This window comes from Grampus griseus (assembly GCF_964374135.1).
Source record: "Grampus griseus genome assembly, chromosome: 2".
Lineage (NCBI taxonomy): Eukaryota > Metazoa > Chordata > Mammalia > Artiodactyla > Delphinidae > Grampus > Grampus griseus.
In genome coordinates, this window is record NC_139018.1 from 48,266,879 (window position 1) to 48,388,774 (window position 121,896).

The following is a 121,896-nucleotide window of genomic DNA, read 5'->3' on the forward strand; positions in this document are numbered from 1 at the left end:
CTTCCCTCTTAGAACTGCTTTTGCTGCATCCCATAGATTTTGAATCATCGTGTTTCCATTGTCATTTGTTTCTAGGTATTTTTTGATTTCCTCTTTGATTTCTTCAGTGATCACTTCGTTATTAAGTAGTGTATTGTTTAGCCTCCATGTGTTTGTATTTTTTACAGATCTTTTCCTGTAATTGATATCTAGCCTCATAGCATTGTGGTCGGAAAAGATACTTGATACAATTTCAATTTTCTTAAATTTACCAAGGCTTGATTTGTGACCCAAGATATGATCTATCCTGGAGAATGTCCCATGAGCACTTGAGAAAAATGTGTATTCTGTTGTTTTTGGATGGAATGTCCTATAAATATCAATTAACTCCATCTCATTTAATGTATCATTTAAAGCTTGTGTTTCCTTATTTATTTTCATTTTGGATGATCTGTCCATTGGTGAAAGTGGGGTGTTAAAGTCCCCTACTATGAATGTGTTACTGTCGATTTCCCCTTTTATGGCTGTCAGTATTTGCCTTATGTATTGAGGTGCTCCTATGTTGGGTGAATAAATATTTACAATTGTTATATCTTCTTCTTGGATCGATCCCTTGATCATTATGTAGTGTCCTTCTTTGTCTCTTCTAATAGTCTTTATTTTAAAGTCTATTTTGTCTGATATGAGAACTGCTACTCCAGCTTTCTTTTGGTTTCCATTTGCATGAAATATCTTTTTCCCTCCCCTTACTTTCAGTCTGTATGTGTCTCTAGGTCTGAAGTGGGTCTCTTGTAGACAGCAAATATATGCGTCTTGTTTTTGTATCCATTCAGCCAATCTGTGTCTTTTGGTGGGAGCATTTAGTCCATTTACAGTTAAGGTAATTATCAATATGTGTGTTCCCATTTTCTTAATTGTTTTGGGTTCGTTATTGTAGGTATTTTCCTTCTCTTGTGTTTCTTGCCTAGAGAAGTTCCTTTAGCAGTTGTTGTAGAGCTGGTTTGGTGGTGCTGAACTCTCTCAGCTTTTGCTTGTCTGTAAAGGTTTTAATTTCTCCATCAAATCTGAATGAGATCCTTGCTGGGTAGAGTAATCTTGGTTGCAACATTTTCCCCTTCAACACTTTCAATATGTCCTGCCACTCCCTTCTGGCTTGCAGAGTTTCTGCTGAGAGATCAGCTGTTAACCTTATGGGGATTCCCTTGTGTGTTATTTGTTGTTTTTCCCTTGCTGCTTTTAATATGCTTTCTTTGTATTTAATTTTTGACAGTTTGATTCATATGTGTCTTGGCGTATTTCTCCTTGGATTTATCCTGTATGGGACTCTCTGTGCTTCCTGGACTTGATTAACTATTTCCTTTCCCATGTTAGGGAAGTTTTCAACTATAATCTCTTCAAATATTTTCTCAGTCCCTTTCTTTTTCTCTTCTTCTTTTGAAACCCCTATAATTCGAATGTTGGTGCGTTTAATGTTGTCCCAGAGGTCGCTGAGACTGTCCTCAGTTCTTTTCATTCTTTTTTCTTTATTCTGCTCTGCATTAGTTATTTCCACTATTTTATCTTCCAGGTCACTTATCCGTTCTTCTGCCTCAGTTATTCTGCAATTGATCCCATCTAGAGTATTTTTCATTTCATTTATTGTGTTGTTCATCATTGTTTGTTTCATCTTTAGTTCTTCTAGGTCCTTGTTAACTGATTCTTGCATTTTGTCCATTCTATTTCCAAGATTTTGGATCATCTTTATTATCATTATTCTGAATTCTTTTTCAGGTTGACTGCCTGTTTCCTCTTCATTTGTTAGGTTTGGTGGGTTTTTATCTTGCTCCTGCATCTGCTGTGTGTTTTTCTGTCTTCTCATTTTGCTTATCTTACTGTGTTTGGGGTCTCTTTTCTGCAGGCTGAAGGTTCGTAGTTCCCGTTGTTTTTTGTGTCTGTCCCCAGTGGCTAAGGTTGGTTCAGTGGGTTGTGTAGGCTTCCTGGTGGAGGGGACTAGTGCCAGTGTTGTGGTGGATGAGGCTGGATCTTGTCTCTCTAGTGGGCAGGTCCACGTCTGGTGGTGTGTTTTGCGGTGTCTGTAGACTTATTATGATTTGGGGCAGCCTCTCTGCTAATGGGAGGGGTTGTGTTCCTGTCTTGCTCGTTGTTTGACATAGGATGTCCAGCACTGTAGCTTGCTGGTCGTTGAGTGAAGCTGGGTGCTGGTGTTGAGATGGAGATCTCTGGGAGATTTTCGCCGTTTGATATTATGTGCAGCTGGGAGGCCTCTTGTGGATCAGTGTCCTGAAGTTGGCTCTCCCACCTCAGAGGCACAGCACTAACTCCTGGCTGCAGCACCAAGAGCCTTTCATCCACACCGCTCCTTAATTTGGGATGATTCGTTGTCTATTCATGTATTCCACAGATGCAGGGTACATCAAGTTGATTGTGGAGCTTTAATCCACTGCTTCTGAGGCTGCTGGGAGAGATTTCCCTTTCTCTTCTTTGTTCTCACAGCTCCCAGGGGCTCAGCTTTGGATTTGGCCCCGCCTGTGCGTGTAGGTCACCTGAGGGCGTCTGTTCTTTGCTTAGACAGGACGGGGTTAAAGGAGCCGCTGATTCGGAGGCTCTGGCTCACTCAGGCTGGGGGTAGGGAGGGTCACAGAGTGTGGGGCGGGGCTGCGGCGGCAGAGGCCGCCGTGCGTTCTCCCGGGGGAGTTGTCCCTGGATCCCGGGAACTTGGCAGTGGCGGGCTGCACAGGCTCCCCGGAAGGGGGTGTGGACAGTGACCTGTGTTCGCACACAGGCTTCTTGGTGGCGGCAGCAGCGGCCTTAGCGTCTCATGTCTGTCTCTGAGGTCCGCACTTTTAGCCGCGGCTCACGCCCTGGAGCTCCTTTAAGCAGCGCTCTTAATCCCCTCTCCTCGCGCACCAGGAAACAAAGAGGGAAGAAAAAGTCTCTTGCCTCTTCAGCAGGTCCAGACTTTTCCCCAGACTCCCTCCCGGCTAGCCGTGGTGCACTAACGCCCTGCAGGCTGTGTTCACACCGCCAACCTCAGTCCTCTCCCGGCGCTCTGACAGAAGCCGGAGCCTCAGCTCCCAGCCCCGCCCGCCCCGGCGGGCGAGCAGACAAGCCTCTCGGCTGGTGAGTGCCGGTCGGCCCCGATCCTCTGTGCTGGAATCTCTCCGCTTTGCCCTCCGCACCCCTGTTGCTGTGCTCTCCCCCGCGGCTCTGAAGCTCCCCCACTCCGCCACCCGCAGTCTCCGCCTGCGAAGGGGCTTCCTAGTGTGTGGACACTTTTGCTCCTTCACAGCTCCCTCCCGCTGGTGCAGGACCCGTCCCTATCCTTTTGTCTCTGTTTATTTTTTTCTTTTGCCCTAACCAGGTACATGGGGGGTTCCTTGCCTTTTGGGAGGTCTGAGGTCTTCTGCCAGTGTTCAGTAGGTGCTCCGTAGGAGTTGTTCCACACGTAGATGTATTTCTGGTGTATCTGTGGGGAGGAAGGTGATCTCTGCGTCTTACTCTTCCGCCATCTTCCCGGAAGTCCCACATGACTCTTTTTGAATTTTGGTTTTCTCAGGGTATATGCCCAGTAGTGGGATTGCTGGGTCATATGGTAGTTCTATTTGTAGTTTTTTAAGGAACCTCCATACTGTTCTCCATAGTGGCTGAACCAATTCACATTCCCACCAGCAGTGCAAGAGGGTTCCCTTTTCTCCACACCCTCTCCAGCATTTATTGTTTCTAGATTTTTTGATGATGGCCATTCTGACTGGTGTGAGGTGATACCTCATTGCAGTTTCGATTTGCATTTCTCTAATGATTAATGATGTTGAGCATTCTTTCATGTGTTTGTTGGCAGTCTGTATATCTTCTTTGGAGAAATGTCTATTTAGGTCTTCTGCCCATTTTTGGATTGGGTTGTTTGCTTTTTTGTTATTGAGCTGCATGAGCTGCTTGTAAATTTTGGAAATTAATCCTTTGTCAGTTGCTTCATTTGCAAATATTTTCTCCCATTCTGAGGGTTGTCTTTTGGTCTTGTTTATGGTTTCCTTTGCTGTGCAAAAGCTTTGAAGTTTCATTAGGTCCCATTTGTTTATTTTTGTTTTTATTTCCATTTCTCTAGGAGGTGGGTCAAAAAGGATCTTGCTGTGATTTATATCATAGAGTGTTCTGCCTATGTTTTCCTCTAAGAGTTTGATAGTGTCTGGCCTTACATTTAAGTCTTTAATCCATTTTGAGTTTATTTTTGTGTATGGTGTTAGGGAGTGATCTAATCTCATACTTTTACATGTACCTGTCCAGTTTTGCCAGCACCACTTATTGAAGTGGCTGTCCTTTCTCCACTGTACATTCCTGCCTCCCTTATCAAAGATAAGATGTCCATATGTGTGTGGGTTTATCTGTGGGCTTTCTATCCTGTTCCATTGATCTATCTTTCTGTTTTTGTGCCAGTAACATACTGTCTTGATTACTATAGCTTTGTAGTATAGTCTGAAGTCGGGGTGCCTGATTCCTCCAGCTCCGTTTTTTGTTCTCAAGATTGCTTTGGCTATTCGGAGTCTTTTGTGTTTCCATACAAATTGTGAAATTTTTTGTCCTAGTTCTGTGAAAAATGCCAGTGGTAGTTTGATAGGGATTGCATTCAGTCTGTAGATTGCTTTGGGTAGTAGAGTCATTTTCACAATGTTGATTCTTCCAATCCAAGAGCATGGTATATCTCTCCATCTATTTGTATCATCTTTAATTTCTTTCATCAGTGTCATAATTTTCAGCATACAGGTCTTTTGTCTCCTTAGGTAGGTTTATTCCTAGATATTTTATTCTTTTTGTTGCAGTAGTAAATGGGAGTGTTTTCTTGATTTCACTTTCAGATTTTTCATCATTAGTATATAGGAATGCCAGAGATTTCTGTGCATTAATTTTGTATCCTGCTACTGTACCAAATTCATTGATTAGCTCTAGTAGTTTTCTGGTAGCATCTTTAGGATTCTCTATGGTATCATGTCATCTGCAAAGAGTGACAGCTTTACTTCTTCTTTTCCTGTTTGGATTCCTTTTATTTCCTTTTCTTCTTTGATTGCTGTGGCTAAAACTATGTTGAATAAGAGTGGTGAGAGTGAGCAACCTTGTCTTGTTCTTGATCTTAGTGGAAATGCTTTCAGTTTTTCACCATTGAGGATGATGTTGGCTGTGGGCTTGTCATATATGGCCTTTATTATGTTGAGGAAAGTTGCCTACTTTCTGCAGGGTTTTTATCATAAATGGGTGTTGAAGTTTGTCAAAAGCATCCTCTGCCTCTATTGAGATGATCATATGGTTTTTCTCCTTCAATTTGTTAATATGGTTTATCACATTGATAGATTTGCATATATTGAAGAATCCTTGCATTCCTGGAATAAACCCCACTTGATCATGGTGTATGATCCTTTTAATGTGCTGTTGGATTCTGTTTGCTAGTATTTTGTTGAGGATTTTTGCATCTATGTTCATCAGTGATATTGGCCTGTAGTTTTCTTTCTTTGTGACATCCTTGTCTGGTTTTGGTATCAGGGTGATGGTGGCCTCGTAGAAGGAATTTGGGAGTGTTCCTCCCTCTGCTATATTTTGCAAAAGTTTGAGAAAGATAGGTGATAGCTCTTCTCTAAATGTTTGATAGAATTCGCCTGTGAAGCCATCTGGTCCTGGGCTTTTGTTTGTTGGAAGATTTTTAATCACAGTTTCAATTTCAGTGCTTCTGATTGGTCTGTTCATATTTTGTATTTCTTCTGGATTCAGTCTTGGCACGTTGTGCATTTCTAAGAATTTGTCCATTTCTTCCAGATTGTCCATTTTATTGGCATAGAGTTGCTTGTAGTAATCTCTCATGATCTTTTGTATCATGAGAGCTGGGAGGTCCCTTGTTGACCAGTGTCCTGAGGTTGGCTCTCCCACCTCAGAGGCTGAGCCCTGACTCCTGGCTGGAGCACCAAGCGCCTTTCATCCACACGGCTCAGAATAAAAGGGAGAAAAAGTAGAGGGAATTAGTAGAAGTAGGAAGGAAGAAAGAAAGAAAGAAAGAAAGAAAGAAAGAAAGAAAGAAAGAAAGGAGGGAAGGAAGGAAGGAAGGAAGGAAGAAAGAAAGAAAGATAGAAGAAAAGAAGGCAAGAAGGAAAGAAAGGAGGGAGGGAGGGAGGAAGGAAGGAAGGAAGGAGGGAAGGAAGGAAAAAAGACAGAAAGAAAGAAGATACAGTAAAATAAAATAAAGTATAATAAAGTTATCGAATTAAAAAATAATTATTTAGAAAAAAAAAGGGACGGATAGAACCTTAAGACAAATGGTGGAAGCAAAGCTATACAGACAAAATCTTACACAGAAGCATACACATACACCCTCACAAAAAGAGGCAAAGGGGAAAAAATCATAAATCTTGCTCTCAAAGTCCACCTCCTCAATTTGGGATGATTTGTTATCTAAAAGAGAGAAGGAAGGAAGGAAGGAAGGAAGGAAAGAAAGATAGAAAGAAAGAAAGAAGGTAAAGTGTAATAAAGTTATTAAAATTAATTATTAAGAAAAAAAATTTAAAAAAAATCAATGGACGGATAGAACCCTAGGACAAATGGTGGAAGCAAAGCTATATAGATAAGCTCTCACACAGAAGCATACACATACACATTGACAAAAAGAGGAAAAGGGGAAAAAATCATAGATCTTGCTCTCAAAGCCCAGCTCCTCAATTTGGGGTGATTCGTTGTCTATTCATGTATTCCACAGATGCAGGGTACATCAAGTTGATTGTGGAGCTTTAATCCGCTGCTTCTGAGGCTGCTGGGAGAGATTTCCCTTTCTCTTCTTTGTTCTCACAGCTCCCAGGGGCTCAGCTTTGGATTTGGCCCCGCCTCTGCGTGTAGGTCGCTGGCGGGCGTCTGTTTTTTGCTCAGACAGGATGGGGTTAAAGGAGCCACTGATTCGGGGCTCTGGCTCACTCAGGCCAGGGGGAGGGAGGGGCTTGGAGTGCGGGGCGGGCCTGCGGCGGCAGAGGCCGGCGTGACGTTACACCAGCCCGAGGCGCGCCGTGCGTTCTCCCGGGGAAGTTGTCCCTGGGTCCCGGGACCCTGGCAGTGGCGGACCCCGGAAGCGGGGTGTGGATAGTGACCTGTGCTCGCACACAGGCCCCTTGGTGGCGGCAGCAGCAGCCTTAGCGTCTCCCGCCCGTCTCTGGGGTCCGTGCTTTTAGCCGCGGCTCGCGCCCGTCCCTGGCGTCCGCGCTTTTAGCCGCGGCTCGCGCCCATCTCTGGAGTTCCTTTAAGCAGCGCTCTTAAACCCCTCTCCTCGCGCACCAGGAAACAAAGAGGGAAGAAAAAGTCTCTTGCCTCTTCGGCAGCTCCAGACTTATCCCCGGACTCCCTCCTGGCTGGCCGTGGCGCACTAACCCCCTGCAGGCTGTGTTCACGCCGCCAACCTCAGTCCTCTCCCTAGGATCCGACCGAAGCCCGAGCCTCAACTTCCAGCCCCGCCCGCCCCGGCAGGTGAGCAGACAAGCCTCTCGGGCTGGTGAGTGCTGGTCGGCACCGATCCTCTGTGCGGGAATCTCTCCCCGCTTTGTCCTCAGCACCCCTGTTGCTGCGCTCTCCTCCGTGGCTCCGAAGCTCCCCACTCCGCCACCCGCAGTCTCCACCCGCGAAGGGGCTTCCTAGTGTGTGGAAACGTTTCCTCCTTCACAGCTCCCTCGCAGTGGTGCTGGTCCCGTCTCTATCCTTTTGTCTCTGTTTATTCTTTTTTCTTTTGCCCTACCCAGGTACGTGGGGGAGTTTCTTGCCTTTTGGGAGGTCTGAGGTCTTCTGCCAGCACTCAGTAGGTGTTCTGTAGGAGTTGTTCCACGTGTAGATGTATTTCTGGTGTATCTGTGGGGAGGAAGGTGATCTCCGCGTCTTACTCTTCCGCCATCTTCCCAGCACCCCCCTGCTGCTCTACTTTAAATTTTATATTGGATATTAAGTTTGGCTATAAAAATATAAAAGGTCAAACTGTTTTACTTGCTTTTTAAGCTTATACAGATGTATCTTAAATTGCCTGGCTTGTCTTCCATTTTAAATATTTTTACACTATTTAATTTTTAAAAGTGTTAAATTGGTGGGTTGAAGATATTACCTTATAGATGTATATAGTATTTGCTGCTCATTGCAAATATATGTAGCTCTAAAAACATAAGAAAGTGAGATTTTAATAAATAATAAATGGGAAAATAAAGATGAATCAATAATAAAATAGAAGACATGGGGGAAAGGCAGAAAAGCTTAAAAATGAACTAATATTTAGTGAGCAATAAACTGAGCAAAGCATATAGAATGAGAAGGTTTAAATGGTAAAAAAAAAGGTTTAAACTAATAAGATAAAAATCTTAAAAAAGTGAGGGTTGTCTCAGGTATGATATTCATTTTTTCAGTTTGGGTGTGCAAAAAAAATGAAGTGGGGGGAGCTTTCCTTATATCTCCATAAGTAGGCTCAATTCAGTTTTTGCTAATGGTAGAAAACTTAAACTTGCCAATTCAATTTAATTCAGTCCTTCCAGTTTAAAACAATCAGTTTTGTCTAATTGCTCTGTTCTTTTAACATTCTCCATCTTCCTTCTTCCTGGGGGTAGCCTGAGGCTCTAGGGGCTGCACAGTGTCCTGACTGTGAGGGAGGGATGCCTGTGAGCGGGCCAGCCTCTGCCCTCACTGGTGTCCTCTCTCTGGGCTTGACCTCGTCCTGTGTCCACCCGGCTCCCTTGCTGATGTCTGCAACTCCATCTTGGCTTGTAGTCAGCAAGTTCCACGCACATTGCTTCCTCTTTGTCGCAGTCATGAGCCCTCCTCCTTCTCAGCTCTCTGTTCTTCAGGGCAAGTGCCAATTCCAGAGGCTCTTCTGTGCCACCCAGATGTGCAGGGGCCTCTTTGGGGCTGCTGTCAGGGCTACTTACATGGACACCACACTCAGCATTGCTAATTCATTGCCTTGAGTCAGGCTGGACTTGGGGCTCCTCTAGGGCCCTTCTCTCAGTTTACCCAGGGAAGGGAAGTACAAAACTCTGTTTTTGAGGCCCCCCCAAACTCATCAGAAAGTCCTAATCAACCCTACAACATTGGGACTTAGCCTGCAGGAGAAGCAGCCTGGGTCCAGGCTCTTCTCAGAAGCTGTGCATCTCAGGTTTTACATCTCCCTTTGTAGCCACTGGTTGAATTCTCATTTCCTTTTAGGATGGGAAACATCTTTGATAACATCATGTACCTCTCCCCACAGAGGGACATAAATAACTTCCTCTGAGGCCTCCAGGCCCCCCAAATTAGAACACAAACAAGGCACTTCTGGTTTTTGACAAGTAGGAGACTAGCTCAGGCTGCTGGCCTCCTCCTCCAAACCTATCCCTGGAGGGGCCTCAGAGAGAGAGGGAGGTGTACGGAGCTGAAAAAAGTAAAAAAAAGTAAAGGGAAAATTTGAGTGAAACCCTCATGGGAAACCATATATAGCCTGGTGGGAATATAGCCTGGTAAGTGGGAGGTAAGGACGGAATGCTGGTCATATGCAGGCAGACATCCAACTCCCTGAATGTCCCTCCTCAGAGGCCTCTCCCCAGAGGCCTCTCCCCAGAGGCCAAGGAGAGTATAAAAAGGGGGAACTTTTAAATAGAACAGCCTCTGGGTAGAAGAGATAAGTAGGGATTCCTGAGGGGCCCAGTTACCTGATGAAGAGAAAAAGCAGGAGTGGTAATTTCAATCCGGGCACCACAGGCACTGAGGTCTGCCCTCATTCTTGCCCCTTAGACCTGCTGGGAAAGCACAAGCTAAGGCCCTGGCAGCAGCCAGGAGCATGTTGCTAATCAAGGCAGCTGCGGAAATGACTGCAAATTGTCTACTAATATTTGTTTTTTCATAAGATGAAAAAAGAATGCCCATGTTTTAGCTGGACACATGATTACCCAGAATAAAAACTGAATTTCCCGGCCTCCTTTGTAGCATTCATATGACAAAGAATATTTTTTAACAACTATATGCTAATAAATCTGAAATTTATAAAAGTGAATTTCTGAGAAAAATAGAAAGCTAATATTGTCACAAAAAATAACTTGAACAGGCCAATAATCATTAAAGTAACTACAATTATAGTCATCAGAGATCTCCCCCAGTCACCCTAAAAGCTCCAGGCTTAAACAGTTGCATAGGTATAGATATAGACAGAGGTTTAGATAAACAGCAAGATAATGCTGTTTAGTGCAAGTAGTTTCAAAAAACATGCCCCCAGCTCTTTTCATGAGGCTGGTTTACACTTGTTTTCAAAATTGCATAAGGAAACGAAAAGCAAAGAAAGTTACAGGCCCATTTTCACTTATTAACATCGAAATCATAAGTAAACTATTAGTTAATCAAACCCAACCATATATTGAAATATATTAGGTTAAAGTAGTTTCTCCCAAGAATGCAGGAATGGTCTAACATCTGAGAAATCTATTAATGTAATTCATTACTTCAATGCAGTAAAAGAGAAAAAATCACATGTTTATTTCAATAGTTATAGAAAAAACACTTGGTAAAATTCAACACCTAAAATAAATAAGAAAATAAATAAACTCTAAGGAAAGAAGGAATAAATGAGAGCTTCCCTAATTTCATGAAGTCTATATACCATAAACTAATGGTAATCTTCTTTCTAAATGGAGAAAAGTTAGACACATTTTTTTTTAGCTCAATAAACAAAAAAACAGGGATTATCACATTACCACTATTTTGTTGTCATAGTAGCAGATATCCTGGCCACTGCAATAAGTCAATCAATCAATCAATTGATGAAATAAAACATATAAGAAATAAAAAGATAGGAAAAAAGCTGTCATTAATGGCAGATTAAACAATTCTGTACAAAGAGAATCCAGGAGAATTGAGAGACACATTATTGGAATTCATCAAGATTACTTGATAACTGATCCTTATACAAAAGTTAGTTACAGGGATTTCCCTAGTGGTGCAGTGGTTAAGAATCTGCCTGCCAATGCAGGGTACATGTGTTCGAGCCCTGGTCCAGGAAGATCTCGCATGCCACCGAGCAACTAAGCCCGTGTGCCACAACTACAGAGCCTGCACTCTAGAACCCTCGAGCCACAACTACTGAGCCTGCATGCTACAACTACTGAAGCCCACGCACCTAGAGCCCATGCTCCACAACAAGAGAAGCCACTGCAATGAGAAGCCTGCACACGGCAACGAAGAGTAGCCCCCACTCGCCGCAACTAGAGAAAGCCCGTGCACAGTAATGAAGACACAACGACCCAACACGGCCAAAAATAAATAAATAAATGAATAAATTTATTTAAAAAATATCAGTTACATTACTTTACACCAATAAGTTAGGTCAATGTAATTTTTTAAAATAAAAATATCATTTTTAAGAAACAGAAAGCACTGAGAAGCAAATATCACAAAATATGTACCAGATCTTTGAGGTCAAGATGTTAAAGAAGACCTAAATAAATGGAAAGGTTTATTATTATTTTGTAAATAGGTAGATTAAATAGAAAAAGTTTATTTTTACCAAGTTAATGATGTTAATACAACAAATCTTGAATTAATAAATGTTAATACAATAAAAATTCCATTTTTGTGGAATTTAATAAGCTGACTCTAAGTTTTGTACAAAAGAACAAACGGCCAAGAAAAATTAAGACAAATAAGCAGGGAGACATGCCTTATCAGATATCAAAATTGTAATGACGTTAAGTAATTAAAACAGTGTGATGTAAGTACAGAGATAGACAAATGGAATATGGAACAGATTAGAGAGTCCAGGAACAGACCCATGCAAGTAAGAAAACTTGCTAAATAAATAAAAGAGATGTCCATACAGATCAGCAGGAGAAAGATGGACTATGTGAGAAATGGTTCTGGGGAAAATAGTTAAGCACAGGAGGAAAAATAGAACTAGAGCTCCACATCTCACCACATACAAGAGGTGACCCAAGCTGAATTAGACCTTGACGTCCAAGGCAAAAATTTAACTCTTTTGGAGGAAAATTGAAGAAAATTTCTATATGTTAGGGCGTGAAAATATTTTTTTAAAAAGACAAAATAAGTTCAAACCATAAATGAAAGATTGGAATATTTGACTAGATTTTTTTCAAAATTCCGTATTACAGAAGATAGCATGGAGGAAATGTTAAACTACAGCCTGGGATAAGGTATTTACAGTGCAGGCAATGGACACAGAATTGGTACTTAATATGTAAATGATTCCTAAAAAGAAAAAAAAGTTAACACAATATAGAAATGGCAAAGAATATAGATAGGCAATTCATGGAGGAACGGGGGTTTAACCTTAAGAGTAATCAAGGAAATGCAAATGAAAACCACAGTGAGGTAACGTTTCACACTTGTCATATTGGTAAAAATTAAAAAGTCTGACCATCCCAGTGGGTGGAGACAATATGGATCAACATTGCTGGGGTGGGAGAGGAGAGAGTAAGTTAGAATTATCACTAGAGCAATTTGGCAAAATTTAGTAAAGTTGAGAATGCGTATTTGCTATAATGCTGCAATTTCACTTCAAGGTGTCTACCCTAGAAACTCTTGAACAGGTGCACAAGGAGACACATAGAGGATGCTCACTGCAGCATTATTTGTAATGGCAAATAGGTGAAAATCACATTGCTGTCCATCAGCAGGAGAATGAATAAATAAATGATGATGTCTTCATACTAATTTATTGGCCATGTGATCTAGAAGTAAAATCTATTAATAGCAACAACAGCAATAGAAGTAGTACTAGTAGTAATAGTAGGAATGTATAGCAGTACAATAAATGCCTCAATGGCTTAATTGCACAAATAAGGGAATGGGAAAAAGAAAGTCGCAGAGGACTGTATATGGTATAACACCATTTGTATCAAATTTAAAACCGTTAAAGCCATACCATATAATGTCTATGGATACACACATATGTTACGGGATTGTAGAAACATGCATGGGAATGATGAACACCACATTCTGGATGGTGATTACTTTTGAAGGTGGAGAGAGGGAAACGGGATCAAAGAGCTGCAGTAGTATCTATTTTATTTTTGTATGCCTGAAAACAACAACTTTTTAAAAGGTTTACTTGGGCTGAGATCATACTTAACATTTCTCAGCTACCCGGTGTTCATGCCCCTGTTCATACACACTGGCTGCTTAGAAACATGATTAATTTAAATCCAGGAAGACTTCATTTCAAACGCCCGAGGCAAGCAAGCAACCTCATTTCAAAAACACTTTAAAAAAATTCTATTTTGTCCATTTTTGACACAGAAATAAGTTTCCTGAGAATTGGGGCTGTGCTGTATGTTTTCCTGGTCATCTGGCATAAGATAAAAGTAAAAAGTACATTATACAAATTAGTTGGTGATTCACTTCTCTGGAATTTGAAAATAAATTTTCCATGGAATATTTTAAACAGAGTGATTAACTCCCCACCCTAACCCACGAAATCCTATTTAATCCATGTTGTTGCTTAAATTGAAGACAATTATGACAAACATAAGAAATCATATGTATTTTTTTTCTCAGTACTACAAAATAACGTCAGCCTCAGTAGAGGTCTACTTTCATTGAAACAGGAAAATACTAAATTCACTGGTGTTCTAAATTTCCCTTTCTCTCAGAGTATTTAATAACCTCATCTCTTTGCAAATATACAGCTCAATCCAATTCCAAATATGCCATAATTATGTTCTTCTGAAATGGATTTTCCTCAATGATGAAAATTCTTAATTCAAAGCCAGCACCTCCCAACTGATTTGCGGTGACTTCAAAGGGGAGTGTTGGGAAAACCCTGCCCCAAGTCAGTACCTCTTCCTGGGTGACTGCCTGGATCTCACTCCCTCTCAGAGCCAAAACAAACCTGGTGGGAGAAGAGTGGATGCCCCACCTGGGTAGACAGAAGCTGCGGAAGGGAGACTGGGCAGAAATAGCAGAGACAGCACTGCTGGGGAGGAGAACAGGGCATCATCAGGAAGATCCAGGTTGAAACCAGGAAGATGACAAGCTCGAAGGGCAAAGCATCACGGAACAAGAATGAACAGGGTTGAAAAGCAGAGAGAAATTAAGTTGTTCAAAACCAAGTCTGCTGACCATGAGTTTGGGCTGGAGTTCCCGTAAGGTGGGAACTGAGCTGGGTGCAAGGGCTTGATGGAGTTTATAGACAGGACATCTGGGAGGAATTTCTTCTTGTCTTCTATCTGGAAATTGAGATCCATCTTTTCTCCCCCTTTTCATCCTTCTCCTTTTTCTCCTCTCTTCTTTCTTTCCTCCATCTTCTTTTCTTTGGAAAAAAAAAACTTTATATACATTTCACAACTCCAAATGGATAACTTAATATTTTATCATATTTGCTTCAAATATTTTTAATCAAAATATAAAGTGTTACAAATAAAATTGTCCCTCTCTTCAGTCCTATTCATCTCTGCCCAAGAAGACAGTCCTAGATAAGATCGCTTACTTGACAGAATTCTCTAGTATGCAAGAATACAGGCTTGAGAACCAAATTGCCTGGGTTCAAATCTTGTCTCTGTCTCCAATTAACTGAGGCTCTAGCGTCAGCTGTGGAGTTGACTCGTGTCAGTCTTTGTTGGCGCTCAGTATCTTTGAATATTCCTCCAATGTTTGGGCGACGGACACCTGCCAGCACCTGGTCAGATGGCACCACAGAGAGGAATAGCACAGATGTGCTTGCCCCAGCGTGGAGCTGGCAGAGGCCACAGCAGCTGTATAGAAGAGTGGGGCAGGGGGAGATAAGTAGATTTCCTACCGTGTGGGAACAGACCCTGGCATAGGACTCCAGCCAAGAAGAGAAAGGAGTTGAAAGAGAGGCATAATCTTATGGCTTTTAAACCCTGTGAATATACCCATTAGAAAACTTAGTCAAAACAGTGCCCTGACAACCGACCAAACCAGATCCACATTCATTCTCCCTGGGGTGCAAGAAAAAAGGGAGAGGAACTAGGAGAAGAGAGGAGCTTTGTGAGCTTCCCCCCGCCCAGGCCAGGTACACAGAGAGGTGTTCCCAATCCCTGGGTCCTGGGAGTCTGGGTCCCAGCTTCTCGTCAAGCTAAGACACCTATTACAATGGTAGAGTTAAATCTTTCGCCCAGAAATCTGCCCAGAAAAACTAGCTCAGAAATCTGCAGATAGAGAACATAGAATATGCTTATAGGGACATCAAGAGAAGAGGTAAAGAATGACAGGAGTTTGGGTGTTAGTTAAAGTCTATTTATTTAAGAGGTGTGGGAAGTTGTTGAACAATTCTTCTATTCTCTTATCCAAATGTTAGTGAAATGAATTTGCTGTAACATGTTAAACATGCTTACATGTATAAAATGCTCATCATAAAATCACATCAAGATAGCTAAAATCGGTCTTAAAATATTAAATAATTCCCCCTTCATGTCATCCCAGGATCATATTTTAAAGACTTGGAATAGTTCTGCTAGCTAATCTCTCAAGTCACCCAGGATTTAGACCACAAGATTCAAAATTCTAACTGATGACCTGGTATTAACTTATAATCCTGTCACTAGGATAATTAAGTTGTCATGAGGTAGATAAATGATATAAAATAGTATAAGTGGTATAAACGAAATGATATAAATTCTTGGTTATTATAGAAATCTTAAAATGATTTAAAAGTAATCCATAAAGAAAAACTTCTGTTTATCTGACATTTACTAGCACCAGCGGTCCTTTTTCACAATGTCAGAATGCTCCTTATGGTTGTTTTTATGTTTTTTCAGTTTTTTTTTTAAATAGACTTTATTTTTAGAGCAATTTTAGGTTCACAGTAAAATTGAGTGGAAGGCATGGATTTCCCATGTACCCTTTTACCTCCACTTATGCAGAGCCTCATTAGCAACATCCGTCACAAGAATGGTACATTTATCCTTGTGTTTTTCTACTGCCAAGACTATGAATCAACAAGGTTTGATCTTTTAAAGCCTTTGCCATTTAGATGAACCTTCTTCATCCCAGCCTTGTTAATGATCATTGACAGGACTTCTTGTACTAAATGAACATCTTTTTAACTCAGCCAATTATGGCCCAGTTGACAATTGCAAGAGGGCAGTTGGAGAGAGAAACTCCAGACTAGGATTTCCCAAAAAGTAGGGAGTGAGTCAAAAAAAGGATGTGGTAACCGTTAAGAGAGTTTGAGCCATTGTCTCCCACTGCCAAAAAATATTTTGGGGGTAATGCTAGCATCATATGATTCTTCAAGATAAAGAGTCATAACGTCAATTAAGTGTGTGAAAAACCACAGGCACTCTCTTGGAGACTTATGATGAGTATATTAAAGACTGAGAAATTCTTTACTAAAAGAACCTTGATAATTTTTTTCTAACCTAGTATTACCTAGATTTATTTGACCACAGGGAAGTAATCCTATTCTATTAACATTTATGGAATTTGGGCTCCATGAAAATCATTTGGGAAAGTGCTGATCAGCATGAGAAATCTGGGGACTGACCTCTCCTCCAAAATCTCATTCTGTTCAAAGCAACATGTTTTAGTATGGTTACAATTGTCAATAGTGAGCAAATCCACAAACAACCTTGATCCATTACTACCAGACATTAGGTTCATGCCCTCTCTTTGCTTTCTTCACCTGTACTACTTTCTCTTCCACCAGACTCCTGTTTATTTATTTTTCCCTATTTATGTGTTGAGTTTTTAAAAATCTTTTAAAATATTTGAAAAAATTTAAAAATAAATTTGTACAGTATACTGTGAAATAATAGAAAATATATATATTGGTCTCTGCTCCTGGTTCCTGGACCAGGGCTTCTAAAACGCTTGTAAGTTCCTAAGTGTTAAGACTGCTAGGAGCATCTTTCGTTCTAATGATGTGACTCTGAGTGGGCTCCTAAATGGCTCCTGGATGAGGGCTTGCCATCAGAAAGACCAAGCCATAATTAGAAGCCTGGAATTTTCAGCCCCACCCTCCAATATCTTGAGAAGAAAGAAGGGCTGAAGATAGAGTTAATGATCTATCATGCCTAAGTAATACAGCCTCCATACAATCCCCAAAGTATGGGGTGTGGAGAGCTTCCAGGTTGGTGAACACATCTATAAGGGAGGCTGATGCACCCCAACTCCATGGGGACAGAAACTCCTTTGCTTGGGACCCTCCCAGACCTCGCCTTATGTATCTCTTCCTCTGGCTGTTCATCTGTCCTTTATTATATCCTTTAAGAAATTGGTGAATGTCAGTAAGTGTTTCCCTGAGTTCTGGGAGCTCTAGTAAATTAATCAGACCTGAGGAGGGGGTCACTGGAACCTCTGATTTGTAGGCAAACTCAGACAGAAGTTGTGGGTAACCTGGGGACCTACTAGTGATTGGCATCTGAAGTGTGGTAGGAGGGGCAGTCTTGTGGGACTGAGCCCTTAACCTGAGGGATCTGATGCTAAGTCCAGATAGGCAGTGTCAGAACTGAGTTAGATTGTAGAACACCCAGCTGGTATCGTGGAGAATTCCTTGATGTGGGGAAAAACCTCCACACGGTTGGTGACCAGAGTGAAGTGTTCTGTGGGACCTAATAAGGGAGACACATAGGAAAGAAACACACAGTAGGAAGAACTGGGTTATTCCCTACATAGGCAGATGGAAGACTAAGGTTTTTTCATTATATATACCATAAGAGAATTAAGGGGTAAACTTAAAGATTTCCATTCCTCTTTGTTAGCACCAGTTTATATATTGTCATTATATTCCCATATTCATAAACAAGCATGAGAGTGCAGTTAGTGGGATGTCTAGTTAGCAGAGTGGTCTTAAGTAAAGAATAGCATCTTTTATATACTAATAAGATTCTGATTCATATTAACTCATAAGACCGGAAAAATAAAAGAATAATTTGATTTTCTGGTTAGAGTCCAAAACAGAAATATCTTTCTGATGGGTGTATGCTTAGATGAAACAAAGCACAATCACTAAACACCAACCAGAGATTTGCAGCTCAAGTGCTTTGCCAGCTCTACGGGAGAAGATTACACCACGTTTCCCTTTGCAAAATGTATGATCTGGTTGGGGAGACAGAACCAGCACACAAGGAATATGAGGGAATCATGCAAAGGAGTATGTAATTCAGTGTTAACTCTGTGGAATATACAGAACTGTCCTGACACGACATTTTGACATTTGCTTTTGACATCTTCCAATTCCTCATTTCTGTGCTCCTCTCCTTTTCCCTGGGTCTTCCTCTCTAACCTCCCAGGTAGCCAGAATATATACTCTCCTTGCCACCATGTCTGACCTCAAGTGTGTATTTATTGAATTCAAGATGCTATAGATTACAAAATATACGATTATTTTTGTACCACTATGAAAAAATCATGTCAATTAAATTATATTACACTGCTTTCATTTAATTTAAAATTTTAAATCATTTAGAATTGGGCTTAGATAGATTTTTTTACATATAATACTCTTTTGCATACACAAGAAGGAAAATAAAGTTAATGGCTAAATTATTACAGTTTTCTCAAACCTTCACAACTTCCAATAAAATAATGTCATTAAAGTGATTTTTATTGAGTTATAAATGACTAGTCCCAGATTCAATTTCATTTTAAGTCAACACGTATTTATTGACTATCACTATATATCCTGCACTACAGAGTATCCAAGAAGAAGTTCAGATAAAGTTCAGTGAAGAGGTTAAGATCTGAACTGGACCCTGTGGGATGGATGAGATTATACTTTTGGGGGATGAGATGCAAGAAAAGGGAGAAAGTTTTTTTTTTTTTTTTCATTTTAACATCTTTATTGGGGTATAATTGCTTTACAATGGTATGTCAGTTTCAGCTTCACAACAAAATGAATCAGTTATATATATACATATGTTCCCATATCTCTTCCCGCTTGCGTCTCCCTCCCTCCCACCCTCCCTATCCCACCCCTCCAGGCGGTCACAAAGCACCGAGCTGACCTCCCTGTGCTATGCGGCTGCTTCCCACTAGCTATCTACCTTACGTTTGGTAGTGTATATATGTCCATGCCTCTCTTTCTCTTTGTCACCGTTTACCCTTCCCCCTCCCCATAGCCTCAAGTCCATTCTCTAGTAAGTCTGTGTCTTTATTCCTGTTTCACCCCTAGGTTTTTCATGACATTTTTTTTCTTAAATTCCATATATATGTGCTAGCATACGGTATTTGTCTCTCTCTTTCTGACTTACTTCACTCTGTATGACAGACTCTAGGTCTATCCACCTCATTACAAATAGCTCAGTTTCGTTTCTTTTTATGGCTGAGTAATATTCCATTGTATATATGTGCCACATTTTCTTTATCCATTCATCCGATGATGGACACTTAGGTTGTTTCCATCTCTGGGCTATTGTAAATAGAGCTGCAATGAACATTTTGGTACATGACTCTTTTTGAATTATGGTTTTCTCAGGGTATATGCCCAGTAGTGGGATTGCTGGGTCATATGGTAGTTCTATTTGTAGTTTTTTAAGGAACCTCCATACTGTTCTCCACAGTGGCTGTATCAATTTACATTCCCACCAACAGTGTAAGAGGGTTCCCTTTTCTCCACACCCTCTCCAGCATTTATTGTTTCTAGATTTTTTGATGATGGCCATTCTGACTGGTGTGAGATGATATCTCATTGTAGTTTTGATTTGCATTTCTCTAATGATTAGTGATGTTGAGCATTCTTTCATGTGTTTGTTGGCACTCTGTATATCTTCTTTGGAGAAATGTCTATTTAGGTCTTCTGCCCATTTTTGGATTGGGTTGTTTGCTTTTTTGTTATTGAGCTGCATGAGCTGCTTATAAATTTTGGAGATTAATCCTTTGTCAGTTGCTTCATTTGCAACTATTTTCTCCCATTCTGAGGGTTGTCTTTTGGTCTTCTTTATGGTTTCCTTTGCTGTGCAAAAGCTTTGAAGTTTCATTAGGTCCCATTTGCTTACTTTTGTTTTTATTTCCATTGCTCTAGGAGGTGGGTCAAAAAGGACCTTGCTGTGATTTATGTCATAGAGTGTCCTGCCTATGTTTTCCTCTAAGAGTTTGATAGTTTCTGGCCTTACATTTAGGTCTTTAATCCATTTTGAGCTTATTTTTGTGTATGGTGTTAGGGAGTGATCTAATCTCATACTTTTCCATGTAGCTGTCCAGTTTTCCCAGCACCACTTATTGAATAGGCTGTCCTTTCTCCACTGTACATTCCTGCCTCCTTTGTCAAAGATAAGGTGACCATATGTGCGTGGGTTTATCTCTGGGAAAAGGGAGAAAGTGGAAAAAAAAATAAACCTCTATGATGTGAATCATTGTTCAGTTGCAAAGAGATATTGCAAGTACCAGTCTGATATCAGAAACAGACAATTCACACAAAAATAAATAAAACCAAAAACATATGAACACAGAGATATCCATTAACAGTATTCACTCTTCAACCAAAATGTCCAAACTGAAATAAAGTACTTAAAAAAATGAATAAAAGAATAAAAGCTGAAACATGGAATATTACACAGGTATATAAAAAAATGGAAACTATTTATAGTATAGTATCAAGTAAAAAAGTGGGATACAAAGTTATAGCATAATTACATCAATTTAAAAAATATATGCCTGTAACCCAAATTGCAGAAAGAACTTAGGTAGAAATACATATGATTCTTCCTTCTAGATTTTTTTCTTTGATGTACTATCTTGTATTAGTTTCTTTCTTAGAGGGTGTATTAGTTTCTTTCTTAGAGGATGTATTAGTTTCCTAGGGCTGCCATGACAAATACACAAACTGGATGGCTTAACAGAAATTTGTTTTCTCACAATCCTGGAGACTACAAGTCCAAGATCAAGGTGTCAGCAGGGCTGATTTCTTCTGAGGCCCCTCTCCTTGGCTTGTAGATAGCACTCTTCTCCCAGTGTCTCACATGATTGTTTTCTCTGTGTGTCTCTATGTCCTAATTTTTTCTTTCAAGGACACGAGTCTTATTGAATTAGACCTATCTATATGATCTTATTTTACCTTAATTACCTTTTAAAAATTTTTTTATTGGAGTATAATTGATTTACAATGTTGTGTTAGTTTCAGGTATACAGCAAAGTGAATCAGCTATACATATACATATAACCACTCTTTTTTTTTCTTACATTCTTTTCCCATATGGGCCATCACACAGTATTGAGTAGAGTTCCCTTTGCTATACAGCAGGTTCTTATTAGTTATCTATTTTATATACCGTAGTGTGTATATCAGTCCCAGTCTCCCAATTTATCCCTCCCCCATCCATCTCCTGGTAACCATAATTTGTTTTCTACATCTGTGACTCTACTTCTGTTTTGTAAATAAGTTCAATTGTACCTTTTTTGAGATTTCACATATAAGCAATATCACATGATATTTGTCTTTCTGTGTCTGACTTACTTCACTCAGTATGACAACTCTAGTTCCATCCATGTTGCTGCAACTGACATTACTTTGTTCTTTTTTATGGCTGAGTAATATTCCATTGTATATATGTACCATATCTTCTTTACCCATTCCTCTGTGATAGACATTTAGGTTGCTTCCATATCCTGGCCATTGTAAATAGTGCTGCACTGAACATTGGGGTGCACGTATCTTTTTGAATTATGGTTTTCTCTGGGTATATGCCCAGTAGTGGGATTGCTGGGTCATATGGTAGTTCTATTTTTAGTTTTTTAAGGCACCTCCATACTGTTCTCCATAGTGGCTGTATCAATTTACATTCCCACCAACATTCCCAGCAAGAGGGTTCCCTTTTCTCCACACCCTCTCCAGCATATATTGTTTGTAGATTTTTTGATGATGACCATTCTGACTGGTGTGAGGTGATACCTCATTGTAGTTTTGATTTGCATTTCTCTAATAATTAGTGATGTTGAGCATCTTTTCATGTGCTTTTTGGCCATCTGTATGTCTTCTTTGAAAAATATGGAATGCTTCACGAATTTTCATGTCATCCTTGGGCAGGGGCCATGCTAATCTTCTCTGTATCATTCCAGTTTTAGTATATGTGCTGCCGAAGTGAGCACTTTCTAGATTTTTTTTTGATGCTATTTTTATACCCTCTTTTTAATTATCAGTTTGAAAGTACATATGAGGAAAAGTGAACTCAGCAGGTTGGCTAGGGGTGGGAGTGGGGAAGAATGATATAGAAGATAAATCAATAGGAGATTATAAAAAGAGAAGAAATTATTATCAAAATATTATTTAAATGCTAACATAAACCTATTATACTTCTGCTTCATTTTAATATAATATTCTAATAAGTTATCCAAAGGAATCAGAAAAAGAGAAGCATTGTATAACAGAGATCGCACTAGTTAACTGCCATGTATTAATATTTCATGACCAGTTTTTTTCATACACAATCTAATGAAGGCTGTAAATTTTTTTTTTGATTATAAACAACAGAAATTTATTTCTTACAGTTCTGCAGGCTGGACTTGCAAGATCAAAGTGATGGTCAATTCAGTGTCTAGTGAGAACCTGCTTCCTCATAGACCACAATCTTCTCACTGTAATCTCACTTGGCAGAAGGACAATGCTGTAATTTTTTTAAAGCACAAAATTGGAAAGCCACGGTGGCCATTGACATACTGACAACCTAAAATATCTACTTTTGGATTTTTCAGATATGTATTCTGTTTTCAGACTCAAAAATAGATTTTTCTATTTTATATATTACCATTTCACGTACTCTTTATTCCTTTGTATAAATCCAAGTTTTCTTCCTGATGCCATTTTCCTTCATCCTAAACTTCCTTCAACACTTCTTGCAGTGCAGGTTTCCTGGTAAGAAAATGTGTTTATTTCACCTTCATTTTTTAAAGGATCTATTTGCTGGATATGCAATTACAGGTTAATAAATGTTGATGGGTCCCCTTTTCCTCCCCCTCTAGTAATTTTTAAAAATGTCATTCCATTGTCTCCTGATTTGCATTGGTTTTGATGACAAGTCAGTAATAATTCTTATCACAGATCCCTGTATGTAATGCGTCTTGGGCTGTTTTAAATATTTTCTCTTATCATTAGTTTTCAACAATGTAATTACAATGAGTCTTGGTGTTATTTTCTTTGTGATTATCTTTCTTGTTGTTTGTTGTATTTCTTAGAGCTGTGTGCTGATATTTTCCATCAAATTTGAAGAAAAAAATTGGGCATTATTCCTCCAAATAATAGAGCTATTAGGATAGAGTTGATAGTTAATAGGAGAGAGTTCTTTCTCACTCTATCCTATAAACCCAATTACACATATGCTATATCACTTGATATTGGTGATGTCCCGATATCAAGTGTTTTTTTAGAACAGCTTACAGAAAAATTGAATGAAAAGTACAGAGAGATCTTTTTCTACCTGATAATTTTATGCTGGATTATGTATAGTATATTGTTAAGTGCCTAGATTTTATTGTCTTCTTTTAGATGGGGTTGAATTTTGTTCTGATGCCGGTTAATTTACTTGTGAATTGACATAGTGCTTTTGAATCTTGTTTTTAACTTGGTTAGGGCAGATCTAGTCTTTATTTTAGAGCTAGCATATCCATTGTACTAAGGTGTGGCCTTTCTTGGCTATCAGCTGAGTACCAGGGGTCTCTTCTCTCGACTGGTTAGCACTCCATGTATCTCAGCCCTGTGTAAGCTGCAGGACCCCTGTGATGGTTTCCTGCTTGGCCTTCAGGAGTCTTGGACTGTGCGAGATCAGCTAAGAACTCAGTAGAAGTTACAAGGGGAACTTCATGCAGATTTCTAGAGTATCTTTCTGAAGCTCCCTCCTTTCTGAGAAAATTCCATTCATCTCAACACCTTTGAACTTTAAACTATGTTTCCTCAGCTCAGTGAGACTACCAGCTCTGTTTGGGTTCCCCATCCTTGCATCATGGTAAGGAAAATTATCGCTGGTCAGAAAACAAGTGTGATGTGCGACTTACATCATTTGTTTCCCTTCCATCAGGATCATAATATTGCACTGCCTCTTGTCCAACATTTGAAATGATTGTTTCATATATTTTTCTAGTTTTATGCTTGTTTACCACAGGTACCATTTAGTCTATCATAGTCAAAAACAAAATCCACGATAGAGTTTTTTATTTAAAAAATTGTTTAATTATTGAAAATTTCAAACACATATAAAAGAAGATGGAGGAGTAAGATGAAATCCTAGATCACTCAACTTCAATAATTAGCAACTCATGGTCAATCTTGTTTCATCTATACCTATTCATTCATTCACCTCACTTCTATCTTATTTTGAAGCATATATTAGCCATCATATTATTTCATCCACAAATATTTCAGTACTTATCTCCAATAAATAAGATTTTTTACTAGAGCCACAATACCATTTTCATACTTTAATGAGTTAATAATTCCTTAATATAATCACATAAAGAGGAAGTGTTCATAAAAGGTAAGAGGTGAATACTATTTATATGTTCTTGGGTAATTCAGTTAACTTCTTGGTGCCTCCATTTCCTAATCTATAAAATGGGTCTGATGGAAGGAAGTTGGGCTAGGTGTTGTCTCAGCCCCCTTATCCCCATCTTTGTTCTATAACTAAAAATCTTGTACTCTCATCTTAAAAGTCATTATCTTGGGTTTGAGCAGCTTGCATTATTTAAAAAAAAAGTAGATCATGGAGACCTGGAACACCCCTCCCCAAGAATATGAAAGAGATGATGACTCTTACGAAGTGTTGGATTTAACTGAGTATGCAAGAAGACAGACACCACTGGTGGAATCGAGTGTTTGGCCGCAGTTCCGGACCTATGGTAGAAAAATACTCAGTAGCCACCCAGATTGTGATGGGTGGAGTGAGTGGCTGGTGTGCAGGATTTTTGTTCCAGAAAGTTAGAAAACTTGCAGCAACTACAGTAGGTGGTGGCTTTCTTCTCCTTCAGATTGCCAGTCACAGTGGCTATGTGCTGATCGGCTGGAAGAGAGTTGAAAAAGATGTAAACAAAGCAAAAAGACAGATTAAGAAACGAGCAAATAAGGCAGCACCTGAAATCAACAATGTAATAGAAGAAGCAACAGAATTTGTTAAACAGAACATTGTGATGTCCAGTGGATTTGTGGGAGGCTTTTTCTAGGCCTTGCATTTTAAGGATATGAATGTTCTATCACAGTGGAGTCACCTCTGAGAAGAGAAATGGTGGTGACAAGATGGTCTCAACATTACCCATTGACAGATTCTCCAGGATGACAAGAAACAACTAGCTGGACAGTACCAAACTCACTGCTTAGCATTTTGCCGTCTGAAATTTGGCAGACAAGTATCTGCTATAAAACAATCTGTATGATCTGTGTATAATAGTATTCCTGAGCAAAACATGGCTTTCATTATTTTTTAAAAACTTGCATTTGCTTAAAATTTGCCTATAAAACACCACCATTGGATGTAGATATGCAGAGAGAAAAAAATCTCTTGGCTATATTCCCCAGTGAAGTATCATCCTCATTTTATTTCAATAAGATGTTCTCCATTGTGCTTTTTAGTATAGTGCCAATAATTTAAAAATTAGTATTATAGCTTCAACAGTAGGGCTGACTTGTTTTTTAAAGATATGTTTGCAGTAAACTGAAGAACTGTAATGCCCTTTTATGGAAGAATTTACAAATAATAGAATTATTAAAGATATTAAACAAATTTAATACCAATTTTTAGGTTGTTTTTTCCTGCAGTTCTTACTTTGCTTACTGTGTAATAACTGTAGCAAATGCTCTTCTAGGGAAATGTTCTTCTAGGGAAATACTACATGTCTAAAGCTCTTTTTCTTTTTTTTTTTTGATGTCTATAGTTGTAAAAATATCTTCTTGTATATAAGCTTCTAATTGTTTTTATTCATTTGTTTATCTTGGCAGCCTGGGTAGAATTAATTATTTTGAGGGTACATATAGTTGGGTCACTGATTCATTTTATTAACTTTGAGTGAACCTTGTTTTTCATTAAAAAAAATCCTAATTATTATTTTGACCCCTTCTATACAAAGAGGTAAAAATCACCTTAAAATACTTAGTAGTATAGTATGAATTTATTGTCTGAAGAACAGTGATTTTCTATATAATCATGAAATTGTAGTTTAAAGAGAATCATCTCTTTGATCTAGTCTGAGATGTAAATGCTGAGGCTTTCAGCTTTTTAGGTAGCATTTTATGTTGGTCCCAACACTAGGCCAGTTGACTTGTTTCTCAGGGCCAATATCACACTCCCTTAGAGGGGTCCTTGGCCTAGAAAAGCTTTTTGTATTGTTTGTTTTGTCCAGAGTTCTACGTTGGAATTGCGAAAAACAGCAGAACAACGTGTGTTGGAATCTTCAGATTGGAAAGACTTTGCAGATACTCAGACTATCTCCTTTTTTTTTTTTTTTTTTTTTTTTTTTTTTTTGCGGCATGCGGGCCTCTCACTGTTGTGGCCTCTCCCATTGCAGAGCACAGGCCCTGGACGCGCAGGTTCTGGACGCGCAGGCTCAGCGGCCATGGCTCACGGGCCCAGCCGCTCCGCGGCATGTGGGATCTTCCTGGACCGGGGCACGAACCCGTGTCCCCTGCATCGGACTCTCAACCACTGCGCCACCAGGGAAGCCCCACTGCGCCACCAGGGAAGCCCCAGACTATCTCCTTTGATAGGAAGTCCCTATAGTATTTTTTGTGTATTGTAAACATAAGGCATTTCATGCTTTCAAGATTGTTACAGTTTGTGTGCTTTCATTTTTGCAAGACTCCTTAAAATTGAATGTGGGATTGATCTTCATTTTCTTCCTTTACTCCCAGCGCCTCAGATAAAATGCTAAATAAAACTCGACTTTCTTAATATGAAGTGATTTTGCTTATAAATACTTCATTTTTCTTCTTTGAGCTTTTCTCTGTTTCTGCCTTGCCTAGCTTTTCATGACTGTGCACTTAAAAGGGAAAAATATTCTACGTTAGGCAGAACCTGGGCCGCGCTTCTGTGTGCCATATCTGCGTGATACATTTCATCCGATACGGTGTGGTAGGCTACTGCGAGGGGCTCTAGGAGCCGGCTCAGTTTGTTCACTTTGGAAATATTTATAGTGCCTGTTCTGTGTCTGATACGTTGGGAAAGTGAGGGGCACAAGAATATCTGCCCCCAAATAAAGACTAAATATTCCTATATGAAAAGTTACATACTAATATAGGAGAACCTGGCGTACGATTTAGTGGCAAATGAGTTGTAGAGATAACTACTTTCAGAGTCCAAACGTGAATGAAAAGTGAAAAAGAGCACTTCATTTTTTACCTATACATTTCCAAGTATTTGTTTGAAAATATTTGTATACCAGTATAAAATATGATCAGTTCTCTCCATACGCCCTCCTCTCTGTTAGTGCCCCTTGTTCTGCCTCATGTCCGTGCCGTTTCCCCACAAGGTTGTACACTACTTGAGGCAGTCTTGTGTGGTGTTAATTAATCTATAACTTGTGACACACCCTGTGTAATGCTTTGCTCACCATAGGTATTCAGCTGATGTTGTGAATGAGTATGTGAAAAGCATATGACTGTGCTAGAGTTGGTGTCAAACTGTAGGAAATCTTCTCCGAATGGCAGCCCCGTGAATCAGAAGCTCCATCAGAAATGACTTGGTGGGGCTTGGCCTGAATGAAAAGCGTATAGCTTGCCTTTGTCTAAAATGGGGACTTCTATGTTTAAGGGCATAAAGTTTGTTTGCAAAATTTGTTAAAACTTGAGTATGTGGAGTATAGATATGTTGTGGCTTAGGCTTTGGAAGATTTGTAAGGACGTTTTGACTGATTTTTATTTTTTATTCTTAGAGCCCTCCCCAATCTCCCTCACAAAAAAAGATGATTTTTAACATTTTCTTATTTCAAATGCAATATGAACGAAATACGTTTATTATAGAAAATACATCAGCATAAAGAATGTCGATAATATGATGTACCTAGAGATAATCATTGTCCATATTTTGATACATAGCCTTTGGAATTTTTTCTACATATATATGAATACATAGTATGTGTATTTTGTATAAAAAAAAAAGTAGTGTTCAGATTTTCAGTTGTCTCATGAATGTTGTAAATTTTTTCACAGTTGCTTTGAATCAGGACCCATGTATTTAATAAGCACAATAAGGATAGGAAAGAAATCAGGAGGAAGTCGAATCATGCAAGGCCCTGGAGGATGGAGTTTCAAAAAGGAGGTATTATTTAACAATGACCAGTGCTGCAGGGAAGTCAAATAAGAAAAGGGCTACAAACAGCAAGACTATTGGATTCAACAAGAAGAGTCTCAGTAAACTGCTTTGCTAGAGCAGCTTTGGTGGTAGTGGCTGGGGGCAGGAGGGAATGACTGGGTCCACATCACAGGAGATTGAAGAGTAAATGAGACTTGAGGAAGTTAAAACAGGCATAAATAAAGCTTTCAGGAGGCTTGTTATGAAGGGAAAGAGATGATGCTAAGTAGAGTGGAATGTAGGTCAAATTTGTTTTTTAAATATGAGAAGGTCAAAGCACATATTTAATGCTGACGGAAACACTAGCAGAAAAGACACGTTAAAGACACAAAAGCAAGGTGCTGATGTCTAAAGGAAGACTCCTGAGGAGACGGGAGGGAATGGAAATCAGAGCAGAGGTGAAAAAGCCAGGCTTGTAAAGGCAAATGCTTCCTCCATGCCGATGGGGTGGTGAAACCAGATACAATTGTGTAAACTTGATTGCTGGGGTTCAGGAATCTGGGATACACCCCATTGGATGGTATACAGTGGAAGCCGAGTTCATCTGCTGCGAGTAACGTGAGGGTGTTAGAAGAGCAATGAGGTTGAAGAAAGGTTTCAAGGAGAGTAGCAGAGAGAGAGGGAAGAGGCTATAAGAAGGCTGATCGTGTAGCATTGAGGGCCCAGCAAGGGTTAGAGACAGATGTTTTGATGGGGCACCAATCTGTGCAGTGTGGTGATTTTCTTCAGCCACACTCAGGATACTGGATGTTTGTTACTGATGTATCTACAAGATAATTTTTTTAGAAAGCTCAAGGGACATGGGGAGAATTTGTTGCTTATTCCTTGTGCTTTATTGGTTTTGTGGTCTTCAGATTAGATAGCCACCTGTGGGGAATCTGGGACAGGAGCCTCCTGATTCAATGAGAGGTCTAATTAGGGAACTCTCCACTGTCTTCTGATTCAAAGATGCTCTATGTTTTAGCCTTGATTAATACCAAATGCCTTACTTAATCGTATTTTCCCCATCCTTCTCCACAACATCTTAATCTATAATTACTGGTCTTGTACACTAATACTCTCAGCACTGCCAGGTTGGCTTTCAGCCAGATCTGATGGCTTGGTCTTCCTTGCACCAACCCTGCCTAGGTCGTGATACCAAGTAGCCTTCTTGGGACACTCTGGTCTCCCCTCCCAGTGTGATCAACTTCAGAGCAACCTCAGTAAGGCATGCGTTCTCAGTAACTCAAGATTGATTAGTCTGTAACTTGGTCTGTTATGCTTTTCTCTGGGTGATGATGATTAGGATTTTAGCCTTGGCTAAATAAAGATTTTTAAATGTAATTATATATACTGATGTCAATGATGAGTTGGCAATCTCTATATCTTCTTTGGAGAAATTCACTAACAAGTTCCCAAAGTAGCAAAGTGAATGATTAAAATCCGCCCTGATCTCAAATCTCAGAAACCTCTCAGTACCTTCTCAGTTGGTGGTCCTTTGCGGATATAGCCAGTGTTGTTTCTCACTGAAAAAAGCCCATTATTCCCAGGAGAGAGACTCACCATATCTAAATTAATTATGGAAGTAATGGAAAATATTTTTCTCCTAGAAAAAATATCTATGACATTTGCAAGATAAAAATGTCAGTAAATAAATAAAATAAAATTCAAAGAAAATTGTCAGTAAAGATAGCAATCTAGGTATAAAGTGGTTATATCTTTTTCTGCTTAATATTGGAAAAAATACCTTTTAAATTCTGTGCACATTTATTTTGGGAGACCCTTGCCTAAATATCTCTTTATAGATTGGAAGCTTCCTTAATATTCACAGTGAAAAGAATTATTTTCTCCTTTCTTTTTTTATTTATTTATTTATTAAAAAAATTTTTTTAACATCTTTATTGGCGTATAATTGCTTTACAATGTTAGGGAGTATTCTAATGTTGCTTTACAACTGTTATACAGTTTCTGCTATATAACAAAGTGAATCAGCTATATGTATACATATATCCCCATATCCCCTCCCTCCCACCCTCCCTATCCCACCCCTCTACGTGGTCACAAAGTACAGAGCTGATTTCCCTGTGTTATGCAGCTGCTTCCCTCTAGCTATCTATTTCACATTTGGTAGTGTATATATGTCAATGCTACTTTCTCACTTTGTCCCAGCTTACCCTTCCCCCCCCCGTGTCCTCAAGTCCATTCTCTACATCTGTATCTTTATTCTTGTCTTGCCCCTACTTTCATCAGAACCACTTTTTTTAGATTCCATATATATGTGTTAGCATACAGTATTTGTTTTTCTCTTCTTGACTTACTTCACTCTGTATGACAGATTAGGTCCATCTACCTCATTACAAATAACTCAATTTCGTTTCTTTTTATGGCTGAGTAATATTCCATTCTATATATATGCCAATCTTCTGTATCCATTCATCTGTCGATGGACATTTAGGTTGCTTCCATGTCCAGGTTGCTGTAAATAGTGCTGCAATGAACATTGTGGTACATGTCTCTTTTTGAATTATGGCTTTATCAGGGTATATGATGCCCAGTAGTGGGATTGCTGGGTCATATAGTAGTTCCCTTTTTAGTTTTTTAAGGCACCTCCATACTGTTCTCCATAGTGGCTGTATCAATTTACATTCCCACCAACAGTGCAAGAGGGTTCCCTTTTCTCCACACCCTCTCCAGCATTTACTGTTTGTAGATTTTTTGATGATGGCCATTCTGACTGGTGTGAGGTGATACCTCATTGCAGTTTCGATTTGCATTTCTCTAATGATTGGTGATGTTGAGCATCTTTTCATGTGTTGTTGGCAGTCTGTATATCTTCTTTGGAGAAATATCTATTTAGGTCTTCTGCCCATTTTTGGATTGGGTTGTTTGTTTTTTTGATATTGAGCTGCATGAGCTGCTTGTATATTTTGGAGATTAATCCTTTGTCAGTTTCTTCATTTGCAACTATTTTCTCTTTTCGTCTTGTTTATGGTTTCCTTTGCTGTGTAGAGCTTTTAAGTTTCATTAGGTCCCATTTGTTTATTTTTGTTTCTGTTTCCATTTCTCTAGGAGGTGGGTCAAAAAGGATCTTGCTGTGATTTATGTCATAGAGTGTTCTGCCTATGTTTTCCTTGAAGAGTTTTATGGTGTCTGGCCTTACATTTAGGTCTTTAATCCATTTTGAGTTTATTTTTGTGTGTGGTGTTAGGGAGTGTTCTAATTTCATTCCTTTACATGTAGCTGTCCAGTTTTCCCAGCACCACTTATTGAAGAGGCTGTCTTTTCTCCATTGTATATTCTTGCCTCCTTTATCAAAGATAAGGTGACCATATGTGCGTGGGTTTATCTCTGGGCTTTCTATCCTGTTCCATTGATCTATATTTCTGTTTTTGTGCCAGTACCATGCTGTCTTGATTACTGTAGCTGTAGTATAGTCTGAAGTCAGGGAGTCTGATTCCTCCAGCTCCATTTTCCTTTCTCAAGATTGCTTTGGCTTCTAGGGGTCTTTTGTGTTTCCACACAAATTGTGAAATTCTTTGTTTTAGTTCTGTGAAAAATGCCATTGGTAGTTTGATAGGGATTGCATTGAATCTGTAGATTGCTTTGTGTAGTATAGTCATTTTCACAATGTTGATTCTTCCAATCCAAGAACATGGTATATCTCTCCATCTGTTTGTATCACATTTAATTTCTTTCATCAGTGTCTTATACATTTCTGCATAGAAGTCTTTCATCACCATAGGTAGGTTTATTCCTAGGTGTTTTATTCTTTTTGTTGCAGTGGTAAATGGGAGTGTTTCTTTAATTTCTCTTTCACATTTTTCGTCATTAGTGTATAGGAATGAAAGAGATTTCTGTGCATTAACTTTGCATCCTGCTAGTTTATGAAATTCATTGATTAGCTCTAGTACTTTTCTGGTAGCATCTGGTAGCACAGGATTCTCTATGTGTAGTATCTTATTATCTGCAAACAATGACAGTTTTACTTCTTTTTTGATTTGGATTCATTTTATTTCCTTTTCTTCTCTGATTGCAGTGCTAAAACTTCCAGAACTATGTTGAATAATAGTGGTGAGAGTGGACAACCTTGTCTTGTTCCTGACCTTAGAGGAAATGGTTTCAGTTTTTCACCATTGAGAACGATGTTGGCTGTGGGTTTGTCATATATGGCCTTTATTACGTTGAGGTAACTTCCCTCTATGCCTTCTTTCTGGAGGGTTTTTTTTATCATAAATGGGTGTGGAATTTTGTCAAAAGCTTTTTCTGCATCTATTGCAGATGATCATATGATTTTTCTCCTTCTGTTTGTTAATACGGTGTATCACATTGATTGATTGATTTGCGTTTATTGAAGAATCCTTGCATTCCTGGGTTAATCTCCACTTGATCATGGTGTATGATCCTTTTAATGTGCTGTTGGATTCTGTTTGCTAGTATTTTGTTGAGGACTTTTGCATGTATGTTCATCAGAGATATTGGCCTGTTGTTTTCTTTCTTTGTGACATCTTTGTCTGGTTTTGGTATCAGGGTGATTTGTGGTCTTGTAGAATGAGTTTGGGAGTGTTCCTCCCTCTGCTATATTTTGGAAGAGTTTGAGAAGGATAGGTGTTAGATCTTCTCTAAATGTTTGATAGAATTTGCCTGTGAAGCCATCTGGTCCTGGGCTTTTGTTTGTTGGAAGATTTTTAATCACAGTCTCAATTTCAGTGCTTGTGATTGGTCTGTTTATATTTTCTATTTCTTCCTGGTTCAGTCTTGGAAGGTTGGCTTCCTAAGAATTTGTCCATTTCTTCCAGGTTGTCCATTTTATTGGCATATAGTTGCTTGTATGATTCTTTGTATTTCTGCAGTGTCAGTTGTTACTTCTCCTTTTTCATTTCTAATTGTATTGATTTGAGTCTTTCCCTCTTTTTCTTGATGAGTCTGGCTAATGGTTTATCTTCTCAAAGAACCAGCTTTTAGTTTCATTGATCTTTGCTGTTTTTTCCTTCATTTCTTTTTCATTTATTTCTGATCTGATCTTTATGATTTCTTTCCTTCAGTTAACTTTGGGGTTTTTTAGTTCTTCTTTCTCTAATTGCTTTAGGTGTAAGTTTAGGTTGTTTATTTGAGATATCTCTTGAGGTAGGATTGTATTGCTATAAACTTCCCTCTTAGAACTACTTTTGCTGCATCCCATAGGTTTTGGGTCATAGTGTTTTCATTGTCATTTGTCTCTAGGTATTTTTTGATTTCCTCTTTGATTTCTTCAGTGATCTCTCGGTTATTTAGTAGCATATTGTTTAGCCTCCATGTGTTTGTATTTTTTACAGTTTTTTTCCCTCTAATTGGTATCTAGTCTCACAGCGTTGTGGTCAGAAAAGATACTTGCTTTGATTTCAATTTTCTTAAATTTACCAAGGCTTGATTTGCGACTCAAGATATGATCTATCCTGGAGGATGTTCCATGAGCACTTCAGAAGAAAGTGTATTCTGTTGTTTTTGGATGGAATGTCTTATAAATATCAATTAAGCCCATCTTGTGTAATATGTCATTTAAAGCTTGTGTTCCTTATTAATTTTCATTTTGGATGATCTGTCCATTGGTGAAAGTGGGGTGTTAAAGTCCCCTCCTATGATTGTGTTACTGTCGATTTCCCCTTTTATGGCTGATAGCATTTGCCTTATGTATTGAGGTACTCCTATGTTGGGTGCATAAATATTTCCAATTGTTATATCTTCTTCTTGGATTGATCCCTCGATCATTATGTAGCGTCTTTCTTTGTCTCTTGTAACAGTCCTTTTTTTAAGGTCTATTTTATCTGATATGAGTATTGCTACTCCAGCTTTCTTTTGATTTCCATTTGCATAGAATATCTTTTTCCATCCCCTCACTTCCAGTCTGTATGTGTTCCTAGGTCTGAAGTAGGTCTCTTGTAGACAGCATATATATGGGTCTTGTTTTTGTATCCATTCAGCCAGTCTATGTGTTTTGGTTGGAGCATTTAATCCATTTACATTTAAGATAATTATCGATATATATGTTCCTATTGCCATTTTCTTAATTGTTTTGGGTTTGTTTTGTAGGTCTTTTCCTTCTCTTGTGTTTCCTCCCTAGAGAAGTTCCTTTAGCATTTGTTGTAAAGCTGGTTTGGTGGTGCTGTTAATTTCTCCATCGAATCTGAATGAGATCCTTGCTGGGTAGAGTAATCTTGGTTGTAGGTTTTTCCCTTTCATCATTTTAAATATGTCCTGCCACTCCCTTCTGACCTGCAGAGTTTCTACTGAAAGATCTGCTGTTAACCTTATGGGGATTCCCTTGTATGCTATTTGTTGCTTTTCCCTTGCTGCTTTTAATATTTTTTCTTTGTATTAATTTTTGATAGTTTGATAAATATGTATCTTGGTGTGTTTCTCCTTGGATTTACCCTGTATGGGACTCTCTGTGCTTCCTGGACTTGATTGACTATTTCCTTTCCCATATTAGGGGAGTTTTTAACTATAATCTCTTCAAATATTTTCTCAGTCCCTTTCTTTTGCTCTTCTTCTTCTGAGACCCCTTGGTGCATTTAATGTTGTCCCAGTGGTCTCTGAGACTGTCCTCAATTCTTTTTGTTCTTTTTCTTTATTCTGCTCTGCATTAGTTATTTCCACTATTTTATCTTCCAGGTCACTTATCCGTTCTTCTCCCTCAGTTATTCTGCTATTGATTCCTTCTAGAGAATTTTTAATTTCATTTAGTGTGTTGTTCGTTATTGTTTGTTTGCTCTTTAGTTCTTCTAGGTCCTTGTTTCTTGTATTTTCTCCATTCTTTTTCCAAGGTTTTGGATCATCTTAACTATCATTACTCTGAATTCTTTTTCAGGTAGACTGCCTATTTCCTCTTCATTTGTTTGGTCTGGTGGGTTTTTACCTTGCTCCTTCATCTGCAGCATATTTCTCTATCTTCTCATTTTGCTTAACTTCCTGTTTTTGGGGTCTCCATTTCACAGGCTGCAGGTTCGTAGTTCCCATTGATTTTGGTGTCTGCCCCCCAGTGGGTGAGGTTGGTTCAGTGGCTTGTGTAGGCTTCCTGGTGGAGGGGACTGGTGCCTGTGTTCTGTTGGGTAGGGATGGATCTTGTTTTTCTGGTGGGCAGGACCACTTCTGGTGATGTGTTTTGGAGTGCCTGTGAACTTAGTATGATTTTAGGCAGCCTCTCTGCTAATGGGTGGGGTTGTTTATTATATGGCATGCTAGTTTTTTGGCATGGGCCTTGCAGCACTTTGGCTTGCTGGCCGTTGGTTGGAGCTCGGTCTCAGTGTTGAGACAGAGATTTCTGGGAGAGCTCTCAGTGATTGATATTGCATGGGGCCGGGATGTCTCTGGTGGCCCAGTTTCCTGAACTTGGCTCTCCCACTCTGGAGGCTCAGGCCTGACAGCAGCCTGGAGCACCAAGACCCTGTCAGCCACACGGCTCAGAAGAAAAGGGAGAAAAAAGAAAGAAAAAAAGAAGTAAAAATTTTTTTAAAACTTTAAACAAAATTATTAAAGTAAACAAATCCACCAATGATAACAAGTGCTATAAACTAAACTAAGCTAAACTTAAAAATCAGAAACAACTCAGTCACAGTCCACAGACCCCAAGTCTACAGTTGCTCCCAAAGTATACGGCCTCAATTTTGGGACGATTCGTTGTCTATTCAGGTATTCCACAGATGCAGGCTACATGAAGCTGATTTAATCCACAGCTCCTGGGGCTGCATGGAGAAATTTCCCTTTCTCTTCCTTGTTCACACAGCTCCTGGAGTTCAGCTTTGGTTTTGGCCTTGCCTCTGTGTGTAGGTCACCCTCGAGTGTCTGTTCCCCGCCCAGACAGGATGGGGTTAAAGCAGCGGCTAATTAGGGCGCTCTGGCTCACTCAGGCCGTGGGGAGAGAGGGGTATGGTAGTCATAATTGAAATGTGGGGGGAGCCTGCGGCGGCAGAGGCCGACATGATGTTGCAACAGCCTGAGGACGCCGTGTTCTCCCAGAGAAGTTGTCCTGGATCCCGGGACCCTGGCGGTGGCGGGCTGCACAGGCTCCCAGGGGCGGGGGTGTGGGTAGTGACCTGTGCTCGCACACAGACTTCTTGGTGGCAGCGGCAGCAGCATTAGCCCATTCATGCCCGTCTCTGGGGTCGGAGCTGATAGCCGTGGCTCGCGCCCGTCTCTGGAGCTTGCTTAAGCTGGTGCTCTGCCTTCTGTGGGCACACGGGGAAGGAATCCCCTCTCCTCATGCACCCCAAAACAATGGTCTCTTACTTCTTCAGCTGGTCCAGGCTTTTTTCCAGACTCCGTCCCGGCACATTAGCCCCCTCAGGCTGTCTTCCTCCTTTCTTTTTTAAAACAAATGAGATGAACAAAATGTAACCATTGATTTCTCTTTTTTTTTTCTTTTAAAGTAAGTCACACACAGACCTGTGTGCATCTTTCCTGGAAGACAAATTACGCATATTGTAATGAGACGAGAAACCCAAATGCTCGGGAAATGCCCATGAGATGTGTTCATTTTTCCTGATTTAAGGTACTTTAGAGAGAAGCTGACCATTGAGCCAGCCTCAGATGAGTTGATGGAGTTATGATTGGATGCGGCCATGGAAGGAAACAGGTGTCAGAAGCCCTCCCCACTTGGTATCACTCTTGGAGTTTGTGTTGCAGCAGAGTCATCTGTGCCTAACCCTTCTTTCCAGACAGTCAAAATATTCTCACCTTGCTAACGGAGGGTTTAAGATAGCTTTCTCTTGGGTAGAGTTAAAAGGCATAGTAAGGAGACCCTTTGATTTCTCTCTTGGTGTCTTGAAACTCTTACCTCCTTACTTACTCTAAAGCAGCCTTTCCCTGAGTGTAGTCCCTGACCAGCAGCATCAACATCACCTGTCAACTTGTTAAAGCTGCATATTCTCAGCCCCACCCCAGACCTGGGTGGTGGGGCCCAGTCATGTTTCAACAAGTTCTCCAGATGATTCTGGTGTATGCAAAAGTCTGAGAATCACCGACACAAAGACCAAAACGGCCTAGCACAGAGGGAGTGGGCCATAGTAAAGAAGCCGGCAGAGAGCAGAGACACTGACAGAAAGAGAAAGAGAAGTTAATATTGAGATCCCTAGAGATGGAGCTGGGAAGGGCACAGGCCTTGGGAAGGAGAGATGCCACCCTCTCTGAAAAAGATTTGGGGACCAAAAAAATTGTTTTTAAAGTTTGGAAGTATGAGGGAGGAAACCTGTAGACTTCCTTCTACATAGAACCACCTGTTCTATGTTCTTGGAGAATTAGGTGACTAGATGGGGAATGGAGCAGAGTTGGAGGCTTGTGAAATAGCTAGTGTAGATTTTTGAAACTAGCAAGAGAAAAGTGATTATAGTAACAGTCTGCTTGGCGCAACAGCATTAATCCTTAGGGAAATGCAAATTAAAACCACGAAGAGATATCACTACCCACCTATCAGAATGGCAAAACCAAACAAAACTGTTATACCAAGAGCTGGCAAGGATGCAGAGCAACGCTCGTACGTAGATATTTAAGATGCACAGCCACTGTGGAAAACACTTTGGCAGTTCCTTTTAAAGTTAAACATGTACTTGCAATACAACCTAGCAATTTCACTTCTAGATATTTACCCAAGTAAAATGGAAAGCTATATTCAAATCAAAACCTGTAAATGAATGTTTACAGCACTTTATTCACAATGGCCCAAAACTGGAAACAACCCAAATGCCCATCAGTTGGAGAATGGACACACTGTAGCACATCCATATAATATAATATTAGTCAGCAATAAAAAGGAATGAAGCATGGATATTCTCAACAATATCTAATGAATCTCAGTGCTAAGTGAAAGCAGCCAGACCCAAAAGGCTACACACTGGATGATTCCATTTGTATGACAGTAAGAAAAAGACAAAACTATTGTGATATGAAGAGATCAGTGCTACTCAGTGATTAAATGTGGAGATGACTACAAAGGTGTAACGTGGAGGATGCTTTTTTTGAGGTGATAAAGCCATTCTGTATCTTGATTGTCATGGTGGTTGCATAATTTTATACATTTGTCAAATTCGTAGAACTGACAGTAAAAAATGAATTTTATTATATGTACTAAAAAAAAAGAAAGAGAAACTCCCTGGAATGTCCCCTCGACTGTCTCAAGACAGGATTTAACTTTTCAAGTACTACTGTTCTTTCATGGCCCAGTTCAAATGTTATCTCTCGTATGAAACTTTTTTGCACCCACATAAGCCATTACTCATCATAATACTACTTACTTGGTCTGTGTCCCTGTAGCACTTTATTTTTGTCTCTGTTTTTATCACCTTATTTAGTGATATTCTTCTCCCCCTACCAAAAATAAATGTGAGATACATAAGAGAAGGGAATATGCCCAGAGTCTTTATCTTGTTGGTATGCCCAGCACCAGCTTTAGAACCTTACACATGGGGCACGCTTAAGTATGTGTCAAAAGAAGAAGTGAATGGGATCAGTATTCTGTCTGTCTTTTTTTTGGGCCTCATCGCTTGCGGGATCTTAGTTCCCTGACCAGGGATTGAACCTGGGCACTCGGCTGTGGAAGCACCAAGTCCTAACCACTAGATCGCCAGGGAATTCTCTTGTCTGTCTTTAAAAGCTTTTATTATGGAAAATATCAAACATATTCAAAAAAGAGAGAAAGCAGTATAATAAACCCACATGTTATGCAAAAACTGCCTTCACATTCTCTATACCCCACTAGATTATTTTAAGCAAATCTCAGATATATCATTTCTTCTATTAATACATCAATGTGTATCTCTGTGAAGACAAGGGCTCCCTTTTGTTTAATATAAGCACAATGCTATTTTCCCTAAACATAAGCATATTAAACATATTCTTAACTTCCTTAATATCTATTATACTCCATATTGTCTAATATCCATTCACTGTTCAAATTTACCAACTGTCTCATGAGTGTCTTTTTATAGTTGGTTTGCTTGAATCAGGAGCCAAACAAGGTCCATACGTTGCACTTTGTTGATAAGTTTCTTAAAATTTCTTTTAATCTATACCAGTTCCCCCTGCAGGTCATTTGTCCTGTACAATTGCCCACATTCTGGATTTGTGGTTTAGGTTCATAGGCGGTGCTATATGTACTTCCTGTTGCATCACATCAGGAAGCAATTATGCCTGGTTGTCTTTCTCTTTGTGATGTTAAGATTGATCTGTGGGTTAGACTAATTCATCTATTATAATGTTGCTCATCGGCTTTCCACCTTATAACTTTAGCAGTGAGGATCCATTATTTCATTAGGGGTTATTAGTGAGCGACAATTTAATTATATCACTCCTTCTACCTGTATTAGCTGGAATTCCATTCATGTAGGAAAGGCAGAATAAACGCTTCTATCCTTTTATTTACCATTTTTTGTATTAATGAATTAGTGTTCTAATAATCTCCAAAGGTGACCATTGATTTTAAAAAATATGTATCATTATGGACGCGTGGGATCTAACATGATGTATTTCAAACCTTGCATTATTTTTGATGCTTTAGTTGGCCCATCTTCAACCAGTAGGAAACTTTTCAATTTGTCTCTAACATTCTTTGATTGTTTCCTTTCTTCTGAAGTGACAAGATGTTCCAGATTTATCTTGCGTATTTCCTGCTTCAGAACTGGAATCCACCATTTAAGAGTCCAGGTTCCTTTTAGTGAGAAATGATATTGATAGTTGTTCTCATTTCCATAGGTTGACCATTGCTTCTAGGCCTTTGCAGTGCACAGTGATGGGAAAAACATCATGACTTCATTTCCCATCTTTAAGTGAGGAAAAAAAAAAAAAAGCTTGATTCGGCCAGCTTATTGTTCTTAGATGCTGCTGGATGGAATCAATGGTTAAAATGAAGTGCTTTGTGACCACCTAGAGGGGTGGGGTAGGGAGGGTGGGAGGGAGACGCAAGAGGGAGGAGATATGGGGATATATGTATATGTATAGCTGATTCACTTTGTTATACAGCAGAAACTAACACACCATTGTAAAGCAATTATACTCCAATAAAGATGTTAAAAATAATAATAATAAATAAGTAAATAAATAAAATGAAGTGCTCACTAAAGTAAACATTTGGGACATTTGGAACAAAATCAGACATCAGCAAAAATCACAGAATAAGTGGAGTGAGAGCTCATAAAATAAAGTATAGAAAACTTATTAGTACTGAATAAACCATTGTTAAAACAAGAAGTAGAAAATTAGAAAAATTAAACAGACACTTAGCACAGGGCTCAGCCCATGATATTTGACCCCAGTAAAAGTTATCTTTGTGAGCTGTTGTGGATTCCTTCCCTGTTTTTCTTGTTAACAAGATCTGGGTTGGAACACTTTAACATCTTGATTCCCTATAGAGTTTTCAAGTGAAAAGTGAACCCTGCTTTCTACAGATGTTTGGTGTCTGAGCATGCATAGTGTGAGATGCAAAATCTTCTTAATACCCTAAGAAATTATAACTCTGGGTAGTTTCAACCAAAATATCATACACATTTAATGAACATATGCATGTATACAAATCTTATCTTTGATGATCAATATCATATTTCGTATTTTACATTAGACTTTTTCATTTAAAAATGCTATTTTTTTTCCTTCCAAATGAGTAAAAGCTATAGTATCAAAACTAAAGTTTACTGCTTAGTGGCTCAACATTCAATCTACTGTTTCATCAGTCTAGAGGTTACTCATGACATTAAAGGTTTGATCTGTTCTGACATTTGACACAAGAATTGAAACAGGATATTGAACCAATTTTAACAACTTTGAAACTATAATGTCTCTGCTAAAAAATTATTTTCCTCATACAGAGGTTGCCTGAAGAAAGATGAAACTCATGTTCAAGTTAGAAACTTTCCCCTTTTATGGCTGTTAGTATTTGCCTTATGTATTGAGGTGCTCCTATGTTGCATGCATAAATATTTACAATTGTTATATCTTCTTCTTGGATTGATCCCTTGATCATTATGTAGTGTCCTTCTTTGTCTCTTGTAATAGTCTTTATATGAAAGTCTATTTTGTCTGATATGAGAATTGCTACCACAGCTTTCTTTTGATTTCCATTTGCATGGAATATCTTTTTCCATCACCTCACTTTCAGCCTGTATGTGTCCCTAGGTCTGAAGGGGTCTCTTGTAGACAGCATATATATGGGTCTTGTTTTTGTATCCATTCAGCCAGTCTATGTCTTTTGGTTGGAGCATTTAATCCATTTACATTTAAGGTAATTATCGATATATATGTTCCTATTACCATTTTCTTAATTGTTTTGGGTTTGTTTTTCTAGATCTTTTCCTTCTCTTGTGTTTCCTGCCTAGAGAAGTTCCCGTAGCATTTATTGTAAAACTGGTTTGGTGGTGCTGAATCATCTTAGTTTTTGCTTGTCTGTAAAGGTTTTAATTTCTCCGTCGAATCTGAATGAGATCCTTGCTGGGTAGAGTAATCTTGGTTGTAGGTTTTTCCGTTTCATCACTTTAAATATGTCCTGCAACTCCCTTCTGGCTTGCAGAGTTTCTGCTGAAAGATCAACTGTTAACCTTATGGGGATTCCCTTGTGTGTTATTTGTTGTTTTGCCCTTGCTGCTTTTAATATGTTTTCTTTGTATTTAATTTTTGATAGTTTGATTAATATGTGTCTTGGCGTGTTTCTCCTTGGATTTATCCTGTATGGGACTCTCTGTGCTTCCTGGACTTGATTAACAATTTCCTTTCCCATATTAGGGAAGTTTTCAACTATAATCTCTTCAAATATTTTCTCAGTCCCTTTCTTTTTCTCTTTTTCTTCTGGGACCCGTATAATTCAAATGTTGGTGTGTTTAACATTGCCCCAGAGGTCTCTGAGACTGTCCTCAATGCTTTTCATTCTTTTTTCTTTATTCTGCTCTGTAGTAGTTAATTCCACTATTTTGTCTTCCAGGTCACTTATCCGTTCTTCTGCCTCAGTTATTCTGCTATTGATTCCTTCTAGAGAATTTTAAATTTCATTTATTGTGTTGTTCATAATTGTTTGGTTGCTCTTTAGTTCTTCTAGGTCCTTGTTAAACGTTTCTTGTATTTTCTCCATTCTATTTCCAAGATTTTGGATCATCTTTACTATTGTTACTCTGAATTCTTTTTCAGGTAGACTCTTCATTTGTTTGGTCTGGTGGGTTTTTACCTTGCTCCTTCATCTGCTGTGTGTTTCTCTGTCTTCTCATTTGCTTAACTTGCTGTGTTTGGGGTCTCCTTTTTGCAGGCTGCAGCTTCATAGATCCCGTTGTTTTTGATGTCTACCTCCAGTGCCTAAGTTTGGTTCAGTGGGTTGTGTAGGCTTCCTGGTGGAGGGGACTGGTGCTTGTGTTCTGGTGGATGAGGCTGGATCTTGTCTTTCTGGTGGGCAGGACCACATCCTGTGGTGTGTTTTGGGGTTTCTGTGACCCTATTATGATTTTAGGCAGCCTCTCTGCTAATGGGTGAGGTTGTGTTCCTGTCTTGCTAGTTGTTTGGCATAGGGTGTCCAGCACTGTAGCTTGCTGGTCATTGAGTGGAACTGGGTCTTAGCATTGAGATGGAGATCTCTGGGAGAGCTTTCACCATTTGATATTACGTGGAACCAGGAGGTCTCTGGTGGACCAATGTCCTGAACGTGGCTCTCCCTCCTCAGAGGCACTGGCCTGACACCTGGCTGGAGCACCAAGACACTGTCAGCCACACAGCTCAGAAGAACAGGGAGAAAGAAAGAAAGAAAAATAAATTTAAAAATAAAATAAAGTTATTAAAATACAAAGTAGTTATTAAAAATAAAAAAATTAAAAACAAATAAAAAAAGAAAAAAAAAGAAAGAAGACTGCAACCAAACCAAAAATCAAATCCACCAATGATAACAAGCACTAAAAACTATACTTAAAAAAAAAAAGACAGATAGAACCCTAGGACAAATGGTAAAAGCAAAGCTATACAGACAAAATCACACAAAGAAATAGACATATACCCACTCACAAAAAGAGAAATAGGAATATATATATATATATATATATATATATATAGTTGCTCCCCAAGTCCACCACCTCAATTTTGGGATGATTGGTTGTCTATTCAGGTATTCCACAGATGCAGGGTACATCAAGTTGATTGTGGAGCTTTAATCCGCTGCTTCTGAGGCTGCTGGGAGAGATTTCCCTTTCTCTTCTTTGTTCTCACAGCTCCCAGGGGCTCAGCTTTGGATTTGGCCCTGCCTCTGCATGTAGGTCGCCGGAGGGCATCTGGTCTTCGCTCAGACAGGATGCGGTTAAAGGAGCCGCTGATTCGGGGGCTCTGGCTCACTCAGGCTGGGGGGGGAGGGAGGGGCACGGAGTGCAGTGCAGGGCGAGCCTACGGCGGCAGAGGCCGGCGGGACGTTGCACCAGCCTGATGTGCGCCGTGTGTTCTCCCGGGTAAGTTGTCCCTGGATCACGGGACCCTGGCAGTGGCGGGCTGCACAGGCTCCCGGGAGGGGAGGTGTGGATAGTGACCTGTGCTTGCACACAGGCTTCTTGGTGGCTGCAGCAGCAGCCTTAGTGTCCCATGCCCGTCTCTGGGGTCCGTGCTGATAGCCGCGGGTCGCGCCCGTGTCTGGAGCTCCTTTAAGTGGCGCTTTTAATCCTCTCTCCTCGCGTACCAGGAAACAAAGAGGGAAGAAAAAGCCTCTTGCCTCTTAGGCAGCTCCAGACTTTTCCCTGGACTCCCTCCCGGCTAGCTGGGGTGCACTAACCCCCTTCAAGCTGTGTTCACACCGCCAACCCCAGTCCTCCCCCTGTGATCCGACTGAAGCCTGAGCCTCAGCTCCCAGCCCCCGCCCACCCCGGCTGGTGAGCAGACAAGCCTCTCGGGGTGGTGAGTGCTGGTCGGCACTGATCCTCTGTGCGGGAATCTCTCCCCGCTTTGTCCTCAGCACCCCTGTTGCTGTGCTCTCCTCCATGGCTCCGAACTCCCCACTCTGCCACCCGCAGTCTCTGACCACGAAGGGGCTTCCTAGTGTGTGGAAACCTTTCCTCCTTCACAGCTCCCTCCCAGAGGTGCAGGTCCTGTCCCTATTCTTTCGTCTCTGTTTTTTCTTTTGCCCTACCCAGGTACCTGGGGAGTTTCTTGCCTTTTGGGACGTCTGAGGTCTTCTGGCAGCATTCTGTAGGTGATCTGTAGGAGGTATTCCACATGTAGATGTAGTTTTGATGTATTTGTGGGGAGGAAGGTGATCTCCATGTCTTACTCTTCCACCATCTTGAAGATCTCCGCTATAATATTTGTCTTTCTCTGACTTCACTTAGTATGATAATCTCTAGGTCCATCCATGTTGCTGAAACTTGCATTATTTCATTGTTTTTATGGCTGAGTAATACTCCAGTGTGTATATATATATATATATATATATATATATATCTCACATCTTCTTATTTTTTCATCTGTTGATGGACATTTAGTTTGCTTCCATATCTTCGCTATTGTAAATAGTGCTGCTGTGAACATTGGGGTGCGTGAATCTTTTCGAATTAGAGTTTTCATCTTTTCCAGATGTATTCCCAGGAGTGGGATTACAGGATTATATGGTAGCTCTATTTTTAGTTTTTTAAGGAACCTCCCTCCTGTTTTCCTTAGTGGCTGCACCAAATTATATTCCCACCAACAGTTCAGGAGGGTTTCCTTTTCTGCACACCCTTCCAAAATTTATTATTTGTAGAATTTTTGGTGATAGCCATTCTGACAGGTGTGAGGTCATATCTCATTGTGGTTTTGATTTGCATTTCTCTAATAGTTAGTGTTGTTGAGCTTTTCATATGCTGGTTGGCTCTCTCTATGTCTTCTTTGGAGAAGTGTCTATTTAGGTCTTCTGCCCATTTAATGACTGGGTTGTTTGGTTTTTTGATATTGAGTTGTATGTGCTGTTTGTATATGTCAGAAATTAATCTCTTATCAGTCACATCATTTGCAAATATTTTCTTCCAATCTGTCAGTTGTCTTTTCATTTTATTGATGGTTTCCTTTGCTGTGCAAAAGCATTTAAGTTTGACTAGGTCCCATTTGTTTATTTTTGCTTTTATTTCTTTTGCTTTGGGAGACTGATCTAAAAAACTATTGGTATGATTTATGTCAGAGAATGTTTTGCCTATGTTCTCTTGTAGGAGTTTTATGGGGTCATGTCATATTTATATCTTTAGACCATTTTGAGTTTATTTTTATATATGATTTGAGGGAGTGTTCTAATTTCATTGATTCATATGAGGCTGTCCAGCTTTCCAACACTGCTTGCTGAAGAGACTATCTTTTCTCCATTGTATATTCTGCCTCCTTTTTTGAAGATTAATTGACTGTAGGTGTATGGGTTTATTTGTGTGCTCTCTATTCTGTTCCTTTGATCTATATGTCTGTTTTTGTGCCAATACCACGCTGCTTTGATTACTGGCATGCTTTATTTTTTAAAGAAACTGCCACACTGTTTTCCAGAGTAGTTGTACATTTTGCCTTCCTACCAGTAATGCAAAAATGATTTGGTTTCTCCACATTCTTTCCAGAATTTGGTGGTGTTACTATTTTTTATTTTAGCCATTTTGATAGGTGTTTAATGATAGCTCATTGTGGTTTTAATTTGCATTTTCCTCATGGCTAATGATGTTTAACATCTTTTCATGTACTTACTTTCCATCTGTATATCTTCTTTTGTGAAATGTCTTTTCATGTCTTTTGCCCGTAGATTGTTTGCTTTTTTCCTGTTGAGTTTTGAATTCTTTATATATTCTTTGTTTGTAAATATTTTTCCCACGATGTGGCTTGCCTTTTAATTCTCTTAACAGAGCTTTCTTAGAATAAAAGTTTTTAATTTTGATGAAGTTCAATTTATCATTTTATGGATCTTGCTTTTGGTGTCAAATTAAGAAATCTTTGCCTACACCTAGATTTCAAGGATTTTCTCCTACTTTTTTTTTCCTAAAAGTTTTATAGTTTCATGTTAACATTTAAGCCTATGACCCATTTTGAGTTAATTTTTGAATAAGGTGTGAAGTTTAGGTAATTGTTCTGTTTTTGCCTATCAATGTGCAATTTCTTCAAGCGCTATTGGTTGAAAAGCCTATCTTTTCTCCATTGAATTGCTTTTTCATTTTTGTCAGAAATCATTTGGGCATTTTTGTGGGTCTATTTCTGGGTTTTCTACTCTTTTTTTTTAATTGGGGTATAGTTGTTTTACAATGTTGTGTTAGTTTCTACTGTACAGCAAAGTGGAGTTCCTTGTGCTATACAGCAGATTCTCATTAGTTATCTATTTTATACATATTAGTGTTTACATGTCAACCCCAATCTCCCAATTCATCCCACCCCCTCTTCACCCCCTGAGTGTCCATACATTTGTTCTTTACATCTGTGTCTCTATTTCTGCCTTGTAAATAGGTTCATCTGTACCATTTCTCTAGATTCCACATTTATGCGTTAATATACGATATTTGTTTTCTCTTTCTGACTTACTTCACTTTGTATAACAGTCTCTAGGTCCATCCACGTCTCTACAAATGACCCCCAAAAATTCATTCCTTTTTATGGCTGAGTAATATTCCATTGTATATATGTATCACATCTTCTTGATCCATTTGTCTATCAGTGGGCATTTAGGTTGTTTCCATGACCTGTTGTAAACAGAGCTGCAATGAACATTGGGGTGCATGTGTCTTTTTGAATTATGGTTTTCTCTGGGTATATGCTCAGTAGTGGGATTGCTGGGTCGTATGGTCATTCTATTTTTAGGTTTTAAGGAACATCCATACTGTTCTCCATAGTGGCTGTATAAATTTACATTCCCACCAACAGTGCAAGAGGGTTCCCTTTTCTCCACACCTTCTCCAGCATTTATTGTTTGTAGATTTTTTGATGATGGCCATTCTGACTGGTGTGAGGTGATATCTCATTGTAGTTTTGCTTTGCATTTCTCTAATAATTAGTGATGTTGAGCAGCTTTTCATGTGTTTGTTGGCCATCTGTATGTCTTCTTTGGAGAAATGTCTATTTAGGTCTTCTGCCCATTTTTGTATTGGGTTGTTTGTTTTTCTGATGTTGAGCTGCATGAGCTGTTTGTATATTTTGGAGATTAATCCTTTGTCAGTTGCTTCATTTGCAACTATTTTCTCCCATTCTGAGGGTTGTCTTTTCATCTTGTTTATGGTTTCCTTTGCTGTGCAAAAGCTTTGAAGTTTCATTAGGTCCCATTTATTTATTTTTGTTTTTATTTTCATTTCTCTAGGAGGTGGGTCAAAAAAGATCTTGCTGTGATTTAAGGCAAAGAGTGTTCTGCCTATGTTTTCCTCTAAGAGTTTTATAGTGTCCAGTTTTACATTTAGGTCTTTAATCCATTTTGAGTTTATTTTTGTGTATGGTGTTAGGGAGTGTTCTAACAGGTAGTGGTCGAGCTTTCCCAGCACCACTTATTGAAGATACTGTGTTTTCTCCATTGTATATTCTTGCCTTCTTTTCATAGATTAGTTGACCATAGGTGCCCAGGTTTATCTCTGGGCTTTCTATCCTGTTCCATTGATCTATATTTCTGTTTTTGTGCCAGTATCATTCTGTCTTGATTACTGTGGCTTTGCAGTATAGTCTGAAGCTGGAGAGCCTGAATCTTCCAGCTCCGTTTTTCTTTCTCAAGATTTCTTTGGCTATTCAGGGTCTTTTGTGTCTCCATACAGATTTTACGATTTTTTGTTCTAGTTCTGGGAAAAATGCCATTGGTAATTTGATAGGGATTGTATTGAATCTGTAGATTACTTTGCATGGTATAGTCATTTTCACAATTTTGATTCTTCCACTCCAAGAGCATGGTATATCTCTCCATCTGTTTATATCATCTTTGATTTCTTTCATCAGTGTCTTACAGTTTTCTGAGTACAGGTCTTTTGCCTCCTTAGGTAGGTTTATTCCTAGGTATTTTATCCTTTTTGTTGCAATGGTAAATGGGAGTGTTTCCTTAATTATAAAATGGATAACTAATAAGAAAAATAATTAAATTAAAAAAAATAACGTTGTTGGCTGTGGGTTTGTCATATAGGGCCTTTATTATTTTGAGGTAAGTTCCCTCTATGCCTCCTTTCTGGAGGGTTTTTATCATAAATGGGTGTTGACTTTTGTCAAAAGCTTTTTCTGCGTCTATTGAGATGATCATATGGTTTTCCTCCTTCAATCTGTTAATATGGTGTATCACATTGATTGATTTGTGTATATTGAAGAATTCTTACATTCCTGGGATAAACCCCACTTGATCATGTTGTGTGATGCTTTTAATATGCTGTTGCATTCTGTTTGCTAGTATTTTGTTGAGGAGTTTTGCATCTATGTTCATCAGTGATATTGGCCTGTAGTTTTCTTTCTTTGTGACATCTTTGTCTGGTTTTGGTATCAGGGTGATGGTGACCTCATAGAATGAGTTTGTGAGTGTTCCTCCCTCTGCTATATTTTGGAAGACTTTGAGAAGGATAGGTGTAGCTGTTCTCTAAATGTTTGATAGAGTTCGCCTGTGAAGCCATCTGGTCCTGGGCTTTTGTTTGTTGGAAAATTTTTAATCACAGTCTCAATTTCAGTGCTTGTGAGTGGTGTGTTCATATTTTCCATTTCTTCCTGGTTCAGTCTCAGAAGGTTGTGCTTTTCTAAGACTTTGTCCATTTCTTCCAGGTTTTCCATTTTATTGGCATACAGTTGCTTGTACTAATCTCTCATGATTCTTTGTATTTCTGCAGTGTCAGTTGTTACTGCTCCTTTTTCATTTCTAATTCTATTGATTTGAGTCTTCTCCCTTTTTTTCTTGATGAGTCTGGCTAGTGGTTTATCAATTTTGTTTATCTTCTCAAAGAACCAGCTTTTAGTTTTATTGATCTTTGCTATTGTTTTCTTTGTTTCTATTTCATTTATTTCTGCTCTGATCTTTATGATTTCTTTCCTTCTGCTAACTTTGGGTTTTGTTTGTTCTTCTTTCTCTAGTTCCTTTAGGTGTAAGGTTAGACTGTTTGAGATGTTTGTTGTTTCTTGAGCTAGGATTGTATTGCTATAAACTTCCCTCTTAGAACCGCTTTTGCTGCATCCCATAGGTTTTTGGTCATAGTGTTTTCATTGTCATTTGTCTCTAGGTATTTTTTGTTTTCCTCTTTGATTTCTTCAGTGGTCTCTTGGTTATTTAGTAGCATATTGTGTAGCCTCCATGTGTTTGTGTTTTTTACAGTTTTTAACCTGTAATTGATTTCTAATCTCATAGCGTTGTGGTTGGAAAAGATGCTCGATACAATTTCAATTTTCGTCAGTTTACCAAGGCTTGATTTGTGATCCAAGTTGTGATTTATTCTGGAGAATATTCCCTGTGCACTTGAGAAGAAAGTATATTCTTCTGTTTTTAGATGGAATGTCCTATAAATGTCAAGTCTATCTGGTCTATTGTGTCATTTAAAACTTGTGTTTCCTTATTAATTTTCTTTCTGGATTATCTGTCCATTGGTGTAAGTGAGGTGTTAAAGTCCCCCACTATTATTGTGTTACTGTTGATTTCCCCTTTTATAGCTGTTAGCATTTGCCTTATGTATTGAAGTGCTCCTATGTTGGGTGTATATATATTTACAATGTTATATCTTCTTCTTGGATTGATCCCATGATCATTATGTAGTGTCCTTCCTTGTCTCTTGTAGCAGTCTTTTTTTTAAAGTCTATTTTATCTGATACATGTATTGTTACTCCAGCTTTCTTTTGATTTCCATTTGCATGGAATATCTTTTTCAATCCCCTCACTTTCAGTCTGTATGTGTCCCTAGGTCTGAAGTCGGTCTTTTGTAGACAGCATATATACGGGTCTTGTTTTTGTATCCATTCAGCCAGTCTATGTCTTTTGGTTGGAGCATTTAATCCAGTTACATTTAAGTTAATTATTGATATTTGTGTTCCTATTACAATTTTCTTAATTGTTTTGGGTTTGTTATTGTAGGTCTTTTCCTTCTCTTGTGTTTTCTGCCTAGAGAAGTTCCTTTTGCATTTGTTGTAAAGCTGGTTTGGTGATGCTGAATTCTCTTAGCTTTTGCTTGTCTGTAAAGGTTTTAATTTCTCTGTCGAATCTGAATGAGATCCTTGCTGGATAGAGTAATCTTAGTTGTAGATTTTTTCCTTTCATCACATTAAATATGTCCTGCCACTCCCTTCTGTCCTGCAGAGTTTAGGCTGAAAAATCAGCTCATAACCTTATGAGGATTCCCTTGTATGTTATTTGTTGCTTTTCCCTTGCTGCTTTTAATACTTTTTCTTTGTATTTAATTTTTGATAGTTTGATTAATATGTGTCTTGGCATGTTTCTCCTTGAATTTGTCCTGTATGGGACTCTCTGTGCTTCCTGGACTTGATTGACTATTTCCTTTCCCATATTAGGGAAGTTTTCAACTATAATCTCTTCCAATATTTTCTCAGACTCTTTCTTTTTCTCTTCTTCTTCTTCAGGGACCCCTATAATTCGAATGTTGGTGCATTTAATGTTGTCCCAATGGTCTCTGAGACTGTCCTCAATTCTTTTCATTCTTTTTTCTTTTTCTGCTCTGTGGCAGTTATTTCCACCATTCTATCTTCCAGCTCACTTACCTGTTCTTCTGCCTCAGTTATTCTGCTATTGATCCCTTGTAGAGTATTTTTAATTTCAGTTATTGTGTTGTTCATCACTGTTTGTTTGTTCTTTAGCTCTTCTAGGTCCTTGTCAAACATTTGTTGTAGTTTCTCCATTCTATTTCTGAGATTTTGGATCATCTTTATTATCATTACTCAATTCTTTTTCAGGTAGACTGCCTATTTCCTCTTCATTTTTTGGTTTTGTGGGGTTTTACCTTGCTCCTTCATCTGCAGCATATTTCTCTGTCTTCTCATTTTGTTTAACATGCTGTGTTAGTTGTCTCCTCTCCCCAGGCTGCAGGGTCATAGTTCCCATTTTTTTTGGTGTCTGCTGCAAGTGGGTGAGGTTGGTCCAGTGGCTTGTGCAGGCTTCCTGGTACCTGCGTTCTGGTGGTTGGCCCTGGATCCTGCCCCTCTGATGGGCAGGTTCACAGCTGGTGGTGTGTTTTGGGGTGTCTTTGAGCTTAGTATGACTTAAGGCAACCTGTCTGCTAATGGGTTGGGTTTTGTTCCTGTCTTGCTGGTGTGAGGGGTCCAGCACTGGAGCTTGCTGGCCATTGGGTGGAGCCAGGTCTTGGTGTTGAGATGGAGACGTCTGGGAGAGCTCTTGTTGATTAATATTCCCTAGAGCTGGGAGTTCTCTGGCGGTCCAACATTCTGGACTCAGGTCTCCCTGCTTAGAGGCTCAGGCCTGACCCCTGAACAGAGCACCAAGACCCTGCAAGCTGCACAGTGTGGAAGAAAAGGAAAAAAAAAAAAGAAACAAACAGACAAACAAAACCCCAAGTCTAATGGTAAAAGCAAACCAAATGACAAAAACACACAAATAAACATACACATGCACATGAGAAAACAAAAAAGAGAGCAACCAAACAAATAAACGAACCCCAAAAGGAAAACAAACACTAAAAACTAAAGTAACAAAAAATCAAAAACAAATCAAAAGCAGAAAGCAAACTAAAAAAGAGGCAAAGAAAGCATAAAACAAACACAGAAATTACCAAAAAAGGAATAAAAACAAAAGAAAGAAGAAAACAAAAGGAAAAACAAAAAAGTAAAGTAAAAATAGAAAATGTAGTTAAAAAAGATTAAAACAAAGGAAAAAAACTAAAATAAGTAAAAACACAATCTAATGAAAAAGTAGAAGTATAAAAAATAAAATATATTAAAAATAAAAGCATAAAAAAGAAAAAATAAATAAAAGTTAAAAGAATTATATAAAAAGAACAACAGAACAAAATAAAACAAAAAAATAATAATGATAATAATATTTTCCTGTAGTCTCTGCTGTCAGTGTCCTTGCCCCCACAGTGAACCAATCCCTGCCTACCCGGGACGTCTTCAGTACTTCTAGGTAGGTCTCTGGACCTGCTCTTGGTACTGTGGGGCTAGCTCAGACTCTGACCTGGTCTTATTTGACCCCAAAGTCCACAGCCTCAATTGTGGAAACACTTGTTGTCTATTCAGATATTCCACCAACGCAGGGTTACCAAGCCGATTGTGAGGATTTAATCCGCTGCTCCTACAGCTACATGGAGAGATTTCCCTTCTTCTTCTTTGCTTGCACTGCCCCTGGGGTTCAACTTTGGTTTTGGCCTGGCCTCTGCATGTGGGCCACTCTTAGGAGTCTGTTCCTTGCCCAGGCAAGAGCGGGTGAAAGCTCACTTGCTCACTCAGGCCGGGGAGAGGGAGGGATATGGCAGTCACAGTTGGGAGGTGCGGGAAGTGCCTGCAGCAGCAGAAGCTGGCAGGAAGTTGCAACAGCCTGAGGCATGCTGTGAGATCTCCTGGGGGAGTTGGCCCGGATCACAGGACCGTCAGCAGTGGTGGGCTGCACAGGCTCCCAGGAAGGTATGGGCAGTGACTTGCACTTGCTCACAGGACACTTGGTGGCAGCGATGGCAGCAGTAGAGTACCTGCCTCTGGGGACCAAGATAGCAGCCGTGGCTTGTGCCCACCCCTGGAGCTCATGTAGGTGGTTCCCTGCCATCTGTGAGTGCACAGAGAAAGAAACTCCTGTGGTGGGCCCGCCCCTCTCCTTGCGCACCCCCCAACAATGGTCCCTTGCCTCTTTGGCAGGCCCAGGCTTCTTCCCAGACTCCCTCAGCAGTGGTGCACTAGCCCCTTCAGGCTGTCTTCATGCAGCCAACCCCAGTCTTCTCCCTGGGGTCTGACCTCTGAAGGCTGAGCCTCAGCTCCCAGCCCCCACCCGCCCCGGCGGGTGAGCAGACAAGCCTCTCAGGCTGGTGAGTGCTGGTCGGCACCAATCCTCTGTGTGGGAATCTCTCCACTTTGCCTTCTGCACCCCTGTGGCTGCGCTCTCCTCTGAGGCTCTGAAGCTCTGCCCCCATCCTCCCCAGTGAAGGGGCTTCCTAATGTGCAGAAACTTTTCCTCCTTCTCAGCTCCCTCCCAGAGGCACAGGTCCCATCCCGATTCCTTTATCTCTTTTTTTTTTTTTTTTTTTTCTTTTGCCCTACCCAGTTACATGGAGATTTTCTTGCCTTTTGGGAGATCTGAGGTCTTCTGCCAGCGTTCAGTAGGTGTTCTGTAGGAGTTGTTCCACATGTAGATGTATTTTTGATGTATCTGTGGTGAGAAGGTGATCTCCAGGTCTTATTTCTCTGGTATCTTGAAGGTTCCCCTGTACTCTGTTCTATTGATCTATGTTTTTATCCTTCAGTACCACACAGTCTTGACCACTGTAGCTATATACAGTAAGACTTGAACTCGGATAGACTGATTCCTCTCCCTTTATTCTTCTTTTTCAAAGTTGCTTTAGTTATTCTAGTGATTTTCCTTACCATATACATTTTAAGATAATCTTGCCTATGTCTACAAAACTCTCTTTGAGAGTTTTGATAGAAATTTTATTAAACATCAATATCAATTTGGGAGAATTGACATCTTTACTATAGTGACTCTTCCTATCCATGAACGCAGTATTTCTTTTTGCTTATTTGAATTCCCTTGACATCTTTCATCAACATTGTGCAGTTTTCAGCATACAAGTCTTATACATGTTTTGTTAGATTTACACCTAAGTATTTCTTCTTCTTTTTTTATTTTTGTGTGTGATTGTACATGCTGGTGTCTGTGTGTTAATTCCTAGTGTATAGCAATACAATTGATTTTTATATGTTTACCTTATATCCTACAACCTTGCTGAACTCACTTATTAATTCTAGGAGGTTTTGTTGTTGTTGTTGTAGGTTCCTTGGGATTTTCTGCATATGTCATCTGCAAATAGGAACAGTTTTATTTCTTCTTTGTTCTGTATACATCTCACTTCCTTTTCTTATCTTAATGCACTAAGTAGGAATTCAGCATTATGTTGAATAAGAGTGATGACAGTGAGCATTCTGGCCTAGTTCCTGATTTTAGGGAAAAAGCACTCAGTCTTTCACTATTAAGTATGATGTTAGCTGTAGATTTTTTATAGATGCTCTTTATCAAGTTGAAGAAGTTCTCTACTATTTTTTCTAAGAGTTTTTTCTTAACATCATGAATGAGCAAATGATTTTTAAATTTGTCAAATAATTTTTCTGCATCAACTGATAACATCACGTGATTTTTTTCCTTCTTCTTTAACCTCTTTTTTTAAAAAAAAATTATTTATTTATTCACTTAGTTTTGGCTGTGTTGGGTTCTCATTTCTGTGCGAGGGCTTTCTCTATTTGTGGCAAGTGGGGGCCGCTCTTCATCGTGGTGCGCGGGCCTCTCACTGTCGCGGCCTCTCTTGTTGTGGAGCACAGGCTCCAGACGCACAGGCTCATTAGTTGTGGCTCACGGGCCCAGTTGCTCCGCGGCATGTGGGATCCTCCCAGACCAGGGCTCGAACCCGTCTCTCCTGCATTGGCAGGCAGATTCTCAACCACTGCGCCACCAGGGAAGCCCTAACCTCTTAATATGGTTAATTGATTGCTTTTCATACATCAAACTAGCTTGCATCCCTGGAAGAAACCCAACTTGGTCATGGTGTAGATTATTTTTATATATTGCTAAATTCTGTTTGCTAATATTTTTAAGGGCTTTTGCATCTATAATAATAAGGGATAATGTTCTCAAACTCTACCCCTGGGGGTGCCTTTCTTCCCAGGATTGGGGGAAGCATCAACTGTTGGTTGGTGGTTATGGTCATGGTGGTAGCATTTCTTATGTATCTTTCTCTCTTCATCCTCCTCCCCCTTTTTTGGTCAGAAGAGATAAACCACAGACAGTGTGAGGTGTGCATGGGGGAGGGTTTGTTGGGTGAGTGGGGAAGTGGGGGGAGGGAAGCAGTGTGTTGTAGATCTTGATTAGGTGGAGATGAGGCAGTTCTTACTGAGATCTGGGATTCAAATTGTGCTTCAAACAGAACATCCCACCCACCCCACAACCACCACACGCACGCGTGCACACGCACACACACGTGCACACAGCACTCAGGTTTTAAGAAGAAATAGAAAAATTGAAAAAGTACTGGGAGCACAGGGTATGTTTTCTTTTTTCTCTTTCTTAAGCTCCCACAAAAGCAACCCATGAATCTAAGATCCTGAGAACTCCCCAATTTAGCCTGGCCAGAAGGAAAACAAAGTGTCCTGTGGAGTAAAGCTTTGATGACTCTCTGACTTCAGCAGAAACTTTCAGAAAATATAAACTCTAAAGTTATTAATTCATTATTTTGTTAGATGTGATGACCCTTTGGATGTGCTATTTCTACTAATCTGACTGGCAAGACAAATATTCTCTTGTCATTTTTTGTGTGTCCTGCTCAATGTTGTGCACGTCATTCTGGGAACAATTAGAATGCGAATTCTCCCTATCCATTGCCTTTATAACTAGGTGTGAACATTACTTAACATTTAAAAAATTCTGTGCAAAACGGCCTCGGTTAGAATAACTTTAATAATACAATAGTGTTTCTTTTAAGTCTTCTCTATTATTTATTGCCAAGTCACAGAATAAAAAAAGGAATGGAATTTATTTTATGTGAGACACAATTCAAATCACACAATCCTGGGGGATGAACTGAGATTGACAGCATATTCAAATTCATTGCTTTAATAGCTAAAATGAAAGTACAGTATCACTTTTGTCCTATTGAAATCCATTTTGATAATCTCCTAAATTAGCCTCTAAAAATACATTTTTGTGTTATGCTTAATTAATAAACACACCAACCAACCCATCAACCCACTCTAACTCTAAACATGACTGAAGACAATTAAGTAGCTTTGGAACGTAAAGGCACAGTCCCTCAGCAGGGCTAATTTTGTTAGCGTTCTCAGGGCTATTGCACTTTTAGCTCTTCTTCCCATGTGGGGCATGCACAGACTGATTGGATTTTGTGGGGTCTTTCTTTAAGATAAAATATAGAACATATGCAAAATTGGGTACATGGCTTTAAAAATGTGCCTGTGCTTTTTCAGGTCATGGTGAATCTATACCTCTCGTACATGGAAATGGACCATGTATTCCAAACAGTGTGTTAAAAATTTCCTAATATGAGCTATTTTTCTGTCACATAGTCATGAAATGTTTCTTATGTCATCTGTAAGTATCTCAGACTCCTTTTCCCTCTTGCTTAGCTACTGTTGGTTTGATTAGGCTGATGTTTGAAAATCAACCAGGAATGCACCAAGAGCTATTATATTCATCATTTTGCTGAAAAGTATCTTGAGTCAAACAGACTCTTTCCTATTGTCTGTAGTCTTTCTCATCTATAATCTTCAGTGACCCTTTCACTGTCACAGCTGGTCAGCTGTAGAGCTAGGAGCAGAGTCATCATCTTCTGACCTTGGCCTGGCTTGGAATGTTTTCCTAGAGTTGTGCTGTGAAACACACACACACACACACACACACACAAAATAGCAACTTAAAAAATGTCCCCAAGGACTCCTCTTAACCCACATGCATTATTATTATTGCTCATTTCTGAACTCCTAACGATTCCTAATTGCTCTGAAGGCAGACTTGGCTCTCCATCTTTGAGCAAATTGCTGATTTCACTAAGCTGTTTCTTCATCTGAAAAATGGGGATAAAGAATAGGCCCTTCTAGGGACTTCCCTGGTGGTGCAGTGGTTAAGAGTCCCCCAGCCAATGCAGGGGACATGGGTTCGAGCCCTGGTCTGGGAAGATCCCACATGCCACAGAGCAACTAAGCCTGTGCGCCACGACTACTGAGCCTGTGCTCTAGAGCCCTGGAGCCACAACTACTGAGCCCGAGTACCACAGCTACTGAAGCCCACATGCCACAACTACTGAAGCCCATGTGCCTAGAGACCGTGCTCTGCAAGAAGAGAAGTCACCGCAATGAGAAGCCCACGCACTTCAATGAAGAGTAGCCCCCACTCGCCACAACTAGAGAAAGCCTGTGCACAGCAACGAAGACCCAACGCAGTCAAAAATAAATTAATTAATTAAAGTTGCTGTGATTAAGACTTTGAAAAGAAAAAAGAATAGGCTCTTCTCATAGGGCTGCTATGAGGGTTAAGTGCAGTAGAGCATGGGAGAACATTTAGAGAGGGGAGCACATTTGTTTGATGATTGTTCCCTGAGCTGTGGGTGAAGGACATTGAACTTTTTAAATTTTCACATTAACAAGGGATACATTTGATGCTCTGAACAATGTAATGCTGACTTACTTCTTGATCACCTTGAATTTTAGCTGTTATCTTGTTCGTGCCACTTCTTGTTTGGGCCGCTTCTTGTTTTCACATTCTTTCCACCAGTGAGGACCCAACCCATAATACCAACACACACTTTTCCCAGGAAGCTGTTATTAAGCATGGTTTCTCTGCAATTGTGAAAATTCTGCCAAAATTGCTTAACAAGTGGCAGGTAATAGTTTGCCCTGGCAGGGAGTGATGTCAGCCTCAGCTTTTAAAGATGCAGATGAATGTATCCTTTAAGCAAATGTGTATTGCATGTTTGTTGTATGTGAAGCGTTGTTTCAGACACTGGGGACACACAGGTGAATTGGATCCACAAGCTCCTGCTTTCATGGAACTAAGAATCTAGAGGAGAAGGTGGACCAAAAAAGAGAAAGAGAAGGAAGGAAAGAAGGGAAAAGGGAGGGAGAGAAGAAGGGGGAAGAAGGATAGAGGAAAAATGTTAAACACAAGAAAAATGCCAGATATGGAAGGAAGCATCCCAAATTACCACACAGTGAGTGAGGTAATGTGAAAGAAATGGTGGGAGGACTATCTTTGGGTGGCCAAGAAGGTGACATTTGAGTTTCAGTGATTAATAAAAGAACCAGTAAGAGCAACATCAGTGGAGAGAACATCCCTAGAAGAGGGAATGATTGAGGAAAGACCAAGGGTGGGACAAGTTTGTGCTGGAGGCCAGTGGGGTTGGTGAGGAGAAGGCAACTGCAGGGTGGCGGGAGGCAAGCAAGGCCAGATCATCTAGGGTAAGGATCATATAGGGGCCAGATCGGATAGTGGCTTAATTCCAATTCTGGAGAAAAGCCCCTGGGGTGAGTGATAAGATCTGATTACGGTTCGCCACCCTGATATTGCCTTATTCAGGGTCAAAGTCAGGGCACTAGGATGGACCAATATTCAGCATACCTGAATATTTCATCTGCCTTTCTGCATTGTTGCTCCTTCCTGCTTGGCCTGGAGCTGAGATCACGGAGGGAAGATATTGCTTCTTGATTTCAAAAACCTCCTATCTGCACTGTCCCACATCTTCATTAAAGAGAAGCTCCAAGTGGGCTTATAGAGGGAACAAAATATATTCTGAGGGCTGGTAGCAATGTTTCTGGAATAAGCAGCTCATTCTGAACTGTTCATGGTCAGAGTTGTGCCTTAATCACCATGGCATCTCCCCGACACCCAGACCAGTGCCTTCACGAGCATGGTACTCTCCGTAAGCACTTGTTCTTTGTTGGATGAACTAGCAGATGAATGCATTTTAGGGCAGGGTATTCTCTCGTTTTACAGATATTTATTGGGTACTTAATATGTGCTGGGCACCATTCTAAATGCTGTGATGGAGCACTGAACAAAATAGAACAACATCTCTGCCCATGAAGCTTACTTTCTTGTGTTGCATGAGTATGTCATGACTTTTACACATTCCTGGGTATCCTGGGTTGCACTGGTGGTGGTGGTAGTGGTGGTGTGTATGTGTGTCTACACGTATTTTCTAGGAAACAGCGAGGAAAGGGAAAATAGTGGAGACTGATGTAGAAAAATTGATGATTTTCAGAGCAGGTAATAGTCAATTGAAAGTATTAGTGAACCAGGTTAGTTTTGTAAGCCAAAATGCTGAGACACGGAGGTTTGCAGCAAAGAGAGAGTTTATTCACGAGGCAGCCAAGGCAGGAGGTGGGAGAACAAGTCTCAAATCTGCTTCCCTGGAGGCAAGGGGCTCAGGGTATTTATGGGATAAAGAATAAAGAAGCATGGCAGTCTGAGGCGAGGGGGCTGGGGAAAGGTAATAGGGAAAAGGTGCAGTAATCGTCATTCTGCACAGGTGTAACTAAGCTACAGGCCTCTGCATGTTCAAAAATGGAGGTGCTTAGCAGGATGTGAGGGTGGAGTTTTCAGCCCTCTGATGTCAAAAGGTCACTGAGTGGACACTGGTGCATGCCCAGTTGGAGGGTTGGTGGTCTTTTCCAGTCCTAGCCACTCAACTCGAGCTAGACACAGCTGACTCCAAGTTCTTGGAAAAGAACTCAGACAAACATTGTATTGTTGAGGCTGTGTGCTGCTTGGAGGACCTGCAAGTCTTTAGTAGCAACAATTAAAACGACCTTGATTAGTGAAGGCAGATTACAGGTGAAATGGATTTAACTAAGAATTACCCATGGTTTCAAAAGCAGCAGAGCAGGCTATGTGTGGTTTCAACCCTGTATGCTCTGATTGTAAAACAGAGGAACCCCTAGTGTCTGGAGGGACCACCAAGCTAGCATTCTGGTGGCCCTGAGGACTGTATTTTTAGCGTCAAGTCAAGATCTGACCTGAAAAGAACCTGAATTTCCTTGTGTCAGTCAACAAGCAAGAACTTTCTCCAGCTAGTTAGAGGAGGAAGAGTATTTATTAAACGATATTTGGTAGATCACAGAACACTAGGAGAGCCAGAGAAACAGTCTTGGAGGCTATATGTCAAGAACTATGCCCAAATTGCCTGAGGAATTGCTCCCTTGGAGTGCACTGAACAGGAGGCCTACAACTCACACTGCTGATGCAGGGCTCGGGTTACCAGGACCTCTGTCTGCCTCGTTCTGGAAGCTCCATGTCTCTCCCCTATGTTTGCCACAATTGAGTTTTTAAAACTTTTATTAAAAAACAAAAAATGGGGCTTCCCTGGTGGCGCAGTGGTTGAGAGTCCGCCTGCCGATGCAGGGGACACGGGTTCGTGCCCCAGTCCGGGAAGATCCCACATGCCGTGGAGCGGCTGGGCCCGTGAGCCATGGCCGCTGAGCCTGCACGTCCAGAGCCTGTGCTCCGCAGCGGGAGAGGCCACAACAGTGAGAGGCCCGCATACCGCAAAAAAATAAATAAAATAAAAATTTAAAAAAGAATGACACATGCAAAAAATGCACAAAACATAAAAGAATTATTACATAGCAAGCTTCCATATAACCACCACCCTGGTCAAGTAATAGAACTTTAAAGCACCCTAGAGTTTTCTCCCCCTGCCAGTCCCCACCTCTCATCAGAGGCAGAGTGGCTCTTCCTGTTGTTCTCTGCTGCATCAAAAATCTTGCAACTGACTGGAGGAAACTGGGTCACATTCATGTATATTAGTCTCCCAGGATTTAAAAGATGGAAATTTCCCCCAATATAGGAAGCATTTACACAGGTTTCGGACAGCTTCCCAGCATGACAAATGGTTGCCATGTTCTCCAAAGGGTAAATAAACATCTCAGCCTTGTTACGTGGAACCAGGTGAAATTTCCATTTTTGTAGGTCAAGTGGTTGAATAGTGGCAGGCCCTTGTAGTTCAACCTAAGAAAAAGGACAGTGTCTGTCTAAGGGCAGGTAATGGAAAGTCATCTGAAGGAGATAAAACTAGAAGTGCCAGGAAGGCTGAGAAATGCTTCAAGCCAGCATCAGTTAGTGATATGAACCTGTAATTTACCTAGTTTGTTACCCGCACCTTCCCCCACTGCTATATTAGAAGTCTGTTGGCCTGAGACCCAGGGCTCTATGTGTGTATGCATGCTGTTGTTGAGCTGTGAGCCCCAAAGCGTGGAGTACTGTGGGTGATTTAAGGGGACGGGATGTGAAACCTCAAGACAGGAAATTTAACACCTTGGTAGGTGTCAGTGCAGAAATGTCAAAGCAAGATGGAACTGCGGCCTTCTTTGAGGCCTGCCCTAAAGGTAGGAGGGTGAGTAGTGCTACGTGTTCTAACAGTTCTAAGTGGCCTGTGGTGAAAATGCACATCCTTCAAGGAAATCATCAGATGCCACGAAGATAGGCTATAATTAGATTCAGCTCAACATTGCTTAATAGAGGAAAAATAGAAATAGTCTAGATGTCCACTTACAGAAGATTTATTAAATACATTTTTATTTATCCATGCAACAGAATGCTAAATAGTACCTGAAAATGGTGTTGCAGAAGAATGTGATAAGGAAAGTCGGTCAGGAAGCAGTATAGCCTAAAGCTTCAAAGCACAGGCTGCAGAGCCTAAATGTTTTGTCTGAGTCCTGGCTCTGCCACTTACTAGTTGAGTGAGAGTGGGCATGTTCCTCATCTGAGAGTTTAAAAGAGTTACTACATGCAAAGCATGTGGAAGTGTTTCTGGGACATGTATGTGTTAACTGTTATTATGATCTTATTCTTAAGGAAATTGATGAGGCTTAAAAACACGATGTATTCTGGGCTTCCCTGGTGGCGCAGTGGTTGAGAGTCCGCCTGCCGGTGTGGGGGACGTGGGTTCGTGCCCTGGTCCGGGAACATCCCACATGCCGCGGAGCGGCTGGGCCCGTGAGCCATGGCCGCTGAGCCTGCACGTCCAGAGCCTGTGCTCCGCAACGGGAGAGGCCACAGCAGTGAGAGGCCCGCGTACCGCAAAAAAAAAACCACAAAAAAAACCCAGGATGTATCCTAAAAATAATGTATATTTATTTTTGCTCCCCTTCAAAATCCCACTAAAATGACAGTAAAGGAATTTTAAATAGTAAAAGTCCATAAGGACAAAAGGAAAGTGGATATGCAGCACATATGGAAGCCAAATGGCTGAATGTTAAAATCAGTATTCATCCAAGGCCAAGGCCAACACCAAATATTATCATCATTTATTGAACTTCTGAGATAACAAAGAAACGTGAAGCTTTATCAAATTTTCATTTTCATTTCAATTGTACTATAAAAATGTCAGCTGTCAAATATTAAAAGTTGGACACTATTGTGCAGAAACACATTTCTCAGCACTGTGGGCTGTAGGTGGCCCCTGGGGGCACTCTGCAATACTCTACTATCTACACTATACTATACAATTGCACACTCGCAATACTGAAGAGATTGATGTGGCGGAGGAGCGTTACTAGTAGTAGTGGTAGCAGCAGCAGCAACAGTAGTAGTAGTAGTAATAGTAATAGTAGTAGAAGTAGAAGTAGTGGCAGTAGCAATAGTACTGGTAATAGTACTAGTACTAGTGGTATTTTGACTAGTCTACCAGTGTACGCTATTGCTGATTGTGATGTTTTCACTAAGTCATCCAGTCCCTCTCACTTTCTGATAGTAACTGCCTAACGTAAAGAGTTATCCCCTCTTTGATTCCTGCACATTAAAACTTGACTGATGGTGATGGTGCACTTTCATTGAAGCAAACCACTTCCTGAAAAGATGCAAGAACATTTTCAGAAACAGACTTAATATCACTGACTTTTAATTCGTTTTTTCCTTCCTCCCTCCCTCCCTCCCTCCCTCCCTTCATCCCTCCCTCCCTCCCTCCCTCTCTCTCTCTCTCTCTCTCTCTCTCTCTTTCTTTCTTTCTTTCTGAGAGGCAGTCATTTAATGGTTTATCACCAAAAAAAAACCATGTTCTTAAATCCTCATCTAGAAATGTGACGAGAGCAATGTAATTGCCTCTGAAAGTTAAAAAAATTCTTTGAATTGTCATCTGTATCTCAGCTTTCATTGCATGCCCTCTAATTTCAGCATCTTTCCTGGATTCAAGGGGTAGAAAGCTCTTTATTACGGGTATCATATAAAGGATACCCTCTCAAGGTGTATCAGTTTGGTGTCCTCTTCAGCATACTCCGGGAAGCTGACTACTTTCTCTGAAAACAACTGATGAATTTTGGTCCTGCTAGGCTACCAAAAAGAAAAAATGTTCTTGAATTATATTCTGCTCTGTGTTATTGTACAGTGTGCTAATTCTGAGTTTTGTATCAGATACTCAGACAGGTACCGCGTGACCACTTGGTGGGTGAGTGCTAATTATTGCTGAACTCTGCTTTTACTTTACTCGACTGCCAGGAAAGCTCTGGGTCTCACATACCTAAATCCAGAGTAAATCTAAGAAGAAACATTTATACAATGGACAACTCGTGAATTAAAATGTCAGACAATTGTCATTGACAACGTGACAACCACGACGGAGGCTATTGATGATTTAGGAAGCACAAGCATATGATGTTCAGTTCACAGCCTTCAGAAAGTAATTATAGCACAGAGTAAGGCATCAGACATCTTAGCTGTGACTAGGAAGAGAGCGGAATACTTCCATCAGCCTTCTTCATCCAATCTACCATGCTATGTACTCATTCATCTTGTTGATTTAAGATGGAAGTAGAAACTGTTCACTGTTAAAGGAGCTATTTAAACAAATGTAAGTCTTCACACTACCTTTGCATGTAACATTTCCAGCCTAGCAGAGCCAAAATTCACCAAACTGATAGTTTTTCTAGAAGGAACTTTGTACCTAGCATTCATAGCTTAGGCAAGTCAAAAAAAATCTTTTGTGTTCAACTATTGAAAATGTTGTCAGTACATAGCAATCATTTTGACAGGTTTCTATTAACTTTTTTGGCCTCTGTAGGCTCAAAATTACAATATAAAGTGTTGCCTTCTTAAGGCAATCTTGAAAATTCTACCCTTATCTTGCCCTTCTCTCCTTCCCTCTCTCCACTGGTAACCTCTACTTTATTTTCTGTGTCTGTGAGCCTGTTTCTATTTTGCTATATACATCTGTATGCAGCGATGCTGAGAACAGAAGAAAACTTAGAAAAATCCACCAATCTATAATTCATACCTTCAGAAAGATAAAATGTCGATGAAATAAGAAATAGCTGCTATAAGAAGGAACAATTAGAGAATGGGAATATGCTGAATATTAAACATTCAATAGATTGGTTGGAAGATAAAGCTGAGGAATTTTTTTCAGAATAGAAAATAAACTGTTAAAGAAATGGACAATAGGAAACAAAAATGCAAAAATAGAAGTTCAATCAAGGAATTTCAACATCCAAAGGAAAAAAAGGACAGAGAAGATGAAGGGGAGGAAATTATCCAGCAAAGAATACAAGAATGGGGCTTCCCTGGTGGCGCAGTGGTTGAGAATCTGCCTTCTAATGCAGGGGACACGGGTTCGAGCCCTGGTCTGGGAAGATCCCACATGCCGCGGAGCAACTAGGCCCGTGAGCCACAACTACTGAGCCTGCGCGTCTGGAGCCTATGCTCCTCAACAAGAGAGGCCGCGACAGTGAGAGGCCCGCGCACCGCGATGAAGAGCGGCCCCCGCTCGCCGCAACTGGAGAAAGCCCTCGCACAGAAACGAAGACCCGACACGGCCAAAAATAAATAAATAAATAAAAAGAATACGAGAATGAAGGACATAAGTTTCCAGGTTGAGATGGCCTGTAAAATGTCCAACACACACACACAAACACGCACCAAAGGCCTGCACCAAACTCCAATACCGTGATACTGATGAAGAGGAGAGCCTCAAACATATGTGGAAGACGTCCACAAAAAACAACACATCACACACCAAGAGCTGGGAATCAAAATAGTAGCGACCTTCAGAATACCAGTGTTGACGCGTAAATGCCAGTGCAGTAATGCTTTCCAAATTCTGAGTGAAAAAGGATATTTAACTATCTAACATTAACCAAACATGAGGGCAAAATAAAGGTACTTTTTGTGTGCAAAAAGTCAAAAGTATCACCTGTCATGTGCTCTTCCTCTGGAAGCTGTTAGAGGAAGTGGCCAGGGCAGAGGGTGTGGGGTTACAGGCTCTAGAATCCCCTCTGCACTTTCCCCTGGAAGGGGCTGTGGTCTGGTAGGCACTGTTACTAGTCCGTCCAGTACACTATCCGTTTGTCTAGATGACTGCTTTCCAGTAGAAATATAAAGTGAGCAACACACATAATTTAAATTTTCTAGTAGCTCCATTTAAAAAGGTAAAAATAAATGGGTGAAATTAATTTCAATAATATACTTTATTTAAACCAACATACCCCCGGCATTATCATTCAGCATTAGTCAATATATTCATAATGTGATATTGTACACTTCTTTTTCATACAAAATTTCACAATTTGGTGTGCATTTTACACTTAGGACACACCTCAATTCAGACTAGCTACATTTCAAGTGCTCAAGGGCTACCTGCAGCCAGTAGCTACCACGTTGCACAGCATGTACCAGGATACTTTATTTTTAGCTGCTTGACAGCATGTGGAGTATAGCAAATAAAGTCTTTGGGAGACTGGGACACGAGACAGGCGTTTTAACTAAGGAACGGGGAGGAGCAGATAGTAACAGAAAAGTCTGAAAAATGGAGTGCCCAGATAGGGTGCCCTGTGTGGCAGCCTGGAAATGGGGATGGGTTCAGATTGGTAGTGCCAATTGCTGAAGTGAATACTTCCTTTTTTTTTTTTTGCGGTACACGGGCCTCTCACTGTTGTGGCCTCTCCCATTGCGGAGCACAGGTTCTGGACGCGCAGGCTCCGCGGCATGTGGGATCCTCCCGGACCGGGGCACGAACCCGTGTCCCCTGCATCATCAGGCGGACTCCCAACCACTGCGCCACCAGGGAAGCCCGTGAATACTTCCTTTAACACCACAGGTTCTAATGTCTGCATCTCCTCAGGAAACTTTTCTACCAGTTTTTCTATCTCTTCTGTATCTTCAACCTCACCCTCCTTTTAATTCCTAAGTCTCAACTATTTCTTATTCATAACCATCCCTTCTCCAGCAGCTGCCTTTTCTTGCAGTGCCCTATTCCACATTGGGAACCACCCTTCTTTCTTCACATCCGCAAAGTTCCAATCACAATAGATTGTTGCCTGTTATAACTATTTTCAAAAATAATGAGGTAACGCAGGTTAATTGCAGCTCAAGGAAGGAAAGAATTGAATAACAGACATTAGTATTGCAAGACATTTTTTACTGATTTACCTTCCCAGCTCCAGAAAATATCTCTTTGACGAAATCTACTCTCTTCTGCATGTCGTTTGAATTGCTCCCTCCGTCTTTCTACCCAGTTATTTTAAGAACTACTTCCAAATGCATGTAAAGCATTGTAGTTCTCTCCCACCATTCCAAATGTGGTTTTGTCCTGACTTTGCAAGCGTAAGAATTCATTTTGGGGTCAGCTAAATAAGGAATTATTTACTCTATGACTTTATCATGAAAAAAATACAAAGAACGGGCAGAAGCTTTGAAAGTACGGTTGTTTTTTTTAATATAATCCAGGATCAAATTCTTAGGCTTAGATTCTACCCACAGAGACCCAAGGGGTGTGAGCTGTTTCCTTCTTATAAATGATTATTGTACAAACTTTGGAAGTGATTGTCATGTTTGCTCAGCTGTTCCCACTGCTTCCACCAGTGCACCACTGTTGGCAAAGCTGAGGGTAAGCTTTTCTTTGGGTCCCACAGCTCTTTTGGTTAACTGTAGACTCTCTTGTTTTCTAAGCACTTATAGAGCTTTTATACCCTCCAATAAAAGTGCTCTTCCAGCTTACAGTCTCCTCTATTGGGAGACCTTCAGCCACAAAATTCCATCATCCTTTAGCCAACGTCTGCCAGAGATCTGCCCTAATAGCTCCTGATTCCCAAGGTGGGTAAGGTGATGAGGCCTCCTGACCATGTGTTAAAGGGCTCTTAGAGATGACATAGGCCCACCTCTCCTATCACTGATGAGAAACTTAGGCCTATGAAAACAGTTCATTGGTGGTAGATCCAGAGCTAGACCTCAGATTTCTGGCCTCTATTTCATTATCCTTTCCACTCCATAAAATGAATGGGTGGGAGGAGAGTCTGGGAGGATGGAGACATATCTAAAGGCTGCAAGGCAGCACGGTTCTGGGTGGGAAGGGCAGCAAATCCAGAAGGACCCTGAAGGGCCACTGGTTTAAGGGTTGCCAGGCAGATTCCTGCTGTGAAAATAACAGAGATGCCACCAGGAGCCTGATAACTTGTCTGGGGACTGTCCCACGAGCCATAGTCTTTCCTGACCAGTCCAGGCCACTGTCATTTCCCCAGGGCCAGACATAACTCCTGGGCAAGGAGGGTGATTCTGAAAGGGAGGCCACCTCCCTAGGGCCTATGAGCTTGGCCTTGGAGCTTCCTCTTCATCACTGTGGTTCCCTGCCAGGTGTCCCCTGAACAGAGCTATGGCTTCAGAGATGCAGAGATCAAGAAAGCAAAGAAGCCAGGACTGAAATGGGCCATTCTGGCAGGTGGGCAGGAGAGGCAGGAGAAGCCTGCAGAGGGGATGTAGCAGATGTAAGGAAGGATTGGAACCCGGACAGGGCCGAGTGTGGGAACCTAGGAACCTCAAGAAATAGAGAGTCAAACATGCCAAATGCTGCAGAAATCAGAGGTGATGACTGTGGAAGATCGGAAAAGATTGTTCTTCAGGGAAGCAGTTTGTTGTGATGGAGGTAGAGGTGGATTGTGAGGAAAGAAGTGAGGGGGTTGTGAGAAGACAGAGGAAGCAGGAATTCACTACTTTAAGAACCTGATGTCAAGGAAGTAGAGAGAACTCTGAAAAGGGTTAACAGATAATCTTTGTGTTTACCAATACTAGTCCCATATATGATGTTTGAAACTTAGAGAAAGTCTCTGTTGGTCTAATTAGAAAAGGTGGGACAAAGAATGTATTCTTTTAAGTAGAAATCCTCCAGCAATATCCACATCTAAGGCTTAACACAAGGACCAAGGTATGAGCAGGACAGCTGGGTACTTCATCCTGGGTCCTGGAAACGCTGCCCAGTTCTCCCTCCCTTCCTTCTGGCCATATACTTTCAAGACCCAGAGGTTTAAAAGGCTCGTTTCCTAGACTGCAGAGGACCTCGGAGAAAGTGGGGAATTTTCAGTGGCCCTGGTTATTATTTCAGGCTTATCTGCCCTTAGCAGGGGATTGGCACCCCCTTTCATTTCCACAAGGGGAAAAATAAATAATAACTTGGAACGACATTGCTAAAAGATTAACAACTCAAATAAATCATATAAGGAACAGTCAGCGATTGAATGCCCAGGGTATGAAGCAGAAGAGGTGAGGGGAGAACTCAGGGTTGGTCTGTCAGCTCTCGTAAGGTCTTAGAAATGAAATGAGACAGGAGATGACTGATGGGACCCGTTGAACTCCCCGCTGGCAGTGGCCACTGAATTCCCTGCCTTGGGAATCCCATGAAGAATGTGCTTTAGTTTCCATCACAGCCTAGTAATAGCATCTCAAAATGTGCCCAGCAAGGCATAGGAATGTTCCCTGTGAAAACACTCTGCTGAGATTTGAGCTTTTATTTCAGCAGATGGAAACTTAAAGGCTCTGCCAGCAAAAGGCTCTGTCTTTTGCTATCCATTTGATAGAGGCCAGCAATGAGTATAGGCAGAACTGTGGTCTTCTGGGAGAAGACTCAGGCCTGTTTTTCTCTGAGGCAGGGCAAATGGGGTCAGGAATAGCTGGGCTACTTGCCTGATGATAGAAGGACAACTGTGACCTGTGGGGGAGGTAGTGGTAGGAGACAGGGCCAGGTCAGCCGTAGAATGGGCTGTAAAACTGTCAGTCGATTTTGGGCTCCCTTTTATGACCCTCTGGCGGTACAGCACGGGGCTTAGGAATCAGGAGTCCTGGATGCAAAGCCTGGCTTTCACATTAGCCGTGTCTTGCACAATTTTCTCAATATCCTGGAACACTGGTTTCCTTGGTAGTATCCTGGCCTTGATCCTGTCTCTGGTTAGTAGGGGAATGTGTGTGTGTGTCTGTGTGTGTATTTTTTTTATTGAGGTATAGTTGATTTATAATATTATATAAGTTTCAGGTGTACAACATAATGATTCACAACTTTTAAAGGTTCAACTATACTCCAATAAAAATTTAAAAAAATAAAAAAAATTTAAAGGTTATACTTGATTTATAGTTATTATAAAATATTGGCTATATTCCCTGTGCTGTACAATATATCCTTGTAGCTTATTTACTTTATACATAGTAGTTTGTACCTCTTAATCCTCTACCTCTGTCTTGCCCCTGCCGCCTTCCCTCTCCCCACTGGTAACCACTTGTTTGTTCTCTATATCTGTGAGTCTGTTTCTTTTTTGTTATATTCACTAGTTTGTTTTATTTTTTAGATTCTACATATAAGTGATATCATATCTTTGCTATTATAAATAATAAGTTGTTTTCATATCTTTGCTATTGTAAATAATGCTGCTATGAACATAGGGGCGCATGGCTGTTTTCATATCTTTGCTATTATAAATAACACTGCTATGAACATTGGTATGCATGTATCTTTTCACATTAGTGTTTTCAATTTTTTCAGATATATAACCAGGGGAGGAATTGCTGGGTTAGTTTTTTGAGAAACCTCCATACTGTTTCCACAGTGGCTGCACCAATTTGCATTCCCACCAACTGTGTATGAGGGCTCCCTTTTCTCTACATCTTTGCCAACACTTGTTATTTGTGGTCTTTTTGATGATAGCCATTCTGACAGGTGTGAGGTGATATCTCATTGTAGTTTTGATTTGCATTTCTCTGATGATTAACAGTGTTGAGCATCTTTTCATGTGCCTGTTGGCCATCTGTGTATCTTCTTTGGAAAAATGTCTATTCAGGTCTTCTGCCCATTTTTAAATTGGGTTGTTTTTTTGATGTTGAATTGTATGAGCTGTTTATATATTTTTGATATTAACCTTGTGTTGATCATGTCATTTGCAAATATTTTCTCCCATTCAGTAGGTTGTCTTTTCATTTTGTCAGCAATTTCCTTTTCTGTGCAAAAGCTTTTAAGCTTAATTAGGTCCCATTTGTTTATTTCTGCTTTTGTTTCCTTTGCTTTAGGAGACAGATCCAAAACAGTTTTGCTCTAATTTATGTCAAAGAATGTTCCACCTGTTTTCTTTTAGGAGTTTTATGATTTCTGGTCTTACATTTAGGTCCTTAATCCATTTTGAGTTTATTTTTATATAGGGTGTTAGCAAATTTCTAATTTCATTTTTTACACGTAGCTGTCCAGTTTTCCCAGCACCACTTATTGAAGAAACTGTCTTTTCTCCATTGTATGTTCTTGCTTCCTTTGTCATATATTAATTGACCATAAGTGCATGGGTTTGTTTCTAGGCTTTCTATTCTCTTCCATTGACCTAAGTGTCATTTTTTGTGCCAGTTCCATATTGTTTTGATGACTGCAGCTTTGCAGTATAGTCTGAAGTCAGGGAGAATGATTCCTCCAGCTCTGTTCTTCTTTCTCAAGTTTGTTTTGGCTATTTAGGTCTTTGTCGTTTCTATATACATTTTAGAATTATTTGCTCTTGTTCTGTGAAAAATGCCATTTGGTATTTTGATAGGGATTGCATTGAATCTGTAGATTTCCTCAGGTAGTATGGTCATCTTAACAATATTAATTCTTCCAATCCATGAACACGATATAACTTTCCAACTGTTTATGTTGTCTTCAATTTCTTTCATCAGTGTCTTATAGTTTTCCTTATAGAGTACAGGTCATTTATGTCCTTAGATAGGTTTATTCCTAAGTATTTTATTCTTTTTGATGCAATTGTAAATGTGATTATTTCCTTAATTTCTCTTCCTTATAGTTCATTGTTAGTGTATAGAAATGCAACAGATTTCTGTATATTAATTTTGTATCCTGCAACTTTAATGAATTCACTGATGAGCTCTAGTAGTTTTTTGGTGGCATCTTTAGGATTTTCTGTGTCTAGCTAGTATCATGTCATCTGCAAACAGTGACAGTTTTACTTCTTCTTCCTTTCCAATTTGTATTCCTTTATTTCTTTTTCTTGTCTGATAGCTGTGGCTAGAACTTCCAATACTATGTTGAATAAAAGTGGCAAGAGTGGGCATCCTTGTCTTGTTCCAGTAGGGGAGCATATTAATTAGAATCCCATGCTCTGGGGTCAGATAAACCTGGGTTTGATGCTAGTGGAACCATTTCCTAGCTAAAGGGCCCTGGGAGGAATCCCAGACGCCACCCTCAGGCCTGCTGAATCCGTCTCTGAAGGGAGAACCTCCATCATCAATAAGCTTTCCAGGTTTCTTTGACTTTCTAAAATGTAAGAACCACGGCCTGAGGGTTCTCCCTTTCTCTGCCCCTTTCCATCCAAGTTCCCATTTTCTTAACATCAGGCTCTTGAGGTAAATTCTTAATTTGAGACCTTAAAGCAACCATCTTTTTGTTTGTTTTTTTTTTAACCTAGGGATCTGGACTCTTTGGAGAGAAAAATTTAAGAGTTCTTTGAACTTGAATAAGAAAATATTTACTTCTTTTCATTAACCTCAAACTGAAATCAAGCATTTCCTTCCATTACGAGCATAGGCAACACACTCCAGTAGTAATAGCAGGACCTGTGATTCTTTACCCTAGAAAGCACAGATATTTTCATAGCACATTACACTTGTTGCAGACATCTTGAAAGGTCATAAGCCCTTATCACTAATTTGAAATGATGGTAGCTATGAACTAATAAAGAAGCACATATATTGTATCAAAACTTACAAAATTATTTTTAACTATATTTCAGTGTCATTGCTTTCCTTTGTAATCTCTGTTTTTAAAAATGCATTTAAAAATAGTATTCTAAGAAAATTTCACTAAGCTGTCAGAGTTGCTAGGGCACAAAAAGCTTAAGGATCCTTGTATAAAGTAGATTGTCTAACTTAATGATGCCACTCCAAGATGTAACTAACTCCTGCTTCTCTAGAAGTCCTCCTCACTAACTCACATAAGCCACTAATGGATGGAATTTCAAACAGTGTGAGGGAGACAGAGGTGCGAGTGGCTGTGCTGGTAGACGTTTCCCCTCAAATCTCACCTATGGCTTACTGCACTGACCAGGTATAGGAGAAAACAATATTGCTCACCTGTTTCCTCAGGCAAGACCTGATTCCCCAACCTTTGGGTTTGGCACTTCTGGAACACCCATCCAGCATCTCCTGGAGCACCCAGGCTGTGGTGAACCTTCTCTTGGGAAACAGAAAAGGAAAACCAGATGTTTGGGTGTCTCTCTTGTCGTAGATCCAAGAGAGACTTGTTCTACACAGACAGCCCTTCTTATCCAGGTCTCCCATCCCCAGGCTTCAGCATAACTGATTAGCTTGGTGATGATGATGATACTGCCACTAACAATAACAATAACTTGCTGTGTGTCAGGCCCTATCCCAACTACGTTACAAATATTGCCTTGTTTAATCCTTCCACAGCACAATGTGGTACCTGGCTTTATTATTGCCATTTTGCAGTCATAAAAGGGGAAGTGATAACGTAGTTCACCATCACTTACATTAAGTCTGTCTTACCTTATACTACCATCACAGCTGCCTTGCTTAGTGACTCTGCTAGATGCTGGAGACTAGTGTGTAAAGAAGTACGTGCAATACGTTCTAAATGGTATAATGTGCCTGGGGTCACATGCAGGCGTGGTAGTGGTCGAGAGGGCGAGCTCTTGCATGGGAAGCCCTGGCTAGAATCCTGACCCCACCCCCTTGGGCAATTGACTTCACTTTTCTGTGCTTCTCTGTCTTCATCTGAATCCAGGAGATAATAGTGACTTCCTCATAGGAGAGTGGGGAGGATGAAAGGAGATAATCTATGTAAAGTGTTTAGCACAGCACTTGCACATAGTAACTTCAATACGTGTTTGTCATTATAACCATAATTCAAATGAATGGTGTATTTGTTAGGAAAGGCATCAAGGGGTTGGTGAGCTCCAAGATCTTGGGAGATAAGAAGGTAGAACATTCTGGGCATGCTTTATTCACTGACTTTCATCACAATGTCAAATAGATTAATTTAGCAAAATCCACTTTAAACATCTTTCGTGGGTCAAATCCTTTTTGAAAATTACAACCCGAAGTGGTGCTTTATATGATATCACTCAAGTTCAACCTGCCTAACGTCACACCAGTGTTTTTGAGCAAAGCAGATGCTATGATAGTATAAGTTAATATAAAGTTACTATGGGATAGATTGGAAGATTGGGATTAACCCATACACACTACTATATATAAAATAGATAACTAATAAGGACCTACTGTATAGCACAGGGAACTCTACTCAATACTCTGTAATGGCCTATGTAGGAAAAGAATCCCAAAATAAGTAGATATATGTATTTGTATAACAGATTCACTTTCAGGTGTATTTGTACACCTGAAACTAACACAACATTGTAAATCAATTATACCCCAATAAAATTTTTAAAATATATATATGTAGTTAACATGAGTGATGGTGAAACTACTCTTATCAATTCTCCTTATATGACTGTAAGATGGGAATAACACCACATATGTCATTGTGCTGTGGAAGGATTAAGTGAGGCAATATTTATAAAGTGGTTGGGAACAACTGAAACCCCGTTAATTCAGACTCTGCTTGTAGTGTGCGTCTCTCGCCTTTGCCCAGACAGCATTTGCTCTCTTCCTCTGGTAAAACCACCCAGCTTTGCTTTGGGAAATGGCCCTTCCGCATTCCATGGGGTTCTGACCTGGTCCCTCATCCCAGGCCAGAGAGACTCATTTCTGTTTCCTTCTGGATTTGCTCAGCTCATAAGATGAGCAGCTGGGTTCCTGACGGTATTTTCACCCATGCTATGGAGAAAGCCTGCCCAAGGTGTGGAGAGCCAGTCAGAGCTCCGAGGAGGTCACTTGAACCTCTGGTCAGATGTGCCTGAAACTGGACACACACCTGGATGCCCCTGACTTGTGATTTAATAGTTCTCCCTTTTGCTTAACCTATTTGAATTCACTTTTCATCTTTGTAATTGAAAGAGTACTCCACGTATACTAGTTATAAATGCTACTTGAATATATCCCTAAGTTTTGGGTATACTGCAATTTTGTGTTTTATTACTTACAGAACATTTTTTGTCTGTTCACTGCTTACAAAAAATAATAATAATTCCACCTACGCCTGATCTCTCTGCCAGCCTGACGACAATTATTAGGTTAAGTGATTTGTTCAAGGAATAAGGAGCAGAGGTGGGATTCAAACGCAAGTTTGTCTGATTGTAAAATCTGTGAGTTTTCTGCTACACCAAGCCTCCTCTTCAGCTTGAGGTAACAGTGTTTTCCATCTGAATGCATCTTTGACATTATGATGAAAGTCAGTGAATAAATAGATTAATTTAGCAAAATCCACTTTAAACATCTTTCGTGGGTCAAATCCTTTTTGAAAATTACAACCCGAAGTGGTGCTTTATATGATATCGCTCAAGTTCAACCTGCCTAACGTCACACCAGTGTTCTTGTTTCTGAGAGAAAAACTTGGTTTTCTTTCCTGGGAAACATGGAATTAATGCATATTTTACAGTGACTTCTATGCGAGGTAGATGATGAAGGAGTAGGTCTGGGAGTGGCATTTGCCTTCAAGGAGCTTGAACTCCAGTGGGGAAGATACACAGTGATCTAAATCTCTTCCAAGCCAGTTGGATATATGCTACTATCAGCACCAACAATGGGGCTACAGCCACGGAGGAAGGGCTAAGTATTAGTAGGGATGGTACGTCAGGGAAGGAAGACTTCAAGGAGGCCGAAATGTTGAGCTACGTCTTGAAGCAGGAGAAGAATTCCTCAGAAGAATGTATCCTCAGGTGATCTAAGAGTTCACGGTCAAAGCTGGAGCCTAGGTTTCACGGTGTGCCTGCTAGCTGCAGACACTGCTGGGAACCCGGAATACAACAGGGATGTAGACAGAGTCCTCGCCCACACAGTGCTTACAGTTTGGCATAGACAGACCAACAAGGGTATGCAAGGTAGAGTGAGTGACGCGCGTAAAACTCCAGTAAGTGCAGGGCGCCTGGGGAACGTAGGGGTGGCGCAGCCTTAGGCGGTCGGGAACCTCTCAGACGGGATCTGATGGGTGAGAGCGGGGAGCGCCACCAGGGGGCACTCTTGAGAGGCTGCGGAGCAGTGGAGGCCGGCGAGAAGACGACTGGTTGAGGGAGGGGCAGGTTGTTTGCTAGAGCATTTCCAGGCGGGCTGGAGCCAGGAGAGGCAGTAGAAGAATACGTCAGGACCACCTGGAGACCGCACGGAAGAGCGCAGTGAGGAGCTGGGGTGGCCCCTGATCCCACCCTCTGCCTTAGACGTTGGCGTAAAATCCGGCAGAGATGAATTCAAGGCTCGCGACAAAAGACTCCGGGTGTCTCTCTCTTCTAGCTCGTTATTTAATCCCTCCTCCCTCAACTCAGCCTCACAGAGAGTTCTGGGTTTCCACGTCCTTCTACGTTCCTTGCCAATGGATAACCTCGCAGAAACGGCCTCCTGGAGACCACCTAGCGAATCGCCCCGCACCCAATCCCCGGGCTGTTCTTCCCTTTTCTATCTTCGCTTTCTCGAAGCTGCGTAGGCTGCAGCTCGCCTCTGCCCAGGAGGCTTGGTTGGCAGTAGCTCTCACCTCGCCACGGGGGGAGCTGGGCAAGAGGGGAAGGGGGAGGGGAGTAAAAACCTCGGGCTCTGCTTTTCTCTCTGTGGCCCGGGCCGCCAGCCCCGGGTCCTGTCCCCTCCCCCGTCCGTCAGTTCCGCTCAGGTCTCCACTTGCGCACCAGCTCTTGTGATACATGGACGCCTCTGGTAACCCTGGCCTTCGGGGTTTCTCTCACCTATCCATATCTGCCACTCCATCCCGAAGTGTGAAGACGGCCGTGTTAGAACCTCTGTGTGTGGATTTTGTCCGCCTCTATGAGAGCCTAATGGAAACAGAATGAGGCACAGAGGACAGCCTTTGTAATCCCTGGCCCACCTCCCGATTCTTATTATACAGGAAGACCCTTAGAACTCTTTTTTTTTTTTAAGCTTGCTTTGGGGATAGAAGAGAGAATAACTCTAGGTTAATAATTTGTTCTTCAATGGTGGGTAGCAAAGGTTTTCATTGACACAGGGAGCCAAGCCTTGGGGCCACTGGGAGAAAAGGGGTGGCAGGAGGACCCCTGAGAATTAAGTGGGTGCCAGTTATTTTCACCAGAGAGCCTATCCTCAGCCTTTATCACGATAACAATTTATAACAATTTATTCTCCTGGGTTTTAGTCACTAAAAGATTAAATACATTTAGATCTTTTTTTGATAAGTTTTTTAAAAAAATTATTGAAGTATATTGATTTACAATGTTGTGTTAATTTCTACTGTACAACAAAGTGATTCAGTTATACATACATACATTCTTTTTCATATTCTTTTCCATTGTGGTTTATCACAGAATATTGAATGTAGTTCCCTGTGCTATACAGTAGGACTGTGTTGTCTGTCCATCCTATATATAATAGTTTGCATTTACTAACCCCAAACTCCCAGTCATTCCCTCCCCTCCCGCCTCCCCCTTGGCAACCACAAGTCTGTTCTCTATGTCTGTGAGTCTGTCTCTGTTTTGTAGATAAGTTCATTTGTGTCATATTTTAGAGTCCACATATGTGACATCATATGGTATTTGTCTTTCTCATTCTGACTTACTTCACTCAGTATGATAATCTCTAGGTCCATCCATGTTGCTGCAAATGGCATTATTTCATTCTTTTTATGGCAGAGTAATATTCCATTGTATATATGTACCACATCTTCTTTATCCATTCATCTGTCGATGGACATTTAGGTTGTTTCCATGTCTTGGCTATTGTGAATAGTGCTGCTATGAACATAGGGGTGCATGTATCTCTTCGAATTATAGTTTTGTCTGGGTGTATGCCCAGGAGTTGGATTGCTGGATCATATGGCAACTCTATTTTTAGTTTTTTGAGGAACCTCCATACTGTTTTCCATAGTGGCTGCACCAATTTACATTCCCACCAACAGTGCAAGAGGATTCCCTTTTCTCCACACTCTCTCCAACATTTGTCATTTGTAGACTTTTTAAAAATTTTTTTTGCAGTACACGGGCCTCTCACTGTTGTGGCCTCTCCCATTGCGGAGCACAGGCTCCGGACGCGCAGGCTCAGCGGCCATGGCTTACGGGCCTAGCCACTCCGCGGCATGTGGGATCCCCCCGGACCAGGGCACGAACCCGTGTCCTCTGCATCAGCAGGCAGACTCTCAACCACTGTGCCACCAGGGAAGCCCTATTTGTAGACTTTTTAATGATGGCCATTCTGACTGGTGTGAGGTAGTATGTCATTGTAGTTTTGATTTGCATTTCTCTAGTAATTAGCAATGTTGAGGATCTTTTCATGTCCATTGGTGCATATGTCTGTTTTTGTGCCAATACCATGCTATTTTGATTACTGTAACTTTGTAATATTGTCTAAAGTCTGGGAGGGTTATGCCTCCTGCTTTGTTCTTTTTCCTCAGGATGGCTTTGGCTATTCTGGGTCTTTTATGGTTCCATATAAATTTTGGGATTATTTGTTCTAGTTCTGTGAAAAATGTCTTGGGTAATTTGACGGGAATCACATTAAATCTGTAGATTGCTTTGAGTAGTTTGGCCACTTTAACAATGTTAATTCTTCCAATCCAAGAGCATGGGATATCTTTCCATTTCTTTGAATCATCTTCAATTTCCTTTATTAATGTTTTATAGTTCTCAGCATGTAAGTCTTTCACCTCCTTGGTCAGGTTTATTCCTAAGTATTTTTTGATATGATTTTAAAAGGGATTTTTTTTTTTTTTCTTTTACATCCCCTTTCAAACACACTTAGATCTTGAATGTGAATGTAGGGAGTGTGGCTGTAAAATAATGCCACTGACACATCAACAAGGAAACCATACTCCTCCTTTGTGTAATCTGTTGCATTATTGACGGTGTACCTCGAGGGGGCAGAAGAGGATAAGTTTTCCTCAGAAGCCTCTTGGTCTACTGAAGTATCAATACTATTAGGCCTCTGGTTCTTCTCTAGCTTTCTCTCTATATCTACTTCAGGCTAACTCTCTCAAGAGAAGTTTTAGAGGAAATTACAGTGTAATCTTTGAGGCAGGAAGGTTGTCTACCTCACTGATTCTCAAAGTGTGGTTCCCAGTTTCCTGAGTGTCACTGAGACTCTTTCAGGCAGCCCATAAAGTAAACTGTTTTCAGATAAAAACCAAGGCATTATTTGCCTTTTCCCCTGGGTTGATGTCAGAACCAACGGTGCAAAAACGATGTTCGTTAAAACTGCTGGCATCCTAGCAAGAATCAAGATAGTGGCACCAAACTATTAGTAGTCAATGTATTCTTCACCATCACACATTTGCAATAATTTTTTTTTAATTACCAGTTTCACCTAAGAATGTCCTTGATCAAACAGTAAAATTCTTAATTTTATTAAATTTTGACCCTTGGATTCATGTCCTTTTATTATTCAGTGTGACAAAACGGGAATACCCATTAAGCAGTTCTACTGAATGTCAAAGTAGGAAGGTCACCTTGAAGGAAAGCACTTGCATAACCTGAACGAGAGTCCCCCATTTTTACTTCAAAAAAAAAATCTGGCAAACAAATTACGGTTTTTCAGACTTCAGTATCTGGCAGATCCTTTCACAAAAATAAGGTGAACTTATCCCTTTAAGGAAATCAATGATCAGTATTTGTGCCAAAGATAAAATTTGAGCATTCAAGTGAAAATTAGAAATCTGGAAAACTTGTATCTACCACAGTTAACTTCACAAATTCTCTATATTTGAAAACTTTTCTGATGAACTTGGTGGTGATGTTAATGAATTTTGGTATTGCGTAGTGAAACGTGTGAAAATTTTGAAGTTCTGCGTAACTCAGTGAACCACCATTACCCTATGCGTGAGTAAAAGATTTATTCAAACCACAAGATTGCTCAGTGGATTTTAGTGTAACAGAGTACAAAAAAGGTCATTGATATGGTTTCAGATTCCATCTTGTTGCTACTCTTTAAGAAACGATCATTTTGGCAGTTTGGTGTAGTACAAAAATCAACAGCCACCAGCATATCTGAAAAGCTGCTGAAATACCTCTCTCATTTTCAGCTCCTTCTCTGTGTGAGGCTGGATTTTCTTCACGTACTTCAGCCAAAACAGTATCTCACAACAGACTGAATGCAAAAGCAGATATGAGACTCCAATAACCACTAATAACTAATTCTACCGTGTTTTGAATAGACATGCAAGGAAATGGGTGTCTTGATTTGTTCCCTTGTCATTTAATTTCTGCAGATAAACATGGCTTCCTTCTCTGTCTACAAACTATCTTCTTTAGAAAACAACAGATCTTGACCAAGATAACTTTCCTTGGCTACTATCCTTTGCTAACAGCCGTGCGATACCTTCTGTTGTAAATGTTTTGTAGTTAACAAATACCAGACAGTCCACTCAACTACCCTGAGGAAAATGAGGTCAAGAGATGGAATTTACCCACAGCCATATAGTAAATAGCAGAGGCCTAACTAAAACTCTGGCTTTATGATTCAAGGTCATTAGCTTCCCTATTATACAGCTCCCTCTGGAAAGTAGTTCCCACAGGAGGTTTGTTAGAGGAGGGAGGGGGAAAATTTAAGAGGGCAAAGCAATTCTGCATTTGGAAAAGACCCAATCTGTCTCACTTAGGCAAAACTGAAGAGGGATTCTTGTCTGTGCTAGGTGATGGAACAGAACTACGTGCAAACAATTCAGATTCTTTACTCAAGTGACAGGCAGTTGTGGAAGTAGGGGGGAAACAGTATTTGCTCCACAATCAAATGCCATGCTCCTTCCAGTTGAACCCTCAAGAGGGCGCTAGAGGTTTTAATCTCTCTTTGCAGAAGCAAGTGAAGTAGCCAGATACTGGTCATGGGGTATTGGGCTCTCTTTTACATTGCTGTGTCTTCACTCTATCCATTTGGTATGCCTGCATTTCAAGTATAAACAGACGAGCAGGATAAAAATCAAGGGAGGAAAGCTATGTATACAATTAAAATGATGATTTCTTCAGAAGCTGAGTAGTTTATATAATCTGTCATCCATGTCTCTTCCATTTATTCTGTTTTCGTCCTTCATACAACTCCCCCAGAGACTTGGCAGCTTTAACAATATTTACATTTGTATGGTCCCTCTCAATTTTCAAGGTATTTTCACAATCATGTCCTCTGAGCCTCAGACAGAGCTTTACCTCTGTGAAGAAAGTTAGGATAAATGTTATTTTCCCATGGTGCCTTTGGTAAGCAGACTTGTTTAAACATGATGCACAAGATCATTCTAGACTGCCTGAACTATGAGCTGGTAGGATAGAGGGGAACTACCCCAACGCAGCCTCCTATAGGACCAGCACCACCTTCCACTTGGAGGAGAGGAAGCATCAGAGCCCAACGTTCCCCAGACCAAGGAACCAGTGTTTCTGACTCAGTCCATTTAGGGTGGGGCCCGAGAACGTGAATTTCTATCAAATTCCCACTAGATGCTATGGTCTGGGGACTACAGTTTCAGAACCAGTGCTTTAACTCATACTCTATGTTTGCAAAATTGGTCTACAACCTTGTTGCTAGATGGGTGGCATCCATGTCCACGAAAGAACCCACCTTTTATAAGCAGCCCTTTTTACCGATGGGAAAGATGAATAGAGATTGACTGATTTGTCCAAGGTCACATCGATAGAAATTTGGTATAGTCTGAAGTAGACCCAAGGTCTTCTGATTCCGAATCAAAGGTAATTCCTTAAGCTATTAGTCTATTGTAACTTTCTTTAATAGCAGACAGGGACGATTGGCAATTGTTACATGTTCAACAAATATATGTTTAGTTGAACTTTTTTGCTGAGCATGATCTAAGTAAATAGCAAAGGAAAAATAATCCTATTTTTATCCAAGACACATTATAGGAGATAAAAATGCCCTTCAGCGTACCTAAGAGCATCAGGAATAGAAGTATATAAAATACTTAAATTCCGCTCTTTAGAATTGCATGTCTGAATGCTGTTGGGTTTCTAAAAATAATGTATTTCAATCCAATTTAATTTTTTAAAAATTTAAAATGTGTATTGAATGAGTTAATTTACAATATTAGTTTCAGGTGTACAACATAGTGATTCAATATTTTTATAGATTATACTCCATTTAAAGTTGTTATAAAGTATTGGCTATATTTCCTGTGCTATACATGGTAGTTTGTACCTCTTAATCCCCTACCCCTATCTTGCCCCTTTCTCCTTTCCTTTCCCCACTGGTAACCACTAGCTTGTTCTCTTTATCTGTGATTTTGTTATATTCATTTTAATAAAAATGTTTTGATGTTTACTCTGAGCAAATAACTCTGCTGGGGCTGTAAGTGAGATCTGGTCCTTGACTTACAGGAACTCATAAACTAGTGGGAGGAAGCCGAATGTTCATAACTAACTACAGAATTAAATCAGATGCAATGTGATATCTACGAAAATCTCGAGGTCCACAGTATACAGTGCTGGGAGACAAAGAGGGGAGAAATAGGTTTCATTTAGGAGAGTTAATGAAGGAGTTGTGGAAGAAGTAGCATCTGAACTGGTCCTCTGAAAGGGAGGAGGATTTTGCCTTGTAAAGATAGAGAGGAAGAATCTTCTGGTCAGAGAAAACTGCATTGGAAAAGATACAGGCAAGCACAGAGCTTGCTTGGGGAAGAGCTACTTTTACATGTGGTCTGGGAAGGGCACAGGAGTGCAACGTGATACAACTGCAAGTCATTGGGGACGGCCAAGAATAACAGTTCTGAGCCAGGAAAGACATGAGCGGAGGGGTGCTGTAGAAGGGAGGAGAAGAGACTAGTGAGAACGTGGAACCCAGTAAGGAGGACCCTTCAGAAGTTGGCATGAGGGAGAGAGTGGGTTTGGGGTCTTTTGTAGTAAACCTGGTTTTGAACCCGTTTTCACTTACTACTTCTGTGACCTTAGGCAAAATATGACTCTTTTTGGACTTTAGTTTTCTCACCTGTAAAAGGAGAGGGTAGATGCTGGCTAACATCTGTCTACCCTTAACATTTTTTTTTTTTTTTTTTTTTTTTTTTGCGGTACGCGGGTCTCTCACCGTTGGGGCCCCTCCCGCCGCGGAGCACAGGCTCCGGATGCGCAGGCCCAGCGGCCACGGCTCACGGGCCCCAGCCGCTCCGCGGCATGCGGGACCCTCCCAGACCGGGACACGAACCCACATCCTGTGCATTGGCAGGCGGACCCCCAACCACTGCGCCACTAGGGAAGCCCCTACCCCTAATATTCTTTGATTCCAAGAACCTTATTTACCTTCTGCTGCAAATCTAATTCTGGATGGCTTGAGTCAGTTTTGTATCCTTCACCTTTCTAAAATGGGTATGGTTCCTTTGGGGATCACAACGTGAAATAAAAGACAATTGAAAGTCCCATTGATCTGGCCACAGTTTGGCGTAGAAGCGAGAAAATGAAATTCTTGAATTAGAACTTATTCAAACCTGTCTTACTTATAACTTATTTCAACTGTACCAACTTTTCAAGCATGGTTGATTTGCAACAGAGAAAATGTTATCTTGCTGAGTTTACAACCTCATGGGATGGAAGCACGATTCCAGCTCTGAAAATGTGTGGGTTACTTCTTATATAAACACAAGGGTTTGCTTTAGGGGTAGAGGCCAGATTTCATGACTGTAACTGGAAATCTTAGGGAACAGATGAATCATATAAATACATCACTTCAACCGGAAAGTGAATGTATCCTCTTGTTAGTTTATCTCAAAATGCTTTGTGAAATCTAAGAGCTGGAGGGACCCACAGCCCAAGCCATGTATGGGATGTGATGATCTAGCATAGTCTCCAGCCAGAAGACCAAATATTGCCTTTTGTTCTTTCCTGGGGTGGGGGGGAAGGATATGGAAAACAATGCTCTGGCCACAGAGAAGATTCAAGGGAATAAAAATGAATCATCACCAGCCGCCAGGAAACACCAGGAGTTCTCTTAATGGAATGAAGTCCTCCTGTACCTTGGGTGGGAGCAGAGGGAGTGAGGGGAAACCACAGCTGGTGGGGAAGATGGAAGCTGGAGAAAGGGACACTGCAGCAGGACTGAAGCTGGCAACCATGGCAGAGGAACAAACCAAAAGGGATGTGAGTGTATGCAGGTTTCCTGTGATGTCCCTTAGGGAGATTGTTTTCCAGAGCTGCCCTCCATGATTTCCTAATCAGCTGCCTCAGTCCCTAGTCTCCACCCTGTGCAATGTCATCTGCATAAAAATGTGGAGAATGTAACCAACTATTCACTGTGTCCAAAAGGGCTCTGCAAATTATGAGGCTGCACGTGCAGCCCACTATATAAAGGGCCTCCCACCAGCAGGCTGGGAAGGGGAACTGCTGCCCTAGGCCAGGGAGGCCCAAGGGTCAAGTCCAGGCCGTAAACTGAAGCTTTGGGGGAATTTCAGGCACATCCTGCTGCTTGCTGGACCCCGAGGCATGGGATTTGGGCTGGATTCTCTCTTGCTTCCTGTGCTCCTTTAATTAACTTAATTAGTTTATTACTTTTTAAGCATCCTAATATCTCTCCATTTATTTGGGTCTTCTTCAGTGTTTCTATATAAAGTCTTTTTTTAAAAATCTTTTTTTATTATGGTCATTTTCAAACATACCAAAAATAGAAAGGAAAATATGTCGAATCCTCACAATCCAGCTTCAATATTTATCAGTATTTTGCCAAATTTCTTTCACTTATGTCTCCTCCACTTTTTTTTCCGATGGTGTATTAGAGCAAATTCCAAATACATCATTTCAACTGTAAAATCTTGAGAATGCATTGTTAGCAGTAAGGTCTCTTTTTTTCCACATAATACTACTACTATCATATGTAATAAAATTAGTAATTTTTTAATATATAACCATGGACAAAGACCATATATTTCTTACACCATAGGATTCAAACAAGATCCACACACAACACACATTATTTCCTCCCTCTTTTTTTTTCATGCCATTTATTTGTAGGAGAACTTTGATCAAATGTTTCTATAGAGTTTTCATAACCTAGATTTGGCTATTGCATCCTTGTGGTATTTTTCCAAGGATTCCTAGTTCCTTTTTATTGGGAAATGGTATTTAGAGACCACCATCTGGGCATGAGGCATCATTCTTTGCTACTGAATTGTCATTGTTTTGTGGACTTTTCAGAGTAAACAATGAGAAAATATATACATTTGAAAATGAGAAAAGCTGAGTTCTTACTGATATTTACAATTTAAATTTAAGATTACAGGGTTTTTTCTTAACTTACTTGTTTTGTGTTTGCATCTCACTTCTCCCTTGCTGAACAGTTTGGTTTCTATGATATTAATATCATTACTAATTAGCTTTAGTTTACAACACGTTTAATGCAGGTTAAGATTTCTTTGTAATAATTCCATGGGGGCAATATTATCTCTTATGTCTCTGAGGATATTAATTATAGGGGTTTTTTTTTTTTGCATTGATATATTTTTAATTCCTTTTATTGTTTCTGTTTTCACTGTTCACATCTTCTTAAAGATCTGGTGCACCTTGGCCGTTGATTCAAAAATAAGAGATACTGGGCTTCCCTGGTGGTGCAGTGGTTGGGAGTCCGCCTGCCGATGCAGGGGACACGGGTTCGTGCCCCGGTCTGGGAAGATCCCACATGCCGCGAAGCGGCTGGGCCCATGAGCCATGGCCGCTGGGCCTGCGCGTCTGGAGCCTGTGCTCTGCAGCGGGAGAGGCCGCAGCGGTGAGAGGCCCGCGTACCGCAAAAAAAAAGATACTAAAATATCAGTTTTACTAATAACAGTAAGATTACTGACATGAGTATAATATCAAAGAAGTTAAGTAAAAATCCCATAATCTTGTATTTGAATAGGAAATATCAGTATGAATTCATTTTTTGTCTCTTAAAATCAATTAAAAAGAACATATTTCATTGCTTTGTCTCTTAAAAAGGCCTAGAAGCAATGAATTTAGTAGTAATAAGCCCAACAAGCATTCAGATTATGGTCTCTAAATACCATTCCCACTAAGAGGAACCAGAACTCTTTGGGAAAATGCCTGATTCCAAGTCTAGGGCAGGAATTAAAAGGTGAGTCCGGGACATAGTTTTATGTCAAAGAAGAAACAGGAAGTGTTTCAAAACAAAGAGAGTCACATCAAAAGGATGCAAAAGCCATCCTTAAGAGGCTCTCACTGGCCAAAGAAGGGGCAGTTTGAACATGAAAAATAATTAGAACACATCAGATAACTAAAAATTCATGAGGTTATAGTGATTTTAAAAATATGTCATTGGTCATCTTTGGAGGTTGCTAGAGCACCAAATCATTACTAAAAAATGTATTAAAAAGGGAAATATCAAGGATTTTTTTCTGCCTTTCCTGTATGTACTGTCTTTCACAGTAACCAAATTGTTGATGTGGAAAAGTTCTTTATAGAATAATTCAACCAGTGAATGCAGAAGGAATGATGGAATTATAAAATCATCATTTTGCAACCCCTAATAAAATAATGGATCTAGGCAACAATTATCAATGTTTGCTAAAACAATTAGGTTAAACTCAATGAAGAACTTCATAATGGAAATATTAGACTGCTATCACTTGAAGCCACTGATCAATCTTGGTATCATTAAAGGTAAAACAACTGGACTGTATAATGATGTCCTACAATAAGAAAAACACACCACCCCCTAGGAAGTATTCTTGCCTAAAAAAATCACCTGAATCTTATCAAGCCAGTAGGTTAGCTATCAGTTTACAGAAAACAAGACAAGAAAAGAACATTTTAAACAAAACCACTAAGATGCAATAAATCAAATCTTGAATGAGATATTCTATAAGCCAAATGAGCTAGTTTCTCCAAAAAATAATGGCATAGAAAATAGAGGGATTGATTTTTAGAGAATAAAAGATATTTAAAAGATAGAATAACTAAATCCAATGTATGGACCTTGTTTGGATCCTGATTTACACAAACTTACTGTAAAATATATCTGAGATAACCAGGGAAATTTGAAGATGGACTTAGTATTCAGTTTTATAAAGGAATTATTTTAAGTTGTATTATTATCAAAATGGCATGGTTGCCATTTTTTAAACTTCTTTATAGTAAAAGTTAGATGCATATCGAAGTATTTCCAGGTGAGTAAATATGAGGTTTGAGATTTGCTTTAAAATACTCCAGGAGAAAAAAAAAAAAAAAAGATGGCGTGATTAAAAAAAAAGGAGAATAGGTTTTTAGAAACTGCCGATAAATTGGTGAAACTGGATAATAGGTACACGTGAGTTCATCATACTATTCTTTGTACTTCTAAGTTTGAAATTTTCTATCATTAAAGGTTTTAAAAATTAAGGAAAACATGAATTGTTGGTGAATAAAATCTAAGATATCTCTAATAAGCATAGTCTGAAATGGGACATTTCTAAAAGAATATTTAAATGAACAAAATAACCTGATGAATTAACAATCTCCTCTGTATAGTTCCATTCCTCCCTATATTGGCACCAACAAGTTTTCTAGAACCCAATCACCTCTCTTGCATATGATTCTAGTAATACACAGACAAATCCCAATTCCTCTCTTTTCTTAGAGCTATCTCCCTTCTGTTTATATTTGTAATGCCACCTAATCCAGGCCATGACAAAATTTCCCATGACGGATATGATTTACAGGACTTCAGTTTGTCTTACAAGGTTATATCTTAGCTTTATTTTTCCAGAAGTCACTGAAGGAGGCACCTAAGTTACATAAGTAAGCCCTGTTTGAGTCACAGTACAAGTCACAATACAACTCATTCCTCCTAAGCTAGGTTGGTTCTTCTCCACTGGTGAGTCCAGGCTTCATCCCTGACACAAAAATAGGGGCCCATTTTTCTCCCAAGCCTGTTACCCACCATCTACATACTACAGTGACCATAAGCAGGAATGAATATTTCACTTTCTGAAAACTAACTTTTTCACAACACAGCTAACAACTAGCCTGATTCAAAATTAAAACCCTCCCAGTACAGAATTCTCCTTCTCTTCAGAGGCAAAGGCTGGGGGGACAAATGCTCCTTGTGCTCTGCCCTCGAGGTCAGCAGATTGAATGTGGCCTGTGTGTGCTGTGAATGTACACTGAATGACATCATGCCTATTCAGTGGACTTTCCAGCCACCAGAGTCTCACTGATGACCAAAATTTTTCTTTTTAGAAAGGCGCTCTTCTTTGACTTATGAGATTGTTTTACTATCCTGGTACTTTTACTTTTTTTTCCAGCCTTAGCCATGATTCCTCCTCCTGACTTGTTCCTTTTCCTCTCCTTTTCTCTCCTTCCCTCACTTTTCCTCTCCCCTACCTTCCCCTGTTCTTTCCTCCCCTCCCTTTTCCTTCCTCTCCCTTCCCATCCTCTCTCCCTCTTTCTCTTTCCATTCTCCGTACATAAAACTAATATCAACTATCAATTTTAGATGAATAAATGGAAACCTTCTGTATCACTTTCACCAGGTTCCAATCCTGCATCTCCGACAGACTACCAGATATTTATAATTGGGCATCCCATTATTAAATCCAAAATAAAACTCATAATCTCCCAAAGAGATTCTTCTTCCCATTTTTCTTTAACTTTGTAAATGACACTTCCAGTCTCCAATCTGCCCAGACTTGGAAACTCGTAGCCATCTCTAGTTCTTTCCTTAACCACTATGGTGAGCCAGGCACTGAATTCTGCACTTTCAATCTTTAAAATGCATCCTAGCTCATCCCTCCTCTCCATTTCTACCATCACCAGGTGGTCTGGGCCCTTGTTGGGCTGAATTATAATATGGGGCCCTCTATGCTCCTCCACCCTCTATTCATTTTGTTTTCCTTGGGTCCACGGGGCCCACGCTCACCCCAGAGGATTCTCATTAAAACACTGCTTGACCCATACCACCCCTAAAACCTTGTATGATTATCTAATTAAAACTTCTCTGTAGAAACCCACACCCTCAGGCTGGCATTTGAAACTTTTCATAATTATTTCCCCCCGATGTGTCCAACCTTCCATCCATCCAAAATCATTTCCTCCTGCCTCTGTACATACAATTTTCATCTCCTGTCCAAACCTTTCCTTGTACTTTCATTTCATTCCACACTCCTTCCTCTCTGCCTATCTATGGGCTATCCATTCTCCAAGTCCACATGAAAACCTCTTCCTTCAGAAGGGGTTTATGGATGAAATGACCAGATACCTGGCTTTGCTTTAAAATAATGGGCAGAGGAAATGAAGCAAGTATCCGTATATGTGGACCTTTCCTCACTCAAAGGCAATTAGTTCCCCCAAATAGCTTTTATTTGGGAAAATAAAGAAATATTTTAAAACTGCTCCTACTGAGACTTCTCTGGTGGTGCAGTGGTTAAGAATCTGCCTGCCAATGCAGGGGACACGGGTTCGAGCCCTGATCCGGGAAGATCCCACATGCTGCGGAGCAACTGAACCCATGCACCACAACTACTGAGCCCGTGTGCCACATCTACTGAAGCCCATGGGCCTAGAGCCGGTGCTCCACGCCAAGAGAAGCCACCACAATGAGAAGCCCGTGCACCGCAATGAACAGTAACCCCCACTCGCCGCAACTAGAGAAAAGCCCGCGTGCAGCAGCAAAGACGCAACACAGCCAAAAATAAAAAAATAAATTTATTTTTAAAAAATGCTCCTACTATATAGGGAGTGCCCTATTTTGGAATGGATTGCAGTTTGAAGAGGGAAAATATTGGTGGCCTGAGAATGAGGACATAGGGTTCTAGTTTTTAAGTGCTGATTATTAATAAGTTTTGTTTATTCCGTTAACCTTGTTTCATCATATATAAGTTCTTCCATTGCTTTAGTTCATTGTCTCACTCACGGAGGTTGATTTTCTTGAATACTTCATGTTCCTTGATGGTGAATTTAGCTTTGTGATTGAGATTCCCGTTAGATTCTCTGCTGCATCTGTTTGCATGGTCTGCCTGGGAAAGAGGCAAGCGTTGCCCTTGTAGCTTGCCTCCTGGCCTGCTTTCAGGAGGAGGAAGGACAGGGTGTGCCACCTTAAGGTCAGGGCACCTTAGTGGTTGGTCTGTTAGATGTTGGTACTCACCACTCCCTCCTGAGGTCATCATTGGCTGCTGCCCTGTCTCTGACCTGATAGAGCCTGGGGGCAGACACCCCATCATTGCTTCCTGCCTGCTCTTGCTATGGTATCTGTGCCTTGTCTGTTGCCATGGAGCCCTTTCTGCTGCAAGTCTGTGTAGCCTCCAGGTGTACCCTCCACCCCCAGTAGTCTGTGCCTGCCCTTCTCAGCAGTCTCAGATGAGTCTAGTCTATAGATTTCCTTTTCAATCCAACCGCCTCAACATTTATCCTTTAAATTCTTAATCTAGTTTTTAAGCAAAATTATTTCTAGGCACTCAGAGGAAACTTCAACTTGTACTTAGGACACCATTTTGGAATTAAAGTCTCAGTTTGGGCTGAACTAGCCAGGTATCTCAGAAGCCAACCCATCGATGGCCATTGAGATTAGTGCTTATTCACCCACCTTTGCCAAAAGTGAGACAAGAAGAGGACATGAACTTCTGGTTAGGAAGCAGGGACAATTTATTTTTCTTAAAACTGATTTCCTGTTAATATCTGAGTGGGAAGTTAGAAGTTTGCATCCAAAGAATTTTTTTTGTCCTTTAGGAAATAGGCCGCTCAAAGTCAGAAACTCAGAAAAATATCTCCACGTATTTGCCCGTTGGAGTTTGAAATTACAGAATCCCCACGTGAGTGGATGTCAAGCCCCCGCATCTGGCAGGGCTCCTCCTCTAGGCTGAGAAGCAGTTCGGGTCCACTCAGCTGGAGAATTTATGGACACCTGAGTCCAATCCAGCTGAGTAGGGGAGAGGCTTGAGCGGGAGCCAGCCAGGTGCAGGCCATGCTTAGGGCTACATCTGGGGAGAGGGGATTCCACGTGGGTGAGGGTCAGCCTGAGGGCTGAGTCAGAAGAGCAGAGAGGATTTGGAGGGCCCTGGAAGTCTCATTAGACCTTGGTGGTGAGATGAAATTTGGGCGTTGATCCTCTGAGCAGGGTCAGACCCTGTTGAGAGAGATTCTAATCAGGGGCTACTCTCTTATTTCATGGAGAAGGGGGAAAATTGCAAGGTCCTGAACAACAAAAGAAACCTTTTAAAACTCTCCATTTTTTTTTAAAGGGGAAGAATGTCGGTTTATTCAGGTATTAATACAGTGTAAATAGGATTTAATAATTTAGTTAAAGCATTGCTGGGGCTTCCCTGGTGGCGCAGTGGTTGAGAGTCCGCCTGCCGATGCAGGGGACACAGGTTCGTGCTCCGGTCCGGGAAGATCCCACATGCCGCGGAGCGGCTGGGCCCGCGAGCCATGGCTGCTGAGCCTGCGCGTCCAGAGCCTGTGCTCCGCAACGGGAGAGGCCACAACAATGAGAGGCCCGCGTACCGCAAAAAAAAAAAAGAAAGCATTGCTTTGTTTGCCTTCAGGAAGCTGTATAAAAAGATCCAGGACCCCTTGACTGTTTTCTAAAACTTAAATGTGTGTGACCTACACAGGGGTGGGGTTAGGGAAGTAGGGTGGTGACTGGGTGGGAAAGGATAGTTTTACGCCCTGATGATGTGTTCACCTGGTCACATGGTTTTGTAAAATTTGCAAGAGTAAAACCAGAGTCTCTTTCTATGCTGACTTCCCTCCATCACCATCCCTTCATATCACATGGCAGCCATGTGATATTTTGGGGTATTTTCGGGTCTGGCTAAAGGAGTGTTAAAGACACACATTGAGTTTGGGTTCAGTGTGATGTATAGTTTGCAGGTGCTCTGGGTACAGTTATTTCTGGTGGTTTGAATATACGAGTAGCTCTCAGGAATTCTCTTCTTAAATGTTTTAAATTGAGCTATAACTTATATATCATAAACTTGACCCTTTTAAAGCATACAATTCAGTGATTTTAGTATATTCCTAAGGTGGTGCAGCCATCACAACTAATTCTAGAACATTTTCATCACTTCCCGAAAGAAGCCACATCAGTTCACTACCTGTTCTCTCCCTGCCCCCCACCAGCTGACTCCTAATCTCTAAATCCCCTCCTAATCGACTTTCTGTCTCTGAATTTGCTTATTCGGCACATTTCATATAAATGGAATCATACAATATGTGTGCCTTTTGTGCCTGGCATTTTTTGCTTAGTACAGTGTTTTCAAGGCTCATCCATGTTGTAGCATGAATCAGTATGTTATTCCTTTTCATGCCTGAATAATACTCCATTTTGTTCATTCATTCATCAGTTGATAGATATTTGGGTTGCTCCCAGGAATGCTCTTCCTAACCAGTGTGTTAACTCATTCAGCATGAAGGTCCAGGGCCAGTGGTGGTATTATTCTATGAACATGGCTCAGGGTCCCTGAGGCCAGAAGTGTGAGAGCTGTAGAGGAAAAACAGGTTTGGAATAGAGTCAGAAGCTTTCATGCTAGAGGAGTGACTAAATCTATGTATTCTTTCCACAGAAGTGATATTACAAAATTGTGGTCAGAGACTATCGAAATATTTGCAGCCAAAAAATCTAGGAAAACCTATTATAGTGGTATGTCAGGTAGTCAGTCAATTAAAAATCATTTTTCTGAATTTGGGGATATTTTTGGTAATTATCAATTTTTTCAAAATGCGTGATTTGTGGTTTATTTTCTCGTTTTAAATAAAAACTTTAAAATATAATTTTATATTTGTAATTTTGTATTTTTTTCTTAAAGGAAGTCCCCCAAGTTATATGTATAAGTTGCAACCCCTCAAAACCAGGATCCACCCTGCCCTAGGGCCACACTTTCAACCTACTTTCCTTGTCCTATACTTAGAGGTGGTCAGGAGCTTGTTGAGGGACTTCCTCCAGGGAATTATACAGCAAGCTGTTCATTTTGTGGTTTTCCCTCCCTCTTATTGTCCACTTTTTTCTTCTTGGGAGCACTTCCAGGGGAAGCTAGTTCATGCAACACCTTCATTAATGTACAATACCTTCAAGAATTGCTGTAATTGATTGTATTCCTCTCTATGCTCCCCTTCCCTGTTGCAGAGTCTACTTACCCATAATTCAGACATGGGTTTGGCCATGTGACTTGCTTTGGCCAATGGGATGTGGACAGAGAAGTCCACGTGATATTTCCGAGCACCAACTTCAGGGGCTTCGCAAGTTAGATCCAGCTCTAGGAGCCTGTGGTCCTTCAGCGTGCATCCTGGAAGAAGGTATGCAGGACAGACCTGCATCCTGAAACCTGTATTCAGTCTGAAGAGGAGCAGCTGCCGCTGACCTGCAGACCATGAGTGAGAAATAAATATGTTATTCTAAGCTACCGAGATGGGGGTTGTCAGAAACATAGTAGAATTGCAGCAGGAACTGACTTATTAGTTGCACATTCCCAATCCGAACAGCAGAGCTGATATCATTTATCTCTCAGGAAGAAGCTAAACTTAGTCCCAAAGCTCAAATTTCCAAGATCCCTGACAGCAGATCCCGATACCTCACCTTTCCAGGTTCCCATTTTAGCATGCTTCCACCTTTTAAGGAAATCCATTTCTGAGTTAAGGTCGTGTCTCCTTTTCTTCTTCTCCCCTCGGGTATAATTTTAAGTACAAATTATTTCACTGTTTACACTTTCTGTAATAGTATTTTTGCCACTTCAATTAAACTCCAGATGCAGCCCACTACACTTCCCCTGTCAACAGTGGCTGCACCAATTTACATTCCCACCACATCCTTGCCAACATTTGTTATTTGTGTACTTTTTCATGATAGCCATTCTGATATGTGTGAGGTGATATCTCATTGTGGTTTGATTTGCATTTCCCTGTTGATTAGTGATGCTGAGCATCTTTTCATGTACCTGTTGGCCATCTGCATTTCCTCTTTGGGGAAATGTCTATTCAGTTCTTTTTGCCCATTTTTCAATCAGGTTGTTGTTGTTGTTGTTTTGATGTTGAATTGTAGGAGCTGTTTATATTTGTTGGGTATTAATCCCTTATTGGTCATATCATTTGCAAATATGTTCTACCATTCAGTAGGTTGTATTTTCATTCTGTTGATGGTTTCCTCTGCTGTGCAAAAGCCTTTAAGTTTAATTAGGTCCCATTTATTTTTGCTTTCATCCCCTTTGCTTTAGGAGACAGATTAAAAAAGTTATTGCTGTAATTTATGTCAAACAGGGTTGTGCCTATGTTTTCCTCTAGGAGTTTTATAGTATCTGGTCTTACATTTATGTCTTTAATCCATTTTGAGATTACTTTTGTATATGGTATTAGAGAATGTTCTAATTTCATTCTTTTACATGTAGCTGTCCAGTTTTCCCAGCACCACTTGTTGAAGAGACTGTCTTTTCTCTATATTGTTGCCCCTTTGTTGTAGATTAATTGACCATAAGTGCATGGGTTTATTTCTGGGCTGTCTATTCTGTTTCATTGATCTACAAGTCTGTTTTTGTGCCAGTACCATACTGTTTTGATGACTGTAGCTTTGTAGTATAAACTTAAGTCAAGGAGCATGATTCCTCTAGCTGTGTTCTTCTTTCTCAAGATTGTTTTGGCTGTTCGGTATCTTTTGTGTTTCCATACAAATTTTACAATTATTTGTTCTAATTCTGTGAAAAAAGTCATCGGTATTTTGATAGGGATTGCACTGAATCTGTAGATTGCCTTGAGTAGTATGGTCATTTTAACAGTATTGATTCTTCCAATCCAAGAACAAAATTTTACTATTTGCAGCAACCTGGATGGACTTGGAGGGCATTATGCTAAGTGAAATAAGTCAGACAGAGAAAGACAAATACTGTATGATATCATTTGTATGTGGAATCTAAAAAATACAACAACCTAGTGACTATAACAAAAAAGAAGCAGACTCACAGATATAGAGAACAAACTAATGATTACTAGTGGGGAAGGAAATGAGGAGGGGCAGTATGGGGGAGGGAATTCGGAAGTACAAACTATTAGGTATAAAATAAGTAAGCTACAAGGACATATACAAAATGGGGAATATAGCCAATATTTTATAATAGCTATAAATGGAATATAACCTTTAAATATTGTGAACCACTATATCATACACCTGTAACTTATATAATATTGTACAGCAACTATACTTCAATTAAAAAATTAAAAATAACACAAAAATTTTAATAAATAAAAACAAAAAAGAAACAACTTAAGTACCAACTATAGGGGATTGGTTAAATAAGCTATATCAATAGAATGAAATACACTGTAATCATTAAAAGTGAATCAATAAAAATCTACTTAGTGACATAGAAAGGAGAGGGTTACCAAACAGAATGAACAGTATAAACTCATTTTGTAAACACAAAATACATGTATAGGTCTAGAAAGATATATGCCAGTTATTTACAGTGGTTATATCTGGTTGTTAGAATTATGGGTGATTTTTATTAATTTCATTTAGCTTATATTTTTTGTCTCCTTTGCTAACCATATTTCCTAATGTTTTAATTTTGCAGTAAAAATTAAGCCAATGTATTGTTATTTTGACCCTTACAACTGTTTTAGATGGATTGAGAGGACTTCTTTTCCTCTTTTTTTCTCTTTAATTTTTTTATTTCATTTTGTAGACACTCAGGGGTTGGGAATAAATGATGGGCTTTAACACAAAGGTGACAAGGATGATGACGGAGGTGGTTCCGTTCATAAAGAAGACAGTAAAGGTCCAGGCATGCATATATAAAGGGCATGAAATGCAAGGTTACCAAAGTGCTAATAGGCAGCACAGGTAAGATGGAGTTCCTCCTGTGCCCTTCCTATAAAAGGTTAAGCAGATGCCAATGAGCTTGGGATTTGCATTTCCTGATGGAGTCCAAATCAACACAAGGTGATACCTTCCCATCCCCAAAGGCCTGTAGGTTATTTTACTATAGAGCCTTGGTTGGGGAGGAGGGGACAGATCCAACTGAGAGAATTTTCAATTCATTATATTTTCCCCATGAGTCAGAAATGAGCAACCTTTTATTGCTTGAGGATCAATGTAGGAAAAATAAAATTCCCAACAGGCTTAAGTGATATGCAGCAGGTCACACAGGAAGCTAGAGGTGAAGTCAGACTGATTTCCAGCACTATACGTATTCCACCCATGTCATCTCAGTAATTTCTGAGGAGACTTATGATGGTGGCAGCGCTGACAAAGTTAACTCAAAGCGGAGAAACAAGACATCCTCAGCCTAAGCATCTGTCTGAATCATTCGGCGCCATCATATAGATAGATGGTTCCTAGAAAAAAATACGGAATACGTCATGATTTTGTATGTCATCCCTGGGCAGGGGCCATGCTAATCTCTGCATCGTTCCAATCTTAGTACCTGCTCTGCCAAAATGAGTACAAGAGGACCTCTTATTGTCGACCATGACATGAGTTCTCTACCTTTTTCAGAGAAGGGGCAATTCCAGATTCAGTGTTTCCCTTCTGAAATAGACGATGGCAAAGAAATAGAATCAGTAAAATGGAAAAGCTAAACTATAGGGAGAGAGAAATAACAGAAACATAAAATTGTTCAACAATGTGATCAGCTAAAAAAGACCAGAGTAAGACTGTGTCTAAACAAAGATGGTTAAAGCAGAGGCTAGAGCTGGGTTTCTTCATAACAGGCCCTTCTTACAGGCTGAGCGTCCTCTCTGGCTTGATGATGATGCAGAAGACAGACTTGTGGTGAGCTGGAGGAGCCCGTTGTGCGTCTCTCTTCCTGGCTCTGCATTTAGTGAAATCATCTATGGTGGGAGCATTTACACCACAAAATGAGCAAATGCTATAGATCAGGGCTCTTTTCCTCGGAGAACTAGTTGTTAAAGGTTTACCAGCGCATCACTGTGACAAACCACAGTAACCTTTCAGAGGAAAATCCAGAGAATATGAAGCAGTCCTGGCAGAAGTTCAAAAGTATACAAACCCTTCCCCAGCCACTTTGTCTCACTACCCCCTGCCCACTGCAGTCCCTGAAAACCCACCTCCCCAAACACTTTCTTGTTATGCCAAGCAGGAAGCTTCCCCGGGGCTCTTAGAGCAGGCCTGAAAACAGGGTACATTCTCAAGGAGAGGCAAAAGAATGAATGAAAATATGACTCCTGCCATGCACAGGGCATGCCACCTCTGAGCAGAAAGTGAAACTTGAACTATCCCTTTGATCTTATAAGGAACATATAAAGGAAATTAAAAGGCCCTTAATCGCACTTGAATTTGTAAAAGAGCAAATCTCACTTCCTTTATTCTTTTTCTCCAACATCTGCAGCTCTGTCTTGAATACAATTGCAGATGGTTTTTCATTACCTTTTTTTAAATGTCTGGAGAAACAGCTCAACTTTCCAAGTAGAATTATTAAAAGAATTCAGGGCAGGATGTAAAAATCTTTCACTTTTTCTAAGTCGTCAACTCTCCCTGCATCATCATAAGTTCTCTTAAGTGTAGTTACTTTCCTCCCATTTCCTCCCCTCCTGGGCTGCACTTTTGTAATAAAGTAGGCTCAAGGGACATGAGTCCTTCCTCTGATTGGGTTAGAGTAGGACGAAGGCAAGGGGGTGGGGAGAGAGAGAGAGTGACTAGGCAGCCACGTGGAAATGACATCGTCTCTTACTGTCCACTTTACATAGTTGTCATTTTTCATGCTGGTGTCTTTAAGTCTTGTATATATGACTGGCGGTGCTATCTGTAACATCCTTACAAGAACAATTAAAAGCTTAATTTAATGGCTATAAAATGTAGAGAGAAATAAAAAAAAGAATCTCCAGATCCTGAGAAGTCTTCAAAAACGATAAACTCTGTACTTTAGTGAAAAATAATGCTTTAATGTTTTCATGATAAAAGCATCCATGCATATTAAAGAAAATTTAGACTCTATGGAAGCAAAGCCCCAAATAGCTAAATCCACAGGACACAGATCTTTTCGTTTTCTAACATGTCGTGTTTTCAGGTCCATTTTGGTTGGATTGTCTCTAACATCTATTGATTGCGTGCTTCTGTGTATTCAGATATAGAGCCGAAGATGCAAATGGGCAGCTTTGGGGCCAAAAAAATATCTGGCACGTTTTATTTGGCCTGTGCAATATATTTATGATTTAAATTCAATTTTAACATGCAAAAATGAAGAGATTTCACATTAAATCCGTATTTAGAATTTTTCTTGAAAAATTGAAATTCATTCCCAAATGTCAGGAGCTGAGAAGAGGCAGCCCCCCTCAGAAGAAGCAGGTGCTTGCCAATTTGAAAATTGTCCCAGTGCAGTTTCTTTTATTTCTTTATGCTGCCTGTTTGGCTCCTGTTGGTATTTAAATTTGATGCTCTTGATGTAGAAATTTTTGATTTTTTAATCATTGCACTCATTTTTTCCACGCAACTTTATGTTCAGTTCTTTTCTCTAAGCAGTATCTCACTAGCCTTTCCATATGTTTTCTGTCTGATTGTACCAGTGTACATAAAATAGTACATATGAAGTGCATAACAGTATAAAGAGCAAGGTAACTATTATTTGTAATATTTTCTTCCCATGTTTTCTATGCAAATATCCTTTTTAATAGTGGGAATCATATTGCACTTACAGTTTCATATCCAGCTTTTTTATGTGCAGCTAAGCTAACTTAGTCTTCCCCACATGGTTACCTATGTAGGTTTTTCTTTTTCTGTCATAATTATGTCATAATAAATATCTTTGTTGCTTGAAAGCTCTTTTCTCTATTGAGGATTCTTCTGCTAGGATATATTCCTAGAAATGGGCTATGCAAAAAAAGGAAGTTTAGGCAACAGTCTATGATCCAGACCTCATAGCCAAAGCCCCAAATAGCTATACCTACAGAATACAGATTTTTCGTTTTCTAGTGTGTAGTGTTTTCAGGTCCAAAGTCCTAATGAGGCTGGTAGTCTTGGAGGCCACTTTACATTTTCCGTCACAGGTAATTTCACCATTTCTTTTTCCTTCTCTCCAGTTCATCCTACCACCTTGAAATTCCTCTTGAAAAAGATTTGTCCAGAGCCTACTGTCCGGAATCTGAATCATTTTTTTAACTCACAGAGGTGTGTAACCAAACTAGAAGACAGGTACCACGAAACCTGGACTGTGAGGCTGAATTAAAATCACCTAAGACGGGAAGGAGAGGCCAAGGTGGCTGCTCAGACTTCCAAGCCAAGGGTACCATGGGGAGTGGCTGGCACTCACTGCTTGGAGCTGTTTGCTGGAAACGTGGAGTCAAACAGCTTTTCATGTATTTCTTTCTCTGAACACTTCATGAAGCCAAAGTTTGGAGGGAAAGGGGAAATATGAAAATCTGAAACCTCATTTGAATAAATGAGTATACTTAGCTAGAGCAATCTGTAATCACACTTGACAGGAGCAGTTGTTTCTAGATTGAATTTGAAACTTATTTCATTTAAAGGTATTTTTCTTAGTTTCTACCTCTGGACTTTAGGATTTGATTCTAGTGATTTTACTGCCCAGGAAACTGAGAGGGGGGAGCATGAAAGTTATAGTTAGTTGCCCCTTGCTCACAGTATATTAATATAAGTATTGATTTTTGCATCAGGGCTAGCAAAACTTGCCAAATCCTAGCCTGCTTTTGTTCAGTCTATGAGCTAAGAAGATGTATTTGTTTGTGTATTTAATATAAGCTTCTTCCACCAAAATGTTAAGGATAGTGAGTGCATCTTTCTTTTTCATGTGTCCTTCATCTAAGTTCATAGCAAGCAGTTAAACATTTCTTTCATAAGTGATTATATATTTATGTAATATTTATCAATGTATATGTGATACTGTTTAGAGTAGGCTCAGTTACCATGGGCATCCAAAATTTATGAAATATTTTTATTTACTTATATTTCAATGGCTTTTCATAAGAATATATCAAGTAGGCTATATACCTTTGTATAAAATTAATATAATATATGAGGAAGATAATGGACTTTTTTTCTTTTCCCAGTTTTGTTGAAATATGACCGGCATATAACATTGTATTAGTTTTAGATGTACAACATGATGATTTGATATGTGTGTATACTGTGAAATGATCACCACAATAAGTTTAGTTAATATCCAACACCTCATATAGTTACGAATTTTGTTTTCTTATGATGAGAACTTCTAAGATCTACTGTCTTAGCCCCTTTCAGGTATGATACAGTATTGTTAACTTTAGTCACCATGCTGTACTTTACATCTCAGAATTTATTCATCTTATACCTGGAATTTTATATCTTTTGATCACCTTCACTCGTTTCCCCCATCCTCACCCCACCACCAGCCCCTGGCAACCACCAGTTTATTCTCTGTTTCTATGAGTTTGGTTCTTTTAGATTCCATGTACAAGTAAGATCATACAGTATTTGTCTTTCTCTGAGTTGTTTCACTTAGCATAATGGCCTCAAGTTCCTCCATGTTGTTGCAAATGGCAGAATTTCCTTCTTTTTTATGGCTGAGTAATATTCTATATTGTATATATACCACATTTTCTTTATCTGTTCATCTGTCAATGGACACTTACATTGTTCCCATGTCTTGGCTATTGTGAATGATGCTGCAATGACCAACAGGGTGCAGATATCTCTTGGATATGGTGGTTTCATTTCCTTCAGATAAATACCCAAAAGTGGAATTGCTAGATCGTATGTAGCTCTATTTTTAATTTTTTTGAGGAACTTCCATACTGCTTTCCACAGTGGCTGCACCAATTTACATTCTCACCAACAGTGTACAAGGGTTCCCTTTTCTCCACATCCTTGACAATGCTTATTATCACTCGTGTTTTTGATGATAGCCATTCTAACAGGTGTGGGTGATATCTCATTATGGTTTTGGTTTGCATTTCCCTGATATTTAGTGATGTTGAGCACCTTTTCATATACCTGTTGCCTATCTGTTTCTCTTCTTTAGAAAAATGTCTATTCACTTCCTGGGCCCATTTTTTAATTGGATTTTTTTTTTTTTTTTTTTTTGCTACTGAATTGTATGAGTTCTTTATATATTTTGGGTATTAAACCTTTATCAGATATATATTTAGCTAACTCACAATATGTTAATATAAGTATTGATCTCTATATTAGGGCTAGCAAACCTTGACAAATCCTAGCCTGCTTTTTGTACAGTCTGTGAGCTAAGAAGAGTTTTCAGATGTTTACATGGTCAGGAAAAAAATCAAAATAATATTTTGTGACATGTGAAAATTATATGAAATTCAGACTTTAGTGTCCATAAATCAAGCTGTGTTGGAACACAGCCATGCCTATTTACTTACGTATTGTCAATGACTGCTTTTGTGCTATGAGGGCATAGTTGAATAGTTGTGACAGAGATTATATGGCCTGCAAGACCGAAAATATTTACTCTCGGGCCCTTTACAGAAAAAGTTTGCTGACTTGTGCTCTAGTGCATTTAACGACATAGCCTGACACAATTTGACACCCTTAGCGAGGGGTTCTGTCAACAGTAGAAGATCTAAGAGAGATGGCGCACATGACTTGAAATCAAGTGTTGGACCTATATTGGCTAAATTTGTAGGTGCCCAGGATGAAGAGAAAGTTGTTCACTGAATGTTAGAAAAAGAATTAAAAATGAATACGATAAAGGATTATGTTGAAGTGGGCACTTAGGATCTAAAATGAAATACTACAAGTACAAAATGAGGAAGTCCTGAGGGAAAGTATGGCATTAACATTCTGATGAACCTGTCAAATGGTAGTGTTAAACAGTAACTCACATTCTCAAGAGAAGCAAACACAGGCAAGCTTGAGTAACAGGGACATTCCTATCAGCTTGAAAACAATGCTTCCCTCAAGCTCAGGAGCTGAGCTTTTTGGTTCTTTGGATCCCCTCACCATGCACTCCATAAAGGCTGTTGACTCATGAGCTGATATATATGCTGGTATCTGGATTTTGGAGCTCCAAACTCTACAAAGACATGGGACTGAGGGTTCTACAAAGATAATTATAAGTGGGGAGAAATAGATGGATGAAAAATGGCCCCCAAAGCTGGTGTGTTTAAACTGTAGAATGAAGAAGGAATAGCTTTGATGCTGTAGAGCACTGGATGTGAAACAGAAGGCTTGGTCTTCAATGCCTGGCCGTGCCACTTATTAGCCAAGTGCTTTAACCTATCTAAGCTTCTTTATCTAGGTTTCCTTATCTATGAAATAGAACTATCTCCTTAAGTGATTCTTGAAGGAATTAGATGAGATAATGTTAAAAGAACTTTGTAAATTCTAAAGCACAAACAGATGTGGGACACTGTTATTGATAGAAAGCGGGGCTGTGAGAGTGATTATCCTCGAGTCCTGAAGAATTATTCCATAGGGTTGTTGGATTTGTGCACTGCACAAAGGGTTGCAGCTAAGAAGGCCAATGGGGGCTTGCCAAGCTGCTCTGGCTCAGGCTGAATCCATAAGGAAGACAAGAATGCTTTTCTCACAGTAAGCCATCTTCTGCTTGCCAGGACACACACTCACCCAGAAAAGGTATCTTTCCCCTTTCATTCTCATGAAGGTGCTGTGCAGATTTTGCACATTTATATGTAAATATATGACGGCATTGTATATTAAACAGTAGTCAAGGGGTTAATGCTAGGTAGATGTTTTCCATTTCCTCAGTGAAGATGCAATATTTGCTGAACTTGAAGCAAAGGAGAGCTCAGGCAAAGAGAAGCTCTCTGTTGATCTAAGAGAGCTCAAACATTATTAGACCACTTGAGGTGAGAATAGAATATTCATCTTTGCAAAATCTTTTAAGACAAAATAGAAAATCTTTAAGTGTCTGCCATCTAAACATCTCCCTGACACTCCTTCTGGTTCTCTGATTCTCACATTATCCTGAGATTAAAAGACTTGAAGCCTGCCATGTGGCTTCTCTCTGCTTCACTCACCAGGAAAAAATATTGTTTCTTTTTCTTAGTTAGATTTGTATTTGTCAAACACCAAACTGTATTGCGTGGTACTAATAAATTTTAAAAAAAAACAGGAAATATTTGAAACTTTTGGGAGTCTTTATAAATGTCTTATGTCCTGTGCATAGAAATTCTTTTTTCTAACATTTATTGCTTAATCCATTCAACTTTTTAACTTAGTCTGTAAGAAATGCTTCCCATGTAGTGATGCTTCCTCTGCATTAGCAAGAAGCTGAGGTTAGCAGTGCACAATATAGTCTGTAGGCATCAGCAGAGGTGATACTGCCTGCTCTGAGCCAGGAGTTGAAATAAAAGCAAACAGGTAAGCCATTGGCCTGAGCCAGCTGTACCTTCCAATAATCCTAGCATGCTGGTTTCTGTTTCACTTTTGGAAATCCTGCAGAAAGTGTAACTGAACATTTCTGGGCTGAAATAATGGCTTCACCCTCAGGACCACTTTATGCAGAGGACTCTGCTTTCAATATATTTTTGCAAAGCAGTGACCTTTTTATCTTCATAAATTTGCCCCATAGAGGACTATCTGTTTTTCTCAGTGATAGCAAATGGCCTACAACATGAATACTGCTTAAAATGTATTCATTGACTGAAGGAGTGCTCAAACACTTCTAATATAGAATAGTTTACATTATAAATGCTTTTATACGTTATACAAGCTTTTATAACAGCTCTGGGAGACACAGACAAATATGGTCCTTGTTTAACAGATGAGGAAATACTGTTGGAAGGAAGTTAAATGTCAGAATCAGAATCACACAAGTCAGTAGCTAAATCAAGTTCACCCCATTAGTCTTGGTCAGGTTCTTTTTGGGCTACTCTCTCTGAATAACAAGCAGAAAAAAACAAGTTTATTTTTGGCTATTCTGAAAGATAATTAAGGAGACACCACCACCAGATCATACTGGATGTTAAATTATATTTATTCAGTTAACCTCCTTATTGTTGCATTTTATAATGCCACATGGTTTAAAATTATTTTCAGGGACCTTCTGAGTAGAGCATATATAAGATAGGAAGGTCTTGACCTACTTTTTTTTTTTAACATCTTTATTGGAGTATAATTGCTTTACAGTGGTGTGTTACTTTCTGCTGTATAACAAAGTGAATCAGCTCTATGAATACATATATCCCCATATCTCTTCCCTCTTGCATCTCCCTCCCACCCTCCCTATCCCACCCCTCTAGGTGGTCACAAAGCACCGAGCTGATCTCCCTGTGCTATGCGGCTGCTTCCCACTAGCTATCTATTTTACATTTGGTAATATATATAAGTCCATGCCGTTCTCTCACTTTGTCCCAGCTTACCCTTCCCCCAAACCTCTAGGGGTTATTCTCATTCCATCATCAACCAATAAAACTCCCCATTCATACTGAATACTTGCCCTTGAGAAATTTACAGTTGAGTCAGGGAGGCCGATTATACATATTCAAAATGGAAAATATAAGTGTAATCCCAGTGTCTAAATCTGGTAGACACAGATGTGATTCCATGAACACACATGTCCAAGTCTTCATGGCAATTGACTACAAGTCCTATTTCTCCTAGTCTTTCTTCCCAAATAAATCTTGGGGTTCCCAGAGATGCACATTTGTGTCTAAGATCCAGCCTTGGTAATTGAATCAACAGTGGGTGACAAAGCCAAGGTTCTGCCCTCCTGGCCTTGACAGCCCCTCCGAGGTCTCTCTCTGATAGAGAAACGTGGCTCACCCAGCATGGCAACGGTCAGAGCCATACATGTGGCCACCACCAAGAGGACAGCTGGGTTGTCCCTTCCCAGGGTTGAGAATACTTCTATATTTTTCTCCATCTTTGCAGGGGAGGGAAACCACTTTGCTCAACAAATTCTTGTTGAGTATCTATTACATGCCAGGTACTATTAAATCTAGGAACTTAGGGGATAGTCCTCTTCTCATGAAACTTATGTTTCTAGTGGGAGAGAGAGGCAATAAACAAGCACACAATTTTGTAAAAACAAACTCCTGAAGAAGCAGTTTACTATGAGGGCTTTAGTCGCTTTTTGATGCAGTGTCATCAGTAAAGGGCAGAGAAAGACAAACATGTATGAGAATAATAACAAATATTTAAAAAAATTAGAACTGATTTTGTATTCAATTTTTAGTCAGTCTAGATCCAATCAGGAGAGTAAGTCTCAAAGGATTGGTTTGATCAGTTTTAATTAACCAAGTGACTTTTATCTCCTTTCTTGATTAATTGTTTTGTCCTTTTTGATGTATTTACCCAAGCACAGTAAAATACATTAAGTATTATCAGACTCCATCTTGGATGGCCAGGAAATAGTCTAGGGCAGTTTTATTTTTTAGAGCTATTTTAGGCAACAAATTTATACTAGCTTCTTGAGCAACTCAAGTTTGCAATTTTTTACTTGATAATAAGTCCATTGTCAAGATAAATTATGGAGCTTTTTATTATAGTTCAGGGATCCTTGTGTAAACCAATGAAATCCACTATATTGGGCAATTTTTGGTAAGTTGTCATATAAAACTCTTGATAAAATATGAGCAAATGAAAGAATGGCTTTGAATACTTGGAAAGACTAGATTGTCCAAAGAATAGATCACATTTTGGTATAGTAAGGACAAAAAGGCTGTTTCATTAGTCAAGAGGAACAGACCCAAGAATAGCCATTGTGTTCTGTTTAATGGGAATAGGTACTAATAACAGTTTGATCTTAATTGGTCTAATTGTGGAGGACAAAATCCCTGGGAGAGTTTAAAAAAATCATGCAATGATTCTGCGTAGCTTTTTGGGAAAATAATTGGACCAGTTTGCATAATTAGTCACGTGTTTCCTTGTTTTCTGATGTCCTTGGATCCCTCTGAGTTTCTGAGAAATATCAGTAACAGCAGCTAATTGGTAGGGACCTAGAATCCCATTAAAGAATATAGATGTGTCAGAGTTTATATATATATAATATATATATATATATAAAGTATATATATTTTAGTGAGTTTTGAGGCTGTATATCAAAAGTGATATTTAGAAAGTTTGATGGTCACTTCAATTCTTTGAGAAAGGCAAGTTTAGTTCAGAGACATTCATGGGAAAGGAAGAAGTTAAGAGAGCAAAAGAAATTAACACAAAAGAATTGAAGTAAAGAAGAAAGAGGCAAACAATTAATTTCAAGCTCAATGAGAAGGCCTTTGACCCAACCATAAATGTTCATCCAAATGTATTAAAAGGAAACTGTCTATACTTGATGTCACCTTTTTCATCCATCGAGGGTTGGGAAGGAAGCTGAGAACTTGCAGAAATGTCAGCTTCTGGAGGCCTTTTAGTGAGCCTAGGGTCAGATATACAGTGGTCTAGATTAGAAGATTCAGATGGAGATCCTAAGTATGTTTATGGGCAAACATGTCTATGATGTATGTGTTGGAACTTAGGAACACTATTTGTGGTTAAGAACACCTGAAATGGCCCTATTCTGTGTAGTCTGAAGGCTGGCTTTCATTGTAGTCTGTTTGAGTATATTTGGCCTCCTAAATCTGTAACATGTGGTGGTGAATTCAGCCAAGCACCTTTTAGAATTGCAGCTCACATCTGTTAGACCTATGACTACATAGCAACCCGATCATGTCTGACAAGACCAGAATGTTCCAAATGGAATCTGTCAGAGGGAGGATCAAGTTGAGTCTCACAGGGCTTTATGTAACAATTTTACACAATGAGAATTTATAGGCATTTTGACATATACCACTAAAATGGAAAATTGGGATAGTTTTGATTATAAAATAACTCATTTTATGTTTCAGGAATGATGTGTCAGTGACATGCTTCTTTAAATATTGCTTTAAATATTTTAACTGTAAAGTGACATTTAAAAAAAATCATCCAGTTCTCCCTGGATTATGATAGTTATAGATAGGGCAAAATTTGATGACCTGTTGAGTCTCTCAGGTGAATTTTTTACCACCCATAATTTTGTAAAGTCTGAGCCAATTTGACCCTCCACTCCCACTTGGGTTTTTTTGTTTGTTTGGTTGGTTTTTTTGGTGCATAAGTGTAAAGGCCTGGAGATGTAGCTTGAAAAGGCATGAAAGGATGTGAGAAAATTTTGAAATAGTATCTTTTTTTCCTAGTGGAGTAAATTGTTATATTTGAGTAAGTCCATTTTATTCAGAAATCAGATTGAACAACTGTCTTTTAATGGTAGTAACACCAATAAGGGCTATTTGTTTTGTAGAATAGTAGGCCGGAGTGTTTTCTTTTAGGATGCACTTCAGTCTGAGTTACTGGGATTTCCTTTAGATGTTAGATTGTTTACAATAAGTAGATAATTTATTCTTTAAATTGAATTTATTTTTTAAATTTTGTATTGGAGTGTCCAAAGAAGTTAGAAAAGCCCTTTTTAAAAAAATAATATGTCAAAATCATGAACAATGTAAACTTCACCCTGTCTTAATTGTGGCATACTCATGTCAGAGCTCTCTGGGGAGAATAAGCTACTGGTAACCAAATATTTAGAATCTATGATTCATACAGCACTAAATATGCATTGGTTATTCTTCAGATGTAGTGATCATCAAATAATATCATGTTAGGGTTGTCATCAGGGTCCAACATGAGCCAATCAGAACAGGGTATGCTTAGAGCAGATTTGCTTATATTAGGAAGGAAAGGTAGGGTTACTGGGTTTAGATCAGAGCAGCATTTAACCACGTGTACGAAGCAGACAACACAAGAATTTTATAGGTGATAATCAGATGGCCTACAGTGTTGCTTATTGTTTGGCTGCCTCTAGCAGATAAACAAGGTGGATAAGCCTTAGATGAGGGGTTGAGAAAAACATAAGCAATGGGCTTATGATAAGCTCCTAGTTTTGAATAAGTACCCTTAATACCCTTAAAATGTAACCTTGTCCTGAATGCACAATGCGTGAGAAGAGGTTGGGATAGGTTGAAAGGTATAAAGTAGGGGTTCAGTCTAGTTTTTGCTTAAGAAAGGAAGAGGTTCATTTGGCATCAGGATTTAGAAAGTGGGCATTGACACAATGGTTCCAGTCACTTGTATAGTTGACAGAGCTAATTAAAATATGAAGAGCATGAACCATGCTTATTATTTTAGTATTGCTCCTTTCATAAGGTGAAGGGATAGATCTTTTTGGTTACCCAGGGACTATCTGGAAAACCTCAAAGATAATTTAGATGTAAAAGAATATTAACAGTTTTTTAGTAAAATTTGATTTGGGGGTTTAAATTTAGGAAAGACAAGAAAAGGAGTGTATATGTATCAGGTGGTGTGATAGGAATAATGGTGCAGCATTTGTAGGGTGATATGAAGTGGAGAGGGTCTGCGGCGGACATATGTTATGAACATGTCGCAGTGGTCCAGTCATGAGGTGATGAGGGCCCAAACAAGAATCTGTCCTTGAGACTGGAAAGGAAGGAACAGACGTGCAGGGGCCAATGCAGTGAGAACTGGCAGAGCTTAGTGACTGTCTGTGAGGGGAGGCACAAGAGCAGGTGAAGATGATGTCTAGCTTTTGATCCTGGGTCACTGGGAGAGAGAAGGAAACCCGGGACAGAAATGCATTTGTAGTATGGTGGAGCTGAGATTTAAAAGACAAGGAATTTTTTTTTCTGTTTCTTTAATTTTGTATCTATATGAGGTGATGGATGTTTGCTAAACGTATTGTGATCATCGTTTCATGATGTATGTAAATCAAATTGTTATGCTGTATACTTTAAACTTATACAGTGCTGTCTGTCGATTATATCTCAATAAACCTGGAAGAATAAAAACCTTAGAATTTCCTAAGTGGAAAATAATAAATTTAAATAAATAAATAAAAATAGCAGATTTTCAAATTAAAAAAAAACAAAACAGGCAAGGGAAAAGGCAACTGTAACCTTGTAAAGGAAGCAATAGAAGGAAAGATATGTGCTTTCTCATTCATTCTGTCACTTCATGCCACAATGGATCTGAAACCGTGTGTAGCATTACATAGAATATGAGTAGATGAGGGAACTGGTAGATGAGAGAAACAAGCATAGGAACTATCAAACCCAGATGTGATATTAGCACATAAGTTTACATACTGTAGACACTACCCTGCATGTTACTAGGTTTATAATGTAAATTTGGCTCTAGACTTCTTAGTAACCTGTGCAGGGACAGAAGCACTACCAGTAGAAGATTCCCAGTATCCATGAAAATGAATCTACTGTTTAGTAGGAGCACAGCTTTTCATGACACTGACCTGTGAATGTTTCCCTGTTGTTCACAGAAAGAGGACACAGCGATGTAACAGATGATGTAGTCTCCTGCCTGATCCCTATAGGGATTTGTGATGGAGCAAATGCATTAATATATGAATGCTGCTGGCCTTTCCCGCTGCCCTGCTTTAGGGAGTATTTTGGCTTTGTTCATTCCGTTTCTTTTCCTCATCCACCATGTAAAGACAGTTCTTCCTTTGCAGACTTTTTTTTTTTTTTTCTGGATTTTGTGGATGGATGACTAGTTGAGAGGAAAGGTAGAGGGATGGGAAGCCAAGGCGTCTATGTGAACTAAAGTTGGGAGAGGGACTCTTTAAGGAGTTTCTGGAGGAGAGGTCGGCTTGGAGGGGCCATGAGGCATGAAAGAAGCACAAGGAGAACAAAATGGTTTTAAGAAACATTACTGTTGGTTATATATCTCCTTCGAAAGGTTTGAGAAATATTAATCAGGGATTGTTTCATTTTGAAATCACAGCTGGTTGTTGGCATTTCTTCCATGGATGCTGGCACTACTCGCAGACTGGAGGGTGTGGCTCCTTGTTTCATTGTGGAGATACGGGGAGGCTACCAGGTGGGATGGTGGACCTAACGTGCTGCACTCCTGCCCTGGGCTAGACTGACATCACTGCAGATCTGAGCTGAGAGCACAGTTTCTCTCTGACAGTTAGACCAACAGCACAGGTGGCCTTGAAACATTGGAACAGGGGCCAAGCTTAAGACTTGATCCACTAAGAGTTGCAAACTAAGGGATAATGTACTGGTGTGTGTTCACTCCATAAAGGTAGCCTCGTCAGTAACAAAACAGGAAGGCTCAAGAAATGGCAGCTTGTTGGTTTCCAGGTCAATACAGATGAATGCCTTTCTTAAGACAACTCCAAGAACTGGCACAGGCCAGCTCCACACTCTGCATGGTTAGGACTGTCCCAGTGCACATATGATTATAGGACATTTCTTTGTGAGGACTGCCAAAAATTAGTATTCCTAGCCTCTCCTTCTTATACCTCCATCCCACCCCATAGAAAATTAGGGCTTTGGCTGATTAGTTTTTCCTCCTTCCCTGTTTTGTAAGCAGGGTCCTGCCTTTGGGAGACCAGTTCTTCTGAGGTTTCATAATGAGAATTGATAGGGAAGGGAGTAGGATGGTGAAGGGCTAGGGGTAGGCTGGTCAGGACAAATCAGGAGCTCTCTACGGATTTGGGAGTTGAGAGACTCTGGAGGAACTGTAGACATGATTGTCGAACACAGGTGGCGTTTTTTTTTCTGGAAGCTTTATTTATTACTTTTTACAACTTTATTGAGGTAGAGTTGACGTACAATAAACTGCACATACTTAAAAGTGTACTATTTGATGTTTTGATATATGTAGACACCCATGAAATTATCACCACAATCAAGATAGTGAACTTACAGATGAGATTTTAAGAAATAGCCTGTGAATTTTGTCTTGCCTTTGCTCTATTTAAGAAACAAATGTTAAGAGTTTTCATTATTTCAAAGTTACTTTTTGGTTGCCAAACTGTGTTTCTGTGACCAGGACTCCACTCAGATTCTGGGCCATTGCTTCAGTAGGGTTATGAATAATACAGAATTTAGATGGCTGTTTCGTTAACATTCTTCGATTGAAAATATAACTTCAAAAAGTACTTTTATGGTTGATGGGTGACTTGGGAGAGGGAAAGAGGCATAACAGTACAGCCATGGTTGCTGGACAGTCTGTTTGAGCCAAGGGCAAAGTTTCTAATCTCTAGTAGAATGATGGATTATGTGTTTTTTGGCAAGCTCCATTGTTGTAGCTGAGCTTTGGATAAGTCCTGGACCACAGAGAGTTGAAACTTACAATATTTAGCAAAAACTTGGAGTTGCGATATTCTGGGTTGCTCTTTAAAACCAAAGCCAAATGGCTTGGCAATCAGTAGAGCCAAGGGTAAAATTATGATCTTCTTATTGAAATGAGGGAGACTGACCAGGAGACTTGTCTGAACCACAGCAGAACCAAAATCATCCTCAGGAAACAAGTTTGAAGCTACTCTGACTTATAGATGAGCAAGAAAGACTCAGGACTCTGAATTTCTGTGGCATGGAACAAATCATTTTAGATTAGAAAATTTTAAAAGAAGATAGTATTCATTTCCCACCAAAGTTATAGAAAAATTTAAATAAAATTCTTATACACCTTCTGATTCTAAGCATGTACCTTTCTGGTTTGCTCTCCAGTAATAAATTAATTGTACATTGAATTTCCAGCTAAACCACTTAATTGGACTTACTGCATCAGGATACTTTCAACTGCAAGTAGCAGAGACCTTGGCTCAACTGGCCCAAATAATAAAGTTATTATCCCATTTAACAAACCCACAGGTTGAGCAGCTCCAGAGTTGGTTAGTTTAGTGACTAAAAGGCATCATCAAGAACCCAGGGTCTGCCGGGGGAGAGGTGGCTATTAAAACAAAATCAGGGTTCTGCTAACAAGGAAGAAGGGGGAGCAACCACATCTGTCATTCAGAATTATGGATAGAATCTGATTAAAATTGGAAACATACACCAAAGTTGGTCATTTTTGTTAAGATTCATTCTCAAGCCATTATTTCTGGCAAAAATCTATTAGCAAGACTAATAGTCTATAAAGACCAGTCCTAGTACATTGCAGTAAAGCCATATCCTTTGTATAGAGAATATGTGTTTTAATTCTTTTTTTTTTTTTCCTGTGGTACGCGGGCCTCTCACTGCCGCGGCCTCTCCCGTTGCAGAGCAACAGGCTCCGGACGCGCAGGCTCAGCGGCGATGGCTCAGGGGCCCAGACACTCCGCGGCATGTGGGATCCTCCCGGACCGGGGCACGAACCCGTATCCCCTGCATCGGCAGGCGGACCCTCAACCACTGCTCCACCAGGGAAGCCCTGTGTTTTAATTCTTAATAGCAGGCATTTAATCATTAAAATTAAAGTTAAAAAGAAGGAGACATAGAACATCTCTCTTTTGCAGTGCTCCAGTGTTTATCTGATCAATTAGAAGATGAGTCTTATCAACCCTGACCCTCAGGATCTATTAAGGTATGAGTTTTGTGTGAGTATGATTACCTGGACGCTTCGTACTCGGCTCATTCAACCTAGCCCTTTCAGGCTCGTGGCCATAGAACCATGGGCTAAAGAACAGTCAAAAGCAACTGCAAGCAACTGTTGTCATTCCTGTCTTTATAAGGAAACGGAGAACAGGATCAGTGTCAATAGCCGTCATATCAGACACCTGCCTCAGGCCTTACCTGGTCTTGTTCAAGCCTCCCCTGTGGGGACCAGCACTGCTGTGGGCTCAGGCAAACTTCATGCAGGTGCCCCCTGCCAGGGCTCCCCCTTCTCTATATGTTGTACCCCCCTTGTCTCCAGCCCCTTAGCTTCCCTAGTGTTGCTGAGGTGTGGGACAGGCCCTGTTTGGTACTCACACATGCAGACCTGAAAGTGCGAAAGGCAGTAATGCTCCATGGGGCGAACTTTTGACCTAGAGGAAGGGAACTGGTGGATAAATTCATCCTCCTTCATCCCTACCCGACACACAGCTTATATCATGGCTTTTTAAATAAGGACAGTCCTGACCGTATCAAAGCATCAGTTGAATTTAATGGCACAAAACTCTATCGAGTTTCCTTCCGTAGGCTCTCCTTCCTCCTGCCTCTCTCTCCTTGTCTCTCGTGCCTGCTCCCTGAACGTGCATCCCTAATAAAGTAGGGACATAGAAAGCAGCTCTGGGCTCTACTTTCTGGGGAACTCAGGTTAAGCCAGTAGAGTAGCTAGACCTAAAATCTACCTGTTCCTTGTATAAAACATGGGGTTGAGAAACCCAGTCTCATAATTAATAACGGAGAAAAGAGATACAGAGGTTAGAGGAGACATTTAATAATTATATTTAACACATTTAATAAATAAAAATTGTAATTTGGGGAGATGAGAAAAATTCCTTATTTAAAACAGGATAGGCTGAAGTCTGGGTTCTTCTAGGAAGGAGATGTAGGTTTAGGAGGATGGGGTGTGTCCTCTTTATCTTTTTAGCTCTTGCACCTCCTTTATGCTGACTGTAGAGTATATGCTCAATTGACACTTGCTGAATGAAAGGAGGAGAGAAAGTGATAGAGATATTTTAAAGTTGTGCAGAGGAGGTATGGTCAGAGGGCAAGTTGAAGGCAGGGAGTCAAGAGGAACAGGCGTGTCTCTAAAATCTGCCGGGCTGGGGCTATGAGCAAATCTGAATCTCTAACGCCTCGTGGTATTGTACTTTACCTACCTGAAGGGAAGCTGTAGGCCAGGGGACTTGAGGTGCTCAATTTCTGAGCATCTGTGATCTCGATTCCTTCTCTGTAGAACGAGAGCATTGAATGACATAACCTTTTTTTTTTTTTTTTCTTTTTTTTGCGGTACGCGGGCCTCTCACTGTTGTGGCCTCTCCCATTGCGGAGCACAGGCTCCAGACGCGCAGGCTCAGCGGCCATGGCTCACGGGCCCAGCCGCTCCGCGGCATGTGCGATCTTCCCGGACCGGGGCACGAACCCGCGTCCCCTGCATCGGCAGGTGGACGCTCAACCACTGCACCACCAGGGTAGCCCGACATAACCATTGATGGATCTACTCATTCTTAGTATGCTGTGATTCACTTCTCTAGGCTTTTCAGAGAGGGGGTCGTGGGGAGGCAGGAGCACTGGGCAGTGGGAAAAGCCTAGGTCAGTCTCAGTGGTGAATAGTGGAATAAGCAACCAAAGAAAGGGTTCTGAGTAGCAATTAGGACCCAGCTAATGTTGTATGACCACAGCCAGGCCCGGCAACCTGAGATTGTGAATGGAAAAGTCAAGGGCTGGAGAGATCCAGAGAAGGCTGATGATGCTGGGAGGCCTACAGAGTCAGACCCTGGGGTCCAGCCTCTGCACGGGATGAAGTGAATCCAGAAGGAGGTCAGTGTTCCTAAAAAATGGAAGGGGAGGTGTATTGCCATGTGGGAATTCGGTTCAAGGTTAGCTTGAAGAAGCAGAATTCCAACAGTCAATGCAGAGGAGGAGACTCAAAGTTTAAGGTCTTGGACTTGAAAAGTTGCAGACTGGGAAAATTGCACTCGGACGGAAGTAAAAACAATCTGAGCTCTAGACACAGTTGGTTAATAAGCTATGCAACCGTAGAAGAAGATTTCACCCCTTGGAGTCCTGTCCGTGGAACAAAGTGCAATTTTAAGGTTCTCTTTGTCTTTCATCTTGCATGGTAATGGGACAGTGGTGGTACAGCTCGTAGTACTGTTGTGCTGGGGAAATTCTATATAGGAATAAAGAGGCAGCTGTCCACAGAAAATCTTGATTTTACCCTGCTAGAGGGGACATCTGTGGGCGTCTGGGCTCTTCCTGCAGTATGGCAAGGAGGACCTCAGGCCCAGGCCCTTCATCCACATGCCTCTGAACCTCAGATTTTTATATTTTGAATATTCCTTTCTCTGGACTCTCTGCATTTGAATTTTTGGAAGCCTGTTGCATCTCAAGTTTTTAGCTTTTTTTTAAACAAAAAGGATGAAAAACTTAAGAGAGTCTAAGGAGGAAGATTCTCTTGCTGGTGTTGCATCAGATTCTTTTCTCTGGGGGAGGCCTGCTGTTGAGGCAGCCTGGGGTGGGTTGAAAAGGTTGTAACGTGTGCTGGCTTGGGGCCCAACATTGTTGAAAAATGCTCAGAGGAGACTCAGAGCACTTAGACTTTTGGCTTTAAAACTGCCTGTGTTTAGATGTTCAAATTTGTTTAAATATTTTCTCAGAGACAATAAAAGAACTTGAATAGAAATTTTTTCCATGAAACAAAGCCTTTCCTAACCTAGGCTGACAGGCTCTTTACAACAATAATAACAACCACTCTCATCTATTTTTTGATGTATAATGTTTGCTAGGTCTTAGGTCCTGTTCTAAGTGTTTCACATACTTTATCTCATTTAATTTTTTCAACAGTCTCCAAACTGAGTACTATTATCCTCACTCAAAGGTGAGGAAGCAGAGACTCAGATGGCTTGAGTCTACTATATACCAGGGTGAACTAGTAAACTTCAGAGTTTAGGTTTGATTACAGAGTCAATTTGTTTGACTTAAAATCCTGGTCTCTATCTGTGGTATGCTGGCGAGTGTCCAACAGCCGGCTCTTTGGGAGGGGAGGGGAGGTCTGCTTTATAGCGCTTGCCAGTTTCCTGGAGTGTAAATACCCCCAACCATGGCTGATTTCAAGCTACCTACTTGACCTCACCAAGCATGGAGTTGGGAAGAAATACATAAAATCGACTCTTGCTGGTATCAGCCGCCTCCAGCACACCACAGCTTACTTTGTTTGTTATACTGTCATCAAACACATTTTGGAGCCTGGAGCTAACTTGTATCACCCACGATTTAATGATAAGGTCCGCAGTCTCTCTACTCTTCATGTACCCCCTAGATTTATTTTTGGAGGGGGCCTTCTTGGGACATTAAGACAGAGTACTTACCCTGGCCAGACACTGCCCTAAAGACTTTTCTCACCTAATTTTCCCTACAGCTATTTTGAGGAGACTGCTGTTGTCTTCCTTATTTCACAAAATGAGGAAACAGGTGCTCAGAGTGCTCAAGGAATTTGGTGAAGGTCACACAGCTCACAAGTGAGTGAGGTGTGGCTAGACCAAGGCTAGACCTGAGTCTCTGAATCCTGATGAACTTTTAGGGAGGAACGGGGAAATAAATAAGAGGTTGGAGAGAGTAATGTGTGCCAAGCAAGGCTGGACACAGATGAAGTTTTATCTATATGATGGAAAAAAAAGAAAGCTCTCATTCACTAGTATCTGGGTGATAGCAAACATCAGAATGATTGGCTGTATTTCCATTTTTATGATCTGGATAATCTGGGAAAAAGCAATTGTGGTACAGTAAACATATGGAGGAATTGAAGGGCCTTGATTGAGTCCACCTTCGGCCACATCAGCTACATGATCTTGGATGTGTCCCTTGACCCTTCTTGGCTTTGACTGTCTCACTTCTGAAACAGTTGAACAGGCATCAACGGAGACAATGTAAGTGAATGGCATTTATGATCCAAATGTTTACATAATATTAAGTATGGGGGTTGAACAGACACAGCTGGACAGAAGGAACTTCCTTTTATTCACAGCCTTTGAGCTTCCAGGAAAAATGTTAAAAGTTGAGAATTAGCTCAATTATTGTATAATTTGGGGTTCAGTGATAAAAAGATGATATATAATTTCTTTCATCTTTAAGGGCTTTAAAAACTAGGTCCAAGATAAGTGTATTTTTCATGGAATTAAAAAGTTGTGAACTTATGAATGAATATCCGGAACCAGTCTTCTCCAGGAGAACTGGGTCTAGTTGTGTTATTCTGTTTCTTAGACTGTTTGGTTCTTGCTGATTTTAAGTTTAGGTTAGAAAACCACCTGAATCCAAATGGACTAAACGGTTGTTCCTGGACCCTTCTTAGAGCTGTCACCCTAAATTCACATTGCATGGTAATGGTAGGTATATCTAGCCAAAGGCTTATGAGAATTTTCTCACACATTGATACGTGCAAGTCACAAGCAGTCTTAGGTTAAGACTGATGCTTAAGGAATTAAATCCTGTACATTCTCCTTTGACCAGAAGGAATGTTGAGAAAGAAAAGTATGGCTCTGTTTCCCCACGTATGCGATAAAGTCTGAGACTTGCAAAAGAGCTTAAGTAGTACAACTTGTGTAAGAAGAATTCTTTGGGTGTAGTTAGTATAAACAGAGGGTCCTTGGCATGAACAGAGCCTAGGCAGCTGCAAAAGATTTGCTTAGAAAACCAAAAGATTAAATACTCTTAGAAGAGAGAGAGAGAGGAAATACCCACTAGGGTCTCTGATATTTCCTTTTTCTTTCCTACTTCTCCATAGCCTTCTAAGATTAAATATGCCTATCTATGGCTATTAAAAAAAAAAAAACCAAAAAACCAAAACAAGAAAACCTCTTCTACTTAAGAATAATCATATTGTCAGCATTTCCCCCTAATTTCCTTAAATTTAAACAAGCATGGGGGTCTCAGTTTTAGTCACAAGAAATAAATCATTTACATTCCCTTGCCTTCATATCTATTCTTTATGAAATCATTCATAAAAGGACACTGGTAGTAATTTAACCCCCGTGAGAATATTATGAGTTAATAGGAGTGATTGATGCAGAAAGGAAGGGCCTTTAAGTGAAATAATTAAATGCACATACCAAAATCAGTTTGTTTAATATGGAAAACTGTGGTAAGCAATAATACAATGTAATAAATTTCTTTGTAGTCTTGCTATTCCCTATGATAGAGCAGCTACCCATATGCCAAGTTTCTTAAGACACAAACATGAAATTAACCGGACCTTGTTTTATATATCCACATAATTTTTTTCAACTGGTTGCGTCTTCTTAAAATAGTCCTTATTGCTGCAGCAAAGTTCTCAGTTCAAAGCTGGGAAATGTGCAGTGTATAATTTCATCAGGAAGTTGGCACAACTTTAAAATTTTACGACAATATAGTAGAAATACTAATTGCTATTATGTTTAAAAATACGGGATTGTCAAAATGTGACTTTTTGGACTTAAAATCAGAAAAATTTCTATTTGATTAGAAAATATAACACAAGGCAATTGAACACCACAATGTGGAAAGCTATCCAGGATTATTATTAAGTGAGTAAAAGCAAGTTTTCAAACAGTACGTATAAAATGCCACCATTTTTGCACTTCTATAAATACTGTATATGTTAGCATATACATGGAGGAATATACACTAAGGTGTTAACAGTAGCTATGACTAGAAGCTAAAATTATTAAAGGAAACTTTTGTATTCAATATAACATATTTCTGTAACATTTAAATTTTTTATAACAAGCATGTATCACATTTGAAACCAGGTAAAGACTGTTTTTAAAATCTGTATATACAGATGGCAGATAAGCATATGAAAAGATGCTCAACATTGTTAATAATTAGAGAAATACAAATTAAAACCACGGTGAGCTACCACAGCACATCTATCACAATGGCTAAAGTAAACAATAGTGGCAACATCAAATGCTGGAAAGGATGAGGAAAACCCGTATCATTTAGACATTGCTGATGGGAATGTAAAATGGTACCACAACTCTGGAAAACAGTTTGACAGTTTGGTTTAAAGTTAAACAGACACTTAGCATATGACCCAGAAATTGCACTCCTAGGACAAAAGAATGAAACTTATTTTCACACAAACACCTGTACATGAATGTTTATAGCTGCTTTATTCATAATCAGCAACATCTGGAAACAGCTCAATGTCCTTCAGCTAGTGAGTGGATAAAGAAACTGCAGTACACCCATAAAATGGACTACTCAGCAGTAAAAAAGAATAATGTACAGGTACATGTACCAACATAAATGAATCTGAAATGCATTATGCTAAGTGAAAGAAGTCCAGCTCAAATAGCTCTGTGATTTCATTTATATGACATTTGGAGAACAGATTAGTGGTGTCTAGGGCTGAGAGGTGGGGTGAGGGAAGTGGATGCACTGGGCAATGTTTTAGGGTGATGGAACTTTCTGTCTCTTGATTGTGGTAGTGATCATACAGCTCTAAGCTTTTGTCGAAACTCGTAGAACTGTACACCAAAAAAGCGAAATTTACTGTACGTACGTTTTAAATTTATTTATTTATTTATTTATTTTTGGCTGTGTTGCGTCTTCGTTTCTGTGCGAGGGCTTTCTCCAGTTGCAGCGAGCAGGGCCCACTTTTCATCACGGTGCGCGAGCCTCTCACTGTCGCGGCCTCTCCCGTTGCGGAGCACAGACTCCAGACGCGCAGGCTCAGTAGTTGTGGCTCACGGGCTTAGTTGCTCCGCTGAATGTGGGAGCTTCCCGGACCGGGTCACGAACCCGTGTACCCTGCATCTGCAGGCGGATTCTAAAACCCTGCGCCACCGGGGAAGCCCCTGTATGTACGTTTTTGTTTGTTTGTTTGCGGTACGCGGGCCTCTCACTGTTGTGCCCTCTCCCGTTGCGGAGCACAGGCTCCGGACGTGCAGGCTCAGCGGCCATGGCTCATGGGCCCAGACGCTCGGCGGCATATGGGATCCTCCCGGACCAGGGCACGAACCCGTGTCCCCTGAATTGGCAGGCGGACTCTCAACCACTGCGCCACCAGGGAAGCCCTGTATGTACGTTTTAAAATAGCTATTAAAACAGAAAAATGTTATTGAAAGAAAAAGATCTAATTAGTGTTTTATGAGAAAAATATATATTTCTTCACAAGTCTCTATTCATCCTGTAAATTTTCTGGGTAGAGTTAAGAGAGACTGCTTTTAAATTGACAAAGGCAGTTGCCAAGTGTGAATGAACTGTGATTCTCTTGCTACTTGAGGAGAGATTGGGAGTTCAGAGCCATCACTTGCAAACTCTCTTTATAAATGAAAACTGTGTGAAGTGTAGGTCAGTGCTCAGTTCTTCAGGAGTGGATGATACAGATGTGGAAGATGTATGTCCATTAAGGCTTTAACCCCCTTCACGCCTGAGGGTTGCCTTTCCCCCACCCACCAATTAGATGCAAAACGTTGTTTCATCCTACTTGTCTTAAATTCCTATGCTCCTTCTTCCTTTTATTAAAACCATGAGTATAGAAGCCCTTGAGGGCCACAGTAAGCAAGGTTCTCTCTCCTGTGACAGTTTCATGGAACCTAACTGTGTATATCTGCCTGAGCTCCAAAATGTACAATGGAATGCTTTGGTGGGCGGCGTGAGAATAATCTCTTTAGCAGTTAGCATGGTATTTGCCAAATATAAAGCAATGTTTTCAATTACATTTTTCCTTTAAGTGTGTGTGTATTATGGAAGGGCAATTTAAAAAAAACTAGGAAAAAGAAGGAGGAGGAGAAGGAGAAAACAACACAAGAAAATCTGCTGGCCTGAGGCCAGAAGGCTGAATTTTTCTTGGTTGCGTTCATTTCCCAGCTCAGCGTAGAGATGAGGCCTGTCCTATTCACATGGCTTATTAATGAGTCAGGCTTTGGGTTGTAAATAGAAGGGCCAAAACAGATCATTCCAGGTAAGTGAGTCTTTAAAATGGCACCCTAAGTAATGGTTAGGATGCACCAGATGTTCTTAGTGAAGTCACCACTTCACAGAACGGCTTACCCAGGAGTCTCAGCTGAAGGAAGCGCCCTTCCCCAAATGCCTATCATTTTATTTCCCTTCTTGGAATAGAACACCTTCCCCCCACCCCCCGCCCCTGCCCCGTCGGAAAATAACATTGGGAAGCTACCATTCTGCTTATGTGATTCTGTTATTCTGTTTACTGTGGCTGCCAGATGCTTCAGTTAAGGGCTAAAAGGTGGTCTTTCCAACCGAAACTATCAAGTGAATGCTTCCACGTTGAAGTCAAGGGAACAGGGGTCTATTAAGTCCTTCCCGTATACCTTGTCTTTGAAGAGATCACAGCCAGAGAGTTCAGCAGAGTACATCACCAGCACTTTGAACTGATCTGAGAGAGGATGCTTCTTCCCATCATCTCTGTTTATTGCCGGCACTGCGTGGGGCACAAAGGGCTGGAGCTTTGGCTCCATGGTTGCTAGCCTGGGAACTTGAAATTTGATTCTCTTCCTGCTACGATGTGTGAACGAGAGACTGAAACTTTCCGAGTCAGAGTTTTGTCACACTAAAGCAAGGGGATTGGAGTACAGGATTTCTTGGGCCCCTTCCAGTTCTAAAAGGCTATGAGTCTATGAAATAAGAGGAGAAAAACATATGAAACCCAATGAGATCAAATCAGTAATGGAGTTCAAGGATACATAATGCTCAGGACTGTTCCTGAATCATGAACTCACCTGTCCATCAGGATACTGCTCATTGAATATATAGAATAAAAATTAAAGAAGTGGCAAAGGGGTGACGAAGGACCCTATTAAAGGACAATTTAGAAGGATGGAGATGTTTAAAATTCTAGGACACATGGTATAATGATGATACTCAAGCTTTTGAGGTAGCCTGCCCAGGTTTGAATTTCAGCCTCGGTACTTGGTAGTTGTGTATCCTTAGCTAAATTGCTTTTCTGGGCCTCCTCAGAATGTAAAAAATTCATCAGGTGTAAAAAGAAATAATAATATTTTCCTCAAAGAGTTGCCATGAGGATTAAATGAAGTAATGCACGCTTGCCTGGATCATGAAACATTTGAAGTAGATTGCCAGCACTACTGCTGCTACTACTGCATAGAGTATATAGTGAATGATAATACTCCAGAACTACATAGAGCAGCGGATGGTGGTAGTGGGACGGCACTGGTGGAGTGACTAAGGTACCAGCCTTGGCATGCAAAGTCTAGGGTTTTAGTTCAAGGTAACACAGAAGCAAAGAACGTGGCCACAAACAAATTCCACAGTGTCAGTGCCACTGGGCATGTACTACCATTTACTAGCTAGGCAACTTCTGGCCATGTCTCCCGACCTCTCCAAGGTCTCCCCTGAAGATACTAATGCTTGCCTCTCAGGATGTTGGAATGAACTACATGAGATAATGCATGTGAAATCGTGCACTGTAAACCACAAACTCCTCTACTGATGTAAGGATTGTTATGACCTAGTAAGATAATGAATGAAAACCTATGACAGAAGTCTTTCTAAAATGATACATCCATTTCTCTGACATGTCTTTGCTTTTTTTTTTTTTGATGACATCTACAGGAACATGTATTACTGATAGACAAAACATTAACTGTCTGTGGTGCTTTATCATTTTTACCTGCTTTGCATAACCTCCTTTCATTCCCACAACCTGAAAGGTGCGTAAGCTATCTGTCTTCATCCTGACCCTGTGCTTAGTTCTAATCAGCGTCTTCCTCCCCAGCTGCCGTGGTCTGGCCTCTGCTCCCCCTCCCCGCTTTTCACTCATGCCATGTAGTTATTACTGCAAGCAGATGTAAGAATAATATCCAATGCTCCTCTTGAATGGTAAGTCAAGGGAAGCCTTTGAACAAGGAAGGCACATATTCAGGTATTTTAGGAAGCTTACTTAACAGCAGCTGAACTCTGACAGACTGGAACTTGTGAGCTAAGACTGGGTGGATTAGAGTGTTGTTTAATGACAAGGAGAGGTGGTAAGTGCCTGGACTTGAGTGACGGCAGGGAGGATTGGAAGGGGGTAAAAGACTGGAGAACAGGAGGCAGGAAATAAATCTACAGAATTTTATTCGTTCAGTAAATATTTATGGAACACTTACCATGTGTCAGGTATTACATTAGGGGCAGGGAATACACCAGTGAGCAAAAAAGACAAAATCTTGATCTCTGTGAATCTGTGGTCTGTGGCATTTGTCAAGTACTTGGATGTACACGGAAAGGGAAAGCGAGAAGTCAAACAGAGGCGGCTGAGGTTTCAGCTTGAGTGTCTGGGGACATGGCGTCACAGTTGACAGCAATGAGAGGCAGGAGGAGGACTGGGTTGGTGTGAAAGGTGACACATTCGTTTTCCGCACAGTGAACTTGGAGAATTGCTATAGAATTAAAATGCTTTCCTGAAAGGAAATGAGCTCAGGATTAACTCTTGGGTTCTGTGACTGGCACCATGTGATCTATGTGGAGTTGTACGGTTTAATCAATGTTTTGTTTTTTTCTTTTTTTTTTTTTTTCGGTACACGGGCCTCCCACTGTTGTGGCCTCTCCCGTTGCGGAGCACAGGCTCCGGACGCGCAGGCTCAGCGGC

At 40.2% G+C, this 121,896-nt stretch overlaps 1 long non-coding RNA gene and 1 pseudogene across 2 annotated transcripts; both read left to right on the forward strand.

Moving 5' to 3' along the window:
- Positions 1–24,599: 24,599 nt before the first annotated feature.
- On the forward strand, positions 24,600–25,056 carry LOC309819233 (FUN14 domain-containing protein 1-like; annotated as a pseudogene). The gene has a single exon. The product of its transcript is annotated as an FUN14 domain-containing protein 1-like (transcript).
- Positions 25,057–43,536: 18,480 nt separating this feature from the next.
- LOC309818815 lies at positions 43,537–111,032 on the forward strand. Its single transcript, XR_014296381.1, has 3 exons — positions 43,537–43,582; positions 92,101–92,348; positions 110,936–111,032. It is a non-coding gene; the product is annotated as an uncharacterized lncRNA (long non-coding RNA).
- The last annotated feature ends 10,864 nt before the right edge of the window (positions 111,033–121,896 follow it).